The sequence below is a fragment of the Dipteris shenzhenensis genome, chromosome 28, assembly GCF_047967505.1.
Source record: "Dipteris shenzhenensis isolate YYH24624 ecotype China chromosome 28, Dip_SZ_1.0, whole genome shotgun sequence".
Lineage (NCBI taxonomy): Eukaryota > Viridiplantae > Streptophyta > Polypodiopsida > Gleicheniales > Dipteridaceae > Dipteris > Dipteris shenzhenensis.
In genome coordinates this window covers 33,752,982-33,897,160 of record NC_141623.1, presented here as the reverse complement: position 1 = coordinate 33,897,160, position 144,179 = coordinate 33,752,982, and the positions used below count along the sequence as shown (strand labels likewise).

Below are 144,179 nucleotides of genomic sequence, written 5' to 3'. Positions count from 1 at the left end.
GGCTACCCTAGATGTACATCCATGTAAGATTTGGTCTCCAACTGATTTGGTATGCACCACGTGGAACATATAATGCATACATCCATGCAAGATTTGGTCTCCAACTGATTTCGTATGTGCCATGTGGAAGGTATAATCCCTAAGTGACTACGTATGAAAAATGGCAAACATTGATATATACAAAATTCAATATGATATTCAAAATGATATAGTTCATAGCACGAGAGAGCTCTAGAAAGAGAGAGAGATAGAGAGAGATAGAGAGAGAGAGAGAGAGAGAGAGAGAGACCTTATACTTGAACACCTTTTCAATGCTTAATGTTTACAATTATGACACACGGCATTATTTTTAAAATACCTTATGTATTAGATGTGTGAATGGAGATATCTAAAATTCAAAATCATACTCTTAATTTTAAATACGCACATAGGGATGAAACTTCACATGGCTCTTAGGTTTAGTGTAATAATTGCAAGCATTGATATATACGAAATTCAATATGATATTCAAAATGATAAAGTTCATAGCATGAGAGAGAGAGAGAGAGAGAGACCTTATACGTGAACACCTTTTTAATGCTTAATGTTTACAATTACTTCACACGGCATTATTTTTAAAATACCTTATGTATTAGATGTGTGAATTGAGATATTTGAAATTCAAAATCATACTCCTAATTTTAAATGTTTATGTTAGATTTGAACAAACTATAAACTGAGATAAACAAAGTAAGAAGAACATAATGAAAGTAACAAAATGCTCATACATCATAAAAGTAAGAACAATATCATGAAAGTACCAAAGTGAATGTGTACATCATCATCATCATCATGCAGAAGTGCATCCCTAAACAAGATATGTGTGAAGCCTAAACAATCATCCTAAATCAAAATCTGATAACTTCACATATGATCCTCTAGTCATCCTCTGACGTGGCTCCTGTATGACCCACTGCCCAACCGTCTGCTGTGTGCCCTCAGGCAAAGCCGGATCAGATGGGCTAGCCTCATCTCCTGCATGAGATGGGCTAGCCTCATTCTGATGAAGAGGAGGGCATGCTACATGAGCCACCACTGCCATCTCTACCTCCCTCGCCTCCTCTATGTTTGCGTGCCTCAGCTCCCAAAGTCGTGCATTTGTGAATACTCGTGCCTCAAATCCAGCGCAAGTAATCGTCTCTACATGTAGAAGACACTGGTCTCGGCCTCGCCCAAGCTGCTGCTCCACCCACTACTGCAATGATGTCTACAGCTCTGCCTCTTGCTCAATACGACGTGCCTCCTCTGCTCGTGCCTCGTCACCTAGCATGAAATCACCATATGAGAAGCATCATGGAACACACGCTGCAACCACACATGTATCAGCACCCTCCTGCTGCAGCAAAGCTCTCTATGCCTCCTCCCTGTAGTACTCTGTCAAGACCATGCGGGCGAATGGATCAATGGCCTGACGATGACCAGGATACAGTTCATCCATGCCTAGTCCTCTGTATGTGGCCACATCAATGTCAGCAAAGCATATAGGGCACACTGATCATGCGACCATGTGGCAGGTCATGCAATGGAGATGTGCGATGTGGCCTCACCCTAGTCCAAACCACCCTACGGTATTAAACTCCTCGTGGCAAAGGATGCAAGTGGCGGTAGGAAGCCTGGCTGTGACTGCTGGTCTATGGGTGTCCTAGTCGGCACATCTACAGGAGGAGCGGGGTATAGGGCCACGTTGGGGTCGATCCTATGGCGAGATGGATCACGACTAATATGTCTTAACTGCAAAATATAGTGCTCCGCACAATGGTATGCTATGCATGTCTGAATCCTCTACTCCTCCAAATCTGCCTCCAATAGTCATACACGAGACTCCATATCCTGTTGCAATAGATGTGCCTGCAATGCAAACATGTCGTGTACATGGTGAGAATTAACCAAAAAACTTCAGTTCAAAACACGCTACAAAAAAATAAACTAAAATAATCAGAATAACTAACCTCGTCCCTAGACTCGGCCAACAATGCCTCCAACTTTGCAATCCGTGCGTCTCGAGTCTCCAACTCGTGCTGAGGCGGTGTAGATGTGGGAGGTGGTGTAGATGTGGGAGGCTCCATCGTCGATGTGGGAGGTGGGGGAGGTGGAATCGAAAGTGATCTCGATAGCGCAGAGACCATGTCGTGCAAGGATGATGCCACTGAATGAACATCCCCCCTAATCCATCCTCCAACAGCTCACAATGCTGGTGCAGGGATAGTGTGCAACTTTGGTGCCTCGCGTCAATGCCAAACACCTGCAGTCTGGCGCTCCTGATGCCCCATCCTACCATGTCCCGCTCCTGATCCTGGACGGGTACTAAGGTAGTCTACCCGATGAACAAGCACAAACTCAGCGTATAGCTACATGGCAAATGACCTGGCTATCTGACGGTTGTGAGGCAATCGACCACCATTCGCAGCGAGATATCTCGGATAAATGTGTGCTGCTATGACGGGGTGCCTACAACGTAAAATATGCAAGGGCAGCCCTGATCGTGGTCACATCACCTCAGTGTGACCATCCCAAAACATATCCTCTAAGGCCTGCCTGTGAGGTGACTCATGCTCAAACAACTGTCGAATGGCTCTCCAATCCAAGCCATGACCAGTGATCTCTGCCTTAGCCTGTGCCTGAAAGCTATCCACAATGTCCTCAACTATGTCCAATTGACCCAGAGCCTCAATGATTGAATCTAGACTCGCAACCAAGTGAGGGGTGCCCTAGCATCCTGCAGTGCCCTCATCTCAGCTCTCAGAATCTCTATCTGCATATGAATAGTGGTGCCAGAACCTGTGCGCTGGCTAGCGCATGCACAAAAAAAACACATGGAAATTAATATTCTATTTGGGTAATGAAAATAATATTCTATTCAATATGACTTATAATCTATTTACGTAATGAAAACTATTTGTACGTACTCCTTGATGAGGTAGGATGTCGTTGGGATCATCCTTTGCACCTACCGGTAGATGGGCCAAATGCGTGGCTCTGCCTACAACAGTGCTATGTTGCAAATTCAATTCGTATTTACAATTATTTACAAATTCAATTCGTATTTACAATTATTTAGAAAGTCGGTTTCTTCAAGCTCATTCTCCTTGTCTATACTACCCACCCTTGGAACCTGGACTGCTTGAGGATTCGACATCTTTTCTCAATATTATGTTTATCAAACTCAATATTATTAAAAATTCTTAATTTTGATCAAAATTTTTTCAAACTCTAGTTGTTGCATTTTTAAAGTTAGATGTCTCAAATATTTTTTCCTTATATGTTTCCCTTTTTTTACTTTTTATTCGATTGATGGAATTATTTGTATGGCTCAATTATTGATGGGACTTTTTAATCTAAGCACACACACACTTTTTTTGTGTGTGGAATCTCTCTCTCTCTCTCTCTCTCTCTCTCTCTCTCTCTCTCTCTCTCTCTCTCACACACACACACACACACACACACACATACACACACACATGCAACACACTCTTGGTAACCCTTGTATTTCTTTGCATTTATCAGTAGTTTGAGGACCCTAGTAAGAAGACTCATTATGATCTGTGTTTGTTAACTATACAGATTTTGACAAGACTGTAGGTTTAAGAGATGCTATTGAGGAGAATCTCTATATTTTATTCCCCAAGATAATACACATGGTTGGGGCAAGTATTATTATACTTGATTAACTTATTTTCCAAAATAAGGAGAATTGTATTTTTTTAAATGCCTTTCTCGCTCTTTGGAAACTTTTTCACATGTGGTGTAAGGACCACAGTGTCCACTTATGGCCCCTATACTAAGGACAGATAGTGGAGAGGTTTGGTTAATAAGACCTTCTTTGAATGCTTTACTGCCTTGGGTTTGCACTAGATATGGAGGAGATAGAAGGATATCTAATACATTACTTTGAACGATACATAAGCAAGGTGCATCTAGTATTTCTCGGACTACACATTAAAAAAGAGAGCGGGTTGACACTACAGACCTTCAAAAGCGAGAACTTTGAGAAAATAATTAGGCCTTTTCAATATTATCTATTTTGGTTGGGCAATCCACCTCAACTAGTGGCCATTCCTATAGATCATCACTTGGTTCCCATGCCTAGGGAGAGAGGAGACCTTTGGACAATCATTTACGTATGTGTTTTCCATGCAATGATGCATTTAGAAGATCCAATTAGCCATACGCTTATGCATCTAACCACTCTAGTGTTGGGGTCTTTGCCATATGGCCAAGCAAAACAATAGATGTTCTACATGGGTAGCACAATGTCTTAGTAGGGTGGTGTTGCATGTGGGCAAACATCCTCAGATGATGCATCATTGGATAGACTTCATTCATCCCATGCTCAATTGAGGCTGGAAAGTAGAAAACGCTTTTCCAATTTCATTTGACCCCCAAGTGAATGGTGTGAACGAAGCCAAGTTACTACGCTTTGGGCCATGCTATACTAAGGTTAGAAATAGAAGATACTTTTTCGTCATTATGTGAGCCTCAAGTGAGAGGATGTAGGTGGGCGCCAGCTAGGAAGGAACGAGTTACTTTGCTGAAGACATGAAAGAAAAAATCATTTTACTAATATAAGGGAGAAACTCACATACCACATGACATTGAATATTGCTTGCTCTTTTATCCCAAGGATGATGAGGACATGATTAGCTATGTTGGGATACATTTTTAGGATAATGCCCATGTGGTGTGGTGTTTTAGGGATAATGCCAATGTGGTGTTTTATACAGCCTACTTACTCTACCTAAATTATGAAACAACTCTTAACCAACTATATAATCTATAATATTCCACATAAAGATAGATAAACACACACCGCTACCTTAAACTCTTATTTTCTTTTTTTTTTAAAAGATGATTTTGAAGACTAAAATTTAAACGTTTTTTTATTTAAATAAAAATAGCACCAATTTGAAAAATAACATAAAACCTACTTTAATCTCTCTTTTTTTTAATAGATGAATTTAGAAAACAAAATATATACATTTTCACATTTTAAATAAGAAATTACGTAATTAAAAAAAATTATTTAAAAAAACTTTAAAATGCATTTGAAATTTTGAAATATTTTATAATTAGATTACATATTCCTATAAACTAAAATAATATAAAAGCTACTTTAAATCTTATTTTCTTTTTTTTAATAGATGATTTCTAAAAATAAAAATTTAAACGTTATTATTTAATTCAAAACTTCAGTAATTTATAAACTTCAGTTATAATTTTTTTTTAATAGATGATCTTAAAAAACAAATTATATACTTTTTGACATTTAAATAAAAACTTCACTAACTTAAATAACTTACATAACATAAAAGCTACCTTAAACTCTTATTTTCTTTTTTTTTTAAAGATCATTTTTAAAAATAAAATTTAAAGTTTTTTTATTTAAATAAAAATAACACTAATTTAAAAAATATCTTTAATCTCTTTTTTTTTAAAGATGATTTTAAAAAACAAAATATATACATTTTCACATTTTAAATAAAAAATTACGTAATTCTAAAAATAATTTAAAAAAACTTTAAAATGCATTTCAAATTTAGAAATATTTTATAATTATTCCTATAAACTAAAATTTAAACGTTATATTTTATTCAAAACTTCACTAATTTAAAAAATAACATGCAAACTACTTTAATCTCTTTTTTTTAAATAGATGATTTAAAAAAATAAAATATATACTTTCTGACATTTAAATAAAAACTTCACTAACTTAAATAACATAAAAGCTACCTTAAACTCTTATTTTCTTTTTTTTTTAAAGATGATTTTTAAAACTAAAATTTAAACGTTTTTTATTTAAATAAAAATAGCACCAATTTGAAAAATAACATAAAACCTACTTTAATCTCTCTTTTTTTAAATAGATGAATTTAAAAAATAAAATATATAGATTTTCACATTTTAAATAAAAAATTACGTAATTAAAAAAAATTATTTAAAAAAATTTTAAAATGCATTTGAAATTTTGAAATATTTTATAATTACATTACATTTTCCTATAAACTAAAATAATATAAAAGCTACTTTAAACTCTTATTTTCTTTTTTTTAATAGATGATTTCTAAAAATAAAATTTAAACGTTATATTTAATTCAAAACTTCAGTAATTTATAAACTTCAGTTATATTTTTTTCTTTATAGATGATTTTAATAAACAAGTTATATACTTTTTCACATTTAAATAAGAACTTCACTAACTTAAATAACTTACATAACATAAAAGTTACCTTAAACTCTTATTTTCTTTTTTTTCAAAGATCATTTTTAAAAATAAAATTTAAACGTTTTTTTATTTAAATAAAAATAGCACTAATTTAAAAAATAACTTTAATCTCTTTTTTTTAAAAGATGATTTTTAAAAACAAAATATTTACATTTTCACATTTTAAATAAAAAATTACGTAATTCCAAAAAAAAAACTTTAAAATGCATTTAAAATTTAGAAATATTTTATAATTATTCCTATAAACTAAAATTTAAATAAATTTTCGCAAAAAAAAAAGCTACATAAAAAAAACCTTACCTGGACTCTTCCGCTCCGTCCATCTCCGTCGTTGTCCGTCGGTCGCTCTCCGTCACTGCCACAATTCCGTCGACCTCCCGTAAATCCGAAATCGGTCGATGAGGAGGAGCTCGATCGAGGTATGAAGAATGAGGGGGGGTCCCTCTCTTTATATAAGAAAATTTAGGGTTTCCCTACCTCGATCGAGGTATTTCACATGCAACATACATATCGATCCATCATACCTCAATCGAGGTATAAACATGCCACGATACCTCGATCGAGGTATTTTAGATGCCATATATACATCGCTCCGTCATACCTCTATACCTCGATCGAGGTATTTGACATGCCCCATACACATCGGTACATCTACCTCTATCGAGGTATGGACCTGCCACGATACCTCGATCGAGGTATGTCAGCAGCCGGTCGGATGCCACATATCTCGATTGACGTATTCGACATGCGGCCAAGTCATCGGTCCAGCATACCTCAATCGAGGTATGTCAATTGCCCTGTCGGATGGCACATACCTCAATCGAGGTATAGCTAGACATGCCACAATACTTCGATCGAGGTATAGCTTGATTGCCACGATACCTCGAATGAGGTATAGGTGGCATGCCAGGAGACCTCGATCGAGGTATAGGCTCGGTTCGGTGAAAAAAGTCGAGGACCTCGATCGAGGTATTGGCTTGGCTCGATTGTCCTCGTGTGTGATTTTCATTGGAGATAATACCTCGATCGAGGTATTGCAGACCGAAGCAAAACCTTTGTATTTTCACTCGAGCGGGCGTCACACTCACCTGAAAGTGGTCCGGAAGTGGACACCCTTAGCTTGCTACCACCCTATGGTTGAAAAAGAAATAGGCCTGCAAATAAAATGCCTAAGGACAGATGGAGGGGGAGAGTACCTCTCAAATGAGTTTGCAAGGTTCCTGTAGGAGCATGGCATAAAGCAACAATATTCATGCAGTCATACCCCACATCAAAATGGACTTGCAGAAAGGAAAAACAGGCATATTGGAGAGGTATCTCAGGCCATGCTAAATGAAAAAGGCCTACTAGATTATTATTGGGCTGAAGCAGTTGCTACAGCAGTTTCCATAATGAACAGGACTCCCACTACAGCAATGCATGGCATGATGCCAGAGGAGATGTATACTGGTAGGAAACCATTTGAAAAATTATGGTTGCATTGCCTATGTTCATGTGCCAGATGAGTTAAGGTCCAAGTTGGATCTAAAAGCTGAGAAGTGCATCTTTATTGGTTATTCTCTGCAACAGAAAGGGTGTAGATGCTATAACCCTTCTACTCGTAAGTTTACAATGAGCAGAGATGTTGTTTTTGATGAGATGAGCAGCTAGTATAAACCAGTAAATGTGATTGATGATGTAGATGCACAAAATGGTAATGCTGCACAGAATTCACAGCAGCAATCACAAAATATTAGTGGACCTGCAGTGTCCTCTAGTAGTGGTTCACATACTTCGCCATGGACAGGCAGATTGAGATCAGGAGAATCTTCTCAAAGCAATGCAGATAGTGGTATGTAGGTATCACGAAAAGGAAAAGAGAAGGTAGATCAGCCCATGTTGATGTGAATGCAGGTCATTCTTATGTGGATGGTGAATCCAGTGGCTCAGAATAGAGCATTGATGATGAGTTGGGTATTCCTTCTATTGTTACACCTGGAGTAAGGAAGACTAGAGATGTTTTGAGAGCACCTCGAAGTGAGCATATTTTGCACAGGTCTACTAGAGCTAGGTATCTTGTGGATAGGCTGAAATATGATGGATTTACAGCCATTCACTATGCCTATATGGTCAAAGTGATATAGGAAGCAGAACCCACTTCTTTTGAGCAACAATCCATGGGAAAAGAAAAATGAGAAAAAGCCATGGATGAAGAAATGGATGCCTTGGAAGCAAATGCTACATGGGAATTGGTGCCTTTGCCTAAAGACAAGAATGCAATTGGTTGCATGTGGGTTTATAAGGTGAAGCACAATGCAGATGGTTCTGTGAATAGATACAAGGCAAGATTAGTTGTCAGGGGTATGCATAGACATATGGCATTGATTATGAAGAAACATTCAGTCTGGTTGCAAGGATGGCAACCGTAAGAGCAGTCATTGCTATGGCTGCATCAAAGGGATGGTCTTTACATCAGATGGATGTAAAGAATGTCTTCTTGCATGGTGATTTGCAAGAAGAGGTCTTTATGGAGTAGCCACTAGGTTATGTTCATGCTGTTCATCCTGAGTTTGTTTGCAGGTTGAAGAAAGCCTTGTATGGCTTGAAGCAAGCACCTAGAGCATGGTCTAATAAGATAGGACAGTACCTTGTCACTATTGGCTTTCAAATTTCCAAGGCAGATTTCTCACTTTATGTGAGAAAAACAGAGAAAGGTATTATGCTGCTTGTCATTTATGTTGATGATTTGATCATCACAGGTGATAGTGATGAAGATATCCTTCATGTGAAAATGCTATTGAAGCAAAAGTTTGAGATGAAGGATTTGGGAGAGCTGCATTATTTCTTGGGCATTGAGGTGATTAGATCTCCAGGTGGGATACGGCTCTTGCAGAGGCAGTATAGATTGGACATGCTGTTCAAATATGGGATGATTCCACTCGTGATATGCCAGGGTGACCATTGTGCATTTATGTCACCGACTTGTTAGCTGCAGATGCGGTTGGAACACCACCCATGAATAATAGCTGGATGACAGCTATCCTTATGTACTCTAGTTCGGGCTCAGTTAGTATGCCACCTTAGTTAGTTGAGTTTGGTTTGAGACCCACGTATAGGGTTCTTCTATTTCTTTGTACTAGAGTTCTTTTAGCTTTCACAACTAAGAAGAGGAAAACTATTTTCAGCCTCCACCTTTGGGTGTATTCCCCCATTGTGTATGTGCGAAAGCTGCACGTGAGACTCCTTCCTTCTCTCCCACTATCTTCACACTTGTGCCACAATCCATGACTCCACAAATATATGTGACTCTTTGAAATTGATGTGCTCCACATAAAAATGCTGTCCATATGAACATAATGAACTGTGATTTTCTATTTGCATGCCTTACAAATCCCTTCAAAGTTTTCATAAGCCATTCAAGGAGAAACATCCAACGACTATGAACGGTTCCTACAATTGTGACTTGTTAACTATTAGTATGTCAAACAGTGCACTTGAGTCATCATAATGCATGTCGCAGAACCTTATGAGGCACATCCAAAGTTTTGAGATATGCTCTATATCTTGCCTCTCCACAAGTAGGACACTCTCTTGCATCCTTATGTGGTCCATGAAACAGAATGTAATCATTTTGATGCATGCGTGGATGCACTTGTAATCTAATCCTCTAAGAGAGGTCACATGTTGCCTTGCCATATCTCTTGAGGTCGGTAATTTATTCTCCCTTGGAAGCATTTTACACAATAGCGTGCATGTGAAGACCATAAATGAGAAAAAGCATTCGAGTAATTGACCCACTAGCATAATTCACCATGTTTGCAAAATAAACTTTAAAGCTTACTTGAGTAATGCATCCAAACTTGCATTGCTCGGTCTGCAAGTTTAGTAACTCAAGGGAGGCACGTAGAATAGAGAATGTGCACCCCTCAAATAGTGGAGTCGATGCTATAGTAAAAAGATCGTCTTGCTCCATGCTATCATCCCTACCTGAGGATTAATGGACATATAAATCCCACACCATATCATCAAACACCTCCTCCTCCACATCCTCATGAGGTAATGGCAGAGGATTGCTATCACCATCACTCCATGCATCTGTAACGGTCCCTCTTGAAGATCCCACCTCATATTGCCGACGCTTCGCCTCTTCACGATGAGCATAGGGCAACATATGCGGTTGTGGCACTACATCCTGTATCAAATTAAAACAGGATCATAACTCAAACACACGAACACCCATAGGTATCTCAATCAACCTTAACTCTTTAACACTTACCATGTTTACGGTCGCATCCCATTCTTCGTACTTTGAGTGATTGAGTGTAATTATGCATGCACAATACATGTTTCCTCAATATCGATCACACATACATTTGATTTTTTGCTCCCAACCACATTTTGCGATGGTGGATACGGAGGGATTCATCCTCACTGGAGCTACCTGTTAAAGATGAAGACATCCTACAGATAAACAACCCAAAAAAATTGTTCTTGCATGAGTTATAAATGTCAAAACTCTGTGGAGCGTCTAAAAGCACGTCTAACACCGCGTTTGTACTGTGGAATGCGTCTATAGGCACATCTAAAATATAGTATAGACATGCATTTAGACACGCTTTTAGACATGTGAAGATTTTTGAAAACCTTAAACTTGTCTTGTATATAGGTACATGTGTGATGTTCAACTTGTGTGTGCGCTTGCTGGCGTTCAATCAGATTTTAGAAGGAGTACGTGGGCACTCGGGAGAATGGACACATGAATGGAGGGAGATCTAGTTTAGAAGCTTCACGTGAAGGAGAGGCTCTTCTGGATGAAGGCGCTGGCTAGAAGGAGCTAAGAAGGAGCTTGGAGGTCGAGGGGGGGGTGCAAGCTCAGAGGGGAAAGTGGGAGCTACGTGAAGGGAGCTCAGAGGGTGAGGGGAGGAGAACCGCAAAGGACCACAGGAAGGAGGAGGAGCTCTATGAGCAGAGAAGAAGGAGCTTGGGAAAGGAGAGATGGGGTAATACTTGCTGGTGGGATCGCACCTGCAGCTCGAGGATAGGTACAATGGAGCGCAGATCGCCACATCATGGGATTCTGAGATGGGGATAGTGGCTGTGCGTGATAACTTGGATCAGGCTAGAGAGGGCGTTTGTTGTTTGGAAGTGAGCTCGGGGTGGTGAGGTATTGCGAAGAGGCATCGCTACTCCAAGGGGGATTGGGCTGGGGGTACACAACAGTGGGGAATCCCTCAAAAGAGCTTGGTGAGGACAACAAGACTGTCGTGGGTTGATGGAAAAGGATTGAGAGCAAAAGACTTGAGGGACTCGAGGTGATGGGCGATCAGTTTCAGGAGGTGGCGTCTCAATTTTAGAAGGCTGTTGGTATCATGTAAGGGAGTCTGTGAGCTAGTATGCTCTGTGAAAGTAAAGAAGCTGCGATGGCAGAGTGCGTCAAGAGAAATTAACATTGATGAAGAAGACTTGGGAGCGGCCGAGAAGCTTGAGGAGGGCGACACTAGAAGCTGCAAGGGAGGTCCAGGATGGTGTTGATAGTGTGGTTGGAGGGGCACAGACGGAAGGACAGGGGAGCTGGAGGCCTTTGGTCATCGACGAGGAGGGAGGTAGAAGGTTTGAGAAGGAACTTGGTAATTACACAAGGTAGTTGCAAAAGGGAGAAGGAGTCCATGGGCTTGGGTGGACGAGAGAAAGCGGGGATGGCGAGCTCCATCAAAGAAGCCGAGCTCATCTCAATACACTCATGACTCAATGGGAGCATACAAGGCAGTTAGCTATCTCAAGTCAAAGAGATTCAGGATTGTTCATGGATTTTGTCAAGGGGAATGTGAGCATGGTTGTTATGCATTGTCATTTTTTGGAGTTTTATGGTTCATGGGTTATTTATGTGTTTCCTGAGCAGTCAGTAGGAGAGCTTGTGTTGGGATGTGTGGTCCACTGGGTTTTTGTTTGAGGTTGTCTGGCTTCCGAAGAAAATGTGGCCAGAGTGTGATTTGTATCAGAAGGTAATGTAGAGACTATGATGTTGAATGGATGCTTTTTGCCTTGTGATGGTGTTGTTCTGTTGTTTTAAATGTGGATGAGGGTAGTTGTGAAGGCAGATTGAGCTCTACTACTTTTGTCCATCCACATTTTGGTGCCTCCACGGAGGCCTGTGCACTTCAGTTTACAAGTGTGAAGCTGTGCAGTCAGTTGTAGTGTTGAAGAGCTGAGAGAGATGGCACAAGACTTTCTAGAGTTTTGGGGGATGCCATATGAGAATGCAGAGAGATTCTTGGAAAAGATGGAATTTACAGCACTTATGAAGGATAGGGCAACCCCTAAGATTTTGTTTCAGATCTTGAATTATTGTTTGCAGGGAGATGCAAAAGCATGGTTGCAGACTCAAGTGGCTACCTTCAAGACTGCTCATCCTTAGCAACAAAATCTGGAGTATACAGTGGTGAGAGCAGCTTTTCTTGCACGGTTTGCACAATCCAAGAGCCCTAATGAAGTATGGAGGGAGTTGTGCAAAATTCAGCAAAAGGATAGTCATGATGTGGATTAGTATCTGATAGAGTTTGGTAGACTATGGAGTCTATGGTGTGAGGCTTTGATTCCTAAAGTACCCCCTCAGATGGCAAAGAGAGACTGGTTTGGTCTGGAGCCACCCTCTGTCTGAAGGTGGAGCTGAGGAATATTGATAGTTTTGAGGATGCAGTCAGAGTGGCCAGGGAGAAGGAGTGGAAAGTCAAGAGATTGAGGCACCTTGGTATGCAAGAGGAGTCTAAGAATCTCATTAGAAGCCCAAAAATGATTAAGGCATATGTAGAACGAGAGCCGGTGTCTATTCCAGTGCAGGATGATTCCCTAAGAAAGGATTGGCATGAAGCTGTGGAGCTGATGGAAACACTCAGCCTAAATTGGATGGAGAGTGCAGGAGGAAGCAGAGGTCAAAATAATAGAAGAGGAGAGGCTATGGATGGAGGAGAAAGGATTTCAGCTGGTGCAAGGAGAGTACCAGGTTATATGATGAGCTATAAGCTAGAATTGGAAGAAAAACCTGAGGAGACAGTCACAGATGAAGAGATAAATTTTTCGAGTGAGACAGAGGAAGGGAGCATCTCATCAGAGGAAGAGAGTCAGTTGTCTTCACTGCTGAAGGAACCTCATGATGTAGTGGAGCTAGAAATCATTACACTTATGAATGGAGGCTTGTCAGTTGCTATGGAGGAGGGTGTTGCTCAACTAGTTCTGTGTGAGATGGCAGAGGAGAGCCCGAGAGAAGGGGTTGCTGCGAGAGCCCATTAAAGGCAGCTAAGGATAAGTCTATGTGTGTAGATGATGATCATGCTCTAGTGTTATGTGGTGATGATGTGCATATGATGGCTGAATGCAATTAGTTTGTGGTTGACACTGTGATTGTGCATACCGATGAGGTTGAGATAACAGGTTCAACAAGTGAGGAAGAAAGAGTGAAACTAGCAATGAGGATGAGAGCTCAATCATGTCTGATAGTGATGAAGCTAAAGTGGCTATTATTGATAAAGTAAAAGATCTGCAGTTAAACCACTTAGTTTGGGTGGGACCAGCAAGTGTTGATTGTGTGCATGTGGGCTGTGATTTGTATGATGAGGTTAAGATTCAATGTTTACAAGATGATGGTGATTCAGAGGATGAGCTGGATTGTGTTCTTGATGATGCACCGGATGATATATTAGCATTGATCTCTTCGAAAGAGAATGAAAACACCAATATGCATGTTGAGCAGGATGGTAGTGATAATATGGTTGATGATCAGCTGGATGCTTTACTTGATGATACCCTCATGGATTTTGCATGTGTGGTTGGCAATGACAAGAAAGAGTGTGCTGATATGTTTGAGCATTCTTCAAGTGGGAAGGATGTTTGTTTGCTCCTAGGTGATCTTGATAATTCATGTGATGGGTTAAGTTTTGCAACTTTCAAGGTTGAGGCAATAGGGTATGCTGAGAAGTCCCTAATCATAGATTATGAGCTGGTTGTGCCCGTGAGATCTATGTGTGAGGTAGTGACCTCAAAAAATGTGGCTCATGAGAAGAGGAGCAAGACTCATGATATAAGTGTGATGACTAATAGCCAGTGGAGTGGTGTAATGTCTTGGCAGGATAAGATATGGGATCCTGGAGGCTTATATGGAAGGAGCTGGTGGCTACATCAATTTGGTGTATTGTTGATTCCATTTGATCTAGGTGGATGGTGGATTATGCATATCTAGCAATGGAGGGTTCAAAGTTTTCCTTTTGATCTCGGTGGTTTGCTGATGTTTTTCTTTATAGCTGCTGGACATTAATGTCACAACAGAAGAGAAGGGGTTGCTAAAGGTGTGTGAAGATTTTTGAAAACCCCAAACTTGTCTTGTACATAGGTACATGTGTGATGTTCAACTTGTGTGTGCGCTTGCTGGCGTTCAATCAAATTTTGTGTGAAACACCTATTTCATTAATTTTGGACTTTTTGTGTTGTTTTTGGACAAAGCCCAAAAATCCTTCCCAAATGAAAACTTTACTTTGTGAAAATATCCTTTCCAAATCAAAATTTTACTTTCTGAAAATATTCTTCACAAATCGAAAGTTCACTTTGTGGCACTATCATATTCACACAAAAATATTGTTTTTTCAATCTATACTTTTGCACCAACATGCAAGAATTTGAAATAATCCTATATTAGAAATTCTAGCTATATCTAAGTTATTTGTTAATTTGATTATTTTTAATATTTTTCCTTGACGTTTTTCCTTCCCAAATCAAAAGTTCACTTTGTGGCACTATCATATTCACATAAAAATATTGTTTTTTCAATCTATACTTTTGCACCAACATGCAAGAATTCGAAATAATCCTATATTAGAAATTCTAGCTATATCTAAGTTATTTGTTAATTTAATTATTTTTAATATTTTTCCTTGACGTTTTTTGTTGACATGATAAATTTATAAATCCATGAAAGGAGACTTAAATATTTCATGAAAATAACATTGTCACTCGCAATATGCACAAAATGGGCAAAACTTTTAATAAATAGAAAGAAGACATGATGCCATAAGACCCAAGTTTTGTATTGAACCAAAGAGGTATAATAGCAATTATAGCTATTATTATATGATTACATTGAGAGACGTTGCTCTCAGCTAGAGTCTTTATATCCAAAATGATATAGATTGAACATATGTTTACAATTTAAATTGTTGCTCTTAAAGAGCCTCAATTCATGCCATCTGCATAATTTGACTCCCCATTGTCTTATTGCTCAATGTCACGACAGTCCCTTGCCAGGTGCCATCTGCATAATTTGACTCCCACTTGTCTTGCCAAGCCTTGCCCCTTGGGTGCATTGACTCCCATTGTCTTATTGCTCAATGCGATAGTCCCTTGCTAGGTGCCATCTGCATTAACTCCCTATTGTCTTGCCAAGCCTTGACCCTTGGATGACATCCAGTGCAAAATACAAGTGCCATCTGCATTAACTCCCACAAGTTATCTTGCCAAGCCTTGCCCCTTGGGTGCATTGACTCCCCATTGTCTTATTGCTCAATGTGATAGTCCCTTGCCACGTGCCATCTGCATTAACTCCCTATTGTCTTGGCAAGCCTTGACCCTTGGGTGACATCCAGTGCATATTTTGACTCTCATTTGACATAGGAGGTGATGACTCTGATTATAATTGTCTTGGATTGGCTCCTTGCCTAGAACCCAAATAAAATCCTTCAATGAACTTCAATACAAAGCTTTAATCATGGACATTCTTCATTTGTGCTGTCTCCTTCTACTTCCTCCATGGCGAGCATCCTTAAAAATTCGTGTATATGCAAAATAGTTTGCTGTGGTATTTTTATTTTTCCTTCTACCTCATATCCCATGCGCTTTTTTGATTTCTTTGCCCTTGAATGCCAAGACACTATGATTGTCTCCGTCGAAACTTGAGAGACCGCTTCATCATTTGGGACCCACTCCTTCATTATACAATTAGTATATAATGTGTTGTTATCCATATTCTCCTTCTTGCCCTTTGGCTGCTCTGCAAAATTTTATTCAGTTGGACAATCTCCACTCACTTAAAGTAGAGCATTTCCAATGCTTCTCTCACTTTATTCCAACCCTTATCCTTATCATAGCGAACACATCGTGCCTTAGTGCACTTGTAATCTTCCATCGTAGTCCTTCCACAAGCACTCTCTTATTTCTTACATCCTAGTCCTTCTGATTAACTTGTATTCATCTTTCACTTTACATCTTCCCTCACTTTCTATCACTCTTGAAGGAGGGGCAGCTCACTGTGCATCCCTCGCTATTGCTCCCTCACTCTCCTTCTCCCACTTTCCCTCTAAGACAATGACTACTTACTACCCGACTTCATTTACTGAACTCAAATTCTGTCTTAGATCTCTTTTGTATGGACCAATGAAAGGAAAATCATTCAAGGAGGATATGTTATGCACATGGCTGCTTGATTTGAACTCAGCAGAAGAGGTGAATATCCTTAGCTTTCTTTTTTGCTAAGTCTTTTAATCACGTACTTCTTATGCGAACGAGTTAAATTTTCGTACAAGATATGGTGGTGGCTAGAAGCTGTATTAAAAAAAATGGTGAAGATGAGGAAAGCCAAGAGAGAAAAGAAGAGTTGTTGAATGCTTACAAGTCGACGGAAGATTCGAAACAAGTCTGTGAGGAGATTTGCGATGCTATCCCTGGTTACGCATGGCCTGCAAGTTTAAAGTCTGCTTATTTTCATGAAGCCAATGCCATAGTTGGCATTTTCGAGGACATATGCTCTCTAATGACTTAATAGTCAAGTGATGGAAATTTAATTCCATAGAAATTTAAAGTAACTGTGACATTTAATTCCATGGACTTATGTGTTTTCTAAAGTAACTATAAGAGACAAGAAAGACAAAGATGACATCTTCTAGGCTGAGCTAATGGAAGGTGTTTTTTAACACCATATAGCTTTGAGTTATATGATCTACTTCTTGTACAAATGTGTCATGCTTTTTTTAAAATGTACTCTAGTTTTTTAAATGTACTCTAGTTTTTTTTCTAATTTGATTTTTTAAAATCTTACTTTTTGCCTCTTTTAACACATGAAGTCCTCTTTTTTTAATGTACTCTAGTTTTAATAACATGTCACGTCATTTTCCTCTAATTTGCTTTTTTAAAATCTTACTTTTTGACTCAAAGTTTTGTTTTATAAGAGCCTCTTTTTTTGAAATGCTTTATCCAAAATTATCTCACAAAACGAATTTGGACAGTGCACTAGTCCAAAATTAATGAAATAGGTGTTTATTCCAAGAAAAACATCCATTGGCTATGCAAAGTGCCTGCATATGCCACTTCACCTATCAAGTGCACAAGCAAATGCAATTGGATGTCCATGATACTCATTGTAAATGAATTTTCAATCAAACATACAACTTTGACTGCGAGAAGTCTCATTTGTGAAATGGATGATTTCTTGATCTCTTTTGATGATATCCACCTGCATTTACATGTTGATAAGCAATGGAACTTCCTTTTGCAATGAGCACAAAAATTAGGCATGCATTTAGCCTATAACATACCTTTACGAATACACTAAGCTTGTTGATGTCCTCTAATTCATCTTTAGTACTACAGCCGCAAAGTAATTGGAAGTACATACTATAGAAACAATGTTGTGGTAAGTCAAATTTAAACTAGAGGTAGAAAATGGATTGAACCGAAGTGGAAGAAACCTGACCTGAATCATATTGTGACAATTATGTGAATTTATACCACTTAATTTTCTAGAGGAAGAAAAGGCACCTTTGAAGCTATGCATGTACCTAGTTGTGGTTTTCATACCCACAATAATTCTCTTCACCCAGTTCTCATATGCTTTTGTCAAAACCCAGGGTGCCTTTGGTAAAATTCACTTTGTGAGTATGATTTCCTCTTGGCTAGATCATCACTTTCAAGTCAGCTCGTGCCTTTGGGGTGTCTCTATCCCCAATCATATGTTTCCATGAACTTTTAGACACATTTTTGAATATTTGCATTGGGTGCAACACATATTATGCGACCTTGTGTTGTCTCTAACAAGGAAGAGTATAAAATGTGGAGAGACATTGCATGCTAGGTGGAGGTATTTGGAATTTTGGATCATGCGGAAGTCTCTCCCAATCTCTGAGCCTCATGATTGGAGTATTAGGAGCTAATTTTGCCCCCCTAAAAGATGGATCCACATGATATGGATGGTCCATAGGAAGAAACCGCCTATGCTTCTCATGTACCAACTTGTTTAGATCTTTTGAGTGCTGATTACACAAAGTGTCTCCACAATTTGGACACACAAAGTATTTAAACACTTGGACCTACTAAAATGCAAGGACACAAGTTACATCTTGTAGAATTCAAAGACCATCGAGGAAAAGAGCATCGGTAGAAGTTACATCTTGCATTTTAATAAGCAGATGAGAATTGAGAGGAATATAAATTTGGCACATGAGTAATCATGCATGGTCCACATTAGAATGCCTTTCAATAAAAAACAATGTTGACCCAAAGGCTTTCAGATGTCATAAACTTGCATGCCATTCCATAATATTTTCCAACTCGTTCACTAAAGAGGCTAGATAAACATCCATATTTTTCACCTTGTGCATTCGAGGCACAATGAGTGCCAACATCAAATTCCCCTTCTTTACAGTCATCCAAGGAGGAATATTGTATATTGTGACTGCCACTAGCCACATGGACTGCAATGTGGATTGATGTCATAGCCATCCCAAGGTGCAAATGATGAGGCTCAAGCCCAAAATTTGGCCATCTCTTCTCCAGATATCTCCAAGCTTTTCCATCCATAGGGATCCTCAATATTCCATCCATTGAGTGGTTGCAAGAATGCCAATCCATAAGTCTAGATAATGATCCACAATGAAACAAGTGCATGATGCATGTTAGGATTGACATGTGTTGTAGTACCTTTCCCAAAATCTTGTCTCCTTGTATGTCTTGTCGGTTTCAAGATGCACTACATTGTGGACAGCTTATAGAGTGCTCATATGTTCCTCTGTAAAGGTTGCAATCATTGGGACATGCATGAATGGACTGTTAATCCATTTCTAATGATGCCAGCATCTTCTTTGCATCCTTTCTTGAGTCAAAGTAGTGTTTGGAGTAACCTAGGACATTGACCCATTCAATGAATTTAAAGCAACAATTTGAAAGTACACGCATGAAATTATAGTTTATACTACATCAAAGGGGGGACATAACACTAGTGTCTATAGCCATCCATAAGTTGCTTGTATATTCAAGATTATAAGAATGGAGGCAAGATGAGAATGGCTTGCCCCTTCATACAACATGGTTCTTGCCTCACATCGCAAGATATCCTCTTCATGACACATGTTATCCTCCCTATTCACTTCCACATCATCATCTCTTTCATTTTGGGGTGAAGGAGCACAAACTAAGCGTTTATCATGTCTTCCATTATTTTTTACTCATTCAAGGCATCTTCCTCTTCACTACTACTATTATGTTGCTCTTCCATCTCTCCGTCTTCCCTTATAGTGTTCCATATCCTTGGGTCAACATCAACTCGAGAGGATTATTATGCAATGCACATGCTCTCAAACTTCCCGAAACAATTTCATCTCCCTGCATGAAAATAGTTTGGTTTATTGTCTCACATAAGTAACATATAAGCATGGAGAGTTAGTGCATGAAATGAATTTACTGAATTCACTCATAAAGAAGATAAAACATGACTTCTACTTCATCGTTCAACTCTATCTCTAGTAAGGGTTGAAAGAGACCATATCTCTTTATGTTTGTTATTGATATGTTGCGTAATCTCCTTATTTGTCCTTTACATCAATCACACAAGAATAATTGATACATATTTTATCTACTAGTCTCCTCTTTAGACTTTGATGAGCTTGAAGACATCTACAAAGGTTACACATGATCATTAAAACACCATAATCCATACATGAGAATAGAACATGCCAAAAAGTGAACCCATCTTGTTTAATCATTGATCATGCTCTATTTTGTCTATATTTCCATTGAAAAATGTTCTAGAAAATTTACCACAATCGATATTAATGTCGAAAATTTTCTCTATAGATAGGACATTGAGCACTGGATTTTATAATCTTAAAAAATATTAATCTATCCCATGGAGAGAATGGAGGTTCCATAATATATACTCACACATTTTTTTGTGTAAAGCATAGCATTACAACAGTGCATTAGGATTATTCATGAACCAGAAGAGGGGATGCATGGGCAAAATCATCAAAATGTTTATTCTTGACCATAAGAATGAGATATGACGGCCATAATATTTTCAAGGGACTCAATCTAGGTGAGTATAAGTCCCTTGAAAAGTATCATGGCCATCGGGTTTCATTTCCATGACTAGAATACCACTGAGGCATTATTTTGAACCAAAAGAGGGGATGCATGGACAAAAACATGGAAATGTTCATTCTTGACCATAAAAATGGGATTCAATGGCCATGATATTTTACATGAACCTAAACTTAGTTTCTTTCAAGTCCATTTCAATTCCATGATTTTCTACGAAGAAATATAGATTTTGAAGGGGTAGACGAAGAAATTTGACAACTTTGGCCATTTCAATGTCAATTTTTGGAAAATGTAGGAGGAATTTGACCACGATGGAGAAGGCAAAGTTGGTCGAGACATCATGGGGTGACCAAAAATGCAAAAACCCACCACGGCATGAATTTGGCCATTTGGACACCCTCCAAATGGCCAAATGCGTGCTGTGGTGGGTTTTTGCATTTTTGGAGACCCCATGACACCCCGACCAACTTTGTCTTCACTGCCACAGTCAAATTCCTTCAACATTTGCCAAAAATGGACATTGGAATAGCCCAAATCATCAAATTCCTTCATCTACCTAATTGAAATCCATGTGTCTTTATAGATGCATCAACTTCAACATACATAAACATGGAAAAGAAAATATTTACAAAGTAACTTAGCAAATAATGGTTGGTCGATATGACAACTTATGTGCGTTATAGCATAGCTCTAGTAAGACCCTTAAGCAATATATTCTCTACATAATTTCTTCATGGCATCAAGTCCCATTTTCATGACTAGAATACCATCAGTGCATTATTTTGAACCAAAAGAGGCGATGCATGGGAAAAAACATGGAAATTTTTGTCTTGACCATGAAAATTGGATACGATGGTCATGATATTTTGTAAGGGCCTCACACTAGGTGATTTTAAGTCCATTGCAAAATATCCTGGCAATCAGGTCCCATTTGCATGACTATAATACCACCAAGGAATTATTTTGATATAGAAGAGAGGATGCATGGGCAAAAACATGGAAATGTATGTTCTTGACCATGAAAATGGGATCTGATGGTCATGATATTTCTTGAGGAGGAACTTCAAAAGAAACTGTCTTCTACTCAAATGTTGGAAGAGGTAGAGGCAAAGGTAGAGGAGGCCGATCTGGAGGCCATGGTAGAAATAAGAATATGCAGCAAACTCAAGAAAACCAATCCTTTGGAGGAGGACGTGGTAACTCTAGAGGCAGTGGGAGCCAAAGAGGCCATGGTGGATGGCAGAGAGGCCAAAATGCAAACAGCAATGTTGAATGCTACTACTGTGGTAAAATGGGTAATATGGCTAAAGACTACGACAAAAAGCAGAATGACATTATGAATGGAAAATTGCAGCAAGGTAATTATGCATCTTCTAGTAGACAGGGTGATGACAGAAATGAGCATCTATTTATGGTGTAGCACATGACCAATTCTGTGACAAGTGCAGAAGAAAGAAATGATGTGTGGTATGTTGATTCAGGTGCATCAAACCACATGACAGGTCATGTAGAATGGATGCAGGATGCAAGGAAAATGGAAAGACTAGGATTTGTGGAGACTGGTGATGATACTACACATCCTATTGTGCAGATTGGTAAAATTCCTTTGTCTATGCAGGATGGGAAAAAGAAATACCTGTCTGATGCATTTCATGTCCTGAACATTACCAAGAACCTGGTTTTTGTTGGTCAAATGGTTGAGCATGGGCTTTCAGGTCAGATTTAATCCTCATGGATGCTTTGTTGAGGATATGAAAAATGACGGTCGCTTGATATCAAAAGGAAAGAAGAAGGACAGGATGTTTACGTTGGATGCGGACATGCCTAAATTGAGTGCAGCAATGTTTGCACATGGGACCGGTGTAGTTGCAGATATTGATATCTGGCATAAACACATTGGTCATGTTAATGTACAACGACTTAAATCAATGCAGGCCCAAAATATTGTTGCAGGATTGCCTAAATTCAAGGTTGTAGAAATGCATAAGGTATGTGAAGCCTGTCAATTTGGAAAACAAGCAAGGAAACCATTTCCTAGGCATGTTCAAGAGAGTAAGAAGCCATTGGAATTAATCCACTCTGATGTGTGGACTACTAAAGCTGCATCTATTGGAGGCTATCATTATTTTGTCGCTTTTATTAATGACTACAGCAGAAAAGTTTGGGTGTATTTTATGAAAAAGAAAAGTGAAGTGTTTGGGCACTTCAAAGCTTTTAAAGCTATGGTTGAAAAAGAAACAGACCTGCAAATAAAATGCCTAAGGTCAGATGGAGGGGGAGAGTACGTCTCAAATGAGTTTGCAAGGTTCTTGCAAGAGCATGGCATAAAGCAGCAATATTCATGCAGTCATACCCCACATCAAAATGGAATTGTAGAAGGGAAAAACAGGCATATTTGAGAGGCATCTCGAGCCATGCTAAATGAAAAAGACCTCCCAGATTATTATTGGGATGAAGCAGTTGCTACAGTAGTTTACATAATGAATAGGACTCCCACTGCAGCAATACATGGCATGATGCCGGAGGAGATGTATACTGGTAGGAAACCAGATATTTCTCATTTGAAAAATTTTGGTTGCATTGCCTATATTCATGTGCCAGATGAGTTGAGGTCCAACTTGGATCCAAAAGCTGAGAAGTGCATCTTTATTGGTTATTCTCTGCAACAGAAAGGGTGGTATTGATGCTATAACCCTTCTATTCGTAAGTTTACAGTGAGCAAAGATGTTGTTTTTGATGAGATGAGCAACTGGTATAAACCAGTAAATGTGATGATTGATGTAGATGCACAAAATGGTAATGCTGCACTGAATTCACAGCAGCAATCACAAAATATTAGTGGACCTGTAGTGTCCTCTAGCAGTGGTTCACATACTTCACCATGGACAGGCAGATTGAGATCAGGAGAATCTCCTCAAAGCAATGCAAATAGTGGTATATGCAGGTATCACGAAAAGGAAAAGAGAAGGTAGATCAACCCATGGTTGATGTGAATGCAGGTCACTCTTATGTGGATGGTGAATCCAGTGGCTCAGGACAGAGCATTGATGATGAGTTGGGTATTCCTTCTATTATTACACCTGGAGTAAGGCAGATCAGGGATGTTTTGAGAGCACCTGGAAGTGAGCCTATTTTGCACAGGTCTACCAGAGCTAGATATCCTATGGAAAGGCTGAAATATGATGGATTTATAGCCATTCACTATGCCTATATGGTTAAAGTGATACAAGAACCAGAACCCACTTCTTTTGAGTAAGCCATGGGAAAAGAAAAATGGGAGAAAGCCATGGATGAAGAAATGGATGCCTTGGAAGCAAATGCTACAAGGGAATTGGTGCCTTTGCCTCAAGACAAGAATGCGATTGGCTATAAGTGGGTCTATAAGGTGAAGCACAATGCAGATGGTTTTGTGAACAGATACAAGGCAAGATTAGTTGTCAAGGGGTATGCACAGACATATGGTATTGATTATGAAGAAACATTCATTCCGGTTGCAAGGATGGCAACCGTAAGAGCAGTCATTGCTATGGCTGCATCAAAGGGATGGTCTTTACATCAGATGGATGTAAAGAATTCCTTCTTGCATGGTGATTTGCAAGAAGAGGTCTTTATGGAGCAGCCACCAGGTTATGTTCATGCTATTCATCCTAAGTTTGTTTGCAGGTTGAAGAAAGCCTTGTATGGCTTGAAGCAAGCACCTCGAGCATGGTCTGACAAGATAGGACTGTATCTTGTCACTATTGGCTTTCAGATTTCCAAGGTAGATTTCTCACTTTATGTGAGAAAAATAGAGAAAGGCATTATGCTGCTGGTCATTTATTTGATGATTTGATCATCACAGGTGATAGTGATGAAGATATCCTTCATGTGAAAATGCTATTGAAGCAGAAGTTCGAGATGAAGGATTTGGGAGAGCTGCGTTATTTCTTGGGCATTGAGGTGATTAGATCACCAAGTGGGATACGGCTCTTGCAAAGGCAGTATGGATTGGACATGCTGTCCAAATATGGGATGACAGGCTGTAAGCCTATTTCAGTTCCTTTAGAGCAGAATGTGAAGCTGAGCACAGATGCAGGTGAGCTTCTGGAAGACCCTACTATGTACAAACGCATAGTAGGAAGTTTGATTTATATGACTATTACCAAGCCAGATTTGAGCTATGCTGTTGGATTAGTAAGTCAGTTTATGCAGGCTCCAAGGAAACCGCATTTGGATGTGGCTAGATGCATACTCAGGTATGTGAAGTCCACGTTGCAGTATGGACTATTTTATGAGGCTGGGGTTCAGATACAGTTGCATGGATACACTGATGCTGATTGGGCTGGTAGTATTTCTGATAGATGATCTACCAGTGGATATGTGTTCTCTTTTGGGAGTGCTGCAATCACTTGGAGCAACAAGAAACAGCCTACAGTTGCCTTGTCGAGCACAGAGGCTGAGTACAGGGGTGCAGCGATGGCTGCATGTGAGGTAGCTTGGTTGCATAAGCTACTTTATGATATGCATCAGTCTACAGATGGGCCAGTTGTCATTTATTGTGACAACATGAGCAGTATACACTTGGCAAATAACCCAATCTATCATGCTAGAACAAAGCACATTGAGGTGCATTATCACTATGTGTGGGAGAAGGTTTTACTAGGTCTTATTGATCTAGTTTATGTCAGCACAAAGGATTAGGTAGCTGACATATTCACGAAGGCATTGGGCGCAGAGAAGCTATGCAAGTTCAGAGACCTGCTTGGTGTGTAGGAATTGGGATTGAGCTCGAGGGGGAGTGTTGAGATATCGAGCTCCACTCTTGATATGCCAAGGTGACTGTTGTGCATTTATGTCACCGACTTGTTAGGTGCAGATGTGGTTGGTACACCGCCCATGAATAATAGCTAGATGACAGCTATCCTTATGTACTCTAGTTCATGGCTTAGTTAGTATGCCACCTTAGTTAGCTGAGTTTGGTTTGAGACCCACATATAAGGTTCTTCTATTTCTTTGTACTAGAGTTCTTTTGGCTTTTACAACTAAGAAGAGGAAAACTGTTTTCAGCCTCCACCTTTATGTGTATTCCCCCATTGTGTATGTGAGAAAGCTGCAAGTGAGACTCCTTCCTTCTCTCCCACTATCTTCACATGCAGTGGTGCCAAAAATGTGTGGGTCTCGGCAGTGACTCATGTGTCGTGGGGATGTTGATGAGATGCCAATGGAGCCTCCACTCCAAGCTACTCCTTGTGAGAGAAATGCCAGGCACGAACTATTCGCAAGTGTCACTCAAGCATTTTTTGCAATGTGTTTCCATGAAAGAAAGAGGGGAGGGGGAGAGGGGAGAAGAGAGGGAGAAGGAGAAGGGAAAATGAGAGTGAAGGGGGATGGAGTGGCAAACACAAGGGCAATATGTAATGGAAACAAGGGAACACCCAAAACACTCTCTTGGAAGAGAAGAGGGAGCTTGTATTCAAACTTGAGTACGAAACGATGTCTTAGGGACATCCTCTTCCCTAATTTGTACTTGGTGATATCTTGATCTTAAATCAATTTTAGTAAAGTATTTTGCCCCTTGCAATTGATCAAAGAGCTCATCAATGCGAGGCATAGGATACTTATTTTTTATGGTGATTTTATTTAGTGCTCAGTAATCTATGCGTAAACACATAGTACCATCCTTTTTCTTTACCAGTAAAGCTGGTGCAGACCAAGGTGAGCTACTTCTTTGGATTTGGCCCATCCTAAGATATTCCATTATCTTTTGACCTCACATTCCTCCATTTGACTAAGCCTATATGGGGGTTTACAAACAGGGGTAGATCCAAGAATTAAATCTATTTTATGATCTACTTCTCTCTCAGGAGGTAAACCATCAGGTAAATCAAATGGAAAAAATCTTTAAATTCAAACGTTAAATCATTGAAAAAAGATTTGAGGAAGATTTATACTTTTTAACATTATCAAAAACAACATTACTTCTTTCCGATGCAGAAGACATAAAATCACCAATAAAAGTAAGTTCACAAAGATATACCTCGCATTCTTCTTGGTGTAGTAGTCATTCCAATTCCATCGAACAAATAAGAGTCTCCTTGAATTTGGAAGACTCTACCCTCTTTTTCAAATATAATGGAGTTATTAAGATAACTCCTCTGTAAGCTATGCCCAAGACTATAGAGCCATTCTCGACCAAGCACTACATCTATCCAGTCAAGATGCATGATTTGGAAATCCAAGGCATCTTGATAACCTTAAATATCCACTTCTACACCATATATCATGGTGTCCCAAACTTTTTTATCACTACCCTTTGCCAAAGAGACCACATATTTATGGGCACTAGGACTCTTAGGCAATTTTAATTTCTTAACTAACGAGTAGTTTAAGAAATTATGTGTTGCACTATCATCAACCATCACTCTTACTCTTTGCCCCTTAATTTTTCCATGCATCCTCATTAAATCATGAGGACCAAAGGTGGGCTACCACATTGCCGATGATAGACAGCACATGTGGGTGCTATCCTCATGATAGACCTCTACCTCAGTGTACTTTTCAATACCATTAAGCGGCAACACTTGCACCACATGCACTTGTTTTTGTGGAGGTCTATTTGGGGCTTTAGCTCTTGCTGGTTTATTTTTAGGGCAGGTTCAAGCAGCATGGTCTTTGCCCAGACATTTGAAGCAAAGATTTTCTTGCCTGGCCCTTTCATAATCCTCTTTCTTCAAAAGAGGATAATTTTGTGTTTGAGGTTTCTTAGGTGGTGCCTGAGGAACCTCCTTCTTAAAGTGCCCCTTCCTTTTCAAATTGGAAAATTTATTGAACTTTGGAACAAAACCCATTTGCTCTGAAGTTCCAACTCTGAATTTCCCCATCGTATCATCGTATATTTGGGCATACTTAATGGCTTCCTCAAAGGTTTTTGGAGAATTTCTTTTCACCTCAACTTTATAAGTGTCTTTGAGACCTCTCAGAAACCCCTTATCTTTTGGAATATATCAATTCCCTTCAACTTAAGGACTGCCTCTCTATCATTTGCTATGTATTGGACTAGAGTGTTTTTACCCATAGTGCAATTGTCCCAAGCCTCCCATGCTCTTTCTAATTCATTTTCTGATAAAAATTCTTTTAGGAAGGATTGTTCAAACTCAGTCTAATATCTAGGAATTCTATCACTCTCCCTGAGGCTCATCCATCATTTATAGGCTCTAATACCAATGTAATAATTCTTGAAGAAGAGGACTCTTCTTTTGCTCATTCCACCCAGCCATGATTCCCTTAGAGCTCCCTTAGTTTTCTTCCTTGATGGAGCCTGTCTCTAGAAATCTCCCCTGAACCCAATGCATGACATGTGGACTTCAAAGGACCTTAATCTTTTGACCCCTCTTGGCATCCTTCTATAATGCTAGGCATTAATCTCGCGTGTCCACCATTGCATTGTCAAGCCCTCTGGCTTCCCACTTCACCATATCCACACTCTCAGGATTATGGGTGACATAACACAATGTGAGATCTCTTTGGTCCATGTATCCAAGATTCACAAGGATGTGAATTGTAATATTTTCTACATAGTAGCAAAGCAAAAAGGCTACACGAAGGGTATCAAAGTCAGGGAATGATGTAATGGCATACTCCACATACAAAATCATAGATCTACTATGGAGCAAAGCTAGGAACATCACTATTTTGATGGCTTTCATTTGTTGCACCAGTAGAATACTAGCCTGCTACACACTTTTAAATAGCATCACGTGCACGTAGGCATCCACTTCAGGGAACTTAGAGACCTTGGGGTACTTAACCACCATGATTGGGCATCAAGCATGAACACAAACGGGTAGACGGTGTCATGATTGGGCATCAATCATGAACACAAATGGGTAGATGGTGAAAGGTGATCTACAAATGGTATGAAGGAGCAGGAGGGATACAACCTGACATAGATGTTGGAAAACATGGGGAAAAGCGCTAGAATTGTTAGAATTCTCATTACCCCTATGAGAGTACTGCTACTAGCTTCCACGAAGTCCTAAGAGCGATGCAGTTTGTGGTTTCTATATCAAGCTTCTTGTGTAGACATGTATCACAGGAAAGCATAACAATGTAGAGGCAAAAGCATAACAAGAAGGTTTTACAATCGTGGTCACCAAAGTTTTAATGGGGATTTGTCTGCAACTCTAACCGATCGTATCAATATAACGTTTCTCTAGACTATGACCGTGAGCTGGAGAATAAAGTAAGAAGATTAGGTGTTAAGCGGTACAAAATCAAAACGGTTTGCTTGAGTCAAACATAGTGATATAGTACTTAAAAGAAACATAGCAAGAACAAACAAATAAATAACAAGGTTGGAAGCTAGAATATAGTACTTTGAAGAATGCAGTGCTTAAAGTACCCCCATGGAGTGCTATGACTCAACCAATAGGTCATGACTAAGAAATTCAATTGTATTTCACAAGTCTCAAATCAACAACTTACAAAGAGGGGCAAGGTGACCCTTTCAAAGTCTACTTCCTACCAATTATTATCGTAAGGTGCCATGGGGCTTGAGTTAACTATTGTATCTTAACACGACTATAGTTGTGTGAGTGGCATAATAACTAGGGGCACTGCTACATTGAAGATTAGTCACCCTATTGACCATGCCTTAAAGGATTTGTCAGAGGCTAGTCAGGTGACTCTGACTATTAGACCTGATGACTAGTGTTACGAAAATGCCTACTTGAATAGGGTGGTCCGACCGCTTAACACTAACAAGTTGTATCAAGCATCGATACCCACATATGTGTTGAGATATCGAGCTCCACTCATGATATGCTAGGGTGACCGTTGTTCATTTATGTCACCAACTTGTTAGCTGCACATGCGGTTGGTACACCATCCATGAATAATAGCTAGATGATAGCTATCTTTATGTACTCTAGTTAGTGGATCAGTTAGTATGCCACTTTAGTTAGTTGAGTTTGGTTTGAGACCCACATATAGGGTTCACCTATTCTTTTGTACTTAGAGTTCTTTTGGCTTTCACAACTAAGAAGAGGAAAGCTATTTTGAGCCTCCACCTTTGTGTACATTCGCCCATTGTGTATGTGAGAAAGCTGCAAGTGAGACTCCTTCCTTCTCTCCCACTCTCTTCACATGGTATCAGAGCTCAGTTCATGGTAAGGAGCTCAAGAAAGCAAACCAAGTTCGCGGTGTCCTAGTAAGAGGATTAGTATTGCTTTCCTTTTTCTTTGAGTTTGGGAGCAAATCTCTGCAGGTAGCACAACCGAGAAGTGCAAGAGTGCACTGTCTCAGATTGGGATGCCCTTCACAGTGTTGCGAGAGGGCAGTATTATTTTCTTGATTCGAGGCCATTTCGGGGCCCTTTTTGGTGGCAGAAGTTTTTTGCAGGCACTCAAGAAAGTGCCCTATTTTTTATGTGCGACCACTGTTCTGTAGGTCGGTGAAAAGTTATCGCAAAAATTACATCGTATGCATGTGCATAAAGATATTGGGAGTGACAAAATCATTCTTATTACCTGTTGATGCATCATCATCACTAGGAAGTGACTCTGTGGTCAAATACCACTCTCGGCAGTTTTGCAGATTTGCCCTTGTGAGGCAGAAGTTGTGTTTTTTTGCAGTGACAGAATATCGTGTAGTGTTCTATGATGGCGTCTAATGCTCTTTCACAAATTGTCACTGAAAAGCTTGACAAGAACAACTTCCAAGCATGGAAGTTTAGAATGACGAATTTCCTTAAGGGAAAAGGCTATTGGAAGTTCATTACTGGAGCTGAACAAGAACCAATTATTCCTAATGTTCCCAATCAATAGGAGTTGCAGGCATTTATAAGCTGGCATGAGAGAGCTAGAAAAGTTATGTATTGGCTGTCTATCACTATTTTAAATTCTATGATTGTGCATATTTCGGATACAAGCATGCCGAAGAAGGCATGGGATACTTTCACAAAAATGTATAGCACAAATACACAAGCCAGGAAAATGCAGCTCTACATGATGTGCAGAGAGAAAATATGAGCATCAATGACTACCACATGAAGGTGAACAAGATTGTAGATGCACTTGCTTCTATTGGGTCGCCAGTGGAAGATGATGATTTAGTTTTTGTGACCTTGAATCTAGGAAAGGATTATGCACAATTCCGGACATCCATTGCCATCCATGAGAATTTTCCTGATTTTGAGAGTTGATTGCTCTTCTAATTTCTGAAGAGCACAGAAATGGTGGTGCATCTTCTTCAAGAGGAAGTTGAAAAGAAGCTGTCTTCTACTCAAATGCTGGAAGAGGTAGAGGCAAAGGTAGAGTAGGCCGATGGCCATGGCAGAAATTGAAATATGCAGCAAATTCAAGAAAACCAATCCTATGGAGGAGGACATGGTAACTTTAGAGGCAAGGGGAGCCACAGAGGTTGTGGTGGATGCCAAAGAGGCCAAAATGCAAACAACAATGTTGAATGCTACTACTGTGGTAAAATGGCTCATATGGTTAAAGATTGCTATAAAAAGCAGAATGACATCATGACTGGAAAATTGCAGCAAGGCAATTATGCATCCTCTAGTAGACAGGGTGATGACAAAAATGAGCATCTGTTTATGGTGCAGCACATGACCAATTCTATGACAAGTGCAGAACAAGTGCAGAAGAAAGCAATGATGTGTAGTATGTTGACTTAGGTGCATCAAACCACATGACAGGTCATGCAGAATGGATGCAAGATGCAAGGAAAATGGAAAGACCAGGATTCTAGAGACTAATGATGATATTGCACATCCTATTGTGCAGATTGGTAAATTTCCTTTGTCTATGCAAGATGGAAAAAAGAAATACCTGTCTAATGTATTTCATGTCCCAAATATCACTAAGAACTTGGTTTCTGTTGGTCAAATGGTTGAGCAGGGCTTGTAGGTCAAATTTAATCCTCATGGATGCTTTGTTGAGGATATGAAAAATAAAGGTCACTTGATAGCAAAAGGGAAGAAGAAGGGTATTTTGCGCAGGTCTACAAGAGCTAGGTATCGTATGGATAGGCTGAAATATGATGGATTTATAGCCATTCACTATGCCTATATTGTCAAAGTGACACATGAACCAGAACCCACTTCTTTTGAGCAAGCCATGGGAAAAGAAAAATGGGAGAAATCCATGGATGAGGAAATGGATGCCTTGGAAGCAAATGCTACATGGGAATTGGTGCCTTTGCCTAAAGACAAGAATGCAATTGGCTGCAAGTGGGTTTATAAGGTGAAGCACAATGTAGATGGTTCTGTAAACAAATACAAGGCAAGATTAGTTATCAAGTGGTATGCACAGACATATGGCATAGATTATGAAGAAACATTCAGTCCAGTTGCAAGGATGCCAACCGTAAGAGCAGTCATTGCTATGGCTGCATCAAAGAGATGGTCTTTACATCAGATGGATGTAAAGAATGCCTTCTTGCATGGTGATTTGCAAGAAGAGGTCTATATGGAGTAGCCACCAGGTTATGTTCATGCTATTCATCCTGAGTTTGTTTGCAGGTTGAAGAAAGCCTTGTATGGCTTGAAGCAAGCACCCAGAGCATGGTCTGACAAGATAGGATAGTATCTTGTCACTATTGGCTTTTAGATTTCCAATGCAGATTTCTCACTTTATGTGAGAAAAACAGAGAAAGGCATTATGCTGCTTGTCATTTATGTTGATGATTTGATCATCACAGGTGATAGTGATGAAGATATCCTTCATGTGAAAATGCTATTGAAGTAGAAGTTTGAGATGAAGGATTTGGGAGAGCTGCGTTACTTCTTGGGCATTGAGGTGATTAGATCCACAAATGGGATATGGCTCTTACATTTACTTTATGGATTGGACATGTTGTCCAAATATGGGATGACAGGCTGTAAGCCTATTCCAGTTCCTTTGGAGCAAAATGTGAAGTTGAGCACAGATGCTGGTGAGCTTCTAAAAGACCCTACTATAGACAGATGCATAGTAGGAAGTTTGATTTATATGACTATTGCCTAGCCGGATTTGAGCTATGCTATTCGGTTGGTAAGTCAGTTTATGCAAGCACCAAGGAAACCGCATTTGGATGTGGCTAGATGCATACTGAGGTATGTGAAGTCCACATTGCAGTATGGACTATTTTATGAGATTGGGGTCCAGATACAGTTGCATGGATACACTGACGTTGATTGGGCTAGTAGTATTTATGATAGACGATCTACCAATGGATATGTGTTCTCTTTTGGGAGTGTTGCAGTCACTTGGAGTAGCAAGAAACAGCCTACAATTGCCTTATCAAGCATAGAGGAGTACAAAGGTGCAGCAATGGCTACATGTGAGGTAGCTTGATTGCATAAGCTACTTTATGATATGCATCAGTCTACAAATGGGCCAGTTGTCATTTATTGTGACAACATGAGCAGTATACACTTGGCAAATAACCTATTCTATAATGCTAGAACAAAGCACATTGAGGTGCATTATCACTATGTGTAGGAAAAGGTTCTAGTAGGTTTTATTGATCTAGTTTATGTTAGCACAGAGGATCAGGTAGCTGACATATTCATGAAGGCATTGGGTGCAGAGAAGCTACGCAAGTTTAGAGACCTGCTTGGTGTGCAGGAATTGGGATTGAGCTCGAGGGGGAGTGTTGAGATATCGAGCTCCACTCGTGATGTCACCAACTTATTAGCTACAGATGCGGTGTGGCGCATGAATAATAGCTAGATGACAGCTATCTTTATGTACTCTAGTTAGTGGCTCAATTAGTATGCCACCTTAGTTAGCTAAGTTTGGTTTGAGACCCACATAAAGGGTTCACCTATTCTTTTGTACTTAGAGTTCTTTTGGCTTTCACAACTAAGAAGAGGAAAACTATTTTCGGCCTCCACCTTTGTGTATATTCCCCCATTGTGTATGTGAGAAAGCTACAAGTGAGACATTGGTTGTCTACCATTGAAAAACATTTGAGTCATAGCTTAAAGCTATTAGCCAAGGCCAAGCACATTGCAAGCTTGGACCCCATCTTTGCATGTTGCATCATAGGTTGGTGTCAAGAGAAGTGGAGTGGCCAAATACTCCTAGCATCAGCCCTAGAGCAGGTCCATGCAACACAAAGCAGAAAAGTACAAGGAGAAGGGAAGTCAAAAGGAAAAGTTAGAGGGTGAGAAAGATGACAATGCAAGTTCCCCTTAGTCTCGAGATTATAAGTCATGGAACTTTGGGTTCGACTCAAAAGTTACGAGTAAGCACGATGAGGACAAGATTCTCAACAATAGTAAGAGAAAGAGATTTGAAGAGCTATAGTAGTAGAACAAGTAGTGGGACCACAACCTGAGTGATAGATGTTAAATGAAGTGGTCGTAGTAGCATGAGCCAATTCATCCACCACACCCATGCCCCTTGACCTTCTCCTAGTGCTTTCCCTGACTAAAATTATTCCCCTCAACCCTCTATTGCACAAAGATGATCATATTGATAAGTATGCCACAAAGACAGTGGCATTCTTTGAGGGAGAACATGGTTGTTATTGCCCAAGCACTCTGGCACTTAGCCAACCATTGGCTCCCTCCATAGGTACTGAATCACAATGTCTTCCTCTAGATGCAATATAGGGACTAGTTGGTTGAGTTTTTTGAAAAGAACATGGTTGGACTTTACCAAGACCACCCTCAGTGCAGAAAGATATAGCCTACAAGAGAAACTAGATAGTCAACAGAATCTTTATGATGAATTGGTGTAGTCTCACAGGCAACTAGAATGCACTCACATTGAGCTACAAAGAGATCATGGAGATTTGTAGTGTGAGGTGGAAAATCTACACGCCACTGACTCTAGACACCAGGCTTCCCATGAGATTGGTATCCAAAGCTTCTCGAGACTGCTACTAGCCTTATAGAGTGCACAATAGGTGCAAGATAACTAGTAAGTCGTTCAAAAGGCACAAGCCATACTAGCGACACCTGGAGCAAAGAATGAATGGGTTTTCTAGGATCTAGAGTAAGTGGAGAGTGTATAAGCTGAGAATCCAGGGCTCAAGGAAAAGTTGGTGCACTACTCTCAATTGTAATCTCTAATTTGACTCCTCCAAGCATTAGACAAGCACTTGGCAAAGCTGTCTAGGTGAAGAGAGACCAATGATGTTGACTCAGTAGCAAGCCAAGAAGGAGCCTGCCATCTCTTTAAACCTCTCCCTCAAGTCTAACCAACAATTCAAAAGAATGCCTTGAGCTTAGAACTTAATTTTACTAGATCCTCCCATCCAAGGGCTTTCTGAGCCAAATTCATTGAAGTGGGAGCTTAGACCCACTTGGTTTTCTTTTTTGAGAAGGGTGTATAGGTTTCTCCCCTAGCTCAATTTTTTGATCTAGCTCATTTAGACAAGGCGGTACAGATTTTCACTTCGCTTATTTTTTAGATGGCCATCAAAACTTCACTCAACCAAGTTTTTGAGGCAGAGCCAATTTTGGAGGGAAAGGATGTGATCCCTATTGCCACCCTAGAAACTAAATTTTTGTGCCAAGTATCCCATCGACATCAACTCCCTATCCACTATAGGGCTAAAAAACACATTGACTTTTTGTAGACTCTAGCCCCCCTTTAGCCACACCTTAGCCTCTCTGTAGTGCAACACTCGAGCCAATCACCCAAGTTATTCATATATATCACTGTGCCTGTCGTAATTTTGATTTGTTTGTCTAGGACAGAGTATGCCACCAGCACAATATACATAAGCAACAAGGTGCATTATTGCATCTTGGATCTACGCACTATTGCACCCCTCTAAGTTGACTCTTCCATTTTACTATGTGACAATACTTAGGGAGGTAAAAAAGCTACTTGATAGCCACATCACGAAGGAAGTTTATATGCATAACAACATCCAAGACCTATGCAAGGACCCGTGATTAAGTGGCAGGAGAGAGTCATGTTGTGTGGGTCTCAGTGGTGGTAACTCATGTGTCATGGGGATGTTGAAGAGATGCCGATGGAGCCTCCACCCCAAGCTACTCCTTGTGAGAGTAATGCAAGGCACGAACCATCTGCAAGTGTCACTCACGCGGCCTCTAGATTGTTGCAATGTGTTTCCACGAGAGAAAGAGGGGAGGGGGAGAGGGGAGAAGAGACAACAAGTGCAAGCGACTGGCTCTATGAAGCCAGAATTTCAAAATAATCCACGAATCCTTGTACCATCTTGGTCTAGACAAGGTGCTTTGTAGATGTATTCCCTTGCATGAACACCAGCAACCAGTGTTGTGGGGGAAGAACACCAAGGTCTAACTAGAGGAAATTTTGTTAGAGATGCCACCAGTTGTAAAATTCTCTAGGCTAGCCTATGGTGGACCACAGTTATAGGTGATTCCTTTTTCAATGCAAAGAAGTGCAACATATGCTAGAGATTGGGACAATCCACCATCAAGGACCACATGTAGTACAACCCAATTATCTCTTTGGAGCCATTCTAGAAGTGGGCCTTCACTTTTTCATCCCATTCAAGCCTGCTGCCCACCCATCTCACCGCATCTTGATGGAAATAGACTAATGTAGCAAGTGGGTTGAGGCAAGGCCTTTGAAAGATAATTCGATTACATTGACTGCCAAATTTTTGGACGAGTACATTATCATGCAGTTTGGGTGCCTGATTGAGATTCTCAGCAACCAAGGAGGCCACTTCATCGATGAAGTGATAAAGAAGATGACATGGTAGCACATGATTATCCATAAGCTATCCACCATTTCCTATATGCAGGAAAATGGGATAGGCAAAATCCTCCAACAAGATCATGACAACAATCATGAAGAAAATCATAATTGAGAATTAGACACATTGGGACCAAAACCTATATTCAATACTATGGGATTTTTGGATAGCATATAAGGTACCAACAAACCTCACCTCTTTTAAGATGGTTTATGGAATTGAGCGGTTGTGCCCATGGAGTACTTGATTCCAAACATGCGGATCAAATTCCAGAATGCCAAACCTAGATGAGTCACTCATGCACTGCATGGAATAGTTGCAACAGCTTGGCAAGACTAGATTCGTCACTCATTCTATTGGTCATTTTCAACCTTGTTCATCACACTTCTGCTCTTCTTGCTCTTTGCACTCTCTTGTACTCTGCCTCCCATCATTTTAGCTCCCACCATGGTGTAAGTCTCTCGACTATCAACCTTTGATAGTACTGCATGGAGCACAATCCCAGTTCACCTCGAGGTTGACATCATCATGGCACAACTCCAACGGGGGGGGATAGTGCATGTAAATTGAGGGGAGCATCTGCTCAACTCCAACTTGGTTGCCTCAACCCTTCATCTCCATCTCTAGGGTGAAGTTTGTTGCTCCAGTTCCAAGCCCAAAGACACGGAAGGTGCTATTCGAATATAAGACTACCCAAGAATACCTGCTCAGCAATCATGCTGACCCTCCTCTCATCCCCTTCTACAAATGTTTTCTTGATTTGATTTGGTTGCAAGCAAAGCCTGCTAATAATACTGTAACTGGGTGGTTAATGAAGGAGGAAGAAAAAATGCCCATGGCATGGAAACATCTATTCATGGAGGTGAAACGCCTTGTTAAGCACAAAAACACATAAGAAGCATTGGCTAGGCATTGGGGGAGAAATGGGGTCTCAAAAGGGCCTCATAAGGAATGGATTAAGAAATGGATTACCATATAGACTGCAAGAGGTGATGGTGGCTCAATGTGCCTTTTCTTAAGTGGCCAAGATGTAGATTATTGTGCAAAAGGCACTAAGGGATTGGGTCCTTGCTTTTGTTGGAGCTTGTCCTCATCCATCTCACCAGGAAATGAAATTGAAGGGGTAGGTAAAGACGATGGATTAGTGGCAGAAGTGGTGGGATTGAGATTGTTGGAATCCATCTGTGCCTCGTGGATGCCAGACATCTGTTCTTCAAAACAAAAGAGAAGATTTTTCTCCATGGTAAAAGGGATTCTTCACAATGTGATCAATGGAATTGTATGATTTAGATGACATTCGAGTGTTTTTGGTTGGGTAAAGAGGGTATATAAGGATCGTTTTTGAGTCTTAAGTTAGTGTCTGGGCACCACAGGTCACTTTATATGCATGGCAATGTATCTCAGTGAGCTTCCCCCCATAAGCTACATCCTAATGGATTTAGTAGACAATATTCCTCTACAAATTAACACACCCGGCATGGTGGCTAAACCTAGAAAACAAATATTGGCTCTCCATCATTACCCTGAACTTCACAAAAAATGGCTACACCCAATTATGCATTGGCCTATTCATATGAAAGCATATAATCTCAAGTGACTGATCACTGACTAGCAACACATGCTATTGTGTCTAGGTTGGGCATTTCTTTCATGTGCTAGGATTGGGACTTTAGACCATCCTACATGCATGGCACCTTTAATGTATCACACTTACATAGATGTCCAACTAGAACCAGGATGGTGGTTATTATTTCAACCATGAGGCTTGAAAAATAATATGCTCTCTCTCTCTCTCTCTCCCCCCCCCCCCCCAAGTTTTTTTTTTCATAAGATACAAATGAAAATGTACCAGCATAATGATTTGTAAGAAAAAAAGATAGCCAAAGACAACATAAAAGTATGAATAACCTTAGTTGTGTAAACGATGTGTATGATGTGCCTTTCTTGCTGCTTGCATACTACAAACATTCTTCTTATTTTGAGAAACTCTTGTGTTATTGTGCCAAAATAATGCCATTGTAGTGATGGTTTCGTCACTTAGGCATTCTCTCCTTTTCTTGTGATTAGTTGATGCCCACAGGCTCACATTGTGTTCCATCACTTCCACTCGATGGCCAATCACTGGAATCATGTTGGTCCTTCTAATGGACAATATCTTTGACATTGTACACCGAAGCCATTTTGTGTTTGATCAGGTGAAATAACATAGCTAATATCACCCTCTTTGTAGCTAGTTGCTCTAAGCTATACACCCCATTCACATTATCACATGTATGAATTTAGTCTTTTCTAGTGCATCCATTTATGGGTGAACTAAGCTAAAAATTTCAACAAACATCAAAGTTTAAATACCATCATGCACTAGATCCATAAGTATGGAGTGTCCCAATCTCTGGGAGTGTTTCAAAGGATGGATTGAACTCGTAAATCCCCCTCCACCTATGAACGATGTCAAAGATATCCCTGTGCGGATGGGTGAGAGAGATAACATACGCAACATTATTGTGCCTTTGATCCACAAGGCATATAATGAAGTCCCAAGCCATAGTGGATGGTGGAGCAGGTGTAGATGTCCTATCAAAGGATCTCTATGAAGAATGGGGTCTCCCACCAATGCAAAAGGCTAATTTCAACATATGCCTTATCGATGAGTCACAGGCTAAACCCTTGAAAATAGTAAATGGCATGTCCACAAAGATCGCAGGAGTCCACTTTTCCCTTCAATTCACAATCTTGGATCTCCCCAAAAAATCCTATCAAATCTTACTAGGATGTCCTTGGTTACGGGAAGCATCAGTCCTCCAGGACTGGGGAACTCATAGACTGACAATCCAGAATCATGACATCGTAGTCAAGTTGAATGTGGGGATAAGAGCTATCAAACCAATTATGCCTATAGTGTTGGATGACACATCTTCAACAACAATCTCAAGCAAATCAGCTCCCTTGCAACAGCATGCCATGGCAGGTGACTCACAAAGCAATGTCAATAACTACATACAAACATTGGCAACCATCGACAACTGCCATTCATTAGACCCTATCTTCTCATAGATAGATGCTAAGGTGCTACAGGTAGATCCTCCACTCCCATATGAAGAACCAATCGATCTAGAGATGCCATTCTTTATGGCTGACCTCGAGTGGGATAATGAACTTGAAGAAGATACCCATACCAATGATGGCTCAGATTTTCCTTGGGACCTTGAAACAGAGGGTGAGAATGCTGAAATTGAAGGTCAAATATTTGATAATGACTTAGCCATTCTGCATGCCCTAATGGCAGTCGAGCTCCCAAAAGTTGAACCTCCAAAGTTGAATAACAACAGAAGATCCCACAAGAAAGCCGGAGGAGGAAATCGCAGAAAAGCCAAGGCCGAGCACTTCAATGAATTCAAATGAGTCCAATCAAGGATCTTTGAATTGTACCTTGCAAAGTCAGCTCCCTCAAAATCAGAACCATCACCTCTTGAATGGTCCCCTGAGGGACTGGAAGGAGTATGCGTAGCAAATGAACCCTCACTTGGAAACACTTTACCAGTGGAAAAGTTACCCCACAGTTCCCAACCTAAGAAGTTTTGGAAATATAAGCCACATGTACAGATGAAGCTCGATCAAGAGACTTCAAAAAAAGAAAGTAAAAAAGAGACTAACAAATTGGTAAATGAAACTATGCCACCCAGTACAAATGGCACATGTCAGGCTAGTTCAACACCATCAGAGGCCGATTTTCGAGAAGTGCCAGAATACTTCAAGAATTACACAAGTGGCAGTGCGCCAATAGCAATACCAAGACCACTAAGAGAATCTGAAGTTCAAGAAACCAATAGCATTGGAGAAACTCCAATCTATGAGGGACCGGCAAAAACATGCACAATAAACCTCGCCCTTGAAGGGGAGGAAGAAAAACTGGTTTTCATTGGGAAACAGCTTCGACTCTCATATGTACAAGCCCCAATAGCACCCACAAATTGGACTCGCTATGTTGAGAGTTGTGGTGCCATGAGCACATGTAGAGCAAAGGTATGAGTAAAGGGCAAGCTGCCACATGGCATGGAGGAGCTATCCCACATGTGAGCAATAACCCTCACCTATAAAAGGGAGGTTCATTTGAAGTAATATCAATCAAGCACTTTGCACTATCTCAAGATTCTCTTTATGAGTCCAAGCTAATCTATCTTGGAACCTAATTGACTTGAGGTACATGTCATGAGCACTCTCTTCATCATGTCTCCATGTAGGTTCCATCCACCTTAGAGTGCTCCATAGATCTTGAGGCACACATGTTTGTCATGGTATTAGAGCATAGGTTTAGCTCTCCTAGTTTAGCTCATTAGTAGTTCACTAGGATTGCTCCGATTCCTAGATTAGTTTTAGAATGTAAGATTAGTTTTAGATCTCTGAGTTCTTCATTTAGAGAGTTGAGTTCATTGTGAGCTTGAGTGTTTCTTGCTGAGAGAGATTTTCCGTCCCCATTGTTCTTGTGAAAAAAATGATAGGGAGAGAGGATCAAAAATGTGATTCTCGGGCCTCCATAGCTCTACTCCTGAATCCATGCCTTAAAGTGCAAGTACTACGAGCCTCCAAAGCCTTCACTCTCCCACGCTTCACTGCAACATAGGCTCCATATCCAGCAAAGGCAATGCCTATCTACAACTTCTCATTTGCCTACACTACCAGCCCTGAGGCGCTACAGTTAAACAACCAAGCGACAACCATCAACATCGTCATCTACAAGTAGGCAGCCTGTACATCAGCTTCTCGACCGCCATAGCTTCGCTGCTATAGCAACGAACCTTCTGCCTGTCAACGAGCAAAGGCCTCCAACAGACAGTGCGCCATGGCTCATACCAACAAGCGACTCCAGCAAGGCAGCCGATAGAGCAAGAGTGGCTCAATAGCTCCTCCAACGTGAGCACCTAGTAGCTGCCGCCAACGACATCAAATGCCTCCTATGCATCAAACTTGGCTCCAATGTCCTCGACTCCATCTACAGCATGCTCCATACAAAGTCTCTCCTTCACCGAATGGCTGCTCCAGTCCATCGCGATGCCTGTCCCTGCTCCCGAGTCGCAAACACGCCCATCAAATGCATTCTGTAGCCTCGGCTGCAATAGTAGATCCACCAAAGCCAGCAGTAGTGACTTTAGCTCCAACGCCTTAACGGTCGCCTACATCTTCTTCACCGCGTGCAACTTCATTGCGCCAAAGCTCACACAACTGACCCACACGCATTCCATCTGCAACCCAACCTTCTCCAAATAGAGCCTCTTCTTGCAGCCAGCTAGCCCCCACCGGTGCGCCATCTCCAGCGACTCTTGCGAGTATCTCCAGCAACTCTTGCAATTCACCCGTGGCCTCACCCGACTTGAGTCTCCACACGCAGAAGCGGCTCCATCCACAGCTCGAAGTGCTTTCGATCGTCTACTGCTTCTTATTGCCTAGCCTCTTCTTCGTAAGCCTCCCGTCTAACACGCAACCCTACAGCTGTGGAGATCATCGTTTGCATCGCCTTCACCACATCGATGTTCTTGCTCCAGATCCTCAAAGCTCTCCTTTCATTTTCTCTAGGTCTAACCTTAGGACACATGGCAGCCTTTGGCAAAGACACGTGGTAAGATAGAATTCAAGTTAGGTTAGTTAACCCTTGGTTTGGGATTGGTTAATCGTTTGCCACATGGCAGATAAGATTGGGTGTGGGTGTGGTTAAGTTCAACTGTGGTTAAGTTTATAGTTAGGTTCAGTTTAGGTGGACCATGGTAAAGTCAATGTAACCATGGGTTAACCTATTTGGGTTTAAAGATTACCACATGGCACAGTGCCACCTAAGCACAGAGTCCCTTGCTAAGCACAGTATGAAATTCATCATGTGAATCCCTGTGCCACATCATCAAAGGCCCTGTTCTTCACAGGAACTTCGACAAGCCATAACTTGCAATCCAAGAAGAATTTGGACACATTCTAAAAAGGAAAAGTGATCGTCTTTTCAAGCTCTACGTGCCTATCAGATCAGAATCATTGTATACAATTAGACACTGCCAATATTTTAAAAAAAATCAATTGGTAAGACTGTTGCAACAAATGATAAATCAAAGCATGAATGCAGACATCGTTGTCAAAAAGCATGCCAAAAACTCAAGTGCATGAGATGACCATAGCACAAAGCATGGCATCCACACATAAAGCATCAAGGCACATGGAAGAACAAAGCATCATGCATGAAGCTACACAAGGAAGAAGATTGTAGATTGAAGAACCAGCAGGTCAACTACACAGCATCGTCATCAAGCCATGAGCCAAAAGGTGACATCAATGGAATGTATTGAGAAACAAAAAAAAACCCTTGCCAACCTTGCCTATATTTTGTAAATCAAACCTGACCACCTGAGAGTAGCTATGTAGCACCCAGGGGAGGATTTGATCTTGTAACTCACATCTGACCACCTTGCAGTAGCCAAAGGATTATGGCACCAAGAGGAGGTGTTGAGAGTTGTGGTGCCATGAGCACATGTAGAGCAAAGGTATGAGTAAAGGGCAAGCTGCCACCTGGCATGGAGGAGATATCCCACATGTGAGCAAGCATATGGATGTAAGTACCCTCACCTATAAAAGGGAGGTTCATTTGAAATAATATCAATCAAGCACTTTGCACTATCTCAAGATTCTCTTTATGAGTCCAAGCTAATCTATCTTGGAACCTAATTGACTTGAGGTACATGTCATGAGCACTCTCTTCATCATGTCTCCACATAGGTTCCATCCACCTTAGAGTGCTCCATAGATCCTGAGGCACACATATTTGTCAGGCTATTTCTTCCAAGAGATGCGAACTTCATGTACAAATCAGAACCAAAAATTTGGTAAACCCATGCTTTTCATGCCTCTCATTTACTATCTGATCACATGACAATTACCAAGGGAAGATTTCGGGCTAGTGGAAAAGGCTAGAAACATTATTGCAAGAGCCAACCCGAGTCAATCACCCAAGTCCTATAGAATGATTGGGACACGCAATCAAGGCGACCAAAAATTATGCGAAGGCCAAGGTGAGCCTAGCCAGAGCCCCGGTGAAAACAAGGAGCTCAAAGGAGAGATAAGATGAGGAAGCTAAGGCCTAACTGGGATGCCATAGCTAAGGAAAGGAGAAAAGAGTGAGAAGACAAGGTGGCTCATAAACTAAAGGTAATGATAAATACTACGACTGGAGAGCTAGTACAACAAGCTACTGGACCCCACACCTCTGATGATGCCTCAAAAAAACAAGAAAAGGGTCAATCACAATATGACCAAGGTTAAGATGAATCCGATGGAGCTGCACCCAAAGGGGATCGGCATTACTGCCAAGTAGTTGGCAGTAACTCTATTGTCCTCCATGAAGGGTAAGAGCATTCCTCCACCGCAAGCAACACCGTTCTAACTTTATTGATCATATGGAGGCAATTGCCCATTGCTCCAACAACCATTATGCCAACCAAACTCAATATCATTAGCTACACATGGAGGACCCAACAAAGACAAATAATATGGAATACAACTACATGCTAGCTATGATGCAATTGTAGAAGACAACACTCAATATTTTCAAATGACAAGGAGGAGGCTTGCTACAATTCAGGTAAATTGATAATGGAATAAATGGAAAGGATTAAATCTAGAAAGTGATGCAAGCAAAACGAGACTGGAAGAGGCTAGAGAATGTTGAAGCAAAACTAGTTGCAGAGCAGGATAGGATCGTGGGCTCAAAAAGAATGCCAAGAAGCCAGAGCTGAATAGGAAATCATGACCTACAAAGACACGGTAGATGAAATTACACATCCCATGGGCATGCAGAAGAATGGGAGTAGAAGGCCGATATCAAACAAATTGAGCATCTGCACATCATGGTGCACCAGTACCAAAGGAAAATGAAGAATATGTAAGCATCACTGCGGCAAGACAAACAAGCACCAAAATTAGACCAGAACTAGATACTCAATAGGAATTGGAGTTTGATTAGCTTCTATCCGCCTCCACAAATCTGGTTGCCAAGGCTCTCACCCACGCATCGTTGAGCGCACACTTCAGTATCACTTTAACACACACTCAATGCTGCTTCTATTCAAGATCACATTGATCTCAAACAGCCAGTGCCACCTGCCAGCTGTATCTCCACTAGCATTGCCAATTTTTTAGCTTTGGTGTAATCATGCTCATCGAAGTGCCAAGGAGTCTAATTTATGCTATCCTATTGCATGTTCAAGAAGCATGTTTACCAAGGCGGCTTCTATCTATATAGCAACGTATTTTTTGTCAACATATGTTGTAACAATCTGTTGCCAAAAGGTTCCATTTCTTTGGATCTGTTTTTCATCGCCAGGCTATTTATTGTGACTACTCTTCGAATAATTATTACCAAGAGAATTTGTTTATTGATCAAATGTCGTTGGCCATTGGGTATCCCTGCATATGACTGAAGCTTGGGTTGTAGCAGCCACTCTTGCAAGCAATATTTGGCTGAAGTTTCTTTTGTTGCTAAACACCTGGTTGTAGAAGCCTAGGTCTACCAAGAGTTCGTCGTTACTGCTCTATCGGCATCTTTGTTCTTCGTCTCTATGTCGCTTTATGCTTCTATAAACGTTTTTAAGAGCAGCTACATGCAGAGAGATCTTCCCATGAAGCTACTGGTGGCAGAGAGATCTTCTAGCTGCGACGACGATTGTTGTTCTAGTATTCTACAAAGTTTTTCATTGTTTGGGCTTCAGGAGACCATAGTGATTTGATAAGAACCTACTATGAAGTTTTTGTGAATTGATTCGTGGCGATGCTTCTTCGACGACGACGATTGTTTTACGTTTCTTCCAAAAGTCTGCATTCTTTTGCTAAGGTTTGGAGAAGGCTTGTATATCTTGCACGTGAAAGGCTGATTTATGGACCTTATCCCTCTGCAAAATTCAAAAAAAGAATTGGTCAACTCCATGGCTTGCCCCATGGCTGGTCTAATTGGAGTTTCCACTTTGAGAGAGAGAGAGAGAGAGAGAGAGAGAGAGAGATCATATCCTTAGCTTAGAACTTACCAGATTGATGCAGATGATAAACTTATTAGTCAACTATTGGAATTGGGCATTAAAGATTGACTCCAACTTCATAATAGTGTTCAAGATGCATGTCTTCCACCCTCCCCCTTTCCCCGTTCACCCCTCTCAAAAAAAAGATGCTCTACTTAATAGAACAAGCACGAGACCCATGAGCTCCCTTCCCATGTGAGGTATCCTCATTTGCATTATGGCAAGAAAATTATTCACCATGCCTAGAAAAAGCAACATCAGATCTCTCATGTGTTTCAAAGACATCAAGATTTTGAGTGGCATCTTGCTTGGGTCCATATAGAACCGAGTTCACTCATGGCTTCTACTCGACAAGTGAAAGCGTGCCATGTGACATGCCAAAGACATCTCAATCCACTTCATGAAACCATCAAGAGGGGTCCCACAACTCTGTACCATAGCCATCCATGCGCACCCTTATCCCAAAAGAGTTGACACAATAATGAGGGGCCCATGCTTCATATTTAATACAAGACACATCAAGTCACATATTATATGTGGGACCAAAGTCTTCAATAATCCACATGTTTATATGGACCAAAGTCCTCAAGTCACATATTGCATGTGGGACCAAAATCATGAGGCGTTCAAGTCGCATATTGTATGGGGGACCAAAGTCCTCAATAATCCACATGTTTATATGTACCTTAAGGGGGGTATATCCTCTTCCCATATCTGACATAAGGGGTCTTTCCCCAACCCCCTGTGCTAGGCTCAGCACTTGAACATATGAGGGGAAGGGTCATTTGTATATGTAAAGTGCAAACCATATATATCCACAAATCTGTGTTCTAATTTGTGTCAAACTACAAAATCTACGCAAATATGCATATACCTAGATGAATCCAAGAACATTCCCAAACTCATCCTCTAAAAACACAACATAGTGCAATTTCAATCTCATGATAATCACTCACAAGGTTGAAAACCATTAACTCCATCATGCATAGCACGGACTAGCTACTATGACATCCCCACTGACGTCATCAGCGCCCAACAGTGGGTGTAGACCATAATATGCATGTGTATCAAACTACAAAATCTACGCAAATATGCATGTGTATCTTTTTCTTTTCTTTTTTCCAAAAAGATGGCTTGCGTCTATGGTTCCTACTACATAGCGACCCCAACCATTCCGCTAAGTGATTTTGCTATTTCTCGACCTCCTTGAAGCTCACATGTCACAATCACGTGTAAAACCGTAGTCCAAGGAATTCTTCACAAACGTTGTGGCTTCAAAAGCCTATTTCCTTCTTTCGAACAACTCATCTAGCTTAGCTTGTATGAGGCAAACATGCATCAAGACATTAGCCTTGCTTTATGAAATCAAAAAGCTTCCATAAATGGTCATTCCCACGTTCATCCACTTAAATAGGAGGTATCACAATATGACCCATTCTCAAAAACTGGAAAATGCTCCAACTCAGAATGTATAGACGTTAAAACCACACAGCTTGAGTAATAAGACCATTGCACTAAACAATTGATTGGAAAAGTGAAAATGATAAAATTGATAATGCCTTGAATTGGGATGGCTGCTACAAAAATCGAGCAATGTATTGAAGCAATGCTTTCAATGATGAACTGGCCATTTCATGACGGCAAATTCATGTGTTATAATGTAGTTGCAACCTCAAAGTTAAAGATGAGCCCCAAAGCCTCCAAACATATACAAATATTGGAAGGGACACTGACATATAGTTGTTTACTGTACACATGGACCCAAAAGCTCACACCCTTAAACAGGATGTGTTTCAGCTGTGAACTGACTTGTTACCATGAGAAAGATCCCCCCTGCAATTCCTGCACCACATTATGGAAAATCATCAGTTAATAGAAAAAGACAGAAATGCCTTTCACATTAATCCTATAGAAAGCTTAAAGCTGATACAACTCAATTTCGATTCTACAAAATCATACCTTGCTTGCACATGACAACAGGGAGCAATTTGGAGAAACAACGAATCCTGCCAAAACGTCTGCAATAGCTATCTAGCTTGAGGTGAATGTGGTACAACAGCTGTCATGGCGTCAAGAGACGGCGAGCCTCTCTCCATGGAAACACTAGCTGTCTGCTCAACTCCCGGTTTGATAAAGGTGTTCCTTAAGACTTGCCACGCCATGAATGTAACAGCAGAAGCAGGAACATACCACATCATGCGAGGAAGACTTCCCTTCCAAAATCCAATAAAACCTTCATTTTTCCAAATACTTCTGACGGCATCTTCCCATCCCTTGTATCTGAAAATTGTAACATGAAAAAATAAATCCTTAGTCTGTTCCTGTAAAACCTTATCATAGAAAAGCAAGTAAATTCCAGATAACAGGAGTTGATTCACAAAGCCCCAAATCATCATACACCCCCGACAAAAAAATTTCCAGAGAACTTAGCACTTCAGCCTAGGAAAGTCAAAAGCACATCCAATTCAGTACTCACACATGCAGAAACGTCCACCTTTTCACATTTCCTCACTCTAGCACTCTCATGGCCTGGTGGAGAACACTCATGACTATAAACTTCACAAGAAAGGAATCTATGTCAATGGTACATATTTTGTGTTTGTGCTCATGACCAATCTTGCTAAAGTGTGTGAACCATCATAGTATATTTTATGTGTGCTTCTGCTCATGACCAAACCTGCTAAGGGCTAAGTCATGTCTAAGAAACTACGAGGATACTACTTCTATCCAGGATCCTGCAATTTTTACTGGCTTCCCAAAGAGACATGCAAACTTACAGTGACAAAAAAGTATCTTATATCTCTCCCTGCTGTGCTGGTAAGGCGATGTACACGAAGCATATGGTGCAGAGCTTCTCCTTCCAATGATAGCATGCATGTCTCCAAGAGGACAATGGAGACATGCATGCTATCATTGGAAGGAGAAGCTCTCTCTCTCTCTCTCTCTCTCTCGGAGACCAGCCCCACCCAGGCAAAGTACACTCAGAGACTTCTTCACTGCCAGCACCTCAGCTAGTTTTATGCCCTCCCTGCCATCAGAAACCCCTGGCGCCACCACCACCTTATCACACACAGGCAGATTGCCACACTCTAGTGGTGTGATTTTGGACCGAGCCATCGCCATATCCAGGTCACAGAGGCCCAGGCGCCCAAGACCCCGTGCCGGGCACCCATATCTTCATCAGATCCGTGCCATCATTGCCAAACACCGGAAACGTGTGGCACCGAGTTATGAGATCCTAGAGCTGCCCATGATTGGGATTTTTGACATAAGAAGAGTGCAACCTTTTTATTGATTAGCTTTCTGCCTATGCTGATCAATTGGTACTTTTAGTAAATACTTGCTTGGTATTTCATTAGTTTTGGGTCACTTGCAGTCCCTCTGACTGTAAGTACCTTTAGTAGCTCTCAGCCTTCAGCTTATTTATTTGGTTGTTCTCTTTGATGAGACAACACTAGCAGATGTATCAACTGTTTTAGTCTCATAGGCCGTTTGGCCTTTTAGAGACGTTAATCTCTCTCTCTCTCTCTCTCTCTCTCTCTCTCTCTCTCTCTCTCTGTGCGATATCACTGCCTCTTTCATGAGGGGAATGGCTTTGGTCCGCTTACACGACTGATCCATTTTCCCAACCAGGTCTATGTAGGACTCTATCTGATTGAGATGCGACGACACTAAGATATACTAATGGGACAGACCAAAGAGCAGTAGGAGGCGATGCCACACGTCACCGAGAGCAACCGAGCACAGACACATGTCACAGACTTCTATGCATCTGAGTCAGCCACCGAGGAGGCTGAGGGAGAGGAGCTTGACAAGATGAGAGCATCATGGATTGGCAGTGAGAGTCACCGCCACGATGCTGAGGCGTCACCCTTGACGTAGCCCATCGGATAAAAAAGATCGAGGAGACCACGCCCTCTGCCCCCTTGAGAGACAGCTCGATAGATAGATATACGAGAGCTCCTCACATCTCATCAAAGAGCCACCAGGGTACCTAAATATATGGAGCCTGTGCGTGTACTATGAGCGATAGCTCTCAGCACCTGATACTATTTTGCTACTTTGCTACTCTGCTCACTAGTTTGGCACTTTAGCTTTTCAACAAGGGCCTTAGTGAGCCCTTTGCTTCAGCCCGTATGCGTTACTTTTGGTTTTGTACTTTGTCTCATAGGCCCGCAGGCCGCGATCCTTCAAATCTTCCATCCATATCCTTCAAAAAGACCAGGAAAGCAATCTTGTAGACCAAATGGTCATAGATACCTTGATCATCACCCCCAATCAGGTCCATACCTTGATCCACAACCTGAATTTCTAACACGGAGCTGATCAGCCATGGCAATTTGCTGAAATCGTCCTTTTAGGAGCAGCGAAAAGATGGAAACCTGCCTAAGATGAAAATCGACTAGATACTATGCAAACCACAAAACCAAAAAACAATTGCGGTCTTGCAGGGGATGGAAACTGGAAAGTTCATCAGGGCTGCAACTAAGCGACCGCTAGAACAGCAAAATCAGTTCTACTAGGAGTAAAATCAGTAGGTTCGAGGGGAAGGCGTGCTGGAAGCTACAAAGGTGACCACAAACAAGAACAGGTGCCCAGCTTGTTTTAAAGTCCCCAAAATCTAGCTGGACTTGGGCCACACACCAGGCGATTTTTGCTTTTCTAGGCCTGATTTTTCAAATTTGGCCTTTTCGTGCTTTTCCTGGAGTTTCTTCACCGGTTTAGCTTAACTCTCGCTAGCCTAGAAGAACTACGAAATGTAAAATAGACAACCATCCTCCAGGCTGAAATCCTAGCCCTAAGCCTACACCTACCTAACCCTACATCTTCCCTCCCTGCCTGTTTTCCTCCCAAAATATGAAAATCAACTCCTAGGATAAAAGTCAACCTCTTTCTTGAAGCCCTAGATCAAATTTCTTGAAAATTCCAAGCTGATGCACCACTATCCCACAAATCTTGGCCGACTTCTCTCTGCTCATCCTCTCCTCACAATCAGGGTAATCTTGCACTAAATCTACCTTACTTCCTCAAAAACGAATTCCCCCCCCAAACCTGATAGACAAATTCACATGTGCTTGGAGAAAACTTCAGCAGCCAACTTTCATCTACAGAAATTCGCCTTTTAGGACCTAGCTCTGATACCAACTAAGAAGGCCCCGAAGCTCCTTGAAAATCTAGACCTGCAGACATACACAAAGAAACAATCGTAGAGGCACCTAGTAAAGGGAAAACTTGCTCTCAACCCAACCGTGACGTCCGCAAGTGAAGGACTCGTGAATTTGGTACGTCCCCTTTAAGCCATGAGCTGAGCTGCTGGCACATCTCCAACCAGTTCCCTACCGGCCTGGCGCCCCATAACAACGAACTTGGAAGGGAGATCAAGAGCTCCCCATCCAAGACCCAGTTCTACCGCAATCACCTCTTGAGCATCTCAGAGGAGGGATTCATCATCAGACCCCAATATCTTGCGGGTTTCATCCCATCAGCTGAGGATTGAGGCAAGGAGAGTAGCACGTATACCCAGAGAGCAGCGGATTTGCATGCTATGCACATTAGAGTGATTGAGACAAAGCAACACTTTCTCTACACCTGCCCAACCTACTACAAGATCCAACGGAGATACCACTGTCTCTATCAGGATGGGAGTGGCTTCGGCCCACTATCACGATTAATCCACTTCCATGACCAGGTTTGCATTGGGCTCCAGCTGCTTGAGATGTGCCGACACAGGGTGACCCTGCTACGACAAATCAAAGAGCAATAGGAGGCGATCAAACCACAAGATACAGAGACTGCCAGACTAAGCGGCGAGTCACAAATTTCTATGTTTTTTAGTCAGCCCCAAGACACCGTGGGATGGAGGAGTAGGAGCTAGCCGGTATGCGCGCCAGCTTGGATTTCTGAGAGAGGAGTGTAGAGGCCACCTGCCACACGGAGAAAGAAAGAAAGAAAGTTTATTAAAGTCTTCGAAAAACTGATGGGTCTATGAGACTGTGAAACCCTAGTACAATCAAGCTGTAAGGGTCGAGCTACTAAACGAGCATCCAAACAGTCATGTCGGTGATCGAACTACAAATCAGTCACATCATCATCATCATCCTCATCAGGACATCATAGGTGAATGAGGCACTGAAGGCAAGAAGTTGGCGATAGAGTGTTGTCCGCCACTCGAGGGTGCGGTCTTGTGACGTCTCCTGGTCATAGATCTACGCCTAGCAAGAGCTACACTAACCCCTGTCGGACGGTCTCCGATGGTGCACATGGAAGCGATATCCCCAAGTGTAACCTGTGCGTCTACCCTCTGTCTAAGCTGTCGAGTCACTGGCTCTGAGACTCGATCATGTCGAGGTCTCGTCTCAGGAGGGGGGTCCAGGAGATCTAGCTGAAAGAACTCTGTGATAGAGCTCTAGGAGGGATCTGCCAAGGAAGAAGTCTGCTCATGTCTCCGTGATCTTAGTATCCTCTCGCGGTGCCTGACTACCTCATGAATGAAGCTCATGAATGAAGCCTGCCAAGCATCTTTGATCTGGATAGGAGAGGAATCGGGACAGGGTCCCATAACTATCTCTGAAGAGATAGTAGAAACGCTCGCGGATCTCATAATAGATGGGACACCTGAAGGTGAAGCGCTCCTCTGTCTCAACCTCCTGCATATCGCATAATGTGCATAAGCGCCTCTCCCTAGGTAGACACTCTGCCCTGCCGCTCTCTATATGAAGTCTATGTGAAGAGACCCTGAACTACCCAATAGAGATCCTCAATGAGTGGGGTAAGTGGATCCGCATGTACCTTGGTGGATCAATGAAACCCTCATCTGTGATATGTAAGCAATGATCTCTGTAGAAGCCAAGCTTCACTAGAAGTTTGCTCGGTGCCAACCAGGTCCGGAATGTGTGTAGATGTAAAAGATCCTCACGGATCACCTGGTTGACATCGTGTGACGAGGGGGGAGAAAGGAGCATCCAAACTGTAATGGAAGGGAGGGAGTCTCTCCATGTGGAGTCACAACCTCTCAAACCATCTCTTTGTGTGTGCAAACCAGCATCTCTGGTCACCTTCTGCTGAGAGTTTCATAGAGGAAGACAATATCAACTATGTCAGCCTCCTGCGTCCGGAAGGGTAATCCCCATACTCTCTGAGCCGGTACAGATATGTGACAACCTGAAATGCAGCATCTAGTTGTAGTGGAGATGAGCCAAACTCAGCATGTATGATCTGGTGAGGAACTCATGGCTTACTGCAAATCATCCGTGATAGCATGAGCACCTATAGTCGCTCCACCCGTGCCCACTCCGTATCGGATAGGTCTGGTCTCCAACAAGGGCTGCCATGCATATCCGTTGGGCAAACCAAGGAGTAAAACAACAGCCCCTTGGTCTATGGATCCTGGAAGTGTGAGCGGAAGCACTGCCTCTCTAGTCTGGCCAGTGATGTGTATCCTCTGCCCAAGCGTGCCTGCATCACACGTCTCATAGTGAAGATGGGCTCCGAGAAGACAACCCCCAGATATGTATATGATGAAACTATCTCAACAGGTGACCCATCAAATGTGAACTGCTCATGGCGCATGACAGCTCGAGATGTATTTAAGATCATAAACTTAGTTTTCCCCAAGTTGACCTTCAAATCATGGGAGTCACAAAAATACTGAAGTGCGTCAAGGTGTCTCTGAAGTCCCTCTGCAGAGGAAGACAGAAGAGCCACATCGTCTGTATAAAGCAATATCCGGATCAACATGCCAGCGAGAGATCAACCAACCCCCCCATGTGCCTACATCACTGTCTCGAGCTCGTCTATGTAAAGGCCCAATAGAGTGGGTGATAAAGGACACCCTTGTTTGACCCCAATAGTACTCATGATCTCATCTATCCACCCAACCCCTGCCCAGACTCTGCCTGCAACTCGCTCGTAAAGTGCCATGACAGCCCAAATGATCTCCTGGTCATACCCCAAATCTTGTAGGCGACGTATGAGGCGAGCTCTCGAGACTGTGTCAAATGCCTTGCGAAAATCCACAAAGCAACAATAGAACCTCTGTTTCTCTGCCCTCGCCTCCTCAATGACACATCTGAGCGTGAGAATATGATCCATAGTGCCATGATCACGTCGGAAAAACCAGCCTGTCTTGCTGCTCTAAGTTCTCGATACTCTGCAAATCGGCTGTCCTCGGAATCAAGCACGGATGCAAAGATCTTGGACATCACATGTCCAATCATAATGGTCCTGTAATTCTCCGGGCTCACGGGATCCCCTGCCTTGTGGATAGGTGAAATAATGTTAATAGTCTAGGTGCGAGGAAACCTTAAACAGACAGCTTCATTAAAAAGCTTTGCTAGGATCGGGGCCATGATGTTAATCCCATATGCAATGAACTCAGTGCATAGCCCTTCACGATCCTTCACTCAGCCATTATGAAGTTTCATTACAGCATCCCTCACTCCTACCACAGTGAAGAGGGTGCAGGAAGTGGGGCGTGGCATATTTGAGAGATCAAGGGCTGGAGGTCAATGGCTCGCTGGTTTTGGATGTCATATAATGTGCGTGCATAATCATACCAAACATGAGTGTCGGTGAGTGGTGAGGGGGATTGTCCCTCTAGGAATCTCCGCCAGAAGCCCTTAGAGTTTTTACTAAACAGAATGTTCAATAGTTCCTCCTCGTTCCAACGAATGAAATCTAGTTTCTTTTTACGTACCAGTCTACAATACTCACGTGGCATCTCTAGTTCGCTCAGAAGGCTGTTTTTGGCTTCGAATCTTAGCTGACAGCATAACGCCTTACACTCTTCATCGTACCAATTATTACAGGGTACGGTCCCAGAAGGTAGTGGGCGAGTGGAGCGAGTGGAGCGGGTGGTGTGAGGGAAAGCATGGAGGGCAGCCTCGTGTAGTGAGTGGGTGATCAAGGTAGCTCGGTCCTCTAAGAGGGATATGAAGCCAATGTAAGCACGGAGTATATATAGATGGTCAAAGTAGGCAGATGAGTGGTCACGGTCAAAGCGTATATAGTGGTATGAGAAGTAAGAACTCCGTGGGGTGGAAGGTACTCTGCAACGGTGGGGAGTGGAGATGCTAAAGAAAAGGTAAGTGTGATCAACCCTTGGGGAGAGAGGTGCTACAATGAAATCGGTGATGCGTGAAGTGAAGGCAGGGGATCCCATGATGTAATCAACAACGCTAGAGACCCCCCCCCCCCCTCCCCCATGTGGGAAGCATGTGAAACCACCCAAGGTGGGCCATCTATTGAGACCATTATAGATAATGAGATCATGCATCTTGCCAAGGTCTAGTAGAGCCTATCCATAAGATGTGACTGGCCCTCGTTTATCAGCTAAAACCCGTATCACACCTGCATCCTCAAGGTCAACGTCTGGCAATAGAATGAAATCATCCCCGAAGTCAAGAAGTGGTACTTGACGGGCGCCTGTCCTTGCGTTGAAGTCTCCAACTAGGAGGACTTCTCCGTGGCTCGAGAAATCAACAATGGATTGATATAGGGCTGCAAATGGAGATGTCTCAGTCTCATCCCGGATATCTCTCGCAAAGTGGGAGCTCTCGGGAGGGAAGCAGCATACTGCAACAAACCTGGCTGTCCACATGTTGAGCGACCACAGCACCCTCTATTGAGGTCAACCCTATTACAACTTTCCTTAGAGGAGACCGCCTGAGACGAGGGGTCACTCTGAACATGTCATGTGCACGGATTAGTATCTGACGTGTACTGGGTACACAAGACTAGCTCAGGTAGCCTGGGGAGGCTTAGAGCTAGGCAGGCTTGATTCTCGGGTTGAGTGGCAAGGGTACGAACCAGTTATAGGTCTTTGATATTTTTGGCGCTTGGGGTCCGAGTCTATAAAAGGGGCCCAGGGGGTTCAGTTCTCAGTGAGCCGATGGGAGCAAGTTTCGTTCCCAGGTGCTAGCTCTGATCCTGGATTGAGTTGCGGATGCGCGCCTGCATCTTAGCGTAGCCCAAGGCCCAGCAGCAGATCTCAAGCTTCACAGCGCCACCTGGTGGTATGGGACACCAGGCTGGTTTGGATCTGGTTGGGAGTTCGTGCCAGTAGCTCAGCTAGTGGCTCGGAGGCTCAGAGGGGACATCTCCTGATTTGGGATCATATCCCGTAGATGCCATGGTTGGGTGGTGAGCAGCCTGCTCAGTTTCTCACGTTGTGTGTGTGTTCTTGTGTTTGCTTGCAGATCAGAGGTTTCAGGAGTGCTCGGACGTGTCAGTTGGTATCAGAGCCAACTTCTGAGGTAGGAACTTCTGATGCGAAAATTTTGGATGATTTCTTCCTCCAGGTATGCCCTAATTTCGAAATTAGTTGCTGCAAGATCTTGTTGGTTCATGGGTTACCGGAAGTGGTCAGGATCTAGGGAAAAGGTAGGAAGAAGGAGAGTCTTGATTTCGAAATTTACTAAAGGGAAAAGTGAGAGAGGGTTGAGGCATAGCTAGGATAGAGTGGAGATGCAGGTAGGAGAGGCGTGAGAAGAGCTGAGTGGTAGGCGAGGGAATTCCGTACAGTACGGTCTGCAACAGACTTCTGTACACTGCAGCCTGCAGTGAAACCAGCAAGGGGAGACTCCGGGATCACCTACGCCCGCTGATCGTCAGCTTCCAGCATCTTCTTTTCGGCCAGCTCCTCTTCTTTCGTCACCTCTTCTTGGGACGGGTTTTTTCTCTGCTCCACACTCTTTCCAGCTTCGATTCCCCCAGTTATTTCTCTCAGTTTACTACTCTTTTCAGATCAGATTTCAGACATGGCTGATTCTGTAAATCCTGAGTTTGCCATGAGAGATCAGGATTTGGACTACCCTGCTGAGGACCCTGTGACTACCCTGCTGAGGAAGACCAGGGTCTTTACGACGATCTGATTACGAAGAAGGCCTTCAGTGAATTTACCACTGCTCTAGATGGAAAATTTGAGCAGGTTAATGCGAATCAAACAGGGTTGACACAGCAACTCCAAGGGATTCAGGCTACTCTCACACTTCTGACTAGCACTGTGTAGGCACTCACGCATGTGGATGCCATGGCTTCAGTGTTAGGTCCGAACATAACTCCAGACCCTTTTCCCGGAGATCAGAAGTCTCGAACCAAGGAGGTTGTTGACACTTGGTTACACAAGTGGCAGGTACACTTCAAGTTCCACCCGTACCCAAATGAAAAGAAAATACAGCTTGCAGCTGGCTTCATGTCAGGAAAGGCTTTGTTATGGTGGAAGGAACTCCAACCTAAGCCGGTAACATGGACAGATTTCGAAGGGGTCTTAAGGAAGGAGTTCCTGAAGGAGGAGGATGACTATGATATCGTAGGCAAGCTTAAAGCCCTCGATATGTCTAAGCTGAACTTGACGTTTGAAGTTTATCTTCAAAGGTTTCGAGATCTACAGACCAGGGCCACAAAGATGGATCCAGTGACCTTGTTAGGTTTCTTTGTGGATGGTTTGCCAGATTCGTACAAGTTGCAGATCAAGAACAACAAATGTACAACGTTACAAGAGGCCATGAACTACGCGCGTATTTATGATGATACCATGGCCAGTGCAAAGGCAACTACAGTTTCCGACACGAGTGGGAAGAACAAACGGAAGTTCTTCCAGTCTACGACTGGTACCGGGGAGACGAAGTCTATAGACAACGCCTCCAAGAAACACTTGACTCAGGCGAAGAATGGTCGAGCCCGTTTCCTTCATACCTTGAAGCTTAAGAAGGAAGGACGTTACTTCTACTGCGAGGAGCGGGGCCACACCAAGAATGAGTGTCCAAAGCGCAAGAATCAAAAGCAAGCGCTGGGACCGAAGCTCCAAGCGGGTCCAGGAACCAAAGCCAAGGGAGCGAACCAAGTTTCGATGACAGGTATTTCTGTAAATGTCATTACCTGCCCACTTTCTTGTAATTGCACTTTCAATACTTCGTTATTTGGTTCCCATGATCTTTTCCGAGTTTATGGAGAAGTTAGGGACCAAAGAGTTCACATTCTCTTTGACCCAGGCAGCTCTCACAACTTTGTTAATTACAAATTTGTGCAGAAGATGGAGCTGTCCACGATACCTAGCGATCACACCTATGAGATGCAGCTTCTAGCTGGGAAGCAGTTTTGGCATCGCAAGATTGAAGCGCTTCCTATCTGGATTCAAGCATACACAGGGGCTCTTACGTGCTATGTTATGCACTTGGAGCATGTGGACTTGTTAATCGGAATAGAGTAGTTTAAAACCCACAATATTCAGATTGGATGGACGGAGCATACCCTTTCTTTTGTGGATAAGGACACCCAATTTTGTATTTAGTGTGATAATATTTCCTCTTCTCAGGGACTTATTGTATCTGCGCGATGCAGCTTCGGAACATATTAAACACTTCTCATTATGATGTCTATCAGTGTGTTTTGATTCTGCTTTCTTCATTTGTTGTCTCTATAACTAACAAGAATGATTTAAGTGTGTTTGAACACCGTGAATTGAGAATGTTGTTAGATAGTTTCAAGGATGTATTCCCTGCTCAACTGCCGGAAGATTTACCTCCAGAACGGGCAGTAGATCATCGCATAGATTTAGTCCCTGGCGCTCAACCTATTAGTGTACCACCTTATAGGATGAGCCAGCTTGAGGAGGATGAGCTTGCTTCACAGCTACAGGATTACCTGAATATGGGTTATATACGTCCAAGTAAATCACCTTGGGGAGCACATGTCCTCTTAAGAAAGAAGAAAGATTCTACCTGGAGAATGTGTATAGATTATAAACGATTGAATAAAGTGACAATTAATAATCGATACCCTCTACCTCGTTCCAATGATCTGATAGACTGTTTGGCCGGAGTGAAGTATTTCACTAAGATTGATTTGTGTACGGGTTATCACCAAATCCGTATCTATGCTAAACACATAGATAGAACCACATTCTGAACTAGGTATGGTCACTATGAGTTTCTTGTATTACCTTTTGGTTTGACCAATGCTCCAGCCACCTTCCAGCAGATGATGAACGATTTGTTCTGAGATTTTTTGGGCAAATTCGTTGTCGTGTTCTTAGATGACATCTTGGTATATAGCCGAACACTTGAGGATCACATAGGACACCTCCGGATTGTCTTAGTTATTCTAAGACAGCATAAGCTCTATGCCAAGATGAGTAAATGTGACTTCTTTATTAAGGGGATCATTTACTTAGGACACAAGATTTCTTCTGAAGGTATTAGCATTGATCTGGATCGTATCCAGAAGGTTTTAGAATGGCCTGTCCTTCAGACTCTGAAACAACTTCGATCTTTCCTAGGATTTACGGTATTTCTTCAGAAGCCTGTGCGTGATTATTCACATATCACGGCACCCCTGACAAACATATTAAAGGGTCGTGGACGCAGGTCTACCCGATCTCTTGGAATGATGCAATGAACAAGGCTTTTGAAACCTTGAAGTTTTCTATCAAGGAAGCACCCGTTCTTGCATTACCCGATCCTACCCGGCCTTATGTTTTAGAGGCCGATGCGAGTGATTTTGTGATTGGGGCAGCTCTATTCCAAGAGGGCAGACCTGTAGCTTTCGAGAGTAAGAAGCTAGACGACACCCAATAACGTTGGCCCACACTAGAAAAGGAACTTTATGCTGTAGTGTATGCCCTTAAGGTTTGGAGACACTACTTGTATGGTTCGAAGTTTCTTGTATTGACTGATCATCAGTCAATTAAGTATGTGTGTGACGGATCTGAATTGAGGGGACGGAAAGCTAGATGGGCAGAATTAATGCAAGATTTTGATTTTGAAATACGTTATCGAAAGGGTTCGTTGAATAGTGTGGCGGATGCCTTAAGTCGAGTCAAGTTTGTAAATGCTATGTCATTTACGGAAATATCCTCAGACCTATTTCAATCCTTGAGAGAGCTATACGCAACTGATAGTCATTTCAGTTCTTATTGGCAACGAGTCCAGGATGGGAGCTCCATGGTTGACTAGGACTCAGGGATTGTGCCACCTATGGTACACGCGGCGGGAGGTCAGTGGATGATTAGGAATGGCTTGTTGTTCTGGAATGGAAAGATTTGTGTGCCAGATGTTCTCGAACTTAGATCCAAGATTCTCTGGGAGTGTCATGATGCTCCTAGTGCTGGACATCCGGGTACACATCGGACTCTGTCTCTTGTGAAGCATACCTTTTATTGGCCTAAGATGCGTGCATTTATTGAGAACTATGTAGTAGGTTGCCAGGTTTGTCAGGTTACTAAGGCAAAACGCCTTAGGAGCGTGGGTTTATTACAGCCATTACAGATTCCAGGTAATAAATGGGAAAGTATTTCCATGGATTTTATTACTGGTTTGCCTCGAACACGCAAGGGTCATGACTCCATTTGGGTCATAGTTGACCGTTTGACAAAAATGGCTAGGTTCTTACCTACTGGAACAACTATTTCAGCTGTTCAGCTGGCTCACGAGTTTGTGGACCACTTGTTTAAGCTGTATGGTTTACCCTCTGACATAGTCCGTGACAAGGACTCAAAGTTTACAAGTAACTTTTGGACACTTGTTTTTGAGAAGTTAGAAACTACTCTAAGTATGAGTTCCTCAGATCATGCACAATCCGATGGCAGTACATAGAAGGTCAACCAATTGGTTAAAGACATGCTTCGGGAATATGTATCTAAGAGACAGTCTTCATGGGAAGATTATCTACCTATGATAGAATTTTCTTATAACAGTGCAAAGCATTCGAGTACTGGTTACAGTCCTTTCATGCTTATGTACGGGTTTCAACCTAAGTCACCAGTTATGGTTGGGTTAAAAGGGATTCAAAATGATGCTGCAAAGAACTTCTTGCAAGACATGCAGGAAATGTTGCAGTTTGCCAAGGAGTCTATTAGAAGTGCCCAAGATCGGGACAGATTTTATGCTAATAGACATCGTTCACCTAGAGAGTTCTCTGAAGGAACGATGGTATATTTGCGAATTCCCAAGGAATCCAAGAGCCTAAGTACTGGTTTGGTTCCAAAATTATCCCCCAGATACTGTGGTCCGTTCAAGGTCATTAAAAGAATTAGACCAGTTGCATATCGACTAGAATTGCCTCCTGATGTTAAAGTACATCCAGTCTTTCATGTCAGTAGACTGAAAGAAGTCTTGGGCGTGGATGATCAACTTGTTTCTCCTCAAGAGATAATAGAAGTTACAGATTTGACTTTTATTCCACATGAACCTGAGTGTATTCTTGAATTTCGTGAAAGACAGATTCGAAATAGAACTATCACGGAATACAAGATCAAGTGGAAGGATCATGTTGGCGAGGATGCAACATGGGAGACATTACAAAACCTCCAAAGAACATTTCCAGGTTTCTTAGCGAACTCAGGAGTGAGTTCTTAGAGGAGGGGAAGTATGTCATGTGCACGGATTGGTATCTGACGTGTACTGGGTACACAAGACTAGCTCAGGTAGCCTGGGGAGGCTTAGAGCTAGGCAGGCTTGATTCTCGGGTTGAGTGGCAAGGGTACGAACCAATTATAGGTCTTCGCTATTTTTGGCGCTTAGGGCCCGAGTCTATAAAAGGGGCCCAAGGGGTTCAGTTCTCAGTGAGCCGATGGGAGCAAGTTTCGTTCCCAGGTGCTAGGTGTGATCCTGGATTGAGTCGCGGATGCGCGCCTACATCTTAGCGTAGCCCAAGGCCCAGCAGCAGATCTCAGGCTTCACAGCGCCACCTGGTGGTATGGGACACCAGGCTGGTTTGAATCTGGTTGGGAGTTCATGCCAATAGCTCAACTAGTGGCTCGGAGGGGACATCTCCTGATTCGGGATCATATCCCGTAGATGTCATGGTTGGGTGGTGAGCAGCCTGCTCAGTTTCTCACATTGTGTGTGTTCTTGTGTTTGCTTGCAGATCAGAGGTTTCAGGAGTGTTGGGACATGTCAGAACACAACTCAGTGGGTTCAAAGATCGAGGAGACCACGCCCCCCTCCGCCACCGCAGCATGAGACACCCCGACAGACACAAATCTGAAAACCTTTAAAGGGTTAATAAAGTGTTCGAGTTTGTGTAGGACTTGGAAGAGTGCTAAAAGGCTCAAAAAGCTAGAGCAAGTGGCAAAAAGCAAGTCCCACAAGGCAAAAAGCACCCGAGAGATGGCGCTATTAAAGAAGAGTCCATGGGGTTCTAGAAAAGGCTTAAAAAGCGGCCCCACACTAGACAAAAAGCAGGAAAGTCTACTTTTATAAAAGGAACTATTAAAAGCGGGTCTAGTTTTTTACTAGCCCATGTCTATAAAAGAAGGGCCTCAGGGCTCCCAGATCATTAACTAGGTTGCAGTGGGCAGTCTTTCCGTCATGGCTTAACTCCAAATTGGGCCTAAATCCTCACTATTATCCAATTGGGGTTTCAGTAGCAAGGTAGTGAGCTTTATCAAACAATTACTCAATCAAGTGATGGCAAGAAAGAAAACATGCAATTATCTCCCTCCTTATATAATAGATTTGCAGGAAGAATGAATGAAAAAGTATGCTTTTGGGTCAAATTTGGAAGGAGTGTTTTAGTCCCTTAGGTCAATCTAAAATCAAGGGCCTAAAATTGTACACATGGCTTAAGGAGAGCTCACAAAAGTTTGATTTTCTAGAGAGCACTTTTCAAACCCTTGGATCTTCATAAAGATGAACGCCCATAATCACAACACATGGCTTAACAAGGGCTTAGAAAAGAAAAACTTCCTTCTAGGCTGCCTACCGTAAAGATTGTACTCATACTTATGCTCTTTCATGAGCATATTGTACAAAGTATTATTCTATTGCAATAAAGACCTTCGGGGGGGGGGGCAATTGGGCCCTAGTGTTGCGCATGCTGCTGCTCTATCACGAAGAATCTTTGAGATAACTGCTGCAATTCTGATTTTCAAATCTCGGTTTGTGCTCTCCAGCTGCTATCGCGAAGTTCTTGGGAAATATTGCAAAAATATTGCGTGGAAGTAGCAATCTCTGTTCTTTCTCTACCTCTCTCAGTTCATTTTGATTCCCAAAAGAAATCTGTGTTGCTCCTCATTATCTATGAAATTTGAAATCTATCTTGGTGATTATCGAATCGAAGATCTACCAGCAGTGATTTGTTTTTAGGGTTTCAAAGCTGAATACATATTCATTTTAGGGTTTTTGGTCCAGTTTCAAGAGGGAGAGTTCGAGCCCCAAAAGGCCTATTAGATTGGGTTGAGAGCACGATCCAAGTAAAGTAGGGATGCCAAGTTTCACAAACTTTCTTCACGCTCTAAATTGACAAGATTGTATCTGCCCGCTTAGGAGGCGAGGGATGACTGCTGGCTGATTTGATTATACAAATGCTGCTATATCTGAATGACACAGGCCTTATATTATCTTCAGCAGGGGGATTGCAGAGACATTTGGAGGCCCTAGAGGTGTTTGCAAAGAGAGACTTGACAGTTAAACTTGGGAAGACTAAGGTTATGATTGTCAACTTCTCACGCACAGTACTCCACAAACATAGCTTCGCTTACCAAGGTGAGCCAATGGACATACTTTAAGGCAGTCTTCACAGGGCCAATTTTCACAATGATCCCCACACATACTTGAGCATCCATTTATACAAAGGCCTTCATACTGATTTTCTATTAGCACACCAGAGGTAAAGGGCAAACTCAGCCATGACAAAGGCTAGTATTAAAGGACAAGGCTAATCAAAAAGTAGTCCACATTCTCTTCATTCAAGCTACAACTCCTTGTGAAGGCTATACAATACAGTTTCATCCAAGCAAAAAAATGCTTAGACCATCTACATAATAGGGCAAAAGACCACTTAAGATAGAAAGAACTTATCACAATGTCAACAGGCCACAACATGAACAAAAACTTCACAAGGTGAAATTCGCATGTCCGCTAATATGGCGAAAACATATATCTAGATGAATCCAGGAACATGATCAATGTCACATGCACCAGTGCCAAGCACAGGTGGTAGTGACGACTAGCTACACAATCACCATCTCGCAGCCTTCAAATGCAACACATTTTCATGATTTTGGGGCCATTCCAGCAGCCAATTTCAAGGCCAACTGGGTCGCCCATGGTCGGCCTAAAATAGTTGACCAGGTCAACTCATTTGCCCAACCAAGAAGGTCGGTCAACCAGCTCTGCAAGTCATTCAACAGACTCGTCTCCTGCCATCGGCTGGGTTTTCCAGCCCTATTTAAAGAGTTCTTTACCCCTCAATCTCCCATTCAGTTTCCGGCCTTCTTACTTGCTGTTCCAACCATCAAATCGCATAGACAATATAGAAGCAACTCTTATATATATTTCCATCCGTCCACAAACTGAACAAGATACAATACCAAAAGGTTCTCCTACTATATGCCTCGCATCTCTAGATATCTGAGCCTGCGTGCTCCCTAGATATCTGTCCAAAGGATCTCTTCCACCTTGCTGTCCGAAAACTCAGCCTAGGTGGGCAGCTCCTTGAGCTAAGTCTACAGCCCTCTGTAGGTCACCTTCACCTCCTGTATAGGCCTAAGGGTGGTCCTCCTGCTGCTCCTTCCTGCTCTTGGATTGCTGCTCCAATTGATGCATTATGAGGCCCCTGTTGGAGATATCATAGTCAAAGAGTGTGTTGGTGTGACGTGTTAGTGTGAAGTACTAGGCGATCTAGTACTAGTCTATGTGAGTGAGTCTTGTGTGAGTGCCACGTGTCACTTATCCCATATGCACTAGGTGCTACTGTGTGAGTCAGTAGCGTATATAAGGCTTGTACTTCACTTGTCTTGTCATACTTGATGGATGAATGAAAGCCTTCATGGTTTCTACATTTGTGTACCACTTCTTCTCTCCCTAGCCTCTCTCTCTCTCTCTCTCTCTCTCTCTCTCTCTCCCCTTTCACCATGTTTCTAACACGGTATCAGAGCAAGTTAGCCCTGCCATAGCTGCCCTGCCACGTCATCATCTTCGCCCTAACCCTAACTCTGCTCAAGCTATTTTCCCTCTTGCAACCGCCTCAGTTCAGCCTCCTTCCCTTGCAGCCCTTTGCACTCCTACCTGCCCACCTAGAATCTCCATAGCCGCCTCTTCTTGCAGCCCTTTTCGCGTCCATTTCTGCCCGTCTAACCTCTCCACAGCCCTGCTGGTCAGCTTGTTTACAAGAGGCGTGTGCACACGTGCTGTTGGTTGGCATCTCCTTCAAGTGGCACTTGTATACGTTCTGATTCGGAGCGTTTCCATTCCCGTTTTAAGGGTTTCCAGGCCACTGCAACAGAGTTGTCCATCTACACGCATTGGTTGCAGACTTCCGAGCCTTTTGGAGGCATTTTCGGCCAGTTTTGGAGCTGCTGCTTGCTTTTTTGAGTTGTTCTAGGGTTGCTGCTGCAGAACTGCCTACCCCAGAAGCATTTTCGGGACTGCTCCTAGCTTCCAGCATATCTACTTGAGCCGTTTTTCAGCTTGGTGACCTGCTACATCAATTCGAAGTTGTCCTGCTGAGCCGCCTTGCATATCTCAGACCTGCTACTGCTCACGACATTTTGGAGGTGATGACTTCCCCTCTACTCCAGCCCACGACTTGCTCCATGCACTCTAACTGGCCCGAAACCCTAAAAGTCGATTTTTGCAATATCTGCTCAGATCTTTCAAATTTTTTAGGGCTTTTATGATTTGAGGGCTCTTGAGTGTTGCAAGAACACTCTTCTAGCAAGAAAATTTGAAAAGCCCCAAAAATTTCCAAACCCTAATTTTCAAATTTTAGGGCATTTCTGTTTTTTGCATCCCTTGAGCTGTATTGAAGTCTCCTGCATGTAGACATTTGGGGATTTCTCAAAATTCATGTAATTTCATTACTATCTTGTACATTCATTTGGGCATTTTGCTCCTTTGGGCATAATTGCTTAAATTTGAAGATCTTTGCATTCGGTGCCTCTCCAATCAGCACAATGATAGTCATGCCATGATCTCCCTTGATAGCTGCTCCTATGGACTCATCGGCACATCATTCGAGGGCATCCTCGCCTGGTTCTTGACCAACATACTCTTCGCATCAAGATTCGCACACTCTTGTGCGGTAGCTACTTCGGGATCATGGCTTCTTTGCCCTTGCTATGCATAAAATGAACGAAAATATTTCTATGTTTGAGTTAAAGGTTCTCTGCCTTGAGTAGTCCCTCTAAAATGAATGTTTGAAGAGTCAATAAGAGGTCCTCTGCCTTGGGTTGTCCCCCAAAAATGATTGTATTGTGTTTCACCTTGGTTGATGGTATTGCCCACCCAGAACAGAGTAAGGGGGGATGACGAGTGATGGTTTGCCCTTGCCGGTCGCAAGCTAACTGAGAAGTCACTATCACACGGGAGGTGTTGGGTAGTTGGACTTGCTTTTTGCAATATTGCGGTGGAGGGGGAATCGGTCTACTCTTGAGTGTTGGGTCTCACACCTCTTTTCTCTGAAGGGGGGTGTTGGAGATATCATAGTCAAAGAGTGTGTTGGTGTGATATGTTAGTGTGAAGTACTAGGCGATCTAGTACTAGTCTATGTTAGTGAGTCTTGTGTGAGTGCCACATGTCATCATGGGACTTGTCCCATATGCACTAGGTGCTAGTGTGTGAGTGAGTAGCCTATATAAGGCTTGTACTTCACTTGTCTTGTCATACTTGATGGATGAATGAAAGCCTTCACGGTTTCTACATTTGTGTACCACTTCTTCTCTCCCTAGCCTCTCTCTCTCTCTCTCTCCCCTTTCACCTTGTTTCTAACAGCCCCTTGGGGCACCTTTTATAGGGCTGGAGCCCCTGCCAAAAAGACCGACCCATATGGCCAACTTTTCTGCCCCTACCAGCCGAATTTACGGGGAGGGCTATAAGTAGCCCCCTAGAGCTCACTTCTCTTGGTTTGGTTGGACCTGCCTGGCCACATGGTTTCCATCCATTGGCCCAGGCAGTCCCCCCCTCCATCCTTTGCCCCAAACCTGCCCATAGGGTCCAAAAACCTTTGCTGAACTGGTTTCCTTGTGCACCTCTGTCCTCTCCATGTGTGGACAGCATCTGGATCCAGATCTGCCCTCCATGGTGGTTCTCCTCTACCAGGTACTTCCACATTCTCTCTGCTGCCCACATGACAGGCCATGTGCTGCCCATGTGGCAGCCCAATGCCTATAACTACTCTACGGTCCACCCCCCCAATGCACTCCTCATATGGGGGATCACAAGTGGGGCGGTGGCCTATTCTATTCCACCATGACAGTAGGCTGAAAGAGTCATCTAGTTGTGAGGCTGTGAGCAGCCCAGCCAAGAGCCCGTGGTCAGGGTCAGAGGGCTGCAGCCAAAAGCACTACATGGGACTGGACTATGGCTAGTATTGGACCCTAGTACTGGTTGGCAGTGGCAGGACAGACCTACAAAGGACCAGTACTGGTCCGCAGCAGACAGCATCTGCAACTGGCCAGCAGTGGATCTGCATAGAAGGTGGGCCAATGGCCGTGGCAGACCGGACCTGGACCAGCACCAGCAGCAGACTGCACGACACAGTTGCGTACAGCAGACTGCACAGTGCAGTCAGGTACATGGATGGGCCAGAGAAGAGGCCAGATCAGGTTGGCCAACAGCAGCAGGTGAGGTTGGGAGCAGGTCAGGTGGTGGGCAGATCTGTTCGGTCAGATTAGCAGGGCCTGGAGCCCTATATAAAGGTCCATTTTCGGCATTTCCTATAGTCAGTTTGCAGGAGCATTTGCACCATCCAAGTTCACACAGAGAGGCAGAGCTACATCGTGTAGGAGAGCCAGACTGTGGTGCACTGGAGGATCCATAGGAAGATCAGCAGCAGAGCACCCAATTAAGTCTGACGGAGACGCTTAGTGATCTAGGGGATAGATACCACAGTATGAACAGCAGACAGAGTCTGAGCCTAGTGCCTTACCTCAGCAATTGTTTGCTGGGTGATGGTACAAATTTGGCAAGATTTACACTTGGATCTGTTATTTATACGAAACTGTTTGCTGTAATCTACGTGTATTTTCCCTCTATCGAAGTGTTCTCTTTCTACATACAAGCAAAAGGAATAAGTTGGCATTTGAAGTTTTCGTTGTAGGGATTGGCTCTAGCGCGCTGTCAAAATGAATCAGTAATACACCGTTCAGACATGATAGAAGTCAATTAATCCTTATTCACAGCATGTTCCGACAATGTACCAATAAGCCCTCGTAGTCCAAAAACTCTCACTTTCTGATGAACAATCTAGGATCTACAAGTTGAACATATTTCAGCCTATCAGCTAGACACTGAACAATGATATGTATTTCTTGCAAACATGCATCGTCCTCCAAATCTCAAGCCATCGCAAAATGTGTTTCTCCTTCAAGTATAGGTGGCTTTAATGATATGCTCAATAGCATCCCCATGTGGAAAAACAAAAAATGCCCATTGTTACTAAAGATCCTACACAGTTCCGATATCCAGTGGCTCTTATGGTTCCCCCTTTTACTCCCCTAAGATCAGAATACATTAGCGAGACAACTGACCGTTTTGTAGACCCTTGCACTTGAAGACGAGTTTTGATCACATCAAGAGGGGTTGTCAAATATGCAGATATTCCTGGGAAATTAAGGGAGCAATCAGACAGGGTTGACATTTAGAGTACCTCTGCAAAGCTACTCCAAGCACTCCTCGATGTGCACACTACTTGCTTTTCAAAAACCGAGCAACAACTATGGCCACATTGAATAAACCCACCAAATCCAGCACTTTGAATGGAAGGAGAGCATAAGAAACCAGCATTACCTCCTGCAATACCTCCCATTACAAGGTCTTCAAAGCCAGTTATTGCAAATTGTTTTGCATTAGTTGGATCTTCAGCTGATCTGATGCACTGAGCTAACCCTTCATAAAATACAATCTGCCATTTATCATGAAGGAGAAAGCCAAGTAAGAAAGGGATTCCTTGTTCAAGTCCTTTTGGAATACAAACCAACCAAATACTTTGCATATATAGATCTTATAATGCAACATTCTCTAGAAAAACTACAGAATGTATGGACCCACCATCAAGCCAGCAAAAGGAACATCCCTTGCCAGAGTTGATCCGAACCTAGCATTATAACATACAATGAGAATCAAATCCATTCACTTCCATGGTTGCAAAGAATTCTACAGTTATATTTATGACCTTCCAGAGGTTGCAAAATTGCCTTCCAGTTCGCAGCCCAATAAAATTGTACACACAAAAACCATGCTAAAAATAACAAGAAACTGCATTAGACTAAAGAAACACAATCTGCATGATCGACCATGTCACTGGAAGACATATACAAGCACCCGTGTGTGGGTGTGTGCATGTGCAAGTGTGCAAACATGGACACACACAAAACACACACACACTTTTTGTTTGATGAGAAGAAACGTTCCATTAAGAAGAATCTACATTCATGGCTGACCCAAGGTGGGACAGCTACTAATCAGAAATAGAAACCATAAAAAGGACCAACAAGCCATGTACATTCATAGCTGTTCAAAGTGGAACAGTTACTACTCAAAACTAGAAACAGTAATAAAAGACTTCCAACTGGACTAGAAGAAGGTCTCCAATGGAATGAGCATCCTGAAGAAACCGAAACAAAGAAGCTCGAAAATAGGGAAAGACATCCACCAAAGAGCGCTCATACCACACATCCTGAACTCAAAGAACAAAACAGCAAGGGAGAGGCAAACATGATAGAGTGGAAGAATGTGATTAAAAAGGGCACATCAACCCCCAAGAACGAGTTTATCTAGTGAAGCTTTGGAGGAAAAAAAGTGAATGGCCAGCAAGACAATAAATGTCTTGGTCAGGGCCCTATCAGTGGGAGACACTCCAATGACTGATGCCAAAGTCTTGTTCAATAAGATGGCGGTCATCTCACTTGTGAGACAGCTTGGAGAGGCGGCTACACAACTTCATTGTGCCGTCTCCCCCACTCGATGCAGACCACTCATACCTAGCCTTTCGTATTTCTGCTACTATGCCAGTCATAGGGAGAGCCCCTCCCACGCCCGCTCGTGTCCATGCCCTTGATCCAATTTATATGAGCCACCTCCCGGCCCTACTTGGAAATGATGTCGACCTCGCCCATGCCTCAGATACCCTTGTCTTAGTGGTACAAGAAGCTGCCACCAGATCTTTCCCCACGACTCGATCTACACATGTCCCAGCTAGGAAGACCCTCAAAACCCTTGGTTCGATGATGAGCGCAGAGAGATGAGAGCTCACCTCACACATGGGCGAGCCTTAGGCGATCTGATGTCAGCTGAGGCACGACGGATCTCACAACGATTGACACGTCATAAGAGGCAGGCTTTCCCCATACACTGCATGAACGAGGTGATCAAATCGTTTTGAGGGCGATGAGGCTCTCTCTTAGCTCCATATGTATAGGGCATTTTGACCCCTCTAAACTTTAGACTAATCTTAGTCTATGTGGGTCTCCCCACCAAACAAACGAATGCGCACGCGCATACATTTATTTCTCTGGTTGACCAAGGTCAACCCTCTTTGACTATAATCAAGGGCCTTTGACCATTAATTATAACCAAATCTCTTCAACTGAGGTTGGAATATCTTAATTGACTAAAGTCAACCCTCTTGGCCTAAAACAAGTCTCCCTGACCGAAGTCAATGCTTTAATTAATTAAAAGAACCCTTTGACCATACTTTGATCAATTAAAAGAACTCTTTGACCATAATTATAAATAAATAAGGAACTCTTTAACTATGGTCAAATAAAAGGTTTTTGTATGTATTTTACTTGGAATATTTACAACTAGGTGACTATCTCCCATCTAAAGCCAATGGCTTTGCAAATCAGCTAGCTCAAGAAGCTTTGGGATGCTCATGTTGCAATCATCTTGTTCTTTCCTCTGGTGTTGTTGAGTGCTTCTCCCATGACTCTCCCTCTTTCTCTTACAATATGCATCGCTTTTCTTTAAGTATTTAACATTGTGAGAGGGGGGCGGAAGCAAGGGGAGAGGAGAGAGAGCAGGACCGTGGAAGCTACAAGCCTATCTCGTGGTGCTTGATCATGGTGATCATGGAAGAGTACACAATATCGAATGGTTCGTAAGAGGTGTTTTGCTACTCGTGGTTTTTGGTGTTAAGGAAGCCCATCTTTCCTTCGTATTTCATCTTTTCTCTTGATCCCAAGAGCAGCTAGGCTTTCAACGGAAGCAAACTTCATACCCACAGGTAATTATGTTTGGTACTCTCAGCCACAATCTTGGTTTCTTTCTAGATTTAAATATCCTAAGATATTTTCAATGGCACTTTACCAATTCTTTCATGCTCTCCAAAATATATTTGTGCTTTGAGTTCCTTGGCCTTGGTCATTTCTTTAATACTTATACAAGTTTTTTTATGGATTGTCTTCAAGGGGGTTATGTGAATGACTATTTGTTCAGATTCCAAACTCTGACTCAGACCATGTCAATTTAACCTACATATCAAATAAAAAATGACCAAACAACCAACAAAAATTCAACAATCTCACTTCACATATGGGAAGCAACAGCAAACCCTCCCCACCTTTGAAAAGCTTGAACATAAAATCCAATAAGAAAAGGAAGCCTTTCTTACCCAGTATACAAGCCTTTGAAACCCTCTTGCTTTACAATGGACCTTGCAGCGTGGAATAGTGTCCTATAATATTGAGCTTCTGTATTAGCTGTTGAGCTACTCACATTAGACATCCGTGCCTCCCAAGTGTGTGGTGCTCCTTGAATCTGCATCCGTTGCTTGATAACCTCACAAGGAACATAGACAACACTACCAATCGTGTCTCCTAAATCACAACAAAAGAGAAACTGACTTTAAAAACCTACATGTACACCAACAAGGGAATGGCTACCAACAAATATGCCAATGTAAGATATAACAGTGAATATCGAATGTCCTAAGATGACACATTCCAATTCAAATTTTGAAAATGTTTGCATGCTATAGTTTACCATTCATAGCATTAGAGGGACAGGAAGATGGAAGAAAACCTTTGCGGATTAGACATGTCTCTAAATTAATCTCTCAAGCATTACAGTACTTCAAAGGAAGCTAACATTGGACTGACACACATCACATGATGTTGCAAGCTAGCGACAATATAAAGCCAGTCCATGAAAAACATATTTAATGTCAAGAATCAAACCCACAAAAAATAGGCTGTAGAGTGACAAGTCTAAACTCTACCATGATATCTGAAAAACACACAAAACAATAAAATCTGATGTATAAAGAGTCAATCTCAAATGATCACTCCATCTCATGCAAAGTTCTCTAACTCTTTTTCAGAAGAGCATGAGGATAAATAATCTCCATTGCTAAGAATGTTTCCCTCTCTTTTGTACTTATATCATTACGAGTACATAAGACGTTAAAAGAAGGTCATAGTCAACAATAGTCTTCCGCCATGTGCTCCCTCTCTTTTTGCCTTATAAGGGAGAGGACATGGCAATGTACCTGGTTTAAATCTGTTTGACCCACTAGCAGTAGAGCACACCATTTTATTAAAAAACGAAGCCTCTTTCCAGTCACTCTAAGATCTACACTAAAAGCAATGGGACCTCTAGAGTGCCAATGAGAATGGCCTCACCTTCACCACCTGAGCAGTTATAGTACCAAGATGCAACACTCAAACAGGGGGCAGCCCTCTAGATTATAGTTCCAACCATACACTTATATTTGGTTTTCTCAAATTTGCAAACGTTTGTAACATATGAGCATATAGCGGCAAACCTTTGTCTCCTTTAGAAGAAAAAATAGTGCTGTTTCGTCTTCTTTTATCATTTCATATGTTATGTGCACACTTCCCTATGTACTATTTTACCTTTTCGAGATACCCACAACAGGAAGCAACTTTTGCAAATCTACATCACTCCATCACTACCTACCTTAAGCCATGCTGAGGCTTCATGATTGTCGAGGCATGTCAAGTTGCCCACTGCACAAGAGTAAGAAACCTTTGCTCCGCATGCCTAATGCAACTGTGTCAAGAACTGGCTGCACAATGTACAGTCCGTAGACATTGTGTGCGGTGTGCACTCTGTGCCGTGTGATGTGTACAGACTGCCAGTTTATGGGACCCTACCTCCACCTCAACCCCTCTCCTCTCCTGTAAAAGAACCCCCCTACAGCCCACTTTCTCATCTCAGCTCCTTCGTCCGCATCTAGTCTATTCCTTGCTGCGACCATGCTGCCCCCTCTACTTCCTCTCCAGGCCCTGCTGAAGCATCTCCACAACCATGCTGCTGCAAATCGTCAACTTCTGTGCAGGATCAGGCTAGCCACTATCCAACACTGATCCAGCTCTCTCCACGCTGCCACCTACTGTCCAATGCTTGGCAAACCAGCAGCCCATCAATTCGCAATATACCTTGGAGGAAAAGCCGCTCTAAGCTGCTGCACACTGCTAGTTCTGCAATCTGAAAACCATCTGTGACCCTGCTTCCCTTTGGCGGATCAGTCAGTCCATGCCTGGCCCTCTCAGCCCTCATCTGCAACTGATTCCAGGCCCTTTTTCTTCCCTGCTCAGCCTGTGGCATTGTTTTCCTTCTGTTCAACTCACCATACCTTTCTCACATTGCAATCAGAGTTGTTCTCAGCCTCATTCCCAGCTGCTGATAATCCTCTGACAGACAAATCTATATAGAGCTCCTATTGACAGAGTTTATTCAGCCAAAATTCCTGTCAAAACTTCTGGTCTAACAAAATCTGCAATGAATGCTTGCTGTGCTGCACCTTATCCTACAGGCTTTACTGCGAGACCAGCCTCTGCTGCAAGATCGGCCCCTGCTGCAATAAATTCCTACAAGCAGCTGCCTCATCTGAATGGAACTGCGTGATGCAGTGTTAACCTAAATTCCTCCCAATCCCCTAGGCCCTAGTTGGGTAAGGGTGATTAGACGAGTGCTACTTGTTCATCAATCTAAGCCCAAGTTGGGTAAGATTGATATTCAAATTCATTGTAAAGCATAACAGTAAAAGGAGCGTATCATAACGAAAACACACTAATCAGATTTGAATGGGCATGGCTCACCCATGTTGAGCCCAAACAAGGTCTTGTCATACACTTGGTCAGTCTTTGTATGCTTGTCTTGGTCCCTAGGTCATGTCCACATAAAACCCTAAGGGCGGGGCCCCCGATCTTGGCGGTGTTGGACTTAAAAATGTTTCTAAACCTAAGTCTTTAATTGTGTGGATTTTAACAAATTGTTGACCGTAGGATTAGAACCCTAACACAATAAGTGGCTAATTTTGGGCCATCACGGGATCCCCTCTAGGGGCAAACCGTAACTCTACCAAGAACAAACCTTATAGACAAAATCACTCATGTCTGATGAACAGGAAGAAGTCGAGCTGCATACTTGACTCATATTCCACCCATACCTCTTCCTCATGGTCATGGTATTGTGATACAGGATTAGGATCCCTTACTTCATCTTTAAGGGAGGGAGAGAAGAGAAAATCTGACCTGATTTATTAGAAACTAGCAACAAATTCAATGGTCCAGAAAAGGATTTTAGTACACCTTAATTCGAGTTTGGATCCTACAAAGTAGACCTTAATTTGAACTTGGATCCTACAAAGGTCTACTTTGATGATCCAGATAGGTCATCTTAAGAGGGTGGTCTGTAGTGGTATGGGAAACTACATATACTATTGTGGATGCATCAGAATTCCTATGGGGCAGGAAATTCAGTACCATTACCAATGGGCCCTTGATATATATAGTTGGTATGAGATGCAAATGTTTAACACTAACAAAGCTGATCACTTTGCTAAGAGCTAATGAAGTTCCGATTGAATCTTTAATTGCTTGATATCTTGTAGTATCTTGCATTGTCACAAGGACGTGATTTTCTAAGCTTTAGGAATTTACGGTGACTAGCCTCCAACTCATTAAAACAGTTCAAAGGACACTTCAAAGCAATTAATTCATGGGCCAAGGCAAGCGACTGAAGGTTAGAGAGGGTTAAAAATCCCGTTCTTCTGTGGTCCCAAAAAGCTGCCTCAGAGCCAATTTCGCCCTTTTTTTTCTTGCTCCTCAAGCCAGCTTGCTAAATGTGGCCCCTTGAGCTATTTTTAGCAGTAGGGAGAGGTAAGTCACAGGCTGGGAAAGTGCTCCAGGGCTATTCTACCACATCACCTTGCTGATTTTTTACTACGAAAGCAAGTTGGGAAGGTGCTCCAAGGCTATTCTATCACATCGCCTTGCTGATTTATTCAGTTGGCTATCTGTGGGCTGATGCACTGCGGTGCTATTCTTGAATTTGCATGCCTTCTGAATAAAAGATAAAGAAATACCGAAAGGGGCGCTAAGTTTAGGGCCAATCTGGTGTCCCGCTTCACAACGGGGCAATGTAGCTCCTTGTCTTCATTTTCTGATTATTTGTTGGCTGTTCTTATTTTCTAGTTGGCTGTAACAATCTCTAAGTGGCTGAAATTATGGTATTTGCTGGTTATAATAATTGTTCACCGCCCTTTGGAGTTCCAAGGGCCGGTTGCATGCATTATCTATTGGTTGTGTGTCTGAAAAGACATACCCAATGGACTGTTATTACCCAAAGGATATTGGATAAGTGCTAGTAACTTACTGAATGATTTTTTGTAAGTGTAATCCTAGGTTCTAGGTTAGTCTGACCTAGGCTTTGGTAATTCTATACCCTAGTTAGTCCAGTCCTGGATGTAACATTGTCCATTTGATTCCAATGTAGTATTTGTGAGACATCCTTTGAAAGGAAATTTGGAATCAAGACATATACACCACATGGTAAATGGAGAAGTATCAGCTCTAGAATCCTTTGAGCGAACTTAGAAACTGATTCTGACTCGCTTCCTCAATTCTCATCCGAGGTTGCATTCAATATCCAATTGAATATTCAAATTCTGATTCAGCCCAAAATCAAAATTAGTGTCGTAATCTTTCATCGTCATGCCCACGTATACCAATTCTTCTTTCAGATTTTGAATTCATTATTCTATATAACTTTCTTGACATAAAGTTGTTAGAGAGTGGTCTAACCCGAGGTAAGGAATACACCTAAGATGGTGACCAGAGCTAGCATACGTGAGGTCTAGATTCTGTGAATAAAGCTGCTCCATTGAAGGCATGGCAAGATTTGCATTCGGCCCCTTTCGAACGTAGCTCCTTCGCTCCTAGTTTGTAAAACACACTACACAAGTTAAAGCATCAGCCTTTGAGCTTGAGGATTTGCGGTGACGATCTCTAGAGTCTACAAGTTGCATGCTATTTCACGCTTTATTTGGTTGTGCGTGCGTGCGTGTGTGTCTGTTTTCTTTCTTTTTATATCTTTTTCCTGTTTTCTTTTTTTTTTTTGGGTGGAGGAGGGGGTAAAAGAAGAGTGACAGAAAGAGAGAGAGAGAGAAAGAAAGAAAGAAAGAAAGTTTATTAAAAGTCTTCGGAAGACCAATGGGTCTATGAGACTGTGAAAATCCTGATACAGCAAGCTGTGGTAGTGGAGCTACTAAACGAGCATCCATACCAATGCAAAATGCAAAAATGAAAAATGGCAGTACTAAGTCCTAAGTACAACATAGTCATGTCAATGGTCGACTATATATCAATCTCAGCATGGTTATCAATATCATCATCATCATCGGCAGCAGCAAGATATCAGGATGGAGGAGGCAGTGGAGGCATGAAGTCAACAATAGAGTGCTGTCAACCACTTAGAGGTGCGGTCCTAGCACGTCTCCTGGTCGTAGCTTTGCGTTTGACCAAGGCTACTGTGACCCTCATCGGTCGGGCTCCGACTCTAAACAAGGAGGGGATGTCTCCAAGTGTGATCTGTGTGTCGACCCTCTGTCTGAGCTGTCGGGTCAGGGGCTCGGGGTCACGGTCATGTCGAGGCCTCGTCTCGTGGGGGTCCATGTGATCTAGCTGAAAGAACTCCGTGATAGAGATCTGAGAGGGATCAGCCGAGGAAGAAGTCTGCTCCTGTCTCCGTGCTCGGAGTATCCTCTCACGGTGTCTAAGTGCCTCATGAATGAAACCTGCCAAACACCGCTAGTCTGGGTAGGAGAGGAAATAAGCCAGAATCCCATAACTATCCCTCAAGAGGCAGTGGAAACGCCCTCGGATCTCATAGTACACAGGACACCTGAAGATGAAATGCTCCTCTGTCTCAACCTCCTGCATGTCACACAGTGTGCATGTGCGCCTCTCCCTAGGTAGTCGCTCTGCTCTGCCACTCTCGATGCGAAGTCTGTGTAAAGAGACCTAGAACTACCCAAGAGAGATCCTCAACGAGTGCGGTAGGTGAATCTACGTGTATCCAGGTGGGTCAATGAAACCCTCCACTATGATATGTAAGAAGTGATCTTTGTAGAAGCTAAGCTTCACTAGGAGTTCACTCGGTCCCAACCAGGTCCGAAATATGTGTAGCTGTAGTAGATCCTCACAGATAACCTGGTTGACATCGTGTGATAAGAGGGGAGAAAACGGAGCATCCATGCTGTACTGAAAGGGAGGTAGTCTATCCATGTGGAGTCCCAATCGCTCAAACCATCTCTCTATACGTGCATACCAACACCTCTAGTCTCCTCCTGCTGCAAGTGCCATAGAAGAGAGAGAGAGAGAGAGAGAGAGAGAGAGAGAGAGAGTTTATCAAAGTCTTTGGAAGACAGATGGGTCTATGAGACTGTGAGAAACCTGGTACAAGCCAACTGAAAAGGGTGGAGCTACTAAATGGGAATCCACACCATACAAAACAAAAAACTATAGTCATAACAAAATAGTAGTCATTAAATAGCATCCCTATCGTTCGACGTCAACATCATCATCAAAGCGATTGTCCCCATAATACAAAGTAAAGTATGCTTCAAAGTCACGATCCCCCCTCATCAAGAGTGAGAGAGCGATAGCATGAATCAAATATAGAGTGCTGCCAACTCCTTGTTGATGCAATCCTGCGCCGTCTCCTGGTCACAACTCTACGTCTAACAAGGGTGACAGTCGCCCTAGTGGATCGCGCTCCCACCCTGAACATGGAGGCAATGTCCAGAGTCTACAAGGGTACGCTTCTCCTGTCTCTAAGATTTAAGTAGGCGCTCACGATACCTAACTACCTCATGAATGAACGCAACCAAACACCTTTGATCTGGAAAAGAGAGAAATCGGGATAAGAGCCCGAAGCTATCTCTGAATAGACAATAAAATCGTCCTTTGATCTCATAATACAGCAGGCATTTGAAGATGAAATGTTCCTCCGACTCAAGGTCCTGTAGGCCACACAAAAAGCATAAGTGTCGCACTCTGGGTAGACCCCTTGCCCGACCACTCTCAATACGAAGTCTAAGTGAAGAGAGACTTGGAGCTGACCAATGGAGATCCTCAATGATGGGATAAATGAATCCGTGTATATCCATGTATATCCTAGTGGATCAATAAACCCCGCATCCGAGATATGTAGGCAATGATCTCTGTAGAAGCTGAGCTTCACACGCACTTCATATGGTTCTAACCAAGTCCGAAATGTGTGTAGTTGTAGGAGATCCTCACATATCACCTGGTTGACCTCATGATACCAGAGTGGGAAAAACGGCGCATCAATCATGTACCGAAAGGGAGGAAGCCTATCCATGTGTAACCCCAGTCGCTCAAACCATCTCACTATGTGTGCAAACCAACATCTCTGGTCACCTGCCTCTGATAGCGTCATGGAAGAGGACAATGCCAACCACGGCAATCTACTGCATCCAGAGGTGTGATCTCTGTATGCCCTCACTCGATATAGGTAGGTAATGACATGAAAGGCTGCATCACGCTATAATGGTGAAGATCCAAACTCAGCCTGAATGATCTGGTGAGGAATTGATGGCTTACTGCGAATCATCCATGATAGCAAAAGAACATGTAGTCGCTCCACACGAGCCCACTCAATATCTGATAAGCTTGGCCCCCAACAAAGTCTGCCATACATCCTTGCTGGTCGAACCAAGGAGTCAAAGAGTAGGCATTTAGTCCAAGGGTCTTGAAAATGTGAACGGAATCACTGCCTCTCCAAACTGGTCGGCGAGGCATATCCTCTACTCAAGTGAGCCTACATCGCCGGTCTTATGGTGGAAATAGGTCCAGAAAAGATAACCCCCAAGTATGCATATGATGAAACAATCTCGACTGGTGACCCATCAAAAGTAAACTGCTCTCGATGCATTGTGGCCCGAGATGTATTGAAGATCACGACCTTGGTTTTGCCGAGGTTGACCTTCAGATCATGCGACTCACAGAAAGATTGAAGCGCATTTAAGTGCCTCTGGAGCCCCTCTGCTGAGGACGATAGGAGTACCACATCATTAGCATAAAGCAATATCTGAATCAGAGTGCCAGCACGAGAGTAGCCGACCTCCCCTAGGGTCTGCATGACCTCCTCAAGCTCATCGATGTAGAGGCCAAACAAGGTGGGTGATAAAGGACATCCTTGTTTGACCCCAATCGTCCTCAAAATCTCATCTGTCCATCCAGATCTTGTCCGAACTCTACCTAAGACTATCGTAAAGTGCCATAACAGCCCAGATAATCTCCTGATCATAACCCAAATTCCTACAAACATTTGATGAGGCGGGCTCTAGGAATTGTATCAAAAGCCTTTGCGAAAATCCACAAAGCAACAATAAAACCTCTGTCTCCATGCCCTCGCCTCCTCAATGATACATCTGAGCATGAGGATGTGATCCATGGTCCCATGATCATGTTGGAATCCAGCCTATCCATATGCTCTAAGCCCCGCATCTCTGCAAATCGACTAACCTAGCAATTAAATACGGATGCATAAATCTTGGACATGACATGCCCAATTATAATGGTCCTGTAGTTCCACCGGCACATGGGATCCCCTACCTTGTGGATGGGTGAGATAGCACTAAGGGTCCAAGTGCATGGGAAGCCAAGGCAAACAGCTTCATTAAAAAGCTTTGCTAAGATCGGGGCATCCCATATGCAATGAATTCAGTGCATCCTTGTGATCTTTCGCTTAGCCGTTATGAAGCTTCATCACAGCATCATTAACACCCCCTTTAGAAAAGAGTGTACGTGAAGTAGGACAAGGTATGTGTGCAAGGTCCGGAACAGGCTGATTTGGGATGTCATATAATGTGCATGCATACTCATACCAAACCTTAGTGTCAGTGAGAGGTGAAGAGGATCGTCTCTCTAGAAATCTCCTGCCAAAAGTCTTTGGAGTTGTTACTAAACAAAGTGTTAGTAACTCCTCGTTTTGACGGACAAATTCATGTTTCTTCCTACAAACCAATCAACAATACTCGTGTGTCGTGTTAGCTTTGGTCGGAAGCTTATGTTTGGTTTCGAACCTGAGTTGGCGGCCCAAAGCCTTACACTCAACATCGTACCATCTATTGCAAGGGACATCCCAAGTGGTGGTGGGGGGGTGAAGTGAGTAGTGTGAGGAAAGGCATGAAGTGCAACCTCGTGGAGTGAGCGGGTGATCAGGGCAGCATGATCCTCGAGTAGAGGAATGAAGTCAATATTTGTGTAATCAACGATGCTGGAGCCCCCACCGTGAGGGAAGCAAGTAAAGCCACCCGAGCAAGGCTCTCTGTCAAGCCCATTATAAATAACGAGATCATGCCGAAGTCTAGCAATGCCTGCCCATAAAATGTGATAGGGGCTCGCCTGCTGGCTGAGACTCGTAGCAAACCTGCATCCTCGAGCTCAATGTCTAGTAACAGAATAGAATCATCTCTGAAGTCAAGAAGCGATAACTGACATGCCCATGTCCTTGCGTTGAAGCCCCCAACCAAGAGGACTTCTCCGCAGCACCAAGAGGACTTCCCCGCTGTGTATGGTGATGTCTCAGTCTGCTCTCGAATATCTCGGGCAAAGTGTGAGGTCTCGAGGGGGAAATAGCATACTGCTAAGAACAAATCCTGGCTATCCATGTGCCAAATCCGGATCCAAAGAAATCTAGATTGTGAGTCTCTCTTCTCTGAGATGGCCCCCAAAAGAGAAGATCTATAGAAAACTGCTACTCCACCGGACCCTGGTACTCCTTCAGTGTACCTCCTCTCATCTCTATAAGCGGCCTCCGAAGTATAGCCACTGACCACTAGTAGTGGACACTCTAGACTCTAATGTGTCTCTGTATAAAAGACTATGTCATGATCTGTATAAGATTTTGAGAAATTCCCTGATTTCGACCATAAGGTACCATTACAGTTCCAAATGGTGTAAGACAGGGTCTCATATGTCTGAGAGAGATGATATCAAATAAAATGCTTGTATTAAAGTCTACAAAAGATAGAAAGAAAAGAAAGAAAGTCATATTAACATCCGCAGGAGGCGTTATGGGCCTATGGGACAAAATGCAATATAACTTAAAACATCTGGATAAACTAGAGAGTCGAGGAGTGCAGATGGCATCTCAGCTCTAGGTTATTGTAGCACACTAGTCCTATCATAAAATGGCCTTCATTACATCAATTTAAGACTCAAGTCTTTGGGTTTAGATTTGAAATCTCTAATTAATGCCAATCCATCTTGGCATTTTCCAACTTGTGTGCATCTTTGACTTTGGTAAGTTCGATATTCCTTTGTTTGAGCTGAGTTGGAGTACACTGCTCAGAAATCCATATCCATACCCATGTATCCTTCAACTTGTTTGTCTGGCGGAGAATCTTTACTCTCCCTGCCCTCTCATTGATGTAAACTTGTAGTTGTTTTCCCTTTTTGGAGATACAACTAATGTCATTTACATCCCATTCAATTTGTGCTATCTCCTTCTTGAGGCATGTGATTCTCTCTTCTTCATTGCACCCATCATCATCTTCAAAGCAGCCGAGGAAATCTTTTGATAACCCCCCAATGCATAGTATTTTCTTATCATACACTCTAGCTTCCTACTCTTTTAGATCTACATAAAGATCTTCTTTGTTGATTTTGTTGTTGGCCACAATGGCCATCTCTTATTTGGCTGAACTTACTTAAGTTGTGATCATCTCTTTGACTGTGGAGACAAGTGTTGGTGCTATTGGAGATGTACTGCTTTTTTGTATGACCTCTGCGATGATTTCTTGCTTACCATTTCCTGCCATTGTAGGCCATTCTATGGGCTATCCATAGGTGCCACTCATTCCTTGGTATGTGCCTTGTAGGCCTACTTTTAGTCAGTTAGGTCAGTTGGTACAGTTAGTACATGTACCACTTAGGACACTTAGTCCAGTTAGGGCGCATTGCCCTAGGGTTTTGTTATATTGGCTCTCTCTTGTACTTTCACTCAGTTTTTGCAGCAATTCATTACAGCAGGTCATTTTTGTCTTCATTCCCTCATATCTCGAGCTTCTATTGCTTGCCCTACCCTATCTACAGCCATCTCCTTCACTTTCCTATCAAGAGCTGAGATCGAATCCAATCCTCCGCTTGTAATGCAATGCATAGGGGCTGGGTGTTGATGCCGAGGCTGCAACGTCAGAATAAGAGGGCTTTCTAATCGGTGTAGTGGCAAAAGTCTTCATCTTCAAAAATTCCATGGTGGCCTGTGAAAATTTTAATAAGCCATTTCGATGAAGCTAACCCCCCAAGCTGAAAGAAAGAAAGAAAGAAAATTTATTAAAGTCTTTGGAAGACTGATGGGTCTATGACACTGTGAAAATCCTGATACAACAAGCTGTGGTAGTGGAGCTACTAAACGAGCATCCAAGTCCTAAGTCCTAAGTACAACGTAGTCAAGTCAATGGTCGACTATATATCAATCTCAGCATCATCATTAATATCATCATCATCATCAGCGGCAGCAAGATATCAGGATGGATGAGCCAGTGGAGCCATGAAGTCGACAATAGAGTGATGTCGACCACTCAGAGGTGCGATCCTGGTAGTCTCTTGGTCGTAGCTCTGCATCTGACCAGGGCTTCTATGACCCCCGTCGGTCGGGCTTCAACTCTAAACAAGGAGGGGATGTCTCCAAGTGTGATCTGTGTGTCGACCCTCTGTCTGAGCTGTCGGGTCACAGGCTCCGGGTCACAGTCATGTCGAGGCCTCGTCTTGTAGGAGTCCATGTGATCTAGCTGAAAGAACTCCGTGATAGAGCTTTGAGAGGGATCAACTAAGGAAGAAGTTTGCTCCTGTCTCCGTGCTCGGAGTATCCTCTCACGGTGTCTAAATGCCTCATGAAAGATGCTATGCGAAGGGGAGTGGAGATGCTACAAAAAGGTATGTATGATCAGCCCCTGGGGGGAGAGGTGCTACAGTAAAGTCAGTAATGCGAGATTAAAGACAGGGGATCCCATGATGTAATCAACAACACTGGAGCCCCCCCATGTGGAAAGCATGTGAAACCACCTGAGACGGGCCATCTGTCAAGACCATTATAGATAATGAGATCATGTATCCTCCCGAGGTCTAATAAGGCTTCCCATAAGCTGAGAATGGACCTCGCCTGTCAGCCGAAACCCGTAGCATACCTGCCTCCTCAAGGTCAATATCTGGCAGTAGAGTGGAATCATCTCTGAAGTCAAGAAGTGATACTTAACGGGGCCTTGTCCTCCCGTTGAAGTCCCTTACTAGGAGGATTTCTCGACGGCTAGAGAAGTCAACGATGGACTAATAAAGAGCAACAAATGGGGATATCTCATCATCACCTCGGATATCTCTAGCAAAGTGGGAGGTCTCAAGGGCTTTCTTGGCTTTGTCCCCCATTACTCTTTGACTTTTTTTCGTCTTTCTTGGCTTTGTCTCCCATTTCTCTTTGACTTTTTTTTTTTTGTACAGGTTTAGTGTCCGACCAGGAGCGGGAGCACCGGTTCCCCCCCCCATGATGGGAGGCACGCCCGGTGCGAGGTGGTGGCGAGGCGGGGTGGAAGCCTAAGGTGGAGAGGCAGCCAGGAGGTGGAGAAGGAGAGGCTAAGGTGGCGAGTTTTCTTTTTCTTTTCTTTTCTTTTTTTTTTTTTTAAGGGCCTAGGGTGGCGAGCAGCGAGGGGCTGAAGCGGAAGGAGGAGGAGCAGGAGCAGAGAGGGGGGTGGCTAGGTAGGCTGAGCGTAGGGAGGGGGTGGCTAGGTAGGCTGAGCGAAGGGAGAGCGTAGGAGAGGAGGCTGAGCGGAGCGGGGTAGGCTGAGCGTAGGGGGCATAGGGAGGGGAAGCTGAGCGTAGGGAGAGGAGGCGTAGAGCGTAGGGGAGGCTGAGCATAGGGAGCATAGAGCTGAGCGTAGAGCGTAGGCGTAGAGCGTAGGGGGCGTAGGGCGTAGGCTTAGCATAGAGTGTAGAGCGTAGGCGTAGGTTTAGCATAGAGCATAGGCTTAGCGCAGAGCTAGAGAGATGTAGGGTGTAGGCTTAGCGTAGCGCAAAGCTAGAGGGACAGTTTCTTTATCTCAACAGCCTGACGCTGAGCTTGGGATGGCAGGTACAGACTATCCTCTTGCACTATAAGAGATACGGTACTTACAACTGGCTCTACGGAGATACTGAAACGGCTATAAGGGAGGTACGGAGGTACAGGTGAAAGGTGTGAACGACAACTGTAAGGGCGGCACGAGAGGTATGCACGACAACGACTGTCCAGACGCCGATGAACGGCTATACGGATGACAAACGGCTATACGGATGTATGGGGGGGGGAGAGGGAGAGAGAGAGAGAGAGAGTTTATTAAAGTCTTTGGAAGACCGATGGGTCTATGAGACTCTGAAAAACCTGATACAATGAGCTGTGGTAGTGGAGCTACTAAACGAGCATCCACACCAATGCAAAATGCAAAAAATGCAAAATGGCAGGGTCTATGAGACTGTGAAAAACCTGATACAATGAGCTGTGGTAGTGGAGCTACTAACCGAGCATCCACACCAATGCAAAATGGCAGTACTAAGTCCTAAGTACAACATAGTCATGTCAATAGTCGACTATATATCACTCTCAACATCATCATCAACATCATCATCATCATCAACAGCAAGACGTCAGGATGGATGAGGCAATGGAGGCATGAGGTCAGCAATAGAGTGCTGTCGCCCCCTCAAAGGTGCAATCCTGGCACATGTCCTGGTCATAGCTTTGCGTCCTCAAGAGGCCTCGCGGGCCTATGGGACAAAGTACACCAAGCGAAAAAAAGCTCATACAAGCCTCAAAGGGCTGAAGCAAAGGGCGCGCTAGCGCCCTTGTTGGGTACTATGATAAGCTAAAACTACAGAACTTAATAGCTGAAACAAACTCAAAACTCAAATACAAACTAAAAGCTCAGGCTCAAAAACCGAGCTGTAAGGAATACTTAGATCTGCGTCTGTGGAGCTGTTTCGAGCAGAGGACGTGGTCTCCTCAATCTCTGGATCCGGTAGACTATGTCAAGAGTGACACCCCGTCTTTGGCGGTCCCCTCCGAACAAGGCTGAGATAGGCCGGACCTCAATCATATGTGCTCTAGTCCCTCTCCGTGTCGGGTGTGGTCTTTGCACCCCTCGCTCGGGAGCCTCGTGTCGGCTCTCTCTACTGATCCATGCTTGCCCTCAAATGAGCTAGCTCCTCATCCTCTATCCCACTGTGTCCTAGAGATCACTCAAATGCATAGTAATATGTGACGTCTATGTGCTTGGTCTGCCTCGATGGCCTATGGTGCGGTCGCCTCCTGCTGCTCTCTGCTCTGTCACAGTAGTGTCTCTCTGTGTGGTCTCATCTCAAGCAAACAAACCAATGCAAATTTGGTCATGGACGTGGAGAAAGTGGACCAAAGCAATGTGTCTCTTGAAAGAGACAGTGGTATCATCCCCAAATCTCTTAGTAGGCTAGGCAGATAAAAACCTGTGGTCAGGTCTAAAATCTCCCGAGTGTCGGTGTGCATGATGCCTTGCGGATCTCGGAGACACTACAACTATGTGCCTACCGATCGGGGCCCCATGCCCCCTACTTACCTACGGGGCCCGGGAAGAGTGGTAGGAGAACTCAGCCCACCAGATCCCTTTTGTGGAAGACCTTGGCGGGGCTGCTCTAAGTGAAGTACTACTATGGAGTGGTCTGACATCGTGGTACCTGCCAGAATCCCAATAGAGCCGCTCCCTCTATGCACTGCCCAATCCCCAACGTAGAAGTGGTCTAGCCTCTTAATCAGTCCATCATGTCTCCTTTGTCTGAAAGAGAAGAGAAGACTGCCAGGTATCCTGCTGAAATTTGGCTCTCACCACGAGTCTCTGCCACTGATCATGAAAATGAATTGCTCCCAGGTGCTCCGCTCTACTGTTGGCATCTCAGAGAAGGAGGTGCTGCCCTGTTTGTCCTCCCCAAACTCCAAGTTGTTGAAGTCCCCTCCAGCAATCCAGGAGTCTACATCCGGAAGACACTCTGATAGCCTCCTCCAAAAGGCTAGACGGTGCTGTCTACACGCTGGGGCATACACATTCAGGATCCCAATCCTGAACTCTCCCATCCAAACTGCCCGTCCTGGGATAAGCTCACCCTGATCATAGACCTCTAGAGCCACTGTCTATGAGACTGAGATGCAGACCCCTCCGCTCCGTCCTACTACAGCGGACCACTCCTCTAGACCTCACCCTGGGAGAAGGTGGTGTCGCGCTTTGATGTCTGATGAAGAGAACATATGCTCTTGAATCAAAAGGATGTCCACTGTCCGCCCTACCACTACCCTCTACAACTCCTGCCGAAGGATCGGGTACTGCGGTTGACTACGAGCACGGTCGTGGAGCCCATGCATGTTCCAACTCATTATGGTCTAGCTCATGAGGACGGGGATGCAAAAAACAAAGCTCTCCTGTGAGTGGGTACCTGTTCCAGAAAGACTACCTTATGTGACTTTACCGGGGGTTTAAAGGGCAAGTAGTTCGTGTCTGTACGTCGATGTACTAAGGTGGACACCAGCTCAATGCTAATCTTCCATGCCCACTTCATCATGAAGGAGACTTCCAACACAAACAACTCCGTACACTTTTGGAGTGGCCAGTAGTATGTCTGATCAACCTTTGCCTCAAGCGGCAATCTGATAGCTCCTACCGCCAAACCACACATCCGCTTCTCTCACCTGAAGCCCAGCTGAAAATTCACCTCCGCACCATGGGCATGCCAAAGGTCCAGTCCCTGTGACCCCATCCACTCGTTCATCATGCATGAAATTTGATCTCCCATAATAGCATCAAACACCACTGGGGACCCTCTGGCTCCCTCCTCCATTGGGCAGGATGTTGTGGTGAGGAAGCGGGAGGGGACGTTGTCTTACCCTTGCCTATTGGCAAGGGTGTCGAGGCAGGGGAGGGGTGGGAGGCTGAAGAACCTGCTGAGGAGGTGGAGAGGGGGGGAGAGGGGGAGGGGGGCAAAGGGAGGGGGGCGGGTGGTGAGGGTGACCATAGCAGGAGGGACCGGGGGGGGAAGGGGGGTAGGAGCAACCACAGCCCCCCTGCTAATCAGGCTCGCCGGGACTCGGGATTCGCACCTCCTCAGCCGTTGCTGGGCTAACATCCGTAGCTTCCGCCATCACAGCGTCAAGAGCTCATTGCTGATGCAAGGGCGAGTGTGAGCGCTAAACCTCCATCACGGGATGGTCCTCTGGCTGAGCAGTGGCCCCTTCCGCGGGGCGGGCGGGGGGGGGGGGGGGGGGGGGGGGGGATCTCCACGTGAGGGCTCCTGATGTTGCTCCTCCTCAGGTGCCTCTCAAAAAGCCATGTCTCTCTCTCTGCATCTAGCCCTCTGCCTGCGACGCTTACGGGCATGTCTACTTGGTTTATTTTTCTTTTTAACATGGATCCAGTCTCCTTTTAAAGGGTCACCCAGGAGTCTGAGACTCTTGCTGCTCTTGTCTGGGGGGTGCTGGGCTCTAGCCTACTGACTCTGCCTGCTCTACGGGGGTGGGGGGCGGAGGAGCTCGGCCTTGGTCACGGGGGCAATCTCTGCTAGGTGACCCATCTGTCTACAACGAAGACACTGGCCTGCTAACCCAAAAATCTCCACTCGCTGGCATAGTCGGTGTGAGCAAACAGGAAACTACCCGCCCAATCAAGATCCCTCAGAGAGTAGGGAGGCAGATTTGTGTGTAGCCTGGAGAGTCGATGAAGCCCTCCTCTAATATCCTTAAGCAATGATCTCTATAAACGTTGAGATTCGCAGAAAGCTCGCTAGGGGCTAACCAGATTCTGTACATGTGTAACTGTATAAGATCCTTTCCGATAACCTGGTTAACCTCGTGATGAGCGAAAGGAATAGAGGGAGCCTCGAGGCTACACTGAAAGGGGGCAATCTGTCCATAGAAAGTCCCAAGCTCTCTAGCCATCTGCATGCACAGGCCTACCAACACCTCTAATCGACCTCAGCTGGATGTGGATAGGACAAGCAATAGTAACATGCCCTGGCCTAAGGTCAAGGAATCAAAATCCTTGACTCAATGAAGGTATGTGATCACCTAGAATGTTAGGTCAAGCTGGAAAGGGGAGACCCCAAACTCAGCCAAAATCATCTGGTATAGAGCCTGAAGCTTAATGCAGATCATCCAAGACATTAGAGTCTGAAGCCTCTCCACTCAAGCCAGTCTACCTGTTGATAGATCAGGCTCCCAGCAAGGACTGCCGTACATGTCCCCTTGACACAACAAAGAGTCTAAGAGAAGAGACTCGATCAAGGAATCCTAGAAATGAGAGTGAAGCACTGCCACTCAAGCCTAGCAAGCACTGCATATTCCCTGCTCAGTCGGGCTTGCATTGCTAGTCTCATCATGAAAATAGGGGCAGAAAAAAAATACTCCCAAGTATGTGTAGGATGTGAAAACCTGCACTGGTAATATATCCAAGGCTCAGTGCACGACTGCCCTGGATGTGTTGAGACCATAACCTTTAACCTTTAAATCATGTGTCTAGTAGAAAGTATGGAGTGCATATTTAAATGAATGACATGCCCAAACTCATCCTCTAAAGTATGGAGTGTAGCATCCAAGTGTCGCTCGAGGCCCTCATCTGAGGAGGAGCGTAAGACCACATCGTCTGTATAGAGGAGAATCTGAATCAAGAAGCCCAAGACACGAGCCTGCCTCTCCTAGTGTCCAGATGAGGGTCTCTTAGCTCATTGATGTAGAGGCCAAACAGAGTTGGCTATAGTGGACAATCCTATTTGACCTTGATAGTGCTCCTAATCTCCTCTATCCACCTGTAGCTGTCAGAGACCATCTCATAAAGTGCTATGACTCACAAACCGATCTCCTCACTGTACCCCATATCCTACGACTGTCTAATGAGGCGAGCTCTCAGCATTGTATCCAAGCCTTGTGGAAATCCACATGGCATCAGTAACCCCTATAGATATAATGGTATAAACCAAGTACAAAAACTGCCAACTCGTGTACCAACACCTTCAAGGAGCAAGAACTGACTCTATGGGCCTTTTCTGCTGCTCTGGATGCAGCCTGTTCTTAGGCTTTCTAGAGTACCAAGTACCCCAACGCTAGGGCCTTGATAGAGGAGTGCATGCACGCCAAACTGACAGTCTTCTGCGGACTGGCCAACCAGTCTGTCAGCCAACGACAGACTGGGCCGATCCAGTCTGCTCACCCGACCTGGATCTGGGCCTATTTAAGGCCCTGTTGTAGACCCGTTTTGCTGGGTTCTGCCCCAGCCCTTCTGCAGTCTCCAGGCCACCTTTCCAAGAGCCTTGTCCATTCCTCTGGGAAAGGCAAACCTACAAACATGAAAAAGCACATCTACACATCTCAATTCTTTCCAATTAGGGTCTAGCCATTTTCACCCACCAATAAGAGGGAATAGAGCAGCCCCACCAAAGAGGGGGCTTCAGTAACACAAAGGTGAAAAAAAGCTGTTAAACAAATTCATTTTATTACATCGACAACACGTCATATATCAAATCCACGATAGTAAAGAAGCGAACCAAGAGCACCCGCCAAGAAATGAGATAATGGACCAGACAAGCTAGGATGTCTCTCCTGCAACCATGATCTTGTGGTTTCTATGAACCCAAAGTATGTAGCCCCGGTTGCAAAAGAGCCAACCATTCCTGGTGCAATCCCCCGATATAGACCTGTCAAAAGGGAAGCCATTATCAATCATAGTTCGAAGAAACCACATTATGTAACTTATATCTTGGCTAACCAAAAGAAGCCCATACATCCTGCAATTCTAGCACACTTCCATCAAATCAAGACATGTGAAGTAATGACAACTGCATATATAAATAAAAACAAAGGCCAACAAGTAGCTGTTCTGAAATGTCTTGAATTGAAAGAGCTCAAATATAAACAAAATCTTTACATATAATGGCAACAGTTATTGCAACAAGGCACAGCATAGCAGTTAAAGGATAAATTACCAAGACAAAACCGATGTATATACCTACCATGGACATGGCAACTGCAATGGATGATAAGCCTAGCAGCTCAATGACCAACCATGCATAATTAAACGATTTTTCAAGGCAGCAATCCCCACCACAATGAAGAATTCCGGGTTCCCTTGGCAACAAGGAAAATGGAGGAGAAACAAGGAAGGTGTTGGACTGTAAACAGCTAGTAGCCACTCGAAACATAGAAAAACGTCCTTGACTATGGGAAACATCAGTAGGTGTAGAGTTGGATCTGGAATCTGGGATTGCCCTCTAAAAGTTGGAGTTGCAAAGAAACAATTCCTATGTGTCAAACATTCAAGTCAATTGTGGATGCATCAGTTTCCAGAATCAGGGTAGAATACTCCAATTCGATCAATCATCCATCTATGCTAATTCTGTTGTACACTAATGGAGAAGCACCAAAAATGGAGAACGTTAAAAATAGACATTTCTTCTTGGCTTCAATAAAAGTTTCCTCTATCCCCGACCTATTTCAATTTACTTCTGTCAATGATGCTGAGCCTCTTCCTCTCCTTGTGCGCTTGCCTGTGTGCAAGGCTGTAAGTGCAGGTGATGAGGAATGAGGGGGGAAGGGGGGCTTTTTATAGGAGGGGCTAGGCCCCCTCATTTTGGCCGACCAGGGAGTCGGCTCCCTGCCCAAGGCACCAACCTGCCAGCCCACCAACCAACCTGATTGTCGGCCTTTGCTGGCTGGTCAGGCCGGCTTAGGCCAGCCCTATTTAAGGGCCCATAAGCCCTCCTTATGGGCTGCTGTTGCAGCTGCCAACTCTGCCCGTGCGCAGGTCCAGGCGCGCCTAGGATGTCGCGCCACCTTCATGCTGCAGCGCGAGTTCCCTGACAGATGAGTCTTCTGCCTTTTCACCTCCCCTACCCCCTATGGTCTCCTGCCCCCTTGTCTCCTCAAATCGCGGGCTCACAGGTGGGGCAATGACCTTCTAACAAGTTACTAACCTAGTAATCCGGCGTACGCAATCTAATGAAACGTTCTAGAGCATAAATAGAAAATAAATTGACCTCCCTACTCTCATAATCTTACAATATATTCCGTGTAAACAAAACTTCAATCAAAAAGTGTGCAATAACAAACTCACCCCGTATTCCGTCGGTTTTCAATATAATCTTCAAGACTTCCGTGAATTTTGTGCTTTCCTGATATAATTGCAAACAAGAAAATAAAACCAACACCATAAGTATTGCAAACAAAGAAGAATTAACAAAGCTTATTGGTCATGCTTTGTCCCCAAACTTTTATCCAAGTCAAGCATAAATAATAAACCTTCAATGCATGAATTAAAGTTACATATTTATATCACCTACAATACCCCAAGCTTGTTTTCTAAAACTACTATCAAGGTCAAGAAAGAATTGAATAAGTATTGCACCACAAGGTGATGAACATGTGCTTTGTTAGTAAAGGGGGGTTTTCAACAAAATCTGCACTCTTTTATTTGAAGAGATAGTTAGCTACTATAAATAACTAGTTGGTGGCAGTTTTTGCACAAATGTGCATGCAAAAGGCATCAAACTCTCTATACCATAGAAAGAGACACACGTTTTATTAATAGGGTGAAGTGAGCCTTGCAACAAAAGATTGTACTTTTACTTCATCCCTGTAATAGATCTAAGCCTTTGGGCATTACAACAGTCTACATCTATTGCTGCAACTATTCACCTCCAAGGGACTTACACTACACTAGCTAACTCTAGATTTGTGATAATTGAAGCACTCACCACAGGTCTGTCTTTGTATTAAGTAGAAATCAATGCATCTGCTCCATGTGCAAAAGTGTAACATAGAGGCCTCACGGACAAATCAACAAAAAAGACGATCAACATGCACACGTGACTCAAGAGAGACTCTACATACATAGCCAAGAGCAAACGCCATTACCTCTACCCTATCCTTGGTGTATGGCCCTCAATAAGCTTAACTGGCATAACTCCCAACTTCATGGACAAGCATGGAGAATCATATCTCGGTATGCCGATTTAACGTGCCATCGGTTGGCTCACCATGAGGGTTGTCTATCGACCTGAACAACCTCGCATAACTATATGAGGGTTGTCTATGGACCTGAACAACCTCACATAATTAACCTATTTTTCTTATGACTCCCAAAAATGAGTCCTTTCTCAAAGCTCCATTCCATTCCAAATGCATGTATCATGTAAAACTCTGTGGTATGCTTATTTGCTTCATAAGCTGTCTTGCTTGCTGTGGCCTGACCTACTACTCATCTAAGTCACAAATTACCAAGACAAGCTCATTAACTTGTGCCACATTAGCCTCAAACTTAAGCTCATTGTTGGCCTTCTTCTTCCAATGCTTGGCATAATTCTATGTATTATGAAACCAAAAGCACTTGCCTTTGTTCTCTTTTTGGTGAGACCCTCTCAAAAGCACTGCAAGAGAGTAATCATAATGTCTGTGTTAGAAATGACCCAACAGAGGGTACACACAGCAGAAGACTTATAGTAATGCCCAGGAGCTCACACAGTGTGCGGTGTGGGTGTGGAATCACAAACTTCTTTACTTATGTGCATTCAATAGATGTGCAGACTCATCAATAGACAATGAACCAACCAGATAGAGAAACCACCAAAATATATATTTCCGTCCAAAACTATGGACACAATACAAAAGAGATAGATCCAGAGTCCCACCAATGGTGTGGTCCTATGATCTTACCACAAGGTCCTTCTCCTATCTGCTGGATATCTCTAGACTCGAGCCCGCGTGCTCCACCTCGAGCGTCTGTAGACTTTCCGTCCAATGTGTTCTTCTCCACCTTACTGCCTGTGAATCAGCCTAGGTGGGCAGCCCCTGCCAAGCTTGTCTGCAGCACACAGGTCCCTGTTCCACTGCTCCAACCTGCTTGTGAATGGCTGCTCCAAAAGGTATGATGATCTCAGCACCTTGCTGCCCTAGAAGACAGCCAAGGTCCAGCCTCTTCCTGACTAAGTCTGCAGCACTTGTTGCACTCTCTCACCTCCTGTAGATAGGCCCAGAGAGTAGGCTCCCTGCTGCTCCTTTCTGCCCTGGAACTGCTGGCTGCTGGATAAGAAATGAGGCCACAAGCCTCTCCTTTTATAGGCCCCAAGGGCCCCTTGAACTAACCGACCACCCAGCCCTAAATGGGCCGACTGGCTGGTCTGTTTGGGCTGACCAGTCTGCCCCAAAACAGCCCTTTAAGGGCTCACAAAACAAGGGCCCTTTGGCCCACAATTCTAGGACTTTTGGCCCTCCAATCAAGGCAGGGGCCCAGCCTATATAAGGGATGCCACTGCCCACTGGCAGCCCCATTTGCTGCTCTACCAGACCCCATGCACCTGCGCTCCTGACCTGCCATGTCAGCGCCTGTTTACCCTGTTCTCCTGATCTGCCACGTGTGCGCCTCAGCTCTGCACTATTCCGTACTGTTGCTGACGTCATCCGTGGTCTCTTCTCTTGGGTCCCTATGCTGTCCTCTGCTCCGCCTTATGCCCCTGCAGATCAGCCAGGTAGCCGCCTCTCTTCTTTTGGGGCACATCCTGCCCTAAGTCTCCCTCCCCCACGCTCTCCTCATTTGGGGGCTTATAGATGGGGAGGTGACCTTTCCAACACTATGTCCTTTGACTTGGCCTTGGCTTTCAGTTTAGCCTTATCCTTGCCCTTCGGTGCTTGCAGTATATTGCGTTACAGTTATTCTGAAAGTTGCAGATATTCCCCTAGAATAGGGAAAGGATATTGGTTTAGTGGTGTGGATTTATAGTTTTACAGAATTTGCAGTTTTGGGATGGTGCTTGTATAAAAAGAATTTAGGAATTCCGATCAATGTAAGGTAAGATTTCAGCTTTGGGTAGTGTGTGGAAAAAATAAACGAATCCAAAACAAAACAAAACAAAACCAACCCAAGCGGGTTACATTTTTAGACTCCAGATTTGAGATTCTATGGATAAAGGGAAAGCCACTGCAATGGAAGTTGAGGAAGAAGACTCACGGGCGGATCCCCTAGAATCAGGAGTCTGACCGACACAACAGGTGTCGTGCCCTGCGGCCCATGCATTGTCAGATATGATTGCTTTGTTAGGGGATGCCTTACAACAAATTTTGACTCAGCCACTACATGCTAATGTAGGACAATCCAAACTTAGAAGGATGGTTCAAAGTATATATGCGAGACCATCCAAGGAAGATAAAGGAAAAGCTCCAGTTAACATACGGTCAAGCCTAGGAAGGCTATGTTATCAAATATTTCTAATTAGAGACCAAAAAAGTATTCTCATTGGATGACAGACCGTAGCTCAGATTACAAAGAGGACGGGTGTCATGACAAGAGAAATCACTAATCCGTGATTAGTAGACATTGAAAACATTATTATATATTATACGCCAATGGTGTAACATGTATTTGTATTTATGATGAACACCGACCGATTTGGTGGATCATCTGAGTAGATAGGACTAGTCGAGCTGGAGCCATTGCTTCAAACGGCATCGAATTTGGACATGTGATACTTATTCTATTAATAAAAATGTGCACACGTGTGTCTAGGTCCTAGGGGCAATAGGAAGGGAAGGGTACATTAAGGTGCAATGAATGGTAGATGCATGGGTCATAGGCTAAGGGTAGGTGTAAATGGGAAGATGGAACTTCAGTGATCTCAAGGGACATTAATGAAAGGGTATCACCCTTTCATTGTGAATCTCACGTAGCATTCTTCATTCACCTTGCATTCATCCGCCATCTCTCTCCCACCTTGCATCACGAGGGCGCTCTTCCCCATTGGAGGGCCAATTGGCATTCAAATTCTGCATGCATTGCACACATTTGCATTCTTGAGAAGGTTGTTTCTTCACATTTGGTATCAAAGCATCGACGATCCACCATCGGGACAGCAAGAGAGTGCGCGGGACAGAGGGTGCAAGGGCACGAGAAGGCTGCGCGGAAGAGAGCCACGGAAGGAAGGCTGCGTGAAAGGCAAGAGAAGAGTGGAGCGACACGTGCAAAGGCTATGCACGAGCGGAGGGGCATGCGAAAGGGAAGGTGTAGACAAGGGCTCTGTAGATTACTGCGTGCAACAGCATACTGGTCGGCGCGGGGACCGAACCTGAGGCCGCAACAACAGGACAGTGGGGATGCGGGTGGAAAGGGCTCGCGTAGAATGCTACAATCAATGGGGCCGCCTTTCAAATCCTCAGTCCTAGCCGGAGGCAATTTCTAGAATTTTGAGGCTCTACAACTCTACAACACTTGACTTTTGTTGTAAAATAAACCCCTTTTCTGAAATTATAGCAAGCCATTTTCTCTTGTATTATTAGAAGAAAAGAATTGAAGGAGGAGGGATATTTATTAATGAACTTGTCCTTTTTCCTCCACTACCAAAAGAACATAGGGAGAGAACACCATCACCTCCTCTTGAAGAGGATAATGTAGATGAGAGTTACACACATATTGAGTATGATAACCCACGTATAGAATTACCTTCATCTCTCCTTCAAGAATCTCTTGATAGAGAGTTTTCCTTTAGAAATGAAGGGTAGAAACGAGTTCATCCAAGAGCAAGGCACTGAGTTTACGCCTTTAACTCAAAATCTCGTACACATGGATTATAATCCAAGTGCAAGAGGGAGAGAGGAGTCTCCCGTTGATAAGCTGGTTTCTCAGCTTAGCCATATGATTGAACAGTCCATTATGACAAAATTAGGGACAAAGAGAGTGCTCAATTTTGAGAATGACGATTTAAGTATCCCCTCGAAGAGAGCTAAATTCCAACCCCTCCCAAAGTATGATGGAGTAAGAGATGAGGATAAAATCCTCAATTGGATTCGCCATTTTGAGCTATATTTTGCTCATCAAGATAAGGCCGACCATGAGAAGCTTGCTCTTGCCACACTACATCTACAAAAGGATGCTTTAATGTGGTGGTGGTCCTTATCACAAATGGGAAAAGAGCCTATTCTTCAATGGTCCAAATTTGTAGAGCAGATTAAGGCCACTTTCATGCCTCCGAGGCGTGAAGAAGAATTGACCTTCCACTGGGAAAGGTTGAGGCAATTCGAAAACGAGAGTAACGCTGAAATTACAGCTAGGTTCTAGAAACTCTCTTTAGAGTTACCTGAGAAGAGTGAGGATGATAAAAGGAAGAAGTATTTAGCATCCCTAACCCCGAAAGTGAGGTACGAGGTTGAAATGTTCAACCCAACCACCTTGAAAGATCTCACTAAATTGGCTGAGATTACTGAGAGGAAATTGAATCCTCATAAACCCTTCAACAAAGGAAATGAGAAAGCCATTGTACAAAATGTTAACAGCCAATCACGTCTTGGATGGATACCATTTCCTTCCATGACTGATGATGAGAAGAAAAAGCTAATTAAGGAGGGTAAATGTTTCGGATGTAAGAAACATAAGCCAAGGCATCCATGGCATAAATGTCCTACTCTATTAGCCAAAATTGCCAAAATTAATTCTATAAAAGAGAAAGGCCAGAGACTCTGGAAATCCCACCGGAATATAAAAATCACTCTTCTTTTAGCTTTCTATTCATGGTGGGATAGCAGTAAACCATTGGAGATCCAGGTTCGGAGCTGACCCTTCTTGCCCTCGCTGCCTTTCTACTTTGGAGACAATACAGCACTGCCTTTGGGATTGCAGACAGGCGAGAATCATATGGAAGGGGATTGCAAGACTTTTCAGCACTTTTGTTCGCCTACCTTTCTATATGAACTAGGAATCAGTGGCTTGGCTTACTCTTTCACGGCCCCAGGTATTTTTTGAGAGACTTGATTCCTCTTCGGCTCTTCACATCCGACGACACCTTGTGGAGTCGTGCTCTCTAGAGGATGTTCCGGCCACTCTTTTCAGGGCTGCTCACTCCTCGGTCGACTCTCCATGGGAGATCCTAGCTAGCATTGCAGCATGGCACATTTGGAGAGCCAGATGCACTCAGGCTTTGGAGGGTTCTCAGGTTCACCCTTCTCAGATCTTGGCCAGTAATTGGACAGATACGATACACACTCTGATGGCCATTTGGGCGACCATGTAGGGATCATCTCGAGCAGCCTCCTCCAGGAGAGTTACTTTTCTTAGAGATTGGAGAGACTCTCCCTTCTTTGCTGAGACTTCTACAGGGTTGAGATGGCATTTTCAGCCTCAGCCTCGGTTTCTTTCTACCTCAATCCTCTAAGGTGTTTTTTATTACATGCTTAGCATGGTGTATTTCCGCACAGAGCTTGCTCTAGCGGGTTTCTTTCTTACTTAATAGAAGTCTCTTTTTTTTTGGGCGGGGGGGGGGGGGGGGGGGGAAGAAGGGAAAGGCAAAGCATCCAAGTAGGAGGGTGAGGCTTCTACCTCCTCATCCCAAGACTCTACGGTGAACAAAGAACCAAGAGTAAATGCTATCCATTCAGCCAACACTAGTGTATGGATGTGTGAACTGAATAGAGAGTAGACATATTCATTGTGGAGTATAGACAGAGAAAAATCAGTGTAGAGCATCTAATAGGATCAATAGGGCTGAAATAGAAGAGTTGGAAAAAGAGATTGAAGGTCTGTAGTTTCTATAGACTAAGTAGTTCTCCATCGCAAAATCATCTATAGCCAAAGTCTATCTAGTTCAATAACACATTTGGGTGAGAGAATCATTTTAATACTGACCGGTTTGTTGAGAATATGTTTCAGCTTATTGAGCAGGTTACTATAAAGAGATTTCAGCAGCTTGGTATTCAGAAGAGAATTCTGAGTATGAAGAGATATTGAAGAAGCACTGCAGTGGTACTTTTGCATTTTGAATATTCAGCATCAAGAGGAATCAAAACCTGAAGATGGGATTTTAAGTTTTGATTCAGAAGAGATTGTGTACTGCTAAGAGAAGAATATTTGCAGATTATGAAGAGGAGATGCAAATGCAAAAGTAAAAGAGAAGCGTACGCAAGAGAAAGAGACAAGAGAGGATCCAAAAGAGGACTTCTGCCCATTCAAGCAGGAGGGAGTGTCATGACAAGAGAAATCACTAATCCATGATTAGTAGACATTGAAAACATTATTATATATTATACGCCAATGGTGTAACATGTATTTGTATTTATGATGGACACCGACCGATTTGTTATGGCGGTGGATCATCTGAGTAGATAGGACTAGTCAAGCTGGAGCCACTGCTTCAGATGGCATCAAATTTGGACATGTGATACTTATTAAATTAATAAAAATGTGCACACACATGTCTAGGTCCTAGGGGCAATAGGAAGGGAAGGGTACATTAAGGTGCATTGAATGGTAGATGCATGGGTCATAGGCTAAGGGTAGGTGTAAATGGGAAGATGGAACTTCAGTGATCTCAAGGGACATTAATGAAAGGGTATCACCCTTTCATTGTGAATCTCACGTAGCATTCTTCATTCACCTTGCATTCATCCGCCATCTCTCTCCCACCTTGCATGTAGGTCAAAAATAGAAACAAGTACTCTCACGACGGCGCTCTTCCCCATTGGAGGGACAATTGGCATTCAAATTCTGCATGCATTGCACACATTTGCATTCTTGAGAAGGCTGTTTCTTCACATTTGGTATCAAAGCATCAACGATCCACCACCGGGACAGCAAGAGAGTGCGCGGGAGAGAGGGTGCGAGGGCACGAGAAGGCCGCGCAAAAGAGAGCCACGGAAGGAAGGCTGCGTGGAAGGCAACATAAGAGTGGAGCGACACGTGCAAAGGCTGTGCGCGAGCGGAGAGGCATGCGAAAGAGAAGGTGCGGGACTCTCTTTAGAGTTACCTAAGAAGAGTGAGGATGATAAAAGGAAGAAGTATTTAGCAGCCCTAACCCCGAAAGTGAGGTACGAGGTTGAAATGTTCAACCCAACCACCTTCAAAGACCTCACTAAATTGGCTAAGATTGCTGAGAGGAAATTGAATCCTCGTAAACCCTTCAACAAAGGAAATGAGAAAGCCATTGTACAAAATGTTAACAACCAATCACATCTTGGATGGATACCATTTCCTTCCATGACTGATGATGAGAAGAAAAAGCTAATTAAGGAGGGAAAATGTTTCGGATGTAAGAAACATAAGCCAGGGCATCCATGGCATAAATGTCCTACTCTATTAGCCAAATTTTCCAAAACCAATTCTGTAAAAAGGAAAGGCAAAGCATCCAAGCAGGAGGGTGATGCTTCTACCTCCTCATCCCAAGACTCTACGGTGAACATAGAACCAAGAGTAAATGCTATCCCCTCCACTCGTGCATAGCCTTTGCACGTGTCGCTCCACTCTTCAGCTAACACTGGTGTATGGATGTGTGAACTGAATAGAGAGTAGACATGTTCATTATGGAGTATAGACGGAGAAAAATCCGCACACACGTGTCTAGGTCCTAGGGGCAATAGGAAGGAAAGGGTGCATTAAGATGCATTGAATGGTAGATGCATGGGTCATAGGCTAAGGGTAGGTGTAAATGGGAATATGGAACTTGGGTGATCTCAAGGCACATTAATGAAAGGGTATCACCCTTTCATTGTGAATCTCATGTAGCATTCTTCATTCACCTTGCATTCATCCGCCATCTCTCTCCCACCTTGCATGTAGGTCAAAAATAGAAACAAGTACTCTCACGAGGGCGCTCTTCCCCATTGGAGGGATAATTGGCATTCAAATTATGCATGCATTGCACACATTTGCATTCTTCAGAAGGCTGTTTCTTCACAACGGGTGGCACAAATGGGATGAGGCATTAGCCATTTTGTTGGGGTAAAGGCACATTGCCACCCTTTAAAAGTTATGACCCCTATGACTGTCTTAAGACAGTCATAGGGTGAATCCCTAATCCTAATAAAACCTATGAGTTTGTGGTGTGGCTCAACACATTTTACACACCCACACTTCTTGTGTCTCCCTCTCTCTGTCTCCTAACGTTCCACTCCCCTCTCTTTCCCTCACAAGTGGTATCAGAGCCACTCTCTCCCTCTCATTCCGGTCTACCCCTCCCTCTACCCCTTCCTCTCCCCTCGGGCCTCATGCCCTCAGCAGCGAGCAAGGCAGTAGCGTGCGAGCAGCGCGCAGCAGGGCGCGCAGCAGGGCAGCAGCGCGCAGGAGCAGCCGCGCGCAGCATTTGCGCGGGCAGCCATAGCTGCAGCAGCAGCTAGCTGCTGCTAGCTGCTACCCGCTACCAGGCGGGCGCAGCCAGCGCGCACAGCGCGCAGCACCGGCCGCGTGCAGCCAGTCGACCAGCTGCAAGGCAACAGCCGCGACAGGTACGGCCAACCGTACCGGCTGTACGGAAGCCGTACAGGCAACCGTACCAGCTGTACGGACGCGGCTGTACGGGCGCCGCGACAGGCAGGTACAAGCAGGTACAAAAATTTCAAAATTTTTTTTGGGGATCCGTGCCCTCTCAGGTACAGGGTACAGCAGGTACCCTGCGCAGGTACAGAAGGTACAGCAGGCACAGATTTTTTTTTTTTTTGGGAAGAAGGAAAAGAGAGAGCACTCTGCTCTGCATTCCCGGAATTTTTCAGTTCTAAAACTGTGTGTACAGCAAGTACACTCGTGTCCCTCGTGCTTGAGGTGACTAGTGCCACAGTGTGTGGTGGTTGCACAGTTATTTTGTTTCAAGAAGGTCAGATGCCTTAATTTGCAGAGGGCTTTTATGCTTTTGCTGAGTGCAAATCTCAGTTTTCGGGTGACAATTTCAAAGGGCTTTTGCCTCGCAGTGTATGCAGTGTATGCCTTGAGGCAGTGTGGAGCCAGGGTGCCCACATTGGTCTTGTTTCCGCAATGTACTCAGTGACATTTCTTGCAGGTCACATTCTGTGTACGACACTTTGAAAATCTCAGTTGAGCCACGCTTGGCCAGGGCGCATCGAGTTTACTCGGTCCCTAACTGTCCATCGTTGACAGTGCTCAAAAGATTTTCTTTTCGGTGTTTGTACGTTGGAATCTGTGTTGCTACTGTGCACACAGGCAGTTTATGCATTACATTGTCAGGTGAAAGTGCCAGGAGAGCGCTGAATTTTGTATGCTACCTCATTGTTGAGGGTGTTTTTCACTTGGTACAGGTGTCAAATCAAGGGGCTTTTACCCAGATTTTGCTTGTGAGCACTTGAGTTACTGTTTGAGAACTTCAGATGCCTTTTATCCCCTTGGCAGAAGGGTGATTGGTTGGGATTGGTCCCATACTTTGTTGCAGGTTTGTGACAGGCTGAGATGTTTGGAGCTTGTTTGGTGGACAAAACAGTGTATGCCAAGTGGTTTATGCATATAAAATCAGTGCAATACCTCATCTGAGGTGGGAGAAGTGTCCAGGACAGCAGTGTTTTGTGCTTCGTCAGATGATGATGCACTGATAAAACACTTGTGGAACAGCTGCAGCATTCTGAAGTTACTGTTTTATGAAGTGCTTCAAGTTTATACGGGATCAGAAAGCCAAGAAGGCTGAGACAAAGGATACAGGCAGTGGAAGCAAAGGCAAAGGCAAGGCCAAGGCAGATGACTTGGATGCAGTGAATGTTGCAGCAGAGGACAGTGACAGTGACAGACATGATGTATTATGTTCTTCTGCTGTAATTGCACATACATTGGTTGTTGATGGCCATGACATGCACACCTGGCTCTTGGATTCAGGTGCTTCTTTTCATGTTACGCCTCATAGGGAGTGGTTTACTTCCTACACAGGTACTCATGGAGTTGTTCACCTTGGGAACAACTATGCATGTCAGATTGCAGGGATTGGCAGTATACAGATAGTATTCCCTGATGGACGCATATTTATGCTTGATGGTGTTCGCCATGTGCCGCAAATCAAGAAAAATCTGATTAGCACTGGCTTGTTGGATGACAGTGGTTACCACACCACATTTGGGGATTCCAAATGGGTAATTACTGATGGCCAGGTTGTAGTGGCTGAGGGTTATAAGAGTGATACCTTGTACCCTCTTTATGTTTCCAGTGTAGGTAATCATGTTGTTGCCATAACTGAGCTGCCAAAGGTTTCATTGTGGCATAGCTGGTGGGGACACATGTCCGTTAAAGGAATGCAAGAACTGTCACGTTTGGGTTATCTGCCGTCTCTTTCATTTTCAGATTTGCCTACTTGTGATCATTGCATTTTCGGAAAGCATTCTATGACTCCTCATAAGAGGAGAACTCCCCAAAATAGAGCACCGCTTGATCTAGTGCACACTGATTTGTGTGAGATGCCACAGCTATCACTAGGGGGTGCAAAGTATTTCATTACTTTTATTGATGATGCCACACGCAAAGTGGATCTATTTCTTGAAGCATAAGAGCGACGCCTTAGATGCTTTCAAGAAGTTTGTCGCTCAGGTTGAGAATCGGACAGGACGCAGGCTGAAATGCCTCAGATCCGATAATGGGGGTGAGTATGTGTCACATGCTTTTGTACAGTTTTGCGAAGCTAAGGGCATTAAATAGGAACTCACAGCCCCTCATAATGCATCTCAAAATGGTGTGAGTGAGCGGATGAATCGAACTATTCAGGAGAAAGTTCGATGTATGTTGTCTTATGCTACATTGCCCCATGGCTTTTGGGCAGAAGCCGTGCAAACAGCAGTTCACCTAATTAACAGGTCGCCGAACAAGGCTTTGGAGTTGAAAGTGCCAGAGGAGGTGTGGTCTGACAAGCCACCTTCATATAAGCACTTACGTGTGTTTGGCTGCGAGTGCTTTGCTCATGTACGCAAAGAACTGCGCACCAAACTGGAGCCAAAGTCTTTCAGATGCATCTTCATGGGTTACGGTGACGAAGGTGAAATGGGGTACAGGTTATGGGATCCTGTCAAACGGAAGATTCTACGCAGCAATGACGTCATCTTTAAAGAGGATTGTGTACACAGAGAACCCGTGCAACCTGTGGAATACAGGAGGGTTGTTTATGATGATGTCGGACAGCAAAGAATGCCCATTAATATGCAGCAGCAGGCTGCTGTAAATAACCCTGTTCAAGAGGGTATACAGGCTGAAAATCAGCCAGACAATTTTGCCAATGATGCACCACTGGATATGCCAGCAAATGGCGCTGTAGAACAGCCAAATATGGTGGTACAGCCATCCGTCATGCATGACGAACAGGCTAGACAGCAGCCTAATATGGAACATTTTGTTAGGAGGAGCACCCGTGTACAACGGCCTCCTGACAGGTTTGTTCCAGGAGCCAATAATGTATCTGATTTTATCATGCTGGCAGATTGTGGTGAGCCTTCCAGCTTCAAGGAAGCTATGGGAAGAACAGAGAAAAGGAAGTGGGAGAAAGCCATGCAGTCAGAAATGGACTCCCTGCTTCAAAATGATACATGGGGCTTGGTGCAGCTACCTGCAGGCAGAAAGGTTTTGCCATGCAAGTGGGTTTACAAAGTCAAAGTGGATTCAAATGCTTTACCGAGGTATAAGGCCAGATTGGTTGCCAAGGGATTTAAGCAGGAGAAGGGCATTGATTTTGATGAGATCTTTTCCCCTGTAGTTAAGATGACTACTTTGAGAGCAGTGTTAGCTCTTGTTGCTCATGAGGACATGGATTTATGTCAGATGGATGTGAAGACTGCTTTTCTTCACGGAGATCTCCATGATGAGATCTACATGAGTCAGCCAGAGGGATATACTGTTAAAGGGAAAGAGCAGCTTGTGTGTAAGCTCAAGAGGAGCTTGTATGGACTCAAGCAGGCGCCGAGAGAATGGTACATGAAGTTTGATGCCTTCATGCAGTCCCAAGGGTATCATAGGTGTGAGACCGATCACTGCTTGTACACCAAACGGGCAAAGGATGGCAGTTTGATGCTACTCATTCTATATGTGGATGACATGCTGATTGCCAGCAAATCTCAGCAGGAGATTAGTGCTTTGAAGAAGCAACTGCATAAATCTTTTGACATGAAAGACTTGGGTGATGCAAACCATATTCTTGGTATGCGGATTATTCGTGACAGGTCCAAGGGACTTTTGTTTCTGTCACAGAAGGAGTACATTGACAAAGTACTGCAGAGGTTTAAAATGGAGGGGGGGAAGTCTATTAGTACCCCGTTGCCTCCTCATTTAAAACTCAGCAGTAAGGACAGCCCCAGATCAGATGATGATAAGGCTGAGATGGCCAAGGTTCCGTATGCATCTGCAGTTGGTTCTTTGATGTATGCCATGGTTGCCACTCGTCCGGATATTGCTTTCCAGGTGGGAGTCATCAGCAGGTATATGGCAAATCCAGGCAAGCGGCACTGGGAAGCAGTGAAAGGCGTCTTGAGGTATCTCAAGGGTACCAAAGACTTGTGCATATGCTATGGTAGCAGGATGCATTGGTGCATGGTTTTACAAATTCAGACTATGCAGGGAATGCAGATAACCGGAAGTCTACTACCGGTTATATTTTCACATTTGCAGGAGGTGCTATATCATGGGTATCTCGGTTGCAGAAATGCATTGCACTGTCAACCACTGAAGCTGAATGTTGCAGCCACTGAGGCTTGCAAGGAAGCAATATGGCTTACTTGGCTGGTGGGAGATTTGGGCATTACAGGAGATATGCCAGTTTTGCATTGTGATAGTCAGAGTGCTATCATGTTGGCAAAGAATCCGGTCTTTCATCAGAAGACCAAGCACATAGATGTGAAATACCATTTCATCAGGAAGGTACTGGAAGACAAGCGGCTTGAGCTTGTGAAGGTGCATACTGATGATAATCCTGCAGATTTGCTCACTAAGAGCTTGCCTACAGAGCGGTTTGCACATTGTCGCCACATCATGGGATTAGGATGAGACCATTCTTATTTTATGGTCTTGTATACAGTAACTGTATATTGCTGTAATTTTTATTCTTTTCTCCTCTTTAGGCACATTGGCCTTTAGGTGGGAGGTTGTTGGGGTAAAGGCACATTGCCACCCTTTAGAAGTTATGACCCCTATGACTGTCTTAAGACAGTCATAGGGTGAATCCCTAATCCTAATAAAACCTATGAGTTTGTGGTGTGGCTCAACACATTTTACACACCCACACTTCTTGTGTCTCCCTCTCTCTGTCTCCTAACGTTCCACTCCCCTCTCTTTCCCTCACACATTTGTGAAATCAAAAATGATATGAAGAAAATCTACGAGGCCGGTGGATCAAACAACAAAAGGATGGTGTGGCATCCATTACCTGGGAAGGGTTCAAGAAAAAGTAAAGAAAACATTTCTTGCCTCCTGATGAAGCATCCCGAGCTTGGGATCAATGTAGGTACCTTCACATATCCCCTCGGCTTCTAATCATTTGATCTCAACAGAATAGCGTCTTTGTAATCTCAAAAACTTGTGAATAATCAGACATGTCTTCATCCACTTGGCATTCAATGCCGAATAATTCTTGAACTTTACAAGGTATCTATAAAATACCTTGCCTTGAGGTCCTCTGCGTATCGTATGGTACACAATCTGCTCTGGCTGAAGGATCTCCTCTAGCTCATAAACTTATGGTGGATCTGCCATTATAGGTTCTGTAGGCTCCCATCCTTGCTATCATTGCCCCACCTGTAAGCCCCCGATTTGAGGGGACAAGGGGGTAGGAGACTATAGAAATGTCACTGCCCCACCTGTGAGCCCCTGATTTGAGGGGACAAGGGGGGAGGATGGGGGGCTGAGAGTACCTTCCTCTAAGAGGGCAGCACCTTGCGTGGAACACTGTGCCAGCATCACGCGCCCATGCGGGGGCATCTACAGCACATGCGCATCAGCCAACAGCAGCACTAAAAGGCCCTACACATGGGGCCTTATATAGGCCAAAGGGTTGGTCCCGAAACCGACCAGAAGGCAGCCATCTTGGCCCTTCTGGGGGTCGGTTCTTACAGACTGGAACAATGAAAAGTCGGCCAGTTCTAGGGGCTGGCTGCCAACCTATATAAACCCCCTCCCCCCCACACTTCTCCTAATCACTTGCACAGACAAGCCTTGCATAAGCAAGCGCACAAGGAGAGGAGTAGACTCCTGTTTTGTTCCAACATCTCTTGGCTGGTATGCTCACCTTTAAGCTTTTGTCTGCCCACATCAGTGGATGGATTTATACCTGAGTTTTGCTATCTTCTCTCCCTTCTCTTTGAGTGTTGTTTGAGCTGCGATCGGGAGTGTGAGGAGTGTGTGATTCTATCCTCAATTTCCAACATGGTATCAGAGCAAGGTTTCCAGCTCTAGAACGGAGTTCCTCAGCGAGAAGGCGACTCCAATCAACACTCAAGTTTGCTGCGTGGTCAAGTTCTCTACTGCAAATTCATTTTTTCGTTTGTTGTTCTCTATTACAGCAAGGATGGAGAACAAGGATTCAACTGTTGCCTCTTCAGCCCTTTCCCTTCCTTCCTCCTACTCCAGATTTCTCTCATTCACCATCCCGAACTTTGGAGAGTCAGGAAACTAGATGGGTCAAGCTACCCAATCTGGAAGGTAAAAATCCGGAGTCATTTAGTGGCTTGAAAGTTGTAAAAGGTGACAACGGGGGTGGAAGCAAAGCCGGAAGATCTGTTGGACAACAAGGGGAAGATTGTCATTCCAGTAGATGGAGAGGAGCTTGAAAATTGGGAAGACAGAGATGCCCACTCCCTAGCATTAATCATATGGACCACGGCGGACTCTATTCTTCTGCACTTCCAGATGGCCGAGACTGTCAAGAGTGGCAGCGGAAGATGTAAGCAAACTGAAGCTACAGAATCACACTGAGAATACTAGAGACAACAAGATGTGCCACAAACAGATCTGCTGTAACTTAGCCCATAAACCAGGGCAGCAACTGTAATACAAGGAGTCCTGAACAGGATGAGAAACAGGAGCTGCAGAAGGGGCTGAACTGGAGCAGAGGATCTGGGCACAAGGAGGCTGGAGCCTGAGAGCACGGAGGCTGGAGGAGCCTGGAAGAGCCTGGAGCGAGGAGGCAGAAGCCTGAGGCGAGGAGGCTGGAGCCTAGGAACGACGAGGCTGAAGGAGCCTGGAGCGAGGAGGCTGAAGGAGCGTGGAGCACGGAGGCTGGATGAGCCTGCAGCGAGGAGGCAGGAGAAGCCTGGAGCAAGAAGGCTGGAGGGGCCTGCAACGAGGAGGCAGGAGGAGCCTGGAGCAAGAAGGCTGGAGGGGCCTGCAACGAGGAGGCAGGAGGAGCCTGGAGCGAGGAGGCTGGAGGAGCTGCACCAGAAGATCTGCAGAGGGAGCGTGGGCAGCCAACAGAACAGCTGAAGGGAGGCTCCGGTGAAGATGGCCAGGAGCAGGCTGAGACAAGAGCCTTGAGGAGCTGCTGGAAGAAGTGATTTTTGAAGTGAAGGGAAGGAGGCCCTTTTATAGGGCAGGCCAGGGGGGGAGTCGGCCAGTCTGGCTGGACCGACCAGCCTGGTCGGTCAGGCCAACTGGGCCGACCAGCAGGGTGGCCAGCCTACCCCCTCTGGCCCCCCTTGCTGCATGGGGGCTGGTCGGCTGGCCACTCCTGGAGATGCTGGAGCTGGTATGACGTTGGAAAAGGGGAGGCAGTATATAAGAGCCCGAAAGTAGAGGTCCCCTTAAGATGGCGGAGGAGACGTCGAGCAACTTGCCAATGAGAAAACGAAGGGGTTTGCATGAAGGTACTGAGGGTGCCGACAGAAAAGCCGAGATCCAGTCGAGTGTTAAGTAGCCAGAGAAGAAGCAAGGAGCTGGGTGAGTCCGCAAGAAGCTGGTACTGTCGATGACGAGCCGGACTGTTGAAGGATGGTGAACGGGAGAGTCCCCCTCGAGAGTATGTTTCCGGTTGGGGCCATGTAAAGAAACTATCCAAGACTCGAAGTGTAGTGCAAATGAGGAAGATTTGTCGGTGAAGAGAATCCGGTAGATGGGAACCTGTACGAGAGAGTAAATGGAGAAGAGGATGTCTGTCCCCCTCTGAAACTGCGGCGATGTTATCCTTCCAGGTGTCATAGTTAGTACCATCAAACTTCTGAGTTTCGGAGAAGTGGGGAAGGATTGGGATCTGTATCTGGGTGTGGAGATCCGTACTTTTTAGATAGGACTTATGATTTCTTGAGTGGCTGAGGTCCCCCATGTGTTTCAATACCAAACAGAGAACAATCGAACCCAAAGATCAAGAGCCAATAAGTTCTGCCAGAAACCCCTGAATAAAGTCGTACAGGTGAAGACGGGAGCCGACCCGATGCGCGATGAAGGAAGGGAGGGAGAGGCTCTTGATGAAGCAGTAGGCTGCTATTGATAGTCCGGGGTACTGGGAGCAAAATTTCAAAATAAATTCACAAAACCGATTTTCAAGATGCCGACTGGTGCCTGGCTTCGGGGTAGGATGGATGCCGACCAAAATTGGTGCACAAGAGGTACTGCCGACCAACAAGACATGTGCCTAGGAAGATGCCGACCAGCAAACTAGGAGCCTGCAGTGATGCCAACCAGAGGGAGAAGTGACCAAGGTGCCGATCTCGGGGCAGGAGGAGAAGGCAACGGGCTGATCACAGAGGCAGGAGGAACATAGGCTGCCGACCAGCAAGAGAGATGCATAGAAGAAATCATCTAGGTGTTGGTGGATGCTTCAGTAACCAAGAGGATGGGGAGCACCTAGTGCTCTGATACCATGTCAAGAGTGGCAGCGGAAGATGTAAGCAAACTGAAGCTACAGAATCACACAGAGAATACTAGAGACAACAAGATGTGCCACAAACAGATCTGCTGTAACTTAGCCCATAAACCAGGGCAGCAACTGTAATACAAGGAGTCCTGAACAGGATGAGAAACAGGAGCTGCAGAAGGGGCTGAACTGGAGCAGAGGATCTGGGCACAAGGAGGCTGGAGCCTGAGAGCACGGAGGCTGGAGGAGCCTGGAAGAGCCTGGAGCGAGGAGGCAGAAGCCTGAGGCGAGGAGGCTGGAGCCTAGGAACGACGAGGCTGAAGGAGCCTGGAGCGAGGAGGCTGAAGGAGCGTGGAGCACGGAGGCTGGATGAGCCTGCAGCGAGGAGGCAGGAGAAGCCTGGAGCAAGAAGGCTGGAGGGGCCTGCAACGAGGAGGCAGGAGGAGCCTGGAGCAAGAAGGCTGGAGGGGCCTGCAACGAGGAGGCAGGAGGAGCCTGGAGCGAGGAGGCTGGAGGAGCTGCACCAGAAGATCTGCAGAGGGAGCGTGGGCAGCCAACAGAACAGCTGAAGGGAGGCTCCGGTGAAGATGGCCAGGAGCAGGCTGAGACAAGAGCCTTGAGGAGCTGCTGGAAGAAGTGATTTTTGAAGTGAAGGGAAGGAGGCCCTTTTATAGGGCAGGCCAGGGGGGGAGTCGGCCAGTCTGGCTGGACCGACCAGCCTGGTCGGTCAGGCCAACTGGGCCGACCAGCAGGGTGGCCAGCCTACCCCCTCTGGCCCCCCTTGCTGCATGGGGGCTGGTCGGCTGGCCACTCCTGGAGATGCTGATTCTCAACAGAGACGTCTATAGAGGCATGGGCTATTCTGAAGAATCTGTATGAAACAGACAACACATCTCGTATCTTGCTTCTTCAACATCAACTGTACAAGCTGGATATGAATGAGGGAGACAATATACCTTTGTAAGACTAGAATAAGTCCAATCATACAAATTTAGATTTTTTGTTGTTCTAAAGACCAAAAATCTACACAAAATAAAAAGGGAAAAAGAAAGAGAAGAAAAAAGAGGTAAACAAAAACTTTTATGAAAAACAAAAGGAAGACATACTTAGCAAGCAAAGCAACGCTTATGTCATCATCTGTGCCCAAGCATAAGTAGCTATATTGGGTTTCTAAAGACTTGCGGAGTCTCTTGGGTAAACCCAGTGCTTACTAAAATACGTCCAAAATAAAAACAAAAACAAAAGAGAAAGAAAACAAGAAATAAAGAAGAAAGGAAGAAGGTGACGAAGCAAAAATAAACAAGCAAGTCAAGAAACCCAAAAAAAAACAAAAAACAAAAAAACAAAAACAGAATCTTCCAAAATTTTGGAATTAATGCTCTCTCTCTCTCTCCTCTCTCTCTCTCTCTCTCTCTCAAACATAATGCAGGAAGAGGCTCGGGAAAAGCTATTTACTCAATCGGACAAGAAGGCTCTCATGGCAAGCGACAAGCCTGGCAAGGGTAAGTTTAAAGACTCCAAGAACAACAACCAGACCGAGGATGCAGAGAAAAAGAGGTAGATGAAGTGCTTCTACTGTGAGAAGCTTGGTCATTCTCCTTATGGTCATTCTGCTAAGGAGTGCCAAGAAAAAGGCAGACCTCAAGCGAAAGGAGTCCAAATTCATGCATGGTCCTTGTGCACCAACAAATCGTTGAGCTGATATAGCCCATGCTCCTCGACCCTTTGGGCCACCACCTTTCCATTTGCCTTGGATGTGACATTGACTTTGCCGTTGTTGAATAAGACTGACATATTGTGCTTGTCCATGTGACAGACAGACAAAAGGTTCTTGCACAAATTCGGTACATATAGTACACCGGAAATCAGCTCCTCGTTTCCTACAGTTGTGATGAATGGAATACCCACCAACACCCTTCACAAGGCATGTCCGGTTATGTCCCATAGTGACCTTGGAATTGGGATGTGTACCTTCCATGGATTTGAACCTCTCCTTCTTGTTGGACATGTGTTTTGAAGCTCCACTGCCCACGTACCAACCTTCCTTTTCTTCATTGATTGCATAGGCAGAGCAGTACTCCGTGATGATGAAGAGAGCATCGGTCGTGACGTTTGCCGATTCGGTCTTTGGCGGCACTCTCGCCGAGATGCAGAAGTCAAAGATGGCCGATGGACTTCCATCGACTGCAAACACTGATCGTGTTTGCATGGCTTGCTTGGAGGGCAAGCAACACAGGGACAAGTTCCCACAAGAGGCCTCATCATAGGCCAAGAAGCTGCTCGAGTTGGTTCATTCCGACATCTGCGACCCAATGTCGACAAATTCATTCGCACGTTTGCAATATTCTCTTTTATTTGTGGATGACTTCAATCGCATAACACGGGTATTCTACCTGGCCAAGAAGTCTCAGGCTTATGAGAAATTCAAAGACTGGAAGGCCCAAGTAGAGAAGGAGAGCACGGAGGTAATCAAAGCCTTCCGCACAGACAGAGGGGGAGAGTTCACTACTACCAGGTTCAATGGATTTTGCAAGAAGCACAAGATCAAGAAACAGCTCACTACAGCTCGCACATCTCAGCAAAATGGAGTTGCTGAGAGGAAGCATAGGACCGTCACAGAGACAGGTCTGACCATGTTGCGAGGGAGGAATCTCCCAAAAGCTTACTGGGGTGAAGCCGTGAACGCAGCCGTTCACATCCTCAATAGAACCAAGACCAAGGTTGTTGATGACAAGACTCCATATGAAGCTTACTATGGTAAGAAGCCCACGATATCTCATTTACAGATTTTCGGTTCTAATGCATTTGTTCATGTGTATAAAGATGACAGGTTTGACCATGTTGCAAGGGAGGAATCTCTCGAAAGCTTACTGGGGTAAAGCCATGAACACTGCCGTTCATATCCTCAACGGCACCAAGACCAAGGCTGTTGATGACGACTCCATATGAAGCTTACTATGGTAAGAAGCCCACGATATCTCATTTACGGATTTTCGGTTCTAATGCATTTATTCATGTGCATAAAGATGAGCGAACGAAGCTTGATTCCCATAGCCGAAGAAGTATCTTTGCGGGTACAGTAAAGAATCCAAGGATTGTCGTCTTTTTGACCCGGAAAACAAGATCCTTATCAGCAAAGACGTGATCTTTGAGGAGTCAGAGCCACAGTCTGCAGCAGAGGTTCCTGAACTTCCGTCATTATCCCCACCCAAGGTCACCATCCAAGAGGTGGAGACGACTGAAGATCCCGAGGAAGAGGAGCATGCTATTCCAGAACCAGCTCCCAAGGCGACTCCAGCAAAGGCACCTCCATCAAAGTATTTGAAGACTTTAGAAGACTCACGGATCACAGACATTTGCGAGAGTCGTTTCGGAGTGCGGCGGTCTCCACGCAACATGAAGACTCCCTCCATGAACTACGCTATGGCGGCTCAGCTTGAGGAGCCCCATTCCTTCTAAGAAGCAAAGGATATTTGAGAATGGCAAGCAGCCATGCAGGCAGAAATGGATGCCATTTTGAAAAATGACACCTGGGATTTAGTACCCAAACCAACCAAGCGGAAGGTTATTGGGACCAAATGGGTGTACAAGCTTAAGTTCAAGTTAGATGGAAGCTTGGACAAGTACAAAGCGAGATTGGTGGTGCAAGGCTATGCACAGCTAGAAAGACTTGACCTCGACGAGCCCTTCGCCCCCACAGCCAGGATGGTAACCATTTGGGCAATCATTGCCTTGGCTACTCATCACAATTGGCCTATTTTTCAGATGGACATCAAGTCTACATTTTTTAATGGAACCCTGGAGGAGGAGGTATATGTGGCACAGCCACCAGGATTTCAAATTCCAGGATCCCCAGCAAAAGTCTGCAAACTGAAGAAGGCCTTATACGGGCTGAAATAGGCCCCCAAAGCTTGGTACAAGCAGATAGATGTCTTCTTTCAAAAGATCAAGCTTCAGCTGAGTCCATCAGAAGCAAATCTTTATCTCGACATAGAGGGGGATTTGCGACTAGTATTGATTCTCTAAGTGGATGTCCTCATCATTACAGGGGATCATACGAAGAAGATTGCTCAGGTCAAGAGACTTCTCATGGAGGAGTTTGAGATGACTGACTTAGGCATACTTCACTACTTTCTTGGGATTGAGGTGAAGCAAGGAAAGAGCTGTATCTTTATTTCAGAGGAGAAATATTGCAGGGAGCTACTCAAACGCTTTGAGATGGAAATTTGCAAAGCAGCAATGACTCCCATGGAAACTGGTCTGAAGCTGAGTGTGCGTGATCCTTCTCAGCCAGTTGATTCATCACTCTATCGACGCATGGTGGGGAGTTTGCTTTACCTCACCAATACCAGACCAGATATTTCCTATGCAGTTGGATTGCTCTTTCAGTTCTCCGCCACACCCAAGAAGGCCCACTAAGACGCAGGTATGAGGGTGCTAAGGTACCTGCACCTACGGCATGAGAGGCATTGAGTTGGGAGGTTTCTGTGACAATGATTGGGCAGGTAATATTGATACCCGGAGATTGACTTCTAGATATTGTTTCTTACTCTCATCAGGAGCTGTGTCATGGCTGAGTAAGAAACAACCTATTGTCACCCTTTCATCTAAAGAAACGAAGTACAGGGCTGCTTGTACAGCGGCATGCGAAGCATTGTGGCTCATGTGGATCTTGGAGGACATGAATGTGGCCCAAGAAGATGCAACGGTGGTTATGAGCGACAACCAGAGTTGCATAGCGATCGCCAACAACCTCGTGTTTCACGCACGGATGAATCACATCGAGGTCCACTACCACTTCATTTGTGAACTCATCGACGAAGAAGTCATAGAGTTGATGTAATGCCTGGTTGACGATGACATCTCAGATGTCTTCACGAAGGCGCTTCCCAAGGAGTAGATGGAACACCTCACTCGGCGCATGGGGATCGGCCCACAGTTGTGTCATTGAGAGGGGGTGTTAGAAATGTCACTACCCCACCTGTGAGCCCGCGATTTGAGGGAACAAGGGGGCAGGAGACTATAGGGGGATGGGGGGCTGAGAGTACAGCATCACAGGCCCATGCAGGGGCATCTACAGCACATGTGCATCAGCCAACAGCAGCCCAAAAGGCCCTGCATATGGGGCCTTATATAGGCCAAAGGGTTGGCCCAAAAACCAACCAAAAGGCAGCCATCTTGGCCCTTTTGGGGGTCGGTTCTTACAGACTAGAACCCACTGAAAAGTCAGCCAGTTCTAAGGGCTGGCTGCCCACCTATATAACCCCCCGCCCCCCCCAACTTCTCCTCATCACTTGCACAGACAAGCCTTGCACAAGCAAGCACACAGGGAGAGGAGTAGACTCAGGTTTTGTTCCAGCATCTCTTGGCTGGTTGTATGCTCACCTTTGAGCTTTTGTCTGCCCACATCAGTGGATGAATGTATATCTGAGTTTTGCTATCTTTCACTCCCCTTCTCTTTGAGTGTTGTTTGAGCTGCGATCGGAAGTGTGAGGAGTGAGTGATTCTATCCTCAATTCCCAACAGCTATTTCTTCAAAAGACTCACATGAAAGGCATTATGAATCTTCCAATGCTCTACCAACTGCATTGGTTTCATCTGTGACCCAGAGAGGAACATAGTACCTTGTAGACAGCTTGGCATACACTTTCTCTTTGCCATTAAGCTTGCAGAGCCTGTCCTTCTCAAATTTCAAAAGTACCCAATCGCCTCTCTCGAGGTCTAGTTTCCTTCTATGCTTATCTACAGCAAGGAAATCTGGTATATGTCTGCAAACACCAGTGGGGTATTTTTCAAACTCGGTCGGCCATTTTCTTGAAGGGTTCCAGCCCTCCTATTGCCTATAAATAGGTGCCTATTCGAGTACACTTCCAGCAGCCACTGAAGCCTCTGAAGGCCCCACAGACTGAAGGAGTGTGCTACAGCTTTCTCTTCTGTAGTTCTCAGTAGGAAGCAATCATCCTTGATTGCTATTTTGCCCAGCATCTTCTGACTTGGATGTATTCAGCTCATCCTTGATCAGTCATTGAGTTTCTATGTATACTTTGTGTGTGGAATTTCAGTGAGTGCATCTAACCTGAGAGAGATCATTGAGGATTTAAGATCATTAGGGTTTCTGTTAAAACAGTCCCTTCATTCTAACACTACAATCTAAAGCTCCTCCATGATCCTAATCTTGGTACCTTTCAGCTTGTTAGTTTACTTGAGGACCTTACCCCTTGTCATCTTGTTATTGAATGTTACTCGTGCTTGTGCCACCTTTCCGAGGACACAGATTATGTCATCTGAACCTTGCAGAACCCCAAACAGAGTTCAGATCACTCCTGCACAACACAAGATAGGAATAACTCTTCACACGTGCAATGTATTCCTTTCTCTACCTTGACTCAGTTTCAATTTCGCTTTCACTTTTGATGATAGATTCTTACCAGGACGCTTGATGGGACCCCAGCCCGTATGCAGCTCACATATATCAAGACGGATCAAGCACAAAGTCCAGCTGCATGTGATACACATGATGTACTTGGCTGTTCCACCCATCTCAAATATACCTACAGCTTTCTTTTATCTAGTCCACACTACATATTAGAGGTATGCTAGACACACCTCAAGTTCCCCTATATGGAGTGTCTCAGTCAGTGTTACCGTTTTAGTGAAACTCCTGAAATCATTTCAGTTTCACTAACTGAAACCTTTGTTTCAAGCCTTAAAATGGGAAAAGAAATTGAAAGTTAGAGAGCAATTACAAATAGTCCTTAGAACTCTATATTTATGTTATGTGCTAACATTTGATGTATGCTTTTGAAACTACTTCCATTGGAACTTAGCTTTTGCTTTCTTGAATGGACAAAAGACGATCTCTGCTGCACAAGATAGACTAGGAACGTGCCTGAATACACTCATCTAGGTAATGCACCCAGGTGGATGGTTGCATCAAAATATGTGAGATACAAAAGGCGTTCCTCTTGCCTCTGCATGCTCCTCAATGAGCTTTAGTGGCTTGGAATGCTTAAAGCTGCCAATCTGCAGAACTCCTCTTGCTTGCTACATGCTCCTCCGTGACCTTTAGTGGCTTGGAAGTTGCAGGAAATATAGCCTGCAGGCTGCCATTTAGGGAACTGCCGATCATGGCCTACAGGCAAGCAGTCCATGTGGCCGAGCTGGAGTCGGCCTCGCTAGCCAACCCCTCTTAAAGGAGGGTTCATTGTCCCCACCTCTAAGCCCCCAGTGAGGATAGCACCAGGACATGAAATGGTTAGTTTAAAGAATTGCGTGCTAAAATCAGTCCGCAAGTTTCTTGCCCGAAAAAAAAAAGTCAGATGAAGGGAGGGTGGTGGAAGGGCGCAGCAGCAATCGGCACAGCATGGCAAAATGAAAACGCCAATCACCTACATCGTCATACAATGTTTGCATGTCAACCTTCAAAAGATGAAAACTGTGTGCGTTCTTACACACAACCCAGATACCACGACGTAAAATCGTAATATGTTTTCTAAAAACGGACACAAGACCTCCTGCTCACGTAACGCAAGCATAGATTGAATAGTACATTGCTTATCAACTCCTTTAATAAGCCTCGTTGCCTTCTGTATGGACTTTCATCAGCTGCTATATTGTGGCTTTACTGAGCGCCTTAAACCTTTTTTATCGCTGTGTTGTACACAACAGCCGAAGCTACTTGCATGGTTTGTTAAGTGTGTCCCTTTGGTGCATTTCCAATATGAAGATGCCAATAGGCAATTTAACTTTTGACCGAGCCAAATCAGAGGCGATTAGAGCATTGACGATAGAGGAGGCAGCAGAAGGGATCCACCTGGACAGAGGAGAGAAACGAGCCACCGCTCTGCATTCTGGTCTTGACGGTGTCGACGGGGTGCATGAGACTTTCTCCAAGGGCAGCGGCGATGCCGCCACAAACAAACTCACGCCAAGCTGATACAAAAAAGGCAGAAGCAATGAGAAGAAATAGAAAGAAGGAGAGGAGGAAGGGAAGGGAAGGGCAGGGAGAAGAGCGAGGCACCTTGATTACGAGCATGGAAGAAGGAAGGATGATGCTCTGCCATTGGAGTAGGGCAAAAGATGCAAAGGCAAGGAGAGCTGAGAAAAATATGCTAAGTGCAAACTAGAGAGACAAGGGCAGTAGTGGCCTTCCTAGTATTTGTATAAGTTGGCCTTCCTAGTATTTGTATAAGTTTCCCAATACTTTAGCCTTTTGGCGGTGCTTCACCTAGCTTATCATCCCATCAGCGGTAGCTCACATGCTAGGTCTTCTTAGCACTATCTTCAACTCTTCCACCGATGATGCCCGGGCATTGCGGTGCCTTTGCTCTTGCAGCCAATAGTTTATGTCCATTCTAGGTTTTTGGGCTCACACGAGCATCATTTTCGACGACTAACACGAGCAAGCCTGGCAGATGACTAGAGGGCAGGCAACGAGTGGGAACACTCGCTCGGAAATGCCCACCTACGCTAGAGCGACAATCCTTCAACGTTGAAAAGCACTACGTGGGAACGAACTCGTAGGCCTCTTCACACACCCGCGTTAGTTCTCGCCTCGTCTCTCGAAGCCCACAGTCTTAGGACAGTCTTTTGCTCCGGTTACCCGCTACCCGCCCACCCAAGCCCATTCATCAGCAGTGTGTGTCTCATTTGCACACCACGTGGACTAACTGAAACAAAAAAGTCCTCATTTCATGACTAGTATGTGAAAGAGCTTGCGTGGTTAAGGCTACATGATTGTTGATCGGAGGTCATAAGTTCAAATCATCATTTGATAGAACTTCTTCATCATCTGAGAGGACTTTCAAGTGCTTAGGGAGCATCATTGTCGTTAATAGATTTGAGCTTGAGTCCGAAACTTAAAGAGATATGAATCCAAGATCTAGCTCATGAAGCACGTAAGCCCTAGCTATGTCCCAAACACAGAGGACCATATTCTGCCAAGAGTGTCATCATGTTATGCCTTCATGGACTTCTCTTATGATCGGCATGATTTCATCAAGCATGACACATCTTCTTAGGATCTGATCGTTGCCGATCTGGTATAGCTAACCTGCAATTAGCTGATAAGGAGCAGCTTTAATAATTAATTTCCTTGCCTCCACTGGTCTCAGTTTAGGGGTGCCCTTCCTATCATGAATTTCATTGCCTCCACTGGTCTTAGTTCAAGGGGTGCCTTTCCTATCATTAATTTCCTTGCCTCCATTGGTCTCAATTCAGGGGTTGCCCTTCCTCTCATTAAATACCCATTGGGTATGTAATGATAGGAAGGGCAGAGAACAGCATCAATTTGAAACAAAGTAGCATCTAGTAGGTCATCTTCTATTCCTTCTGGCTCTTTTCTTATAATCAATCATGACATATAATATACACTGCAATGCTGAGATCCTTCCTCACCACTATCTTGAAATTGGATTCTTAGAGTAGTAGAAGCTATCTGGTGATTTGACCGGTGGTACATGGTTGATTCACAAGATACAATAGGGCTTGATGACCTGTGTAAAATTCAATGTCAATGGCCAATAAATAATGTCAAATTTTATTTACACTCTAGACCATTGCGAGGGCTTCTCTTTCAGTGGTAGTGTAATTGACCTCCGCATCATTCAAGTGCCTACTTTGCAAAGTAGATTGGGTAGTCTTTGTTGTATTTGCCAAGTTGACATAAAACAATCCCTACTGCATATTTGGAACCATCCATATGCACATGGAATTCAATGTCCCAATTTGGAGCCATTAATACCGGGGCTGTGATCAATCTCCACTTGAGGGTTTGGAATGCTTGTTTGAATTCTTTTGTCTAGATGAAGTTTACCAATAGCCTATATAAGGGTCTTGCAATCATGGTATACTTGAGTACGAACCTTCTACAGTATCTAGCATGGCCCATGAATACTTGGACGCCCTTACCATTTTGTGGGGGGGAAGCTCCATGATGATCTTGATTTTGTCCAAATCCCATGTCGAGATACAATGTGTCCCAAGACTACTCCATGTATGACTAGGAATTGGCATTTGAGAGGGTTCAAGGAGATTCAATAATCCGTGCATTTTTTTAGTACATCTTCAAGGCATTTCAAGTGGTCCCCCTTACCTGAACGTATGCACAAGTCATCAAGGAAGACTTGTTGAAATTTGTTTAGAAATGCCTTGAAGGCGGTGTACATGACCCTTTGAAAAGTGGCTGAGGCATTACATAAGCCAAATGGCATGACTCTGTATGAAACAATGCCCCATTCTATGGCAAAGGCTGTCTTTGCCTAATCTTGAGGAGCAATTCGTGCTTGGTTGTAGCCGTTGAACCCATCTAAGAAGCTATATATGTAGGACTCTGATAGCCATTTCAAAACGGTCTCAATCAATGGTAGGGGGTAGTGATCTATGATTGTTGTTGCATTGACATTCTTGAGATTCACACATATTATGAGCTTCTTGTTTTTCTTTGGGACAAGTATTGATGTTGGTTTTATATATGTATATATATAACCAACATCAATACTTTTTCTAGCTCTTCATATCCAATAGGGTCCACATACCTTAGGCTTGGATCCTTCCCTAATTGGTATGGTATGCAAGCAAGTTCAAGGGAGATCCCTTTCATGTCTTTATAGGACCAGGCCATGCAATCCTTGTATTCCATCAGTAGTGCATTTAGTTCTTTTTCTTCCTCTTTAGTGAGTTGCTCGTCAATGTACATAGGCTTTTCTTCTTCCCCTTCCAATGCAAAATCCAATTTTCTAATATGGGCCAGCTTCTCATAAACTAGGGTTTCCCATAGTCTTTTGGTTTCCTTGATCTCAGATTCACTGATTGGTCTAGGCATGGCTATCATTGCATTTCCCCTTGTATAATTTTTTAAATAGTCAGGTATTTCCCTAAGGCTTTCATAGCTTGTGAGGTGCTTGCCTCACTATTCATGCTACTGATTATTGTGGAAAAGTCTTGATCCGTTGAATCAATGCCCGGTTGCTTTTGTTTTTTGTGTATACTATCCAATTCAGTCTTCATTCGCACATTGGATTTGAACTTGTGGAACTTCTTGCTTTGGGGGACTAGCACTAGATTCTCCTTGGGCATTTTGTTTTCAAAGAGTGGTTCCTCCACCATGCATACACCCTCACGGCCCTTTGGATTCCATTGTAATTTTGGTGGTTCTGGTGCTTGGGTGGGATTGGCTAAGTATAGTTCCACCACTCTGGCTTGCATCCTTTCAAACTCATTGAAGTTTTCCACCTCAGCCTTTTGGCATTGCACACCCTTTTTCTTCTTCCTTGACCATCTGTTGTTTGTCTATGTTGGATGGTCTATACTCTATTGCCATTATGTGGAAGGAGGAGAGCCAAGTTGTTATCAAAGACTTGACCTTCAAATGTGGCATTATCCACTTCCACTTCCAGATCCCAATCAAAATTGTCACCATATTCTTCAATGATGGCCTCTTTAGGATCGCTATCTTATTCTATATCTGCTATGAAGATTAGTACATCCACCGCTTTTGATTCTTTATCCCAAAGGGGTGGTTCTAGCTATACTATTTATGCAAGCAAAGGAAGCCTACCCCAACATCGAAGTGGAGAAAGCTTGGTATCAAGCCTTGAAAGAATGGGTAAGCCATGAACAGGACAAATTCAAGGCAGACCAAATAGCAACGGTAGAGGGCAAGGAACCAACACCACATAGTATCGACATGGTAATTGAAGCCACCACCAACCCAAGGGTAATTGACATGCAACTGATCCCCAATTGGATGGCGCCTCCCTAGCCAGCTTACTCAGTTGCCATGGCACTATGCCAATTGGAAACTTATTGAGAAATTGTCCCACAATGTGGGAAATTTCAAGGGTTGGATAGAATCGGCACAAGTCTCCTAGCACTTGAAGAGGAAGATAAGGCTATATTAGTACAACTTGGTGCTAGAGATGACATAAAGAATGTAACCATCCCGCAAGAGCATAAAGCCTTTTGGCAATACCTTGAAATAGTTGACCGGGGGTAGGTGTCAACATTCTCGTAAACTGGCACCAATGAGGAATGACACATTCAACATATGCCTAGCCGACCACACCACGATGAAGCCACTGGGAATTGTTGACAATCTGCCAACAAAAATTGCGGGAGTCAAGTTAACCATACAATTCATCATACTGGATCTTTCCCAAGAATTGATCGCATACCAGATTTTGTTGGGAAGGCCATCGTTTTAGGAGGTGTTAGTACTCCATGGTTGCAATATAGATAGGGTCAGAATCTAGAATAGGGATACTATTATGAAAATAAATCTGGGAGCTGGGGAAACCAAGCCCACTATACCCAAGAATATTGATGACACTTCTTCCACCACAACCACCAGTCACACATTACTTTCAGCATTAAATGAATTCAAACCCACAAAAGGTGATAGCCGAAGTGACATCAACAACTTAATACAGGCATTGGCCACAATTGATAACTGCAAGACAACACATCCAAAGTTGCCAAATGTGGACTCGAAGAGAATTGGGAGCAAATGTGATTGGCATTGCTTCACTTTGTGTCGAGGTTGGCAAGGCTTGTTTGGTTGGACTCTTTGCTTTTTGAGCAAAAATTAGTTTTTGTCGTGCTGCTTTCTCTTGCTTCATTGTTATTACTAGTATAGGTTGGATAAAACAATTGGAGTAGCCACACGATGACTTTCAATGCCAATCATTCCTAGGGGTACATCCAACTTTGCTTCATTGGGTTGTTGAGGCTTTACTCTAAGTGGGCAATCCATGCACTGTTATGGATAAATTTGACCAAGGTAAAAGACATAAATATGTGTGTGTGCTTGTATGTGTGGCAATAGTATAATAAAATATGGTGTGCATAGGGCCCAAGGTTAAGGTGGCAAGGCATGACCATGTGCCACCCTTCCACGTAAGAGGACCCATAAGGTGTTTTGTACATAATCCATGGTAGTAATATTATAAAATGTTAAGGTGGCATGGTTCCTCCATGTGCCACCCCTCCACCTAGGCGGTCCCATGCCTGCATTTAGTGAGACATGGCCCAAGGACCATGGGAGAAGTAATATAAAATAGGTGGAGATGGATATTATATTGGATTATTCCTTCCATGTAGGATAGGCCCATGTGGGGGGGTGTAGATAGTCTAAGAATGCAAGTTAAATAATGGGGAAAGTACGATGAGGTGGCAAGATTCCTTGTGGCAACCCTCCACTTGTCCTCCTAGATGTTTGAACATATTATAAAATTGGGAAGAGACCAAGGGAGTATCTTAGACTTGGGATATAGGGTTTGATTTATGTAGAAAAATGAGGCAAAGGGTTGTCGCACACAATTGAGAGTGCGTACCCACCTAGCCCACATGGGAGATTCCTCCACACACACCATGCATGTGGGAGGATGCATTTATTGGGAGAGACCCCCTCTCTTGGCTATAAAAGGAGGGGGCTCAGCCAATAGTACCCAGCATGTAAAATCTTCTTAGTTGTATAGTCAATGGCATAGTGGCCTCCACAAAATCCATCATGATAATGCTTCAATACCTTAGATACTTCATCTGCATCAATGGCCCATCTTAGTACCCCATCCATTCCTTGACGGTACAACACCCCATCAAAGAGAGTGTAGCGCCTACTATCTCTACGGATCTTCTCTCTCTCATAGCTAGTACTTTCCGGAGGAAAGGAGAAAGCAGTCAGAAACCTGTAGATACCACCATCCCATGGATCCCCAACTTCTATGGCCACTACAAGGGTTACATCGAGGCACTCCTCTAAATCAATCAAAGCATTCTTCGAGTTGGAACAATCCCCCTTTAGAATTTTGAAAGAAAAATCATATTCTTGTAGAATTGCCAACCATTTGGCCAATCGGCCCATGGGATTTGGTGATTGAAGAACCTGCTTTGCAAGACCATTGCTAGAGATTATAATGAAGGACATCCCAGCCACATAATGCATAAATTTCTCGATGCAGAACACCAAAGACAAGGCATGCTTTGTCAACCTCAGAGTAGCATCATTCAGTTTCGAGCAATTGTTAAGAAGCAAATTGAACGGGATACATGAACCGATCCTCCCCTTGTTGGAGAAGAATAGCCGCCATAGTGTGCTCACCAAACCTAGGATTGATATAGAAAGTCTTTGACCAATCAGGATTATGTAGAATGGGTTTTGAAGCCAAAGCACTCTTGATTTATATAAACGCACGATCACAATCCTCATCCCAAGAGAAATCAACCCTATCTTTTAGTAGCGTAGTCGTGGGTCACGTCAAAGCAGCATATTGATCAATGAAGCGGCAATAGTATCTTGCTAGATTGACAAATGAGCGTACCTGATGTTTGGTTGTTGGCAAGGAGAGCTTGAGGATAGCTTCTACCTTCTTGGGGTAGCCTTGATGCCCTCACATGAGACAATACACAACTTTTGCTCAATGGCCTGCATCATTTCCTCATTTACCCTTAAGGCCATGGCTTCCACTTGATCCTCAATGGTGCGATCCTTTGTGGAAGTGTTTTCCTTCTTGGAAGATTTCTTGTTGCGATGACTTGACTTATACCATCCTCGATGTCAATTGTAGCTTCATGAGCTTCGTTGAAATAAATAGCTACTGGGTTTTTTTCCATATCTTTGCAAATGTACTTTTTCAATCCAAAAAGAACCATGCAATGAGGTACTTTTTATTAGGACGAGGAAAACACTTGGCTATCAATCTCTTCATTCTTCCCAAGTACATTCTGACATTCTTTTTTTAAACACCTTTCCATATTTCCCGATTGGAGGAAGGGGTCATCTTGTAGCCTTTAGGTTTGGAATCTCCTTCTAAATTGCTCAGATAGCAATGCCCATGTGGCTCTTTCCTCTATTAGAAGGTCTAGGTACCATTCTGAGGCTTCATCACTTTAAGGTCATGGAAAACCAGGCAGCTTTAGTTTCATTTGATTGGTCGCCGCGCCAAGATAACATGCTGCGTCAAGGAGTTGAAGGAATCTTACAGGATCCCCTTATCTATTGTACTTCGGCATTTTCAATTTACCAGAGTGTCTTCTTCCATTGTGAAGAAATTTTTGGGATTCGCTACATCATCTAGTACTTCTTTGCTACATCATCTAGTACTTCTTCATCTGGCCTTCAGTTCTCCATGTTGCTTGTTAATGGGGAGAGATTGAATTCTTGGAGAGCGTTGAGGGTAGAAGAATTTTCTTGTAAGTAGGTAGGTGCTAGCCTCATTCCTGATCTTAGGTGCATATACAATGCTTAATTGAGGCCTTCAAGTGGGTGCATATGACTACAAGTTCCAAAATTAATTTCAATTTTCGTAGCCCAAAAAAATATGCGATCAATGGTCGAAATCAATGCCTACGTGGTAGCAACTATTGGGGCCTATAATGATGGAAAATCGATTTGAAATTTTTCTTTTAATGTAGATCTTTGTGTTCGAGAAATCTAGGTTCGAACGGGGTGCGATTTGGCCTCCAAATGACCAAGATACGGCCCTCGAAGAAGGAACAAAAATGGGCAATCTTTGACAAAGGCCCTTATTCTTTTTTTCTTTTCTTTTCTCTTTTTTTGGTTTGGGTGACCTAACCTAACCTAATGTACTAGAGTTAGGTTTTATTAACCTAATTGTTAGTTTGTAAGTTTTGCCTAATTATGGTTAGTAGTGTGATCCTAACTACAGTTAATCCTTTTTGTGTGTGTGTGTGTGTGTGTGTGTGTGTGTCTACTCTCTCTCTCTCTCTCTCTCTATCTCTCTCTTTCCTCTCTCTTCTCTCCATGGGTCATGTGGGGGGCACAAAACTCAAGGTCATGGTGGGGGGTGTTTCGAGGCATCGATTGAAAGTTTGGGTCGTGACAAGGGGGCATGCAATTGGTGAGGAGTCGAATGGTCAGAGCACTCATGAGGCAGGCGATGCCTTAGGTAGGCGCCATCGCCGTAAGTGTGACTAGTGAGCAAGCATCATGGCCCCGTAGGTGTAGTCAACGAGTGGCCACCGCCGCCACTAGCGGGCTTGCATGGCCACCGTTGCCCTAGGGTGGCCCATAGTGAGGGGAGTGGGGCATTAAGGGGGGTATGCAGGGTTTGTGGGAGGTGGAGAGAGGAGGGGTGTAGAGAGGGAGGGTAGAGAGCGGCGTGGAGGGGGGAATAGAGAGGATGTGAGAGTTTTTAGAGAGAGAAAGAGGTGAGGGGGGAGAGAGTGAGTGGAGGGACTTAGAGAGATTGTGTGAGGAGTGAGGGGACATGGGTTGGTGAGGAGAGCATGGAGTGGGAAGAGGGGTGGTGGAGAGAGAAAAGGGGTGAAAGAGGGTGGTGGGGGGGGAAGAGAGGAAGGGGAGATAGAGAGAGAATGGGGGTGGGAATGGGGGACCAGTTTATAGCTTGGGTGGTGGAGATGGGTGGAAAAAGGAGTGGTGGTAGAGGGATAGAGAAGGTGGGGGATAAAGAGGAGGGGGTGGGAGATGGAGGCGGTGGAGATGGAGGGGGTGTTGCAGGAGATGGATGGAAAAAGTGGTGTTGGAGGGGATGGAGAAAGTGAGGGGAAAGTGGAGGGGATGGATGACAAAAAGTTATGGTGGAGGGGGCAGATGAATGGCAAAAGTGGTGGTGGAGGGGATGGAGAAGGTGAGTGGAAAGTGGGGGGATGGATGACGAAAAGTGATGGTGGAGAGAGGAGATGGATGAAACAAGTGGTGTTTGAGGGGAGGAAGAAGGTGGATGGAAAGTGGTGGACATAGGGGAGTAGCTTGATGAAAGAAGTGGAGGCGGTGGTGGTTGAGATGGTGGATGGCAAGTGGAGGATGAAAAATGGAGGGGGCAGAAAATTTGGAGGCTTGACGAAACTTGCAGATGGAAGGGAGATGGAAGTGGCTTGCAAAAGTGAGGGGAAAGAACTGAGGAGTGGTGGTGTTTCTTTTATAGGAGGTGGGGGTTTAGGGGTTCATTTTTTATATTTAGTGGAGTAATGTGCTTATGCAAGTCATTTAGGATTATTTTGCACCAATTGGAAGCATTGTCGCACTCCTTTCCCTTGAGGGATGTGTCTTGGATGTTCTTTATCACATGTGCAAACACGTGCTCTACTTTTGCTTCAGTGCTAACTTCCCTAGCAACAATGCTAAAATATTGTCACCGTCTCTCGCAAGTCCAATCTTTTATGGTGTTGATCACCTATAGTCATGTCATTGCTCCTTGTAGCATCAGGGCTCTTAAGTGTAACATAGATCCTCGGGTTGTATTTTGGTGAGGTGTGGAAAGCAGATCTCATGCACGTGTGGGTGAGAAACAGGGGTTGATCACAATGATGGATGGAGGCTCTCACCTCCATGGGAGTTCAAGAGGGTTTTCAAAGGAGGTTGTAGGGTTCAAAAGGGTGATAAGGTTGAGAGAACTAACTAGGAGTTCCAAGGTTCAGAGAGGGTTGTAGGGTTAAGGAGGAGTTCAAATTTGAGGATTGGAGAGCTAGTCTCTTTTATGACTTCAGGGGGTAATGGGTAAAGGAGGAGGGGACCAAGGGAGGAGGAGGAAGGGGGAGGAAGGAGGAGAAGGGAGGAGGAGGAGGAAGAGGGAGGAGGAGAAGGGAGAAGGGAGGAGGAAGAGGGGAGGAGGAGTCCAAGGGAAAGCAGTGCTAGGTAAGGGCATGCTAGAACCGATAGTGTCAGGTAGCATGGGCATCAATCACATGAACACAATAGTGAACTGAACACTGACCCCTAAAGAGTGGGAGCTTTGTTCCATTGAGAGAGATTTATACATGTTGGTCTCTACACAATTTGTAGGAATCGCAAGGGTGGGACCCCTTTTGTAGAAGACCTCTTGGGAATGAGTCCCTCAACTTTTTGTAGGAGCCTCAAGGGTGGGACCTATTTAAAGGAGACCCTTGCACCTTTTGGGGGGGACCTCTTGGTTCTCTCCACTTTGTGGGGGAGCCTCTTGGGTCTCTACACTTTATGGGGGAACCTCTTGGGTCTCTCAACTTTTTTGGGGCACCTCTTGGGTGCCTATACTTTTTGGGGGGACCTCAAAAGTGTAGGCTTTTAGTCTTTTGCTCTCTAGTTTTAGAATTTCTCTCTCTAGATCTTGATTTTGGAAATCGAATCTTTTCTAGAGAGGATTTTGGCTATTCTCATCCTTTTAAGATCCATCGTACCATCTTTCAAGCTCAAGATATTACAAGCAGAGCTTTGCCGCTACTCTACACACATAATGATCTCATTTTCATTGCTCTAGACTATACTTTTGGCCCTTGTTGCCACAAGGTTAACAATTGTCGATGGTGCCCATCTAAGGGTGTTGTCAATGGCCATGTTAGTGATGATGATAGCACTCACTGTGTTCTTATTGCTTCAATTAACATTGATGTTTGTATTGACTTACTACTAAGCTCACTTTCCTTCTCCTAAGAACTATATGTTGGTCTTATGGCTTCCTCTCTCTTTTCTTGGAGCAATAGTGCTTGTCTTTTGACAACACTTCCAAGATATGATAGGAGATAAGGCTTAATCTCCTCTTCATGGGGATGTTCATCTATTTCCTCATGCCCTTCTTCCTTATAAGGCCCTTCTATGTCTGAGAAGAGCATGGGCTTGAGAATCTTGTACCATGTATTTGTGCCCATGTCTTCGGGACCCTCCTAGTCGAGTGGTTGCTATTGCATATCCGTGGTGGTGGCCTGTGCCAGTGATGGTGGATGTGGGGTGAGGGCTCGGTGCTGTGTTAGGCTAAAAGGATGGTGGTAGCTGTGGGGATGTGTTGAAGAGGCTCTAGGCCATGTCCATATCTACATCTTGGCCCTCAATGAGATAGGCCACATGCAAATCATCAAACTACTTATGTCGGTTTGAATCACTTTCTACAAATCTTCTAGAATATTATTGTAGAACATTATAATGCCTGTTGGAGGATACCATTCGCTATTAACACGAAAAAGATGGGTGAAGATAAACTTAGCATCCCCTCGGCTATAATCCTATAGCCATTGTAAGTTATGTTGCAAAATTTCTAGGTGGCAGGGTAGGTCTTCTAAGGAGTTAGGCTTGACTAATTCAAGCATTGACTCTCATTAGAGAAAAGTAAAGAGTCCTAAAGCCGCAAATGGTTGCTCCAAACTTGAGTTCCAACACCCGGGCAAAAAACGCAGAAACTGACACAGTGAGTCAGAAATCCAATGGAATGATCCCAGATTCAAGAATGAAGGTGTTTCCAAGCTCCTAAAGTAATGTGGACACCAAAAGCAAGCAATAGTTGCCTCTACAAGTCAATACGGAGTCTCTGTCATCAAACGGAACAGGGAAAAGCTCAAAAAACGACTTTTTCTTTGAAAACACTTAACAGGCTCTCAAAACCACTTCGAAAAGCCAAAGTGACTTTTCCAAAGGTTCCTCCAAAGTCTCTGCACACTCAGATGTGAGTAAAGTCACCCACAAAGCTTCCCACAGAGCTTCTCCTTCCTCCCACAGAGCTGCTGAGCTTCCAAGCATTCACGCATGCTCATCTAGATCACCCGAGCTCTGATACCAGTTGAGAGTGCTCTCAACAGAAGCAGGAACGAAAGAAGGAGAGAGAGACAGAGAGCCACACAAGTTTTGGTGGGTGCAGAACCACCCTAATCTTCTTTTTCATTCATTTATACATGTGTTTGAGTATTGTACATAACCAGGGTAAAGGCACAGTGACCTTTAACCCCCACACATACTACCATTGATGTAAGCATCCATTTCAATATTGTGAAGTGTCACAATTCTATGTGACCCTTGGGGTGTGATTCCCACAACATGGTATGGACCCATACCTTGATATTTCAATTTACACTTCATGCTCCTTATGCTATATAACAGCGCAAGGTCACCTTCTTTTAGGTCCTTGTTTTAAAGATTGCGATCAACCCACTTTTTGCGACATAGTTTCTCGATTTTTATGTCGTAGGATGCTCTTAGCCTTGTTTCATCAAGTCTTTTGAGCTCAATTAGCCTCTCTAGAATTGCTCATTTGATATTCAATCCTAACTGCAACTCCAAGGCTTGGAACAATAAATTCCATAGGCATAACTACTTTTACCCCAAATGCTAGGTAGCTACCTTATATACTGCTCGGTAGGCCTAAAGTGTTGCGGTGAGTTTATGCTCCTAGTCATTTGATTAGTCTCAACTGTGCATGTCATTGTGTGGCACAACATCTTGTTTGAGCTTTTGGTTTGTCCATTTGCTCGGGGTTGGTAAGGCATGGATTTTTGGTGAACAATAAGGAACTCACTCATCAATATGCGAATAGTGTCGTTGACGAAGTGTGTTCTCCGATCACTTATGATTTCCATTGGGATGTTGAAGTAGGATATTACATTCTCATATAGGAATTTAATGGTTACAACACCTTGTTGGCCATAAGTTGTCAAGCGAGGTGACAACTGGCAATGCCCAAATGTGCTTCATCTAAGACCTCCTCCCGAACACAGTGGCACATTAAGCCATCTTTCCCCATCCAATATAGCTGTATGTGTTGAGGATGGTGTATATTGCATCATAACTCTAGGGAATTAGGGGCAAACCCTAACGCTAAGGGATCCACAAGTATATCTTCATGTTCATGTTCAATACAACTTAGTATATAGGTAGCTATATCATGTGCACTCCTCTCTCTCTCTCCCTCTCTCACTTCTGCTATCATGGTATCACACATGAGGATAAGGTAAAGTCAAGACTTTGACATGTGGCACATCGATCTACCACATCACCCAAGCTAATCAGCCATGTCATCTAAACACGTCATCATGCCACATAGGTATGCCATATCAGCACAATGCCCAGTCAGCATGCCATCTCATCTAAGTCCCAGTTAGGTGCTTGCAAAATCGAGGCTAATGCCAAGACTAGTTTGAGGGTCTCATAATTCGCACTCCTCAGTCCAGTGAAAGATGATCAACAGCTTATACAAAGGGCGGGCAATCTCGGAATAGTTGTAGATGAACCTACGATAGTAGCCAATGAACCTTTGTATGCCCTTTGCATTGGTTGATGGGGGTAATTTAAGTTTAATCTTATTATAATATGTGGAGATTCTAGTATTGGACACTACATGTCCCAGTATAACCTCGTGTTTCACCTAGAATTGGCATTTCAAGGGACTGATGGAGATCCGGTAGAGATGGCATCCTTTGAATACAAGTCTCAGATACTTGAGGTGATCATCCCACTGGGAATGAACACACAAGTCATATAGGAAAACCTCTAAGAGATCCCTCAGATATTCCTTGAAGGCTGTGATCATTAGCCTTTGAAATTCATGAGCCCAAAGATTATCGCCTTGATAGCATAGACTCCCCATTTTGTGGCAAACACAATTTTATGTTGATCTTGTGTTGCAATAGACACTTGGTTGTATCTAGAGAACCCATTTAAGAAGCTATAAGTTTCCTTACCAATGACTCTCTCCAGGACATGCTTGTAAAGGGTAGCAATGGGTAGTGGTCCTTACGTGTCGTGACATTAACTATTTTGAGATCTACACATACTCTGATCTTGCCATTCTTCTTTAGGACTATAATGATGGGGGATACCCATTCCATATGCTCAATCTCATAAATGAATCTTGCACCGATTTGTTTTTGTATCACTTCTCGTCCAATGATCGCATACATATGATTCATTGAGTAGGGTCTTTGCCGCACTGGTCTTATGTCGTCCATCATAGGGATGGTGTGTTGTACGAACTCGAGATCCACGCCCTTCATATTCGTATACTTCCAAGCAAAGTAGTCTTAGAATTCATGTAGTAGAGCAAGTAGGGCTTGTTTTTACTTTGGAGTCAGGTCATAGGCTATATAGTTTGGTTTAGGGTCTTGTACTGACTTGATACACACATGCCAGTATGCTTTTTATGACATTTTAATGTGGTAATAGCACTTTCATGACGATTGAGATGGTGTATTAATGTTTCTCCTTGTCAGTAATAGAATATCTAATAATCCTCGATGTGCCAATCCAAGAAGTAGCAAAGCACTTAAACAAGATTTGCGGCCCATGTAATGTGTTTGTAGTCCAAACATATGACAATATACGTGTACAGATTCATCTCTATGAAACAATGATGATAGTATTATGATGCTATTAAGGAATTATGACTACTTTGTTCCTTTTGTAAGATGGAGTTAAGGACAAAAGCTGCCATCTATATGACTTTTATAGGAGTGCCCATAAGAGAATTATCATGAGAAGAAATGCGTGATTTTTATGAGAATGCCCATGAAAAGTATACATGAATTTTATCGGATTGCTCGTAAGGAAACGTAAAAACTGGGAAAGATGAATTGACTGAGTTGGTTGGATCTTGGTATAACTATAAAAGGTTCCCATGCTTTCCAAGAGCTGCTATCTCAGGTTTAACATCGTGGGCTAGCGGAATAGGCATTGACAGCATGTGCTACCAACAATAAAGGCATGCAACATTGCTCACGACCAAAACCAGAGCCAAATATGTTTTGCTAGATGCACGTTGCCTGGCGTAGTGGCAATAAGGAACATCTTACATTACATGAGGAATAGCCGACGATTATCACGGTTGGTGTAGATGCCTTGCAAGCTGGTCAAAATCCCGAAGTGATGACATGGAGTCTGTAACATTTCACAGAGGTAACGCTAAGTCTGTAATGAATGCTTTATTGTATACAATGCTACCTTTTTATAAGCAACTCTTTGATTTACTTGATAGCTCGGATGCCAAGCTAATTCTGGGATCCAACGTACTAGTAGACTCTTTCGTAGCCTGGAGGACGATACTCGAGTGAGTGACTACTCTCAATTGATCACCTCCATCGAACCACAAGGATAGTGCTCACCACTGCCTCTCGAATGTAAGGGCAATGCAAACAAATCCCAGCGACTTTCAAACAGTACGTGTAAGTAGTCCAAGAGCTCCTAAAAAACACAAGGGAGAACGATACTTTAGGAATACCTCTACTCACATTCAGGATAGCTAGTGTTGTCAAACTGGTGTCATGATCAAATATGCTGCTAGTCCCACACACGGCGACATTCATCAGGGTTGGCACTCTAAACCAGGTTTGTAGTAAGGACATGGTAGAGGTATTCTCGTGAATTGCAGTCATCACGACTGCTTTTCTACACTCCTCGCGTCCTGATCTGGCTTGTTCCAATTAACTGCATACACGTCCTTTTATGCTTGACAGAGTGGTGATAGAAGATGACTGGTAACGGGGCCAGTAAAAGTTCTTTGTACACAAAGGTTGAATTGAGGACTCGATACAGACTACTCATCAGTCGAACCTTTTTAGGTATGCTACAACCTTTGCATGCATTGCATGGAACTCTATTTTTCATGATTGGCTAATATAAACACCATGGCTCTAGATTTTTTTAGCAAGAGTGGCCTACAGTAATGTGTGTGATTGTAAGAATGACTTGAACATGAGAAAATCGGGTTCATAATACCTTCATTATATAAAAATATGACCACCCTCCTCTAATGACACTTTTCTTGACTTGAATAGACAACTATAGCTCCCGCTTTGGGAATTGATTCTTTCACTAGCTACAGTGGGTAGATCAACAGATAACTTTCTTTGATTAACCTTTGGTCATGAACTGATTGAAGACACCATATGAGGATTCTCTCTCTCTCTCTCTCTCTCTCTCTCTCTCTCTCTCTCTCTCCCTTTCTTGGGATAATGTATGTAATTATGTTTAAAAAAGGAGCGAAAAACTTTCGCCATACATATGGAGCATTTGGATGCCTGTGAATCAAGTGTCGGGATGCCACACAATGCATCGCCATCCAAGGTTGAAAATTTTTGCTACTGTAAATACCTTATGATGTTGAGACATCAATAACAAGTGGAGTTGCATTTTGAAGCTTGTAGTCCCACAAGGGTCCTTGTTCTAACTTGTCCTTGTGGATGGATGCATGTAAGTGGAGCTCCTTCAATATCAATTGGTATTTATATGGCAAATTTATTCATTTTTTGTAAAATATTGTGTTGTCCCTTCTTCGTGGAGTTTATTTTGTTGCTTTAAAGAAAAGGTTGAGATGGATAATGTTTGTCTTGAAATATCCGCATACATGTTTGTGCGTGCACACTAACTTGTCCTTGTGGATGGATGCATGTAAGTGGAGCTCCTTCAATATCAATTGGTATTTATATGGCAAATTTATTCATTTTTTGTAAAATATTGTGTTATCCCTTCTTCGTGGAGTTTATCTTGTTGCTTTAAAGAAAAGGTTGAGATGGATAATGTTTGTCTTGAAATATCCGCATACATGTTTATGCGCGCACGTGTGCACACACACACACACACACACATACATAAGGGCAGACCTTTATGTGACCTTCAGTGGGACCCTGGGGAGTGGTTGTGGCTAGCCCGCATCGAGCACTCAGACTAGGTGGAGGTGTGCTTCTTCTCGTACACTATTGGTATTGGGTGCCATTTACAGCTTCGGGCAACAGCATGGTCCCCCACGAGGGAATGTCATTGGCTAGACCAAGATGTCTCGTGTGAGGTCATAGGTGCTTTTGACCCCGCCTTTGGACGAGTTTGCGTCCACGAAAGATTTCCTATTTCTTTTGGCAATAGCGCATGGGGGCTTGCCCATTGGCTCGTGGTTGGAGCAAATGAGGATAGATGGCATATGCATTGGCTGTATGGATGGAGCTCTAGAGACGATCCTGCACTGTCTTTGGAGCTACCCTGTTGCACAACGAATATGGCTAGCATCCTTCAGGATTGTTGCTAGCACGCTCAGGATGAGCAGGGATATCACGTGGGGGATGGTGGCTTGGCTCACTGAGGAGACCACGCCTTTGCGATAGGTCCTGTCACGCCGACTTACAGGATACATGGGCAGCAAGTTTCCTAGATTAAGGTTCACGATGAAGTTTGTGACAAGTAATTTCTTGAGAGAGGTAGCTGAGAAAGACTTCTATGAGGAGCGACACTGATGGAGAGAGTAGTTGGGAAACGGAGTTTTGAAATGAAAGGGGCTTTCGAAATAAAGGTTTTAGTGATGGGACACGATAGCTGAGTAAGACTTCTATGAACGGGATGGAGAGAGCTGGTGAGCAAGACTTTTGTGAACAAACGTAATTATGGAGAGAGTAGCTGAGGAAGACTTCAGACAGCAACTGGGAAAGAATTCTGTGATGGGTGGCAAAGATGGAGAGAATAGCTGAGAAAGGGGTTTCGAAATGAAAATGTCAGTAAGACGCAGTAGACGGATTCTCAGAAAGACGTGTCGCATTGATCATATAACGATGTATTGCTTCTCAAGAATAAAAGGTAAATTACATCATACCTATATGCAACACAATCATGAACGACTCTATTTTGAAATTCAAAAAATGCTATGTTTCTCATGGGATTTATGTGCTTTATATGTACTATTCTCCATGTACCAAAAAGCATGTCACCTAAGACCCCTGAGCCTCTCCTCTTGATCACTCAGCTTCTCAACCTCACGTGTACTGTATGGTTGTTTCAACCTCACATTCTGTTCTTGGCTGTGTTCGTTAGTTCTCGACTCTCATTCCAAACACGATTTAAGTACATTGCCAGTACATCATCAAGCCAATGGATCTAAGTCAGGTAGACGATGCACTTAGGCTAATTTTATGGAATTGCTCACAATTTGAGCAGGCGACTTGAGAACGCAACAACGGCTTATGGAATTGCTGACAATTTCACTAGCATATAAAAGCAGCCGAATTGAGAACGCAACAACGGCTTATGTAGAAAGCAAGCACTGCATGGAAGCTGAAAAGAATATAACACGCAGAGAACTGAACGGAGTGATTTGATATATACAGATCATATGTCCTTCATATTCGAAAGAAACGCTCTAGCTATTTTGTTACTTGGACGAAAAACTCGCACTCTGCTCTAGCTATTTTGTTACTTGGACGAAAAACTCGCACTCTGCTCTGAAGATCGTACTAACTAAAAAAGCGCGGGGAGGATCATAGTCGCAATGGCTAGACCCAGTCTCCAATGTCGATCGACGATTGCTTTCGAAAAATCGTTGTCATCGTCATCTGAGCAGTTACTGTTCGTCCACCCGTTTCGTTTCTTGCATTTGCACGTCGAGCATGAGCCTGTTGGCCGGCGGCACGAACGCTTTGTGCACGTCGACGTCGCCCCGCTAGCTCTGTTGCTCACGAGCATTCTGCTAGCGGCCCGCACATGGGACACTGCACGGACATAATGCGAATCTGAGCCTGCCTCGTCTTCCCTTACAGCTTTCAAGGAATAGATAGAACAAGCAAGTGAGAAGTTGAACTACAAAGGAAATAAGGTGAATCTGAGCGCCCTTAATCGTGCTCTCGTTCAACGTTCAGCTATGAAACGTTGGATGAGGAAGAGAACAAGCAACTGAGAAGCTGGATAACCAAGCTAAATACAAAGGAAGAATTGAACAGAATAATGCAAAGGAGGGGAAGGTGAGGAGAACCTGGGAAGGAGGAGACATGGTAAGGGATGGAGGGGGAGGTGTTGTTGGGGAAGGAGGAGGAGGCAGAAGCGAAGTCGATGAGCAACAAAAAGAAGAGCAGCAAAGCGATGGTGCTTTCAACGCGTCTCATATCACTGAGTACTCCTTTTTCGAAACAGTATGACATCTTCATTGCCTTCTTTGCTGTTTTTTGTATTACAGAGCGACCGTGTGGAGCCATTGGAAAACCGTGTTAGGCCACGAGTAACATCGCATCTTTCCCCACATCACCTCCCCCACTCGGAGATATTACCTTACAACATTACAATGGGCGAAAACCCATGGAGAGTTCACAATGAATGCATCGTGCATGTGAGAACATGCCTTCCAACTTCCAAGACCTTTGAATATGGAATTGGAATTGCCTCATTAGATTCAGTCTTGGTTGTCACGTGCACACCAATGCATATGGATACTTAATAATGGTCCGCCCCTTTGACACACATAAAAGGCATTTCTAGCCTCTTCATAATGGTCCCCCCTATGGGCAACAACAAAAACTAGGTTTTCCCTCCAAATTAACCCAAATTCAAATTCTTGGTCTTCAACTCCCCCCTTCGCGTGACGAGTCTCTTACTCACAAGCTATTACTAAAACCACTAGAAATTTTTCTTCAACCTTAAGGGCATTGGAAATCTTACTCTAAGTCTTGCTTAACTTTATCGTTTGTGGAGGGATTCTTTCCAATAAGCCCCTAATATAATAATTTACTATGCAAGCGTTAGAACAAGTGGTAATTTAACACAAAGTCACAAAATGTTACAGAGAAAGGATGGCGAGAGTCGAAGAGCAAACTCATAAAAGCTTATCACTAAAGGACAAGAAAATCCAAGCCAACGAAATGATATGGTCTATGTGTTCACATGCTTCTTACGAAGTGTGCTTAGCGAGCACTATGTATGCATGTACATAATAGTGCCATGTGTATTGCCTATGTAGCAATGATGATGTGGCTACTAACACTTGGATCTATTAATGTAGCATGTATTCCACATGGAACTAACTTAACCTCACCCTACCAACCTTATCTAATCTCATCTTCCACATCTCATATGTAAGCTATCACTTTATCTAATCTCATTATCTCATGTATCTTTTGATAGAGAAGAAGTTTTTGTACAATTCTATCATTCCTCATTCATCATTCATAAAATTCAAAGTGGAAAATCTGGTTTGTAGCTATTTATACTTCATTTGATATGATTCCTCTTGTAAATTATTATATATTTTGGTTTTGAACTTAGAGCTAAGGCTGTGGATTTTCCTTTGATCGTGTAGGGCCTTATCTACCATTTGATTAGTCAAATTGTAGAGGTCTAAGAATCTATAAAGGAGAAGAAACAATGAAAATATAGTACTCATGGATTGAGGGAAAATAAAGCGCTCATGGAAACATAGCAGATACTCCCATTCAATCTAAAGATAGTGCTCATGGATTGAGGGAAAATAAAGCACTCATGCGAATATAGCAGATTCTCCCATTCAATCAATTCTTGCAACAAGGCCTAAGCCAGATGGCGCTCATGGATTGAGGGGACCTGTTGGTGGTCAGGGAGAGAACTCAACTCTTAATACTCATGCATTGAGAGAATCTTTGAGCATGTTGCAAAGGAAAACCTTGATAGGTACAATTTGACCAGTTTTGGTCGTCATGGGTACGTGGAATAACTATTTGGCATGCATAGACTCTCTTTCATCTCTCCCTTGGAATATAAGCTAGTTCTAGTTTTACATATTAATTCGCTTTCATCTCTGTTATTCAATTAATTTATTAAATTCAATTAATCAATTTGTTTTGGTGCTTGGAGGCTTAATTAACCTATGTTTATCTATGGCAGAATTTATTTATACTTTAATTAACCTATGTTTCTCTATGGGTTAATTTATTTATGCATTAATTAAACTATGTTTCTCCATGGCTAGCCTCATAATACCCAAAACTAATATTCAGACCCAAAACCTTTCTTTTCCCATGCATGAGCCCTACCACTAAGCTATAAAGTAATATTATATACCCCTTTCCTTATAATAGTATTATAAATCATCCCCCTCCCTCTTTGGGATGTCCTTTCCTCTTTAATGCCCTTCATAAGTGGTCCCCCCTCCCCAATCTCACACATCCCTCCCTCTCTAATGCCCCTCCCCCTACCCCCTTTATTTAATTCAAGCTCTCCCCCTCCCCCATGTGAGACTAATTATTGCCCCTCTCCCTCCCCCTTTTATTTAATTCAAGCCCTCCCCCCTCCCCCTTTATCGCTAAATATTTTGCCATCATATACCACTCCCCCCTCCTCCCAAATAATCAATTAATAGGATTTTTACAACGTTAGGGGCCCCTATTTGAGTGATTTACAATGCATGCATCGATTACAACTTTGTTTAGTAATAGAGACATGACTATAGATACCAGTAATGGAATCCATGCATAAAGGGTCAATGAAATTGGAGAAGTCCAATGGGTCATTTTCTTGGAGATGTCCAATGAGAATGTTCATGGACTTCTCTAGTGGGAAGAGAACACCATTCTTCTTCTTAATTCCCACTTGAGAAGTCCATGCACATTCTCATGTGAAGTGTTTAAAAGGCATAAGAGGTTTCAACACTCCCTCTTACTATATGCATGTATGAATCTTTGATCTTCCTTAACCTCTTTACACTCCATATGTTTTTCAAGGTGGCCATCCTCACACAATGACCAACACTAGGCTTCCACCCTTGATTGAGTGATATACACACAGATATGATGTAGCTTCCACAAATATGCTTTGAGCTTCTCTGCATACTCTTCCACCTCCAACTCATGAGGATAGAAACACCTCCTCAGTGTAGCAATGAGAGCATTCCTCTAAATGATGGTGGATGTATTTAAAAAAAGGAAGGAGGATCTTACCTCTTGCCTTACCCAAAAGATCAAGGGTGGTGTCTACTCTAATACATAAGCATGTTGTATCCAAGATACCAATAATGAAAATGAGGATACAATAGAGTCATGAAGCTATAAATGACTACTACTAGTAGTAACAAAGTGTAAGAATAATCACTCTCATCTTCCTCTTCACTCTCTGGATCAAAATTTCTCCCAAAAATACACGACGATAGGCTCTTGATCATGAAGAGACTTTGAATCAACATTTTCCATGTTTGTAAATGCTTGCCAATGTTTCTAGTAATGTTTTAAAATTTTTGAAGAGACTTTTGTTTAAGTGTTTTTAGTTTAGGTGAAAATTAAATTCAAGAATCTCTTATCATTCAAACACTTCAATATTCTCAAATGCTTGCTTGAATTTTGTATTTGGTATATAGGAAATTCAATTCAACTTTAGTACTACCATTTAAGTACAGTCAATGTGCTCCTTCATATGTCTTAGTCATGTAATGCTTGGTTGGCATACTTGAGAACAAGAAACCTCAAGCTATTTATTAACTATTGTATTTTGAACATATTGATTCTTCTTTGTGTCTCTTTAAAAATTGACAAATACGGAGACGTCTGGAGAACTTTATGTTTTTGAAAATCCATCCACCAGTGAAAAGATGACTCGACAAGGAAAGAAACTAACTATAAAAAAGAAGGGTGGTCTTGTGAAAAACCTAATCCACAATCTACATAATTGCAAGAAATACATGATGTAACTTATCCAAACAATGAAGCTTCTTTACAATTGAGACAATAGTGGGGCAGAGCACCATTAAAGAGGATGATGATACAAAATGGACCATCAAATTTGATGCAAACATGGAAGATCTATCTTTGATCGAAGGAACTACCAACTAGTAGATTGGTGTTCAAACCATTAGAGGCAAGAGTGAGACAATTATTGGGGAAGTTGAAATGCAAAGATTGAATACTAATAAGAATTCTCTCATGTATCTTTTAATATAGAAGAAGTTTTTGTACAAATCTATCATTCCTCCTTCATCAATTGAATAATTCATAAAACTCCAAGAGGAAGATAAGGTTTCTAAACTATTTATACTTAATTTGATATGATTCCTCTTGTAAATTCTCACATATTTTCTTTTTGAACTTAGAACTAAGGAGATGGATTGTGCTTTACTTGTGTAGGGCCTTATCCATAATTTTGTTAGTCAAATTATGGAGGTAGAAGAATATATAGCGGAGATGGAAACAATGAAAATATAGCAAATTCTTCCATTTTATCGATTCTTACTACTAGGCCTAAGCCAATTGGCACTCATGGATTGAGGGGACCTATGGTGCTCAAGGAGAGAAGTCAATTGTAAGCATTCATGCATCAAGAGCACCTTCGATTATGTCGCAAAGGAAAACCTTGATAGGGACAATTTTACCAATTGTGGTCAAGTCATGGGTACATCGACAAACACGTCTTATTAGCATGCATAGACTCACTTTCATCTCTCCCTTAGAATATAAGCTAGTTCTAGTTTTATGTGTTGGTTATATTTCATCTCTCTTTACAATGCATGCATAGATTACAACTTTGTTTGGTATCACAACCATGACTATAGATGTAGTAATGGAATTCATGCATGATGGGTCAATAATGTTGAAGAAGTCCAATGGATCATTCTCTTGGAGAAGTCCAATGAGAATATGCATGGACTTCTCTAGTCGGAAGAGAAGACCATTCTTCTTATCAAGTCCCACTAGAGATGTCCATACATATTTTCATGTGAATTGTTTAAAATATATAAGAGGTTTCAACATGCCCTCTTGCTATATGCATGTAACATGACTATTTGATCTTCGTTAACCTCTTTACACTCCATATGCTTTTCATGGTGGCCATCCTCACACAGTGACCAACACAAGGTTTCCACCCTTGCTTAAGTGATACGCACATGGATATAATGTACCTTCCATGAATATGATTCGAGATTCTCTGCATACCCTTCCTCCTCTAGCTCATGAGGACAGAAACACCTCCGTCGTATGGCAATGAGGGCATTCATCTAAATGATGGCGGATGTATAAGAAAAAGGAAGGAGGATCTTACTGCTCACCTTACCCAAAGGTCAAGGGTGGTGTCTACTCTAATACATAAGCATGTTGTATCCAAGATACCAACAAATAAAATGAGGATACAAGCTTAAATAGATTCATGAAATTATAAATCACCACAACTAGTAGTAACAAAGTGTAAGCATAAGCACACTCATCTTCCTCTTCACTCTCCACATCAAAAGTTCTCCCAAACCCAAAAATACATGCCAATAACCTCTTAACCATGATGAGACTTTGAATCAACATGTGCCATGTTTTTAAATGCTTGCCAATTACATTTATTCAATCACATCAATAGCTAGAGACAATATGTAGTTCATGGTTTGGGTCCACAATGTTGTGATTGCCTGTAGAAACAAGATTCTTCATGCATTTTTACAATTGGAATCATTTAATTTCATTGTGACATTTTCAATCATGGGTGTCCAAGCTAGGGAATGAGCACTTAGAGGTGAATGCAATGATATGAACAAAAAGATATGATCACCAAGATTATAAAAGTCTTTTGAGGATGCCATGAGGATAACATTGCCTATCATGGTTGTGTTGAAAGCTCTTGAATCAAAGGCTCCAACCATTAGAAAATCTTGAATGCACTTGAGTAGGCACTCATTTGATTTTCTAGCAATGAGGGATTACTCATTTCTAGAAAACATTAGAAAATCAAATGAGTAAGCACTCATTGCTAGAAATCAATCAATGCATCTAGATGACCAAAATATCAGGAGATCCATTGATGTACTTAAATGGAGGGAGCTAAGGAGTTTATTTAGAAAGCAATGGAGAAAGATCATAGTCATTTGCATAGTGTTAGGTACCTCCTTGATCTAGAGTGGTGGAACATGAAACCCAAAGAGGCTCCTAAAGTCGTGAATGATTTCCATAATAATATTCGAGCGTATTATCCACAAGATGCTACATTTATCAAATGTTCTAACGAGCTAGCTAAGTACCAATGCAAGGAGGTTTTATTTGCATCTATCAATGCACAAGCACTGGTCAAAACTACACATGCATGAAAATGGTGGTGATGAATGGTCCTAGTTGTGAACTCCCACATCCACGTGCCCTCGAAGGGTGCACTACTAAAAAGAAACCATAGGTATCATCACGTGAATTCAAGGGGTATTAAAAAAATCCATCAACTAAAATTTTTTCCCCCAATAAAGATACCCCTCTTTACTTATATTAAAATACCCATCCTTTTGAATGCATGTGGTATACTAAAATTTTGTGAGGTGAACCCCCCCAGCACTTGCCATGATGAATCTGGCACAACCATGCTTCCTATTTAGGAACGAAAAGAGACCGGAGCCATAGTACTTTGAGGAACATACTCCTTGAAGATCAAGCCAAGAAGCTTGTGTATATTTATTGCAATCATAAATTGTTAGCTACCTTAGGAGGTGCGAGATATGAGGAGCAAGCTCCAAGGTGGACATACTATATTCCCTATTCCACCCCTTGTGAAGAGGTTCCTCCCAATGATGGCTTTAGAATGACTGTATCAATGATGGGAGGAACCTCTTCACAAGGACCACTCTAAAGCCAAGCCCTAGTAGGGTCGGAGAAGAGAAGTTACCTCTTAAATCAAAAGTGGCTGCAAATGGACTGATGGTCTACTTATTCGCCTCAATGATCAATGGCAGTAGACTTAAGGGCTACTACGATAACCTGCAAGTCATCCACAACATCTTACAAGCCATCCTCAACAATATTAGAGATTTGGGAGTCCTAAATCTCCCCAAATTAGCACTAGATTGTCACACAAGTACTCACTTGCGCTAGTATGAATTAACACATATAGGTAGCCCCTATCGATTTTGACCTAGAACCCTAGTGTTACTAGTTGCTCTATGAACGTCCAACAATCAACATATAGATAGTCCTTGCTAGTTGATAGGTCACATGCACTCACACGATTTCACATATGCACATAATAATTTGCATCATTAAAACCCTCTACAACACTTTCATTCCCCCATCTCAAAGCATGAAGCGAGTTTGCATCTTTCACACCACACACATTATCCTCATGTACTATTGTCACAATTGCATGCAAATTGATCTGCAAGTTCAATGATCAGGATACACAATTTATTTGACAGTGGATGTCAATCATAAAGAAATATAGAAGCTAAATAAGATCTGACTTACACACTTCATTGAGACCTCTCCTCAAGTTTACAACCATCAACCTCTTATTGATCACAATGAACAACATTTGTGGTACATAATGATAGTTCTGAAAAAGAAACAATGCATACTCATTAAGATGACATGGAACCAGGAGCAGTACAAGTGTAACCCAAGCCCTACATGACCATTGATGCAATTGAGTCCTTGGAACTTGTGTGGCCAACCCTCTCGACATATACGCTTTCCAATGCCGCACAAGCTTTTTAAGTCAAAGGGGACTTGGAAGTTTGTTTGAATGCCTACAATCCCCGTAGGAAACTCCTACTCTGAAGGCACACATATAAGAATTACTCCATTGATATCATCATTACGTGCATCATTTGGAGACAAAGATGTTCAAGAATGTAAATCATGCAAAAAGTGCATCTGATTATGCAAATATTAAAACCCTTTCTTACAAAGAGCTCAAAAGTCTTTTTTAAAAAATACTTCACACAACGTATTAGAAGACTTACATGCTCATGAAGCAATTAAGTCTTTTCTTCGTTTCTACAAAACCAAGGCTCAATGATGCTCACCAAATATGTTCAAATGATATAGTATACGATAAATTAATGACAGCTTATGAATTAGATACAACAATTATCCATCATAAACACAACTAAAAGTATTGCATGGAAAACTTATGAATAGACTGTTGCTTTTGAATACTTCAAATAGCTTGCAGATTTGGGTCGCCACAACACACAACTATCCAAACAACAAAAAGCAAAAAATTTAGAGTGAATCAAATATAGAATCATTTCTCTATACACTCACATATAACATACTCAAAACTAGGACTGAAACAAGTTGTTAACAACCTCAAAAGTGTAAATTTCGAGACCAACAATGATTTTGGTAAGCTAGACCAAGAAGCTATAGTCAACCTAGACCCACTCAATCAGATTTGCCTTATGAGGATTATTCTCAAGGAAGAAACTATATTGGGTGTGGAAAAGGATGATATGACTAGTGTGGGATGAAAAATGATGATATGACTAGTGTGGCAACTCATGTTAATGACATCTATTGTCTTATTGATTGACAGAGTTGGTGCTAGTGTCACTATCAATGAAGAAGAAGCTGTCTTTGTTCTACTTGCAAGTATGCCTTCAATGAAGGCACATGTATCTAGTATTGCAAATCAAGCCAATCTCACACTTGCATCCGTTGCACCATCTCTCATTTTGGAAGAGACAAGGTAGGAAGTGAACAAGACTACCATGTCTACACCAATCTCAAATGGAACTGCACTTGTCGTTGAGAATAAGAAGGCACCTAGGATCTAAAACTACTCTCATAAGAAAAGACATCTCATCAAAGACTACTGAAAAAGAAGCAAGACGAAGAGGAAAAGAAAAAGAAAAAAACAAAGAGAACTTTTCATAATGCAAATAGGGTCGAAGGGCTCTTTTAGCCAATGGGTATTTATTTCTTAGTGATTCCTTGGTGAAAGCACACCTTATGGGGTATGGATGCTTGATCAAAACTGTGTTGAAAGCTAGATGAGCATAGCATCCAACCTTAGTGGGTCTATGTAAGAGATACATTAGATGGTTTGTCTAAGGTCCTCATTGGGTATTGACTTCAAGATGTGCAAGTGGTTATTTACCACTCATAGATGTAAGGAAGGTGGAGTTGATTTAGAAGAGATGGATATGATTATGCAAGGTTGGCGATTTCTCATCATCTACCTTACTTAAAAGGGGAGACCTACTTCACAATATCTCGAAGAACTTTGTGTTTCTCTTGGTGAACAAAGATAGTGACATCTTGTGCCTCTTCCATTATTTGCCATCTCTCTCATGCTTTCTTTTCTCAACGCCACTTGAACTTGCACATTCCAACCAACCCCTTCAATTTAAGCTAAAATATGGGGTTAGGTCTATAATACCATCAAGATAGATGAATATGCTTAACTATTTTTTAGACATGAGATTTTGTGCTTGTATAGCTAATCACTCAAACATGTTGGGATCCAAGCAAATCTTTGGAGAGGGAAGAGGGAGCTTGGGGATAAAAGGGGACCATGCTTAAGACGTTACAAAAAATAAATATTCCGAAAAAAAAAAAGATGTAGATAGGTAATCTATTCTTGTAGGGCCAAGGAAACTCTTGGCCAATCTCTTAATCAAGATTTCTATAAAGGCTTTCCCATATCCTAGACCACCAATGCCATCATCGCAATCATGACACACAAGTGTTCTATCAACTCAAACAAGAAATGCACACCAAACATCTCACACAAGATCTCCTACTCTAAACTAGGCAGGCATTCAGCATCTCATTGTTTTCCAATTAAAATTTCTCAATTTCGTAGTTAGGGATGCACTAGGTATCTCTAGTTCCCTTGATCAAGGGGGGCCTTGATCCCATGACGTATTATTTTTGCATCGTAGGTTTCTTTGGCCTTCTGCTA

The 144,179-nt window shown here is 43.4% G+C and overlaps 1 protein-coding gene across 1 annotated transcript; it reads right to left on the bottom strand.

Annotated features, from left to right (window-relative positions):
- Positions 1-46,874: 46,874 nt before the first annotated feature.
- Positions 46,875-116,276, bottom strand: LOC147883482 (uncharacterized). Its single transcript, XM_087399752.1, has 10 exons — positions 116,136-116,276; positions 115,929-116,047; positions 90,673-90,730; positions 89,108-89,257; positions 70,861-71,065; positions 68,298-68,343; positions 68,037-68,151; positions 67,778-67,850; positions 47,269-47,589; positions 46,875-47,151 (listed from the first exon to the last, which is right to left on the bottom strand). Exons 1-9 carry the CDS (start codon positions 116,176-116,178, stop codon positions 47,337-47,339), a joined length of 1,062 nt encoding a protein of 353 aa, XP_087255878.1. The 5' UTR covers positions 116,179-116,276; the 3' UTR covers positions 46,875-47,151; positions 47,269-47,336.
- Positions 116,277-144,179: the final 27,903 nt, after the last annotated feature.

Excerpts from the sequence above, each read along its gene's own strand:
- LOC147883482 (XM_087399752.1), bottom strand. The coding sequence starts at position 116,178 with ATGGCAGAGCATCATCCTTCCTTCTTCCATGCTCGTAATCAAG. Across the intron at positions 90,731-115,928 it reads CGTTTCTCTCCTCTGTCCAG|GAAAGCACAAAATTCACGGA; the intron begins GTGGATCCCTTC and ends CAATTATATCAG. Across the intron at positions 89,258-90,672 it reads GAAAACCGACGGAATACGGG|GTCTATATCGGGGGATTGCA; the intron begins GTGAGTTTGTTA and ends CCCTTTTGACAG.